The 134,459-nt window shown below is 52.0% G+C and overlaps 2 protein-coding genes across 4 annotated transcripts; one reads left to right on the forward strand and one right to left on the reverse strand.

Moving 5' to 3' along the window:
- Nucleotides 1–45,238: 45,238 nt before the first annotated feature.
- Nucleotides 45,239–54,147, reverse strand: LOC121287253. The gene is made up of 3 exons (XM_041204958.1): nt 54,044–54,147; nt 52,234–53,064; nt 45,239–45,404 (listed from the first exon to the last, which is right to left on the reverse strand). Exons 1-3 carry the CDS (start codon nt 54,049–54,051, stop codon nt 45,260–45,262), a joined length of 984 nt encoding a protein of 327 aa, XP_041060892.1. The 5' UTR covers nt 54,052–54,147; the 3' UTR covers nt 45,239–45,259.
- A 23,915-nt stretch (nt 54,148–78,062) lies between these two features.
- Nucleotides 78,063–108,700, forward strand: klhl26 (kelch-like family member 26). 3 transcript variants are annotated; one of them, XM_041203833.1, is made up of 3 exons: nt 78,063–78,118; nt 89,336–89,518; nt 105,977–108,699. In XM_041203833.1, the coding sequence occupies exons 1-3, from the start codon at nt 78,072–78,074 to the stop codon at nt 107,556–107,558; spliced, it is 1,812 nt and encodes a 603-aa protein (XP_041059767.1). In that variant the 5' UTR covers nt 78,063–78,071; the 3' UTR covers nt 107,559–108,699. The 3 variants fall into 3 exon arrangements, with proteins under 3 accessions (XP_041059767.1, XP_041059769.1, XP_041059768.1); XM_041203835.1 differs by lacking the exon at nt 78,063–78,118 and adding an exon at nt 95,778–95,818 and having other exon boundaries at nt 89,424–89,518; nt 105,977–108,700; XM_041203834.1 differs by lacking the exons at nt 78,063–78,118; nt 89,336–89,518 and adding an exon at nt 105,763–105,878 and having other exon boundaries at nt 105,977–108,700.
- The last annotated feature ends 25,759 nt before the right edge of the window (nt 108,701–134,459 follow it).

A 134,459-nucleotide genomic window follows, 5' to 3' on the forward strand; every position in this document is an offset into this window, starting at 1 on the left:
GAGGATGTTTGAGGAGGAGGAGTTGTGAGTGGGAAGGTGTGTGAGGGGGATAGTGTGAGGTTGAGGGTGTGTGAGGAGGAGGGTGTGAGTGGGAGGAGGGTGTGTGAGGGGGAGGGTGTGTGAGCGGGAGGAGGTTGTGTGAGGGGGAGGGTGTGTGAGCGGGAGGAGGGTGTGTGAGGGGGAGGGTGTGTGAGGGGGAGGAGGGTGTGTGAGGGGGAGATGGGTATGTGAGGGGGAGGGTGTGTGAGAGGGAGGAGGTTGTGTGAGGGGGAGGAGGGTGTGTGAGGGTGAGGGTGTGTGAGCAGAGGGTGTGAGGGGGAGGGTGTGTGAGGGAGAGCGGTGTGAGGGGGAGGGTGTGAGTGGGAGAGTGGGTGAGGAGGAGAGTGTGTGAGGGGGAGGGTGTTTGAGGGGGAGGCTGTATGAGGGGGAGCATATGTGAGGGGGAGGCTGTGAGGGGGAGGGTGTGTGAGGGGGAGGAGGGTGCGTGAGGGGGAGGGTGTGTGAGGGGGAGAGTGTGTGAGGGGGAGGAGGGTGTGTGAAGGGGAGGGTGTGTGAGGAGGAGGGTGGGTGAGAGGGAGGGTGTGTGAGGGGGAGGAGGGTGTGTGAAGGGGAGGGTGTGTGAGGGGCAGGAGGATGTGTGAGGAGGAGGAGTTGTGAGTGGGAAGGTGTGTGAGGGGGATAGTGTGAGGTTGAGGGTGTGTGAGGAGGAGGGTGTGAGGGGGAGGAGGGTGTGTGAGGGGGAGGGTGTGTGAGGGGGAGGAGGGTGTGTGAGGGGGAGGATTTGTGATTGGGAAGGTCTGTGAGGGGGAGGGTATGAGTGTGAGGCTGTGTGAGGAGGAGGGTGTGAGGGGGAGGAGGGTGTGTGAGGGGGAGGGAGTGTGAGGGGGAGGAGTGTGTCAGGAGGAGGAGGGTGTGTGAGGGGGAGGAGGATTTGTGAGTGAGAAGTATTTTGAGAACGAGGAGGGTGTGAGGGGGAGGGTGTGAGTGGGAGGGTGTTTGAGGATAGGGTGTGTGAGGGGGTGAGTATGTGAAGGAGAGGGTGTAAGGGTTAGGGTGTGAGGGGGTGGGTGTGAGGGGGAGGGTGTGAGGGGGTGGGTGTGTGAGGGGGATGGTGTGTGAGGGGGTGGAGAATGTCTGAGGGGGACGATGTGTGAGGAGGAGGACTGTGTGTCAGGATGAGTGTGTGTGAGGGGGAGGGTGTGTGAGGGGGAGGGTGTGTGAGGGGAGGAGGGTGTGTGAGGGGGAGGGAGTGTGAGGGGGAGTGTGTGTGAGGGGGAGGGTGTGTGAGGGGGAGGAGGGTGTTTGAGGATTAGGGTGTGTAAGCGGGATGGTGTCCGAGGGGAGGAGGGTGTGAAGGGGCGAATGTGTGAGAGGGAGGGTGTGTGAGGGGGAGGGTGTGAGGTGAGGAGGGTGTGTGAGGAGGAGGGTGTGAGGGGGTGGAGGGTGTGAGGGGGAGGGTGTGTGAGGGGGAGCGTGTGTGAGGGGGAGGATGTGTGAGGGCGAGCGTGTGTGAGGCGGAGGGAGTGAGGGGGAGAGTGGCTGAGGGGGAGAGTGTGTGAGGGGGAGAGTGTTTGAGGGAGACGGTGTGTGAGGGGGAGGAGGGTGTGTGAGGGGGAGAATGTGTGAGGGGGAGGGTGTGTGTGTGGGCGGGTTTGTGAGGGGGAGAATGTGTGAGGGGGTGGGTGTGTGAGGGGGAGGGTCTGCGAGGAAGAGGAGGGTGTGTGAGGCGGAGGAGGGTGTGTGAGCGGGAGTGTGTATGAGGGGGAGGAGGCTGTGAGGGGGAGAGTGTGTGAGGGGGAGTGTGTGTGAGGGGAAGAAGGCTGTGAGGGGGAGGGTGTGTGAGGGGGAGAATGTGTGAGGGGGAGGGTTTGTGAGGGGGAGGCTGTGAGTGGGAGGAGGGTGTGATGGGGAGGAGGGTGTGTGAGGGGAGAAGCGGAGTGCGAGGGGGAGGTTAGTGTGAGGTTGGATGGTGTGTGAGGGGGAGGAGGGGTGTTGTGAGGGGAGGGTGTGTGAGTTGGATGGTGTGTGAGTGGGAGGAAGGGTGTGAGGGGGAGGAGGGTGTTTGAGGGGGAGGAGGGTGGTGAGGGGAGGAGGGTGTGTGAGGAGGACGGTGTGTGAGGGGGAGGAGTGTGTGTGAGGGGGAGGGTGTGTGAGGGGGTGGAGGGTGTATGAGGGGGAGGGTGTGTGAGGATGAGGCTGTGTGAGGGGAGGAGTGTGTGTGAGGGGGAGTGTGTGTGAGGGGGAGGAGGGTGTGTGAGGGGGAGGAGGGTGTGTGAGGGGGAGGATTTGTGATTGGGAAGGTCTGTGAGGGGGAGGGTGTGAGTGTGAGGCTGTGTGAGGAGGAGGGTGTGAGGGGGAGGAGGGTGTGTGAGGGGGAGGGAGTGTGAGGGGGAGGAGTGTGTCAGGAGGAGGAGGGTGTGTGAGGGGGAGGAGGATTTGTGAGTGAGAAGTATTTTGAGAGCGAGGAGGGTGTGAGGGGGAGGGTGTGAGTGGGAGGGTGTTTCAGGATAGGGTGTGTGAGGGGGTGAGTATGTGAAGGAGAGGGTGTAAGGGTTAGGGTGTGAGGGGTTGGGTGTGAGGCGGAGGGTGTGAGGGGGTGGGTGTGTGAGGGGTTTGGTGTGTGAGGGGGATGGTGTGTGAGGGGGTGGAGAATGTCTGAGGGTGAGTGTGTGTGAGGGGGAGGGTGTGTGAGGGGGAGGGTGTGTGAGGGGAGGAGGGTGTGTGAGGGGGAGGGAGTGTGAGGGGGAGTGTGTGTGAGGGGGAGGGTGTGTGAGGGGGAGGAGGGTGTTTGAGGATTAGGGTGTGTAAGCGGGATGGTGTCCGAGGGGAGGAGGGTGTGAAGGGGCGAATGTGTGAGAGGGAGGGTGTGTGAGGGGGAGGGTGTGAGGTGAGGAGGGTGTGTGAGGAGGAGGGTGTGAGGGGGTGGAGGGTGTGAGGGGGAGGGTGTGTGAGGGGGAGCGTGTGTGAGGGGGAGGATGTGTGAGGGGGAGCGTGTGTGAGGCGGAGGGAGTGAGGGGGAGAGTGGCTGAGGGGGAGAGTGTGTGAGGGGGAGAGTGTTTGAGGGAGACGGTGTGTGAGGGGGAGGAGGGTGTGTGAGGGGGAGAATGTGTGAGGGGGAGGGTGTGTGTGTGGGAGGGTTTGTGAGGGGGAGAATGTGTGAGGGGGTGGGTGTGTGAGGGGGAGGGTCTGCGAGGAAGAGGAGGGTGTGTGAGGCGGAGGAGGGTGTGTGAGCGGGAGTGTGTATGAGGGGGAGGAGGCTGTGAGGGGGAGAGTGTGTGAGGGGGAGTGTGTGTGAGGGGAAGGAGGCTGTGAGGGGGAGGGTGTGTGAGGGGGAGAATGTGTGAGGGGGAGGGTTTGTGAGGGGGAGGCTGTGAGTGGGAGGAGGGTGTGATGGGGAGGAGGGTGTGTGAGGGGGAAGAGGGAGTGCGAGGGGGAGGGTGTGTGAGTTGGATGGTGTGTGAGGGGGAGGAGGGTGTGTGAGGGGGAGGGTGTGTGAGTTGGATGGTGTGTGAGTGGGAGGAGGGTGTGAGGGGGAGGAGGGTGTTTGAGGGGGAGGAGGGTGTGTGAGGGGGAGGAGGGTGTGTGAGGAGGACGGTGTGTGAGGGGGAGGAGTGTGTGTGAGGGGGAGGGTGTGTGAGGGGGTGGAGGGTGTATGAGGGGGAGGGTGTGTGAGGATGAGGCTGTGTGAGGGGAGGAGTGTGTGTGAGGGGGAGTGTGTGTGAGGGGGAGGAGGGTGTGTGAGGGGGAGGAGGGTGTGTGAGGGGGAGGATTTGTGATTGGGAAGGTCTGTGAGGGGGAGGGTGTGAGTGTGAGGCTGTGTGAGGAGGAGGGTGTGAGGGGGAGGAGGGTGTGTGAGGGGGAGGGAGTGTGAGGGGGAGGAGTGTGTCAGGAGGAGGAGGGTGTGTGAGGGGGAGGAGGATTTGTGAGTGAGAAGTATTTTGAGAGCGAGGAGGGTGTGAGGGGGAGGGTGTGAGTGGGAGGGTGTTTCAGGATAGGGTGTGTGAGGGGGTGAGTATGTGAAGGAGAGGGTGTAAGGGGTAGGGTGTGAGGGGGTGGGTGTGAGGCGGAGGGTGTGAGGGGGTGGGTGTGTGAGGGGTTTGGTGTGTGAGGGGGATGGTGTGTGAGGGGGTGGAGAATGTCTGAGGGTGAGTGTGTGTGAGGGGGAGGGTGTGTGAGGGGGAGGGTGTGTGAGGGGAGGAGGGTGTGTGAGGGGGAGGGAGTGTGAGGGGGAGTGTGTGTGAGGGGGAGGGTGTGTGAGGGGGAGGAGGGTGTTTGAGGATTAGGGTGTGTAAGCGGGAGGGTGTCCGAGGGGAGGAGGGTGTGAAGGGGCGAATGTGTGAGAGGGAGGGTGTGTGAGGGGGAGGGTGTGAGGTGAGGAGGGTGTGTGAGGAGGAGGGTGTGAGGGGGTGGAGGGTGTGAGGGGGAGGGTGTGTGAGGTGGAGCGTGTGTGACGGGGAGTGTGTGTGAGAGGGAGGGGGTGTGAGGGGGAGGGTGTGTGAGGGGGAGCGTGTGTGAGGGGGAGGATGTGTGAGGGGGAGCGTGTGTGAGGCGGAGGGAGTGAGTGGGAGAGTGGCTGAGGGGGAGAGTGTGTGAAGGGGAGAGTGTTTGAGGGAGACGGTGTGTGAGGGGGAGGAGGGTGTGTGAGGGGGAGAATGTGTGAGGGGGTGGGTGTGTGAGGGGGAGGAGGGTGTTTGAGGGGGCGGAGGGTGTGTGAGGGGGAGAATGTGTGAGGGGGAGGGTGTGTGTGTGGGAGGGTTTGTGAGGGGGAGGAGGGTGTGTGAGGGGGCGGAGGGTGTGTGAGGGGGAGAATGTGTGAGGGGGTGGGTGTGTGAGGGGGATGGTGTGTGAGGGGAAGGGTGTGAGGGGGAGGGTGTGTGAGGGGGAGGGTTATTGAGGGGGAGGTTGTGTGAGGGTAGGGTGAATGAGGGGGAGGGTGTGTGATGGGGAGGGTGTGTAACGGGTAGGGTGAGTGAAGGGGAGGGTGTGTGATGGGGAGGGGGTGTGAGGGCGAGGGTGTGAGGGGGGAGGGTGTGTGAGGGGAAGTGTGTGTGAGGGGGAGTGTGTGTGAGGATGAGGGTGTGTGAGGTGGAGGATGTGTGAGGGGAGGGTGTGTGAGGAGGAGGATGTGTGAGGGGAGGGCGGGTGAGGGGAGGGTGTGTGAGGGGGAGGAGGGTGTGTGAGGGGGAGGTGGGTGTGTGAGGGGGAGGGTTTGTGTGGGGAGGAAGGTGTGAGGAGGACAGTGTGTGAGGGGGAGGGTGTGTGAGTGGGAGGGTGTGTGAGTGGGAGGGTGTGTGAGGGTGAGGGAGTGTGAGGGGGAGGGAGTGTGAGGGGGAGGGTGTGTAAGGGGGAGGGTGTGAGAGGGGGAGGGTGTGTGACGGGGATAGTTTGTGAGGGGGAGGGTGTGTGAGGGGGTGGGTGTGTGAGGGGGAGGAGGATCTGTGAGTGGGAGGGTGAGTGACGAGGAGGGTGTGTGAGGGGCAGGGTGTGTGAGGGAGATGGGGTGTGAGGGGGAGGCTGTGTGAGGGGGAGCATGTGTGAGGGGGAGGGTGTGTGAGGGAGAGCGTGTGTGAGGGGGAGGGTGTGAGGGGGAGAGTGGGTGAGGGGGAGAGTGTGTGAGGGGGACGGTTTTTGAGGGAGAGTGTGTGTGATGGGGAGGGTGTGTGAGGGGGAGGCTGTATGAGGGGGAGCGTGTGTAAGGGGGAGGCTGTGAGGGGGAGAGTGGGTGAGGGGGAGAGCCTGTGAGGGGGAGGGTGTTTGAGGGAGACGGTGTGTGAGTGGGAGGGTGTGTGAGGTGGAGGGTGTGTGAGGGGTAGAGTGTGTGATTGGGAGGGTGTGTGAGGGGCAGGGTGTGAGGGGAGCAGGGTGTGTGAGGGGCCGAATGTGTGAGTGGGAGGAGGTTGTTTGAGGAGGAGGGTGTTTGAGGGGGAGGAGTGTGTGTGAGGGTGAGGGGGTGTGAGGGGGAAGGTGTGTGAGGGGGAGGGTGTGTGAGGCGGAGGAGGCTGTGTGAGGGGGAGGGTGTGAGGGGGATTGTGTGAGGGAGAGGGTGTGTGAGGGGGAGGTTGTGTGAGGGGGATTGATTGTGGGGGGAGGGTGTGTGAGGGGGAGTGTGTGAGGGAGAGGGTGTGTGAGGGGGAGGTTGTGTGAGGGGGATTGATTGTGGGGGGAGGGGGTGTGAGGGAGACGGTGTGTGAGTGAGAGGGTGTGTGAGGGGGAGCGTGTGTGAGGGGGAGGGTGTGAGGGGGAGAGTTGGTGAGGGGGAGAGTGTGTGAGGGGGAGGGTGTTTGAGGGAGACGGTGTGTGAGTGGGAGGGTGTGTGAGGGTGAGGGTGTATGAGGCGAAGGGTGTGTGAGGGGGAGGGTGTGTGAAGGGGAGGGTGTGTGAGCGGGAGTGTGTGAGCGGGAGGAGTGTGTGAGGGGACGAAGTTGTGAGGTGGAGGGTGTGTGAGGGGTAGGTTGTGTGAGGGGGAGAGTGTGTGAGGGGGAGGGTGTGTGAGGCGGAGGAGGCTGTGTGAGGGGGAGGGTGTGAGGGGGATTGTGTGAGGGGGATTGATTGTGGGGGGAGGGTGTGTGAGGGGGAGTGTGTGAGGGGGATTGTGTGAGGGAGAGGGTGTGTGAGGGGGAGGTTGTGTGAGGGGTAGGGTGAGTGAGGTGGAGGGTGTGTGAGGGGGAGGGTGTGTGAGGGGTATGGTGAGTGAAGGGGAGGGTGTGTGATGGGGAGGGGGTGTGAGGGCGAGGGTGTGGGGGGAGGGTGTGCGGGGAGGAGTGTGTGAAGGGGAGAGTGTGTGAGGGGGAGTGTGTGTGAGGAGGAGGGTGTGTGAGGGGGAGTGTATGTGAGGGGGAGAGTGTGTGAGGGGATGGAGTGTGTGTGAGGGGGAGGAGGGTGTGAGGGTCAGGGTGCGTGGGGGGAGGGTTTGTGAGGGGGAGTGTGTGTGAGGGGTTGGGTGTGTGAGGGTGAGGGTGTGTGAGGGGGAGGATGTGTGAGGGGAGGGCAGTTGAGGGGAGGGAGTGTGTGGGGGATGGATTTGTGAGGGGAGGAGGTTGTGTGAGGGGGAGGGTTTGTGTGGGGAGGAGGGTGTGAGGGGGTGGGTGTGTGAGGGTGAGGCTGTATGAGGGGGAGCGTGTGTAAGGGGGAGGCTGTGAGGGGGAGAGTGGGTAAGGGGGAGAGTCTGTGAGGGGGAGGGTGTTTGAGGGAGACGGTGTGTGAGTGGGAGGGTGTGTGAGGTGGAGGGTGTGTGAGGGGTAGGGTGTGTGATTGGGAGGGTGTGTGAGGGGCAGGGTGTGAGTGGGAGGAGGTTGTTTGAGGAGGAGGGTGTTTGAGGGGGAGGAGGGTGTGTGAGGGTGAGGTGGTGTGAGGGGGAAGGTGTGTGAGGGGGAGCATGTGAGGGGGAGGGTGTGTGAGTGGGAGCGTGTGTGAGGGGGAGGGTGTGAGGGGGTGAGTGGGTGAGGGGGAGAGTGTGTGAGGGGGAGGGTGTTTGAGGGAGACGGTGTGTGAGTGGGAGGGTGTTTGAGGGGGAGCGTGTGTGAGGGGGAGGGTGTGAGGGGGAGAGTGGGTGAGGGGGAGAGTGTGTGAGGGGGAGGGTGTTTGAGGGAGACGGTGTGTGAGTGGGAGGGTGTGTGAGGGCGAGGGTGTAATAGGCGGAGGGTGTGTGAGGGGGAGGGTGTGTGAAGGGGAGGGTGTGTGTGGGGGAGGGTGTGTCGGGGGATAGTGTGTGAGCGGGAGTGTGTGAGCGGGAAGAGTGTGTGAGGGGACGAGGTTGTGAGGGGGAGGGTGTGTGAGGGGTAGGCTGTGTGAGGGGGAGAGTGTGTGAGGGGGAGGGTATGTGAGGGCGATGTTGTGTGAGTGGGAGGGTGTGTGAGGCGGAGGAGGCTGTGTGAGGGGGAGGGTGTGAGGGGAAGGGTGTGTGAGGGGGAGGGTGTGTGAGGGGGATTGATTGTGGGGGGAGGGTGTGTGAGGGGGAGGGTGTGAGGGGGATTGTGTGAGGGAGAGGGTGTGTGAGGGGAAGGTTGTGTGAGGGGTAGGGTGAGTGAGGTGGAGGGTGTGTGAGGGGGAGGGTGTGTGAGGGGTATGGTGAGTGAAGGGGAGGTTGTGTGATGGGGAGGGGGTGTGAGGGCGAGGGTGTGAGGGGGAGGGTGTGCGGGGAGGAGTGTGTGAGGGGGAGAGTGTGTGAGGGGGAGGGTGTGTGAGGAGGAGGGTGTGTGAGGGGCAGGGTGTGTGAGGGGGAGTGTGTGTGAGGGGGAGGGTGTGTGAGGGGAAGGAGTGTGTGTGAGGGGGAGGAGGGTGTGAGGGTCAGGGTGCATGGGGGGAGTGTTTGTGAGGGGGAGTGTGTGTGAGGGGTTGGGTGTGTGAGGGTGAGGGTGTGTGAGGGGGAGGATATGTGAGGGGAGGGCAGGTGAGGGGAGGGTGTGTGAGGGGAATGGATTTGTGTGGGGAGGAGTTTGTGTGAGGGGGAGGAAGTTGTGTGAGAGGGAGGGTTTGTGTGGGGAGGAGGGTGTAAGGAGGACAGTGTGTGAGGGGGAGGGAGTGTGAGTGGGATGGTGTGTGATTGGGAGGGAGTGTGAGGGGCAGGGTGTGTGAGTGGGAGGGTGTGTGAGGGGTATGGTCTGTGAGTGGGAGGGTGTGAGAGGGGGAGGGTGTGTGAGGGGGAGGGTGTGTGAGGGGGAGGGTGTGTGAGGGGGAGGGTGTGTGAGGGGGAGGAAGGTGTGTGAGGGGGAGGGTGTGTGAGGGGGAGGTTGTGCGAGGGGGAGGGTGTGTGAGGGGGAGGGTGTGTGAGGGGTAGGGTGTGTGAGGGGCAGGTTGTGCGAGGGGGAGTGTGTGTGATGGGGAGGGTGTGTGAGGGGTAGGATGTGTGAGGGGGAGTTTGTGTGAGGGGGAGGGTGAGTGAGGGGGAGGTTGTGTGAGGTGGAGGGTGTGTGAGGGAGAGGGTGTATGAGGAGGAGGGTGTGTGAGGGGATGGTTGTGAGGGGGAGGGTGTGTGTGTGGGAGGGGGTATGAGGGGGAGGATTAGTGAGGGGGAGGGTGTGTGAGGGGGAGGGTGTGAGGGCGAGGGTGTGTGAGGGGGAGGGCGTGTGAGGGGAAAGGTGTGTGAGGAGGAGGGTGTGAGGGGGAGGGTGCGTGAGGGGCAGAGTGTGTGATGGGGAGGGCTTATGAGGGGGAGGGTGTGTGAAGGGGAGTGTGTGTGAGGAGGAGGGTGTGTGAGGGGGAGGGTGTGTGAGCGGGAGGAGGTTGTGTGAGGGGGAGGGTGTGTGAGCAGGAGGAGGGTGTGTGAGGGGGAGATGGGTATGTGAGGGGGAGGGTGTGTGAGAGGGAGGAGGTTGTGTGAGGGGGAGGAGGGTGTGTGAGGGTGAGGGTGTGTGAGCAGGAGGAGGGTGTGTGAGGGGGAGGGTGTGTGAGAGGGAGGAGGTTGTGTGAGGGGGAGGAGGGTGTGTGAGGGTGAGGGTGTGTGAGCGGGAGGAGGGTGTGTGAGGGGGAGGGTGTGTGAGCAGGAGGAGGGTGTGTGAGGGGGAGATGGGTATGTGAGAGGGAGGAGGTTGTGTGAGGGGGAGGAGGGTGTGTGAGGGTGAGGGTGTGTGAGCAGAGGGCGTGAGGGGGAGTGTGTGTGAGGGAGGGGGGTTTGAGGGGTAGGGGGTGTGAGGGGGAGCATGTGTGAAGGGGAGGGTGTGTGAGGGAGAGCGTGTGAGGGGGAGGGTGTGAAGTGGAGGGTGTGAAGGGGTGGGTGTGAGGGGGAGGGTGTGTGAGGGGGAGGGTGTGAGGGGGAGGGTGTGTGAGGGGGAGGGTTAGTGAGGGGGTGGGTGTGTGAGGGTGAGGGTGTTTGAGGAGGAGTTTGTGTGAGGGGGAGGTTGTGTGAGGGGAAAGGTGTGTGAGGACGAGGTTGTGAGGTGGAGGGTGTGTGAGGGGGAGGGGGTGTGAGGGGGAGGGTGAGTGAGGGGGAGACTTTGTGATGGGGAGGGCTTGTGAGGGGGAGGGTGTGTGAAGGGGAGTGTGTGTGAGGAGGAGGGTGTGTGAGGGGCAGGGTGTGTGAGGGGGAGGGTGTGTGAGCAGGAGGAGGGTGTGTGAGGGGGAGAAGGGTCTGTGAGGGGGAGGTTTGGTGAGTGGGAGGAGGTTGTGTGAGGGGGAGGAGGGTGTTTGAGGGTGAGGGTGTGTGAGCGGAGGGTGTGAGGGGGTGGGTTGTGACGGGGAGTGTGTGTGAGGGGGAGGGGGTGTGAGGGAGAGCGTGTGTGAGGGGGAGGGTGTGAGGGGAGAGTGGGTGAGGGGGAGAGTGTATGAGGGGGAGGGTGTTTGAGGGAGCCGGTGTGTGAGTGGGAGGGTGTGCGAGGGGGAGGGTGTATGATGTGGAGGAATATCATGGGGAGGGTTTGTGAGGGGGACGGTGTGTGAGGGGGAGGGTGTGAGGTGAGGAGGGTGTGTGAGGAGGTGGGTGTGAGGGGGAGGAGGGTGCGTGAGGGGCAGAATGTGTGAGGGGAGGAGGGTGTTTAAGGAGGAGGGTGTTTGAGGGGGAGGAGGGTGTGTGAAGGAGAGGTTGTGTGAGGGGGAGGTGTGTGAGGAGGAGGAGGTTGAGTGAGGGGGAGGGTGTGTGAGGAGGAGGAGGGTGTGTGAGAGGGAGGGTGTGTGAGGGGGAGGAGGGTGTGTGAGGGGGAGGAGGGTGTGAGGCGGAGGGTGTGTGAGTGGGAGGAGGGTGTGTGAGGGTGAGGGTGTGTGAGGGGGAGGATGGTTTGTGAGGTGGAGGAGGGTGTGTGAGGAGGAGGAGTTGTGAGTGGGAAGGTGTGTGAGGGGGAGGGTGTGTGAGGAGGATAGTGTGTGAGGGGGAAGAGTGTGTGCGAGGGGGAGGGTGTGTGATGGGGAGGGTGTGTGAGGGGGTGGGTGTGTGAGGGGGAGGAAGGTGTGAGGGGGAGGAAGGTGTGTGAGGGGGAGGGTGTGTGAGGGGGAGGTTGTGCGAGGGGGAGGGTGTGTGAAGGGGAGGGTGTGTGAGGGGCAGGTTGTGCGAGGGGGAGTGTGTGTGATGGGGAGGGTGTGTGAGGGGGCGGTTGTGTGAGAGGAGGGTGTGTGAGGGGTAGGGTGTGTGAGGGGGAGTTTGTGTGAGGGGGAGGGTGAGTGAGGGGGAGGTTGTGTGAGGTGGAGGGTGTGTGAGGGGGAGGGTGTATGAGGAGGAGGGTGTGTGAGGGGGAGGTTGTGTGAGGGGGAGGGTGTGTGAGGGGATGGTTGTGAGGGGGAGGGTGTGTGTGTGGGAGGGGGTATGAGGGGGAGGATTAGTGAGGGGGAGGGTGTGTGAGGGGGAGGGTGTGAGGGCGAGGGTGTGTGAGGGGGAGGGCGTGTGAGGGGAAAGGTGTGTGAGGAGGAGGGTGTGAGGGGGAGGGTGTGTGAGGGGCAGAGTGTGTGATGGGGAGGGCTTATGAGGGGGAGGGTGTGTGAAGGGGAGTGTGTGTGAGGAGGAGGGTGTGTGAGGGGGAGGGTGTGTGAGCGGGAGGAGGTTGTGTGAGGGGGAGGGTGTGTGAGCAGGAGGAGGGTGTGTGAGGGGGAGATGGGTATGTGAGGGGGAGGGTGTGTGAGAGGGAGGAGGTTGTGTGAGGGGGAGGGTGTGTGAGCAGGAGGAGGGTGTGTGAGGGGGAGAAGGGTCCGTGAGGGGGAGGTTTGGTGAGTGGGAGGAGGTTGTGTGAGGGGGAGGAGGGTGTGTGAGGGTGAGGGTGTGTGAGCGGAGGGTGTGAGGGGGTGGGTTGTGACGGGGAGTGTGTGTGAGGGGGAGGGGGTGTGAGGGAGAGCGTGTGTGAGGGGGAGGGTGTGAGGGGAGAGTGGGTGAGGGGGAGAGTGTATGAGGGGGAGGGTGTATGATGTGGCGGAATATGAGGGGGAGGGTTTGTGAGGGGGACGGTGTGTGAGGGGGAGGGTGTGAGGTGAGGAGGGTGTGTGAGGAGGTGGGTGTGAGGGGGAGGAGGGTGCGTGAGGGGCAGAATGTGTGAGGGGAGGAGGGTGTTTAAGGAGGAGGGTGTTTGAGGGGGAGGAGGGTGTGTGAAGGAGAGGTTGTGTGAGGGGGAGGTGTGTGAGGAGGAGGAGGTTGAGTGAGGGGGAGGGTGTGTGAGGAGGAGGAGGGTGTGTGAGAGGGAGGGTGTGTGAGGGGGAGGAGGGTGTGTGAGGGGGAGGAGGGTGTGAGGCGGAGGGTGTGTGAGTGGGAGGAGGGTGTGTGAGGGTGAGGGTGTGTGAGGGGGAGGATGGTGTGTGAGGTGGAGGAGGGTGTGTGAGGAGGAGGAGTTGTGAGTGGGAAGGTGTGTGAGGGGGAGGGTGTGAGGTTGAGGGTGTGTGAGGTGGAGGGTGTGAGGGAGAGGAGGGTGTGTGAGGGGGAGAAGGGTGTCAGGGGGAGGGTGTGAGTGGGATGGTGTGAGGGGGAGGGTGTGAGGGGGAGGGTGTGTGATGGGGAGGGTGTGAGGGGGACCATGTGTGAGGGGGAGGGTGTGAAGTGGAGGGTGTGAAGGGGAGGGTGTGTGAGGGGGAGGGTATGTGAGGGGGAGGGTGTGAGGGGGAGGATGTGTGAGGGGGAGGTTGTGTGAGGGAGAGAGTGTGTGAGGGGGAAGGTGTGTGAGGGGGAGGGTGTGTGAGGGGGAGGAGAGTTTGGGAGTGGGAGGGTTTATGAGGGGAAGGAGGGTCTGTGAGTGGGAGGGTGTGTGAGGGGGAGGGTGTGTGAGGGGGATGGGTTTGTGTGGGGAGGGGGGTGAGTGAGGCGGAGGAGGGTGTGTGAGGGGGAGGGTTTGTCTGGGGAGGAGGGTGTGAGGGGGAGGGTGTGTGAGGGGGAGGGTGTGTGAGTGGGAGGGTGTGTTAGTGGGAGGGTGTGTGAGGGGGAGGGTGTGTGAGGGGGAGGGTGTGTGAGGGGGAGGAGGGTGTGTGAGGTGGAGGAGGTTGTGTGAGGGGGATGGGTTTGTGTGGGGAGGGGGGTGTGAGGGGGAGGGTGTGTGAGGGGGAGGAGGGTGTGTGAGGTGGAGGAGGTTGTGTGAGGGGGAGGGTTTGTCTGGGGAGGAGGGTGTGAGGGGGAGAATGTGTGAGGGGGAGGGTGTGTGAGTGGGAGGGTCTGTTAGTGGGAGGGTGTGTGAGGGGGAGGGAGTGTGCGTGGGAGGGTGTGTGAGGGGGAGGGTGTGTGAGGGGGAGGAGGGTGTGTGAGGGGGAGATTGTGTGTGGAGGAGGAGGGTGTATGAGGGTGAGGGTGTGTGAGGGGGAGGGTGTGTGAGGGGGATAGTGTGTGAGGGGGAAGAGTGTGTGCGAGGGGGAGGGTGTGTGATGGGGAGGGTGTGTGAGGGGGTGGGTGTGTGATGGGGAGGGAGTGAGGGGGAGGGTTTGTGAGGAGGAGGAGGGTGTGTGAGTGGGAGGGTGTGAGGGGGAGGGTGTAAGAGGGGGAGTGTGTGTGATAGCGAAAGTGTGTGAGGGGGAGAGTGTGTGAGGGGGAGGGTGTGTGAGGAGGAGGAGGGTCTGTGAGTAGGAGGGTGTGTGAGGAGGAGGGTGTGTGAGGGGGTGGGTGTGTGAGGAGGAGGGAGTGTGAGGAGGAGGAGGGTCTGTGAGTAGGAGGGTGTGTGAGGAGGAGGGTGTGTGAGGGGGAGGAGGGTGTGAGGAGGCGGAGGATCTGTGAGTAGGAGGGTGTGTGAGTGGGAGGGTGTGTGAGGGGGATAGTGTGTGTGGGGGAGGGTGTGTGAGGGTGAGGGTGTGTGAGCAGGAGGAGGGTGTGTGAGGGGGAGGAGGGTGTGTGAGGGGGAGGGTGTGTGAGGGGGAGAAGGGTCTGGGAGGGGGAGGGTTGGTGAGTGGGAGGAGGTTGTTTGAGGGGGAGGAGGGTGTGTGAGGGTGAGGGTGTGTGAGCGGAGGGTGTGAGGGGGTGGGTTGTGACGGGGAGTGTGTGTGAGGGAGAGCGTGTGTGAGGGGGAGGGTGTGAGGGGAGAGTGGGTGAGGGGGAGACTGTATGAGGGGGAGGGTGTTTGAGGGAGATGGTGTGTGTGGGAGGGTGTGCGAGGGGGAGGGTGTATGATGTGGAGGAATATGAGGGGGAGGGTGTGTGAAGGGGAGGGTGTGTGAGGGGTAGGGTGTGAGATGAGGAGGGTGTTGTGAGGAGGTGGGTGTGAGGGGGAGGAGGGTGTATGAGGGGCAGAATGTGTGGGGGGAGGAGGGTGTTTAAGGAGGAGGGTGTTTGAGGGGGAGGCGGGTGTGTGAAGGGGAGGGTGTGTGAGGGGGAGAGTGTGTGAGGGGGAGGGTGTGTGAGGGGGAGGTGTGTGAGGAGGAGGAGGTTGAGTGAGGGGGAGGATGTGTGAGGAGGAGGAGGGTGTGTGAGAGGGAGTGTGTGTGAGGGGGAGGAGGGTGTGTGAGGGGGAGGAGGGTGTGAGGGGGAGGGTGTGTGAGGGGGAGGAGGGTGTGTGAGTGTGAGGGTGTGTGAGGGGGAGGATGGTGTGTGAGGGGGAGGGCATGAGGGAGAGGAGGGTGTGTGAGGGGGAGAAGGGTGTCAAGGGGAGGGTGTGAGGGGGATGGTGTGAGGGGGAGGGTGTGTGATGGGGAGGGTGTGAGGGGGAGCGTGTATGAGGGGGAGGGTGTGAAGTGGAGGGTGTGAAGGGGAGGGTGTGAGGGGGAGGGTATGTGAGGGGGAGGGTGTGAGGGAGAGAATGTGTGAGGGGGAGGGTGTGTGAGTGGGTGGAGAATGTGTGAGGGGGAGGGTGTGTGAGGAGGAGGAGGGTGTTTTAGGGTGAGCGTGTGTGAGTGGGAGGGTGTGTGAGGGGGAGGGTGTGTGAGGGGGAGGAGGGTGTGTGAGGGGGAGGGTGTATGAGGGGGATAGTGTGTGAGGGGGAGGGTGTGTGAGGGGGATAGTGTGTGAGGGGGTAGGTGTGTGAGGGAGGGTGTGTGAGGGGGAGGGTGTGTGAGGGGGATAGTGCGTGAGGGGGAGGGTGTGTGAGGGGGAGGGTGTGAGGGGGAGGATGTGTGAAGAGGAGGGTGTGTGAGGGGGAGGGTGTGTGAGGGGGAGAGTGTGTGAGGGGAGGGCGAGTGAGGTGGAGACTGTGTGAGGGGGAGGGTGTGTGAGGGAAGGGCGTGTGAGGGGAGGATGGTGTGTGAGGGTGAGGGTGTTTGAGGAGGAGTTTGTGTGAGGGGGAGGTTGTGTTAGGGGCAAGGTGTGTGAGGACGAGGTTGTGAGGTGGAGGGTGTGTGAGGGGGAGAGGGTGTGAGGAGGATGAGGGAGTGTGAGGGGGAGGGTGTGTGAGGGGGAGGGTGTGAGAGGGGGATGGTGTGTGAGGGGGAGGGTGTGTGAGGGGGAGGGTGTGTGAGGGGAGGGCGAGTGAGGGGGAGACTGTGTGAGGGGGAGGGTGTTTGAGGGAGATGGTGTATGTGGGAGGGTGTGCGAGGGGGAGGGTGTATGATGTGGAGGAATATGAGGGGGAGGGTGTGTGAGGGGGAGGGTGTGTGAGGGGTAGGGTGTGAGATGAGGAGGGTGTTGTGAGGAGGTGGGTGTGAGGGGGAGGAGGGTGTATGAGGGGCAGAATGTGTGGGGGGAGGAGGGTGTTTAAGGAGGAGGGTGTTTGAGGGGGAGGCGGGTGTGTGAAGGGGAGGGTGTGTGAGGGGGAGAGTGTGTGAGGGGGAGCGTGTGTGAGGGGGAGGTGTGTGAGGAGGAGGAGGTTGAGTGAGAGGGAGGGTGTGTGAGGAGGAGGAGGGTGTGTGAGAGGGAGTGTGTGTGAGGGGGAGGAGGGTGTGTGAGGGGGAGGAGGGTGTGAGGGGGAGGGTGTGTGAGGGGGAGGAGGGTGTGTGAGGGTGAGGGTGTGTGAGGGGGAGGATGGTGTGTGAGGGGGAGGGCGTGAGGGAGAGGAGGGTGTGTGAGGGGGAGAAGGGTGTCAGGGGGAGGGTGTGAGGGGGATGGTGTGAGGGGGAGGGTGTGTGATGGGGAGGGTGTGAGGGGGAGCGTGTATGAGGGGGAGGGTGTGAAGTGGAGGGTGTGAAGGGGAGGGTGTGAGGGGGAGGGTGTGAGGGAGAGAATGTGTGAGGGGGAGGGTGTGTGAGGGGGAGGGTGTGTGAGTGGATGGAGAATGTGTGAGGGGGAGGGTGTGTGAGGAGGAGGAGGGTGTTTTAGGGTGAGCGTGTGTGAGTGGGAGGGTGTGTGAGGGGGAGGGTGTGTGAGGGGGAGGAGGGTGTGTGAGGGGGAGGGTGTGTGAGGGGGATAGTGTGTGAGGGGGAGGGTGTGTGAGGGGGATAGTGTGTGAGCGGGAGGGTTTTGTGAGGGAGGGTGTGTGAGGGGGAGGGTGTGTGAGGGGGAGTGTATGTGAGGGGGAAGGTGTGTGAGGGGGATGAAGTGTGAGGGGGTTAGTGTGTGAGGGGGAGTGTGTTAGCGGGAGGAGTGTGTGAGGGGGTGGAGGGTGTGCTGGGGAGGGTGTGTGAGGGGGAGGGTGTGTGAGGGGTAGAGTGTGTGAGGTGGAGAGTGTGTGAGGGGAGGGTGTGTGACGGCGAGGGTGTGTGAGGGGGTGGGTGTGTGAGGGGGTGGATGGTGTGAGGGGGAGTGTGTGTGAGGGGGAGGAGGCTGTGTGAGGGGGAGTGTGTGAGGGGGTGGGTGTGTGAGGGGTAGGAGGCTGTGTGAGGGGGAGAGTGTGTGAGGGGGGCGTGTGAGGGGGTGGGTGTATGAGGGTGACGGTGTGTGAGGAGCAGGAGGGTGTGTGAGGTGGAGGGTTTGTCTGGGGAGGAGGGTGTGAGGGGGAGAGTGTGTGAGGGGGAGGGTGTGTGAGTGGGAGGGTGTGTTAGTGGGAGGGTGTGTGAGGGGGAGGGAGTGTACGTGGGAGGGTGTGTGAGGGGGAGGGTGTGTGAGGGGGAGGAGGGTGTGTGAGGGGGAGATTGTGTGTGGAGGAGGAGGGTGTATGAGGGTGAGGGTGTGTGAGGGGGAGGGTGTGTGAGGGGGATAGTGTGTGAGGGGGAAGAGTGTGTGAGGGGGAGGGTGTGTGAGGGGGTGGGTGTGTGATGGGGATGGAGTGAGGGGGAGGGTTTGTGAGGAGGAGGAGGGTGTGTGAGTGGGAGGGTGTGAGGGGGAGGGTGTGAGGGGGAGGGTGTGAGAGGGGGAGTGTGTGTGATAGCGATAGTGTGTGAGGGGGAGGGTGTGTGAGGGGGAGGGTGTGTGAGGAGGAGGAGGGTCTGTGAGTAGGAGGGTGTGTGAGGAGGAGGGTGTGTGAGGGAGAGGGTGTGTGAGGAGGAGGGAGTGTGAGGAGGAGGAGGGTCTGTGAGTAGGAGGGTGTGTGAGGAGGAGGGTGTGTGAGGGGGAGGAGGGTGTGTGAAGGGGATATTGTGTGTGGAGGAGGAGGGTGTGTGAGTAGGAGGGTGTGTGAGTGGGAGGGTGTGTGAGGGGGATAGTGTGTGAGGGGGAGGGTGTGTGAGGGTGAGGGTGTGTGAGGGGGAAGGTGTGTGAGGGGGATAGTGTGTGAGGGGGAAGAGTGTGTGCGAGGGGGAGGGTGTGTGATGGGGAGGGAGTGAGGGGGAGGATGTGTGAGGAGGAGGAGGGTGTGTGAGGGGGAGGGTGTGTGAGGGGGAGGGTGTGTGAGGGGGAGGGAGTGAGGGGGAGGATGTGTGAGGAGGAGGAGGGTGTGTGAGGGGGAGGGTGTGTGAGGGGGAGGGTGTGTGAGGGGGAGATTGTGTGTGGAGGAGGAGGGTGTTTGAGGGTGAGGGTGTGTGAGGGTGTTAGTGTGTGAGGGGGATAGTGTGTGAGGGGGAAGAGTGTGTGCGAGGGGGAGGGTGTGTGAGGGGGAGGGTGTGTGAGGGGGAGGGTGTGTGAGGGGGAGGGTGTGTGAGGGGGAGGGTGTGTGAGTTGGAGGGTGTGTGAGGGGGAGGGTGTGGGAGGGGAAGGAGGGTGTGTGAGGGGGAGGGTGTGTGAGGGGGAGGGTGTGTGAGGAGGAGGAGGGTGTGTCAGGGGGTGGGTGTGTGAGGAAAAGGAAGGTGTGTGAGGGGGAGGGTGTGTGAGGGGGAGGAGGGTGTGTCAGGGGGTGGGTGTGTGAGGGGGAGGAGGGTGTGTGAGGGGGAGGAGGGTGTGTGAGGGGGAGGAGGGTGTGTGAGGGGGAGCGTGTGTGAGGGGGAGGGTGTGTGAGGGGGAGGGTGTGTGAGGGGGAGGGTGTGCGAGGGGGAGGGTGTGTGAGGGGGGGGAGTGTGTGAGGAGGATGAGGGTGTGTGAGGCGGAGGGTGTGTGAGGAGGAGGAGGGTGTGTGAGAGGGAGGGTGTGTGAGGGGGAGGAGGGTGTGTGAGGGGGACGAGGGTTTGAGCCGGAGGTTGTGTGAGGGGGAGGAGGGTGTGTGAGGGGGAGGGTGTGTGTGGGGGAGGAGGGTGTGTGGGGGGGAGGAGGGTGTGTGAGGGGGAGGAGGGTGTGTGAGGGGGAGGCGGGTGTGTGAGGGGGAAGGTGTGTGAGGGGGAGGAGTGTGTGAGGAGGAGGGTGTGTGAGGGGGAGGGTTTGTGAGGGGGAGGAGGGTGTGAGGGGGAGGGTGTGTGAGGGGGAGGGTGTGAACTGGAGGGTGTGAAATGGAGGGTGTGAGGGGGAGGGTGTGTGACGGGGAGGGTGTGTGAGGGGGTGGAGAATGTGTGAGGGGTAGGGTGTGTGAGGAGGAGGAGGGTGTGTGAGGGTGAGGGTGTGTGAGGGGGAGGATGTGTGAGGGGGAAGGTGTGTGAGGTGGAGGAGGTTGTATGAGGGGGAGGAGGGTGTGTGAGGGGGAGGAGGGTGTGAGATGGAGGAGGGTGTGTGAGGGGGAGGAGGGTGTGTGAGGGGGAGGGTGTGTGAGGGGGAGGGTGTGTGAGGGGTAGAAGGGTGTGTGAGGGGGAGGGTGTGTGAGGCGGTGGTTGTGTGAGGGGGAGGAGGGTGTGTGAGGGCGAGGGTGTGTGAGTGGGAGGGTGTATGAGGGGGAGGGTGTGTGAGGGAGAGTGTGTATGAGGTGGAGGAGAGTGTGTGAGGGGGAGGAGGGTGTGTGAGGGGGAGGAGGGTGTGAGGTGGAGGAGTGTTTGTGAGGGGAAGGCGGGTGTGTGAGGGGGAGGAGGGTGGGTTAGGGGGAGGAGGGTGTGAGTGGGAGGAGGGAGTGTAAGGAGGAGCAGGGTCTGTGAGGGGGAGGGTGTGTGGGGGGCGGAGGGTGTGTGAGGGGGAGTGTGTGTGAGGAGGACAGTGTGTGAGGGGGAGGGAGTGTGAGTGTGAGGGTGTGTGAGGGGTGAGTGTGTGAAGGGGAGGGTGTGTGAGGGGTAGTAGTGTGTGTGAAGGAGTGGGTGTTTGACGGGGAGGCGGGTGTGTGAGGGGGAGGGTGTGCGAGGTGGAGGAGGGTGTGAGATGGGGAGGAGGGTGTGTGAGGGGGAGGGTTTGTGGTGAGGAGGGTTTGTGAGGGAGTGGGTGTGTGAGGGGGAGGAGGGTGTGTGAGGGAGAGGATGTGTGAGGGGGAGGATGTGTGAGGGGGAGGTTGTGTGAGGGGGTGAGGGGGTGGGTGTGTGAGGGGGAGGGTGTGAGGGGGAGGGTGTGAAGGGGAGGGTGTGTGAGAAGGAGGAGGGTGTGTGATGGGGAGGGTGTGTGAGAGGGTGGAGGGTCTGTGAGGGGGTTGGTGCGTGAAGGGGAGGGTTTGTGAGGGGAGGAGGGTGTGTGAGGGGGAGGATGGTGTGAGGATGAGGGTGTGTGAGGATGAGGGTGTGTGAGGATGAGGGTGTGTGAGAGGGTGGAGGGTCTGTGAGGGGGAGGGTGTGTGAGGGGGAGGGTGTGTGAGGATGAGGGTGTGTGAGGGGGAAGATGTGTGAGGGTGAGGGTATGTGAGGGGGAGGGTGTGTCAGGGGGAGGGTGTGTGAGGATGAGGGTGTTTGAGGGGCAGGATGTGTGAGGGGGAGGGTGTGTGAGGGGGAGGGTGTGTGAGGGGGAGGAGGGTGTGAGGATGAGGGTGTATGAGGGGGAGAATTTATGAGGGGAGGAGGGTGTGTGTGGGGAAGGAGGGTGGGAGGATGAGGGCATGTGATGGGGATGTGTGAGGGGGAGGGTGTATGAGGGGGAGAATTTGTGAGGGGAAGGAGGGTGTGTGAGGGGGAGGGTCTGTGGGTGAGGAGGATGTGTGAGGGGGAGGATGTGTGAGGGGGAGGAGGGTGTGTGAGGGGGAGGAGGGTGTGTGAGGGGGAGGTTGTGTGAGGGGGAGGGTTTGTGGTTGAGGAGGGTGTGTGAGGGGGAGGATGTGTGAGGGGGAGGGTGTGTGAGGGGGAGGGTGTGTGAGGGGAGGGTGTGAGGGGGAGGGTGTGTGAGGGGGAGGATGTGTGAGTGGGTGTGTGAGGAGGAGTGTGTGTGAGGGGGAGGGTGTGAGGGGGAGGGTGTGTGAGGGGGAAGGAGGGAGTGAGGGTGAGGGTGTGTGAGGGGGAGGAGAGTGTGCGAGGGGGAGGATGTGTGAGGGGGAGGGTCTATGAGGTGGAGAATTTGTGAGGGGGAGTAGGGTGTATGAGGGGGAGGATGGTGTGAGAGGGAGGAGGGTGTGTGAGGGGGTGAGTGTGTGAGGGGGAGTATGTGTGAGGGGGAGGGTGTGTGAGGGGGTGAGTGTGTGAGGGGAGGGTGTGTGGGGAGGGAGAGTGTGTGAGGGGGTGAGAGTGTGAGGGGGAGGGAATGAGGCAGAGTGTGTATGAGGGGGAGGAGGGTGTGTGAGGGGGAGGAGTGTGTGAGGGGGACTGTGTGTGGGGAGGGAGAGTGTGTGAGGGGGTGAGAGTGTGAGGGGGAGGGAGCGAGGCGGAGTGTGTGTGAGGGGGAGGAGGGTGTGTGAGGGGAAGGGTGTGTGAGGGGGAGGGTGTGTGAGGTGGAGTTTGTGAGGGGGAGGGTGTGTGTGGAGGGAGAGTGTGTGAGGGGGAGGTTGTGTGAGGTGGAGTGTGTGTGAGGGGACGAGGGTGTTTGAGGGGGAGGAGTGTGTGAGGTGGAGGAGGGTGTGTGAGGGGGACGAGGGTGTGTGAGGGGGCGTGGGTGTGTGAGGGGGAGGAGTGTGTGTGAGGGGGAGGAGTGTGTGTGAGGGGGAGGAGGGTGTGTGAGGGGGAGGAGTGTGTGTGAGGGGGAGGAGGGTGTGTGAGGGGGAGGAGTGTGTGTGAGGGGGAGGAGGGTGTGTGAGGGGGAGGAGTGTGTGTGAGGGGGAGGAGTGTGTGTGAGGGGGAGGGTGTGTGTGAGGGGGAGGGTGTGTGTGAGGGGGAGGAGTGTGTGAGGGGGAGGAGGGTGTGTGAGGGGGAGGAGGGTGTGTGAGGGGGTGGAGTGTGTGTGAGGGGGAGGGTGTGTGTGAGGGGGAGGAGTGTGTGAGGGGGAGGAGGGTGTGTGAGGGGGAGGAGTGTGTGTGAGGGGGAGGAGTATGTGTGAGGGGGAGGGTGTGTGTGAGGGGGAGGAGTGTGTGAGGGGGAGGGTGTGTGTGAGGGGGAGGAGTGTGTGAGGGGGAGGAGGGTGTGTGAGGGGGAGGAGTGTGTGTGAGGGGGAGGGTGTGTGTGATGGGGAGGAGTATGTGTGAGGGGGAGGAGTGTGTTTGAGGGGGAGGGTGTGTGTGAGGGGGAGGGTGTGTGTGATGGGGAGGAGTATGTGTGAGGGGGAGGAGTGTGTTTGAGGGGGAGGGTGTGTGTGAGGGGGAGGGTGTGTGTGATGGGGAGGAGTATGTGTGAGGGGGAGGAGTGTGTTTGAGGGGGAGGGTGTGTGTGAGGGGGAGGGTGTGTGTGATGGGGAGGAGTATGTGTGAGGGGGAGGAGTGTGTTTGAGGGGGAGGGTGTGTGTGAGGGGGAGGAGTGTATGAGGGGGAGGGTGTGTGTGATGGGGAGGAGTATGTGTGAGGGGGAGGAGTGTGTTTGAAGGGGAGGGTGTGTGTGAGGGGGAGGAGTGTGTGAGGGGGAGGGTGTGTGTGAGGGGGAGGAGTGTGTGAGGGGGAGGGTGTGTGTGAGGGGGAGGAGGGTGTGTGAGGGGGAGGGTGTGTGTGAGGGGGAGGAGGGTGTGTGAGGGGGAGGAGGGTGTGTGAGGGGGAGGGTGTGTGTGAGGGGGAGGAGGGTGTGTGAGGGGGAGGAGGGTGTGTGAGGGGGAGGAGGGTGTGTGAGGGGGAGGAGGGTGTGTGAGGGGGAGGGTGTGTGTGAGGGGGAGGAGGGTGTGTGAGGGGGAGGAGGGTGTGTGAGGGGGAGGAGTGTGTGTGAGGGGGAGGAGGGTGTGTGAGGGGGAGGAGTGTGTGTGTGAGGGGGAGGAGGGTGTGTGAGGGGGAGGAGGGTGTGTGAGGGGGAGGAGTGTGTGTGAGGGGGAGGAGGGTGTGTGAGGGGGAGGAGTGTGTGTGAGGGGGAGGAGGGTGTGTGAGGGGGAGGAGTGTGTGAGGGGGAGGAGGGTGTGTGAGGGGGAGGAGTGTGTGTGTGGGGGAGGAGGGTGTGTGAGGGGGAGGAGTGTGTGTGAGGGGGAGGGTGTTTGTGATGGGGAGAAGTATGTGTGAGGGAGAGGGTGTGTGTGAGGGGGAGGGTGTGTGTGAGGGGGAGGAGTGTGTGAGGGGGAGGAGGGTGTGTGAGGGGGAGGGTGTGTGTGAGGGGGAGGAGGGTGTGTGAGGGGGAGGAGGGTGTGTGAGGGGGAGGGTGTGTGTGAGGGGGAGGAGGGTGTGTGAGGGGGAGGAGGGTGTGTGAGGGGGAGGAGGGTGTGTGAGGGGGAGGGTGTGTGTGAGGGGGAGGAGGGTGTGTGAGGGGGAGGAGGGTGTGTGAGGGGGAGGGTGTGTGTGAGGGGGAGGAGGGTGTGTGAGGGGGAGGAGGGTGTGTGAGGGGGAGGGTGTGTGTGAGGGGGAGGAGGGTGTGTGAGGGGGAGGGTGTGTGTGAGGGGGAGGAGGGTGTGTGAGGGGGAGGGTGTGTGTGAGGGGGAGGAGGCTGTGTGAGGGGGAGGGTGTGTGTGAGGGGGAGGCTGTGTGTGTAGGGAGAGTGTGAGTGGTGGGGGAGATTGTGTGTGTGTGTGCGGAGGGGAGTATGTTTGAGGAGGAGGGGGTGTGTGGGGGTGGGGAGTGTGTTTGAGGGGGAGAGTGTGTTTGGGGTTGGAAGTGTGTGTTTTGGGGATAATGTGTTTGAGGGGGAGAGTTTTGGGGGGTGACAGTATGGGGCGGAGGCTGTGTCTTTTATGTTTCATGTTATCAGGTTCACTTTGTCCAGCGAACGCTAGCTGTACCCATGATATTAACACGTTAGTTGGTGCTTGAAACAATATAGGCAGAGAGACCGATTAACTGAACAAACACTAGTGGTTTATTGGAACGAAGAACAGAGTATTAACACCTTGTGTGCTTCTTCAATCATCTCCAACTCCAGACTTAGTTACCAAAGTAGCCTGCGCTGTGTAGCGATTGGTCAATATAGTCACATGGTCAATTAACTATATTCTCTTAAAGGTACAAAGCACTCCACTTTACCGCATCCTCCCCCTTTACTTGAAAGCACAATTGACAAGCTTCACAACATCCTAATTATTTACATGAATAATTATTTACAGGTCAAGACTCTCAGGAGGTTTCCTCGGACGTGTCGAGTGTCATAGCTCAACAGCCTCGGCTGGTTTTTTTGAGACCCCCTCCTCAGGGGTCAACTGTCCACCAGGCTCTTCGATGGAAGTGGGCATCTTTGTGTCTTTGACCCTCTCGGGACCAAGAGGCCCCACCGGTACTTCCAAATCGTGTGACATTTCTTCCACGTGTGGTGCAGGCTCAAACACAAGTGACGACGGCATTCCTTCTTGTGGGACTGTCCCTCTTCTCCGGAGATGATCCACGTGTCGCCTAATTATTCGGCCATTTATTGACACATTACAGGAGAGAGGTCCTGTCGCTTCGCTTGGTAGCCAACTGGGCCCATCTCCAAAGTTCATCGCGAGAACTGTATCTCCCACCGTGAAATTTCTTTCATGATTATGGCCATCATGTCTGGTCTTCTGAACCTCTTGGCTTGTCTCCACCCTCCCCACTAGATCCGGCCTGATAAGAGTTAGACGGGTGCGGAGACGATCCTTCATTAGTAATTCAGTCGGGCAATACTTGTGGTCGTGTGTGGCGTCGTCTGGTACACGAACAGGAACCATGACAATCTGGTGCTGATGGAATCCCCGTCCAGTTTTTACACTGCTCACTCAGCCAAACTATTAGAGGTGGGGTGGTAAGGGTTTGATATGAGTTATTCTGTTGAGGGTTGTAAATCTGTGGAACTCCCCGCTGGTAAATGCAGCCCCCTTATCTGACACAAGCACCTCCGGTAGCCCGTGCACTGCAAAACTCTGGCGCGAACGGCCTATGGTGGCAGCAGACATGGGTGACCAGACTTCGTAGACATCCATCCACTTGGGTGTCTAAAAGGAAGATTGTGCCCAAGAAGGGTCCCATGTAGCCGACGTGGAGATGCACCCATGGCCGCCCTAGCTATTCCCAAAGGTGCAATGCAGCTAAGGTGGGGGGTAGCTTTTGTACCTGCTGGCATTGAAGATAACTTTTGACTAGGGTTTCGATGTCTGCGTCCATCCCTGACCACCACAGGTAGCTGCACATGAGCAACTTCATCCTACCAATGCCAGGCTGAGCGCAATGTAATTTGGCCAGTAATAGCCTTTGCCTTCTCGGGGGCATGATAACCCTTGCTCCTCAGAGCAATCTGCCCCCCTGGCAGGTGAGCTCATATCTGCGATTGATGCTCTCAGCTCCCTCTGCCTGTGACCCCATCCACTCCAGCTTTTCTGCCCTTGAGCAAGTGACCCTTATTAGGCGGGGGCCCTCAAAGCCTCAGACCAGCAGAGGGTGTCCGCTAAGGTCATCACCTCCACCTCTGCTGCGGATGTCAGGGCTGCACCCAGGCCTAGCGGTAGAGTTAGGATAGTTAAGAAAAGTTGATCTGACTTTTGGGTCATGGGTGTACTAGACATATAAGTAAATTGCACTTTTTAAAATACATTTGATAGTTATGTGAATGTTCCTGTTAACTGAAGGGGTTGTGATTTTGTACTTTGGAATCCTCTTATTTCAAGGTTTAGCCTTCCTCCCGCTCAGTAATAGTGTCCCACTGTGAGATTCACATTCCTGTGATGTCAACCTCAGTTGAATTAATCTTCACACTCCCTGTGTGATGTCAGGAAGATGTGTTTGAATCTTTATTGGAAGTGTGGGATGTAAGCATTTCTAACCCTTCTTCCTCAAGGAACACCACTGAGCAAGGGCAGTTCATCAGCATTGATAATCTAACGGTATTTGTGTCTCCTCCATGCTGGTGGCAGAAGACAAGACATATACGGGAGGAGGAGATCCCTAGGCATGTCCACATCTCAGTTGCAGCAGTGTTTACATCATTAGATGGCAGCAAAGGCATCAAGTCTTCTCTCACATTGCTTTTGTTCCTGAGTGGACTCTCAGTTCCCAGAATGAGTTCACTCACAGGGCCCCACAGAGCAAAGCAAAGATCATGGCCTCTGAGGCAAGTATGAATGCTGGACTCGTTCTCGCTGCATCTTCTGCCACCAGCATGGAGGAGACATAAATGCCGTTAGATTATCAATGCTGATGAGCTGCCCTTGCTCAATGGTGTTTCTTGAGGAAGAAGGGTTAGAAACGCTTACATCCCACACTTCCAATAAAGATTTAAACATATCTCCCTGACATCACACAGGGAGTGTGAAGACTAGTTCAACTGAGGTTGACATCACAGGAATGTGAATCTCAGCGAGATTGCAGGTGGACCTATCATAAGTTGAAAGAAAATGACATTAAGGGCTAGGAGAGGTGTGGCCATATTCCCTCACTTAACTTTAATCCTCCTGGAATCTGTCAGCGATTAACGTATCATAGGCATGTCTCCCACGTCTTCCTTCCCCCATGGTGTGATCACACTCACATTGACACTCAGCAGCCTCCTGAGGTTCCTGGGCCTCCAGATCTTCATCCTCCAATGAACTCTCATCCTCCTCCAGGTCATCCTCTGGCAGGGGGTCACCTCTTTGTACATCCAGATTGTGAAGGGCACAACACACTGTGTCGATGTTGGAAAACCTGTCGGGATTGTATTTTAATGAGCTACCTAAGAGTTCCAAGCATCTGAAACACATCTTCAGAAGCCCTATGGTGTGGAGCTGTGAGCAGTGTTGTACCTCTCCTCGGAACAACTCTGAGGGCAACACACTGGTGTCATCAGCCTGCGTTTCAGTGGATGCCCCTTATCCCCAAGCAGCCATCCCTGCGACTGTAATGGCCACTCGAAAATCTCAGGTCCTGGGAGTGACTCAGGATGTCGGAGTCATGGCAACTCCCAGGGTACTGTGCACAAACATGCAGCATGTGCTTCTGGTGATCACACACCAGTTGTACATCGATGGAATGATAGCCCTTGTATAAACATTAGGGCCTGCTGCCATGGAGCCCGTACAGCCACATGGGTGCAGCCTATTGCATCCTGCACTCTGGGGAAGCCTGAGATGGCAGCAAAGCCTGGATATCTTCATCCAGAGCAAACCTTACATAATGATGGGCCTTCCTGTAAAAGGCATCTGTGACTTCCTTTATCCATTGATGTGTTGTGGACTGAGAGATGCCACACAGGTTGCCTGTTGATCCTTGGAAAGAACCAGAGACTAAGAAATCGAGTGCAGTGATCACCTTCCAAGCCACTGGCAGGAGATACCATCCAACCCCAGATGGCATCAGGTCTTCATGAAAAATGTAGCATATGTGATGGACCAGATCTTGGGACAAGCACAGACGTGCATGGCATTGCCTCTCACTCTTTTGTAAATAGGAGGCTCTCGGATGATAAACCCTAGATCTGGTGAGTCACCCCCATTGTCTGGGTCTCTCCTCCTGACCCTCCTGTTCATACTCTGGCTCCACTTGACCATGTCCCTCCTACTGATGCTGCTCACGGAGTCACCTCTCCCTCATTCGCCCCCTCCATTGCATTAGGACCCTGACAAAGGCAGCATTCTCACCGTCGGGAGAATTGCAACATGTTCTTACAGTGACGGATTTGAGACCCACATCTGCTTTTGTTTTCTCTCTGAAAGGAAACATTGACATTAATGATTCAAGGGCAAGAAAGTGAAGCTCAGAAGATGACACATTTGGAGACCATAAGGGTCCATAGTTTCTCCTGCCCTACTTGCATGGTGGCTGGTGTCGCCTTGTCCCTGAGACACTGCCACACACAACGAGGTGACCAAGTTGGCATCGCAGATATGTAACATCTTGAGTCCGGCGTGGGATGCTAAAGTTTCAGTGAGATGAGTGACCCGACATAACTCTGTGCTCCAATCTCTGATGTGCCATATTAATGACCAATCAGTTGTTCACGGTCAATGAGCGAATGCCCTTTGGCCCATTAGGAGTGTCAAATCTGGTGAACAGGTGACTGGCCTTCATTGATGGAATGCCATATATGATGCTGTTGTGCCTCCTTCACTATTGCCTGCGTTCCCAAATTCTATATTGCTATGGACAGAATTTTTAGGTCAGTGTTGGGGCGTGCGCCCGACCTGATTGGGCATGAAATCGCGCAAGATAACGTCGGACAAGCATCCCAATGTCATCTCGCGCTCACGTGATATTTCGGTCAGTGGGTGTGCACGCACAAAAATTGGAAGCACGCCCGCCAACAACTAAGAGGCACGTTAAGGTCATTAAAGTTGCAGTTGTTTCCAATTTTTCATGCGAATCGGCCAGGCAGACTTTGCATTTTTAGCGAAACCTCATCCAAAGGCGGGGTGAGGTTTCCATTATTAAATAAATTTTAAGAAATGTATGGACAGCATTTTTATCATGTATATGTTCAGGTGGCTGATTGTGAGCATGGACATTTTTTTCCTGATTGTAAAAGCTTTATTTATTGGTTTTAAAGTTTTCAGCTCCCAGAGGCAGCTCTCTGCCTTCAGGGAGCTTTCATTCTGCGCTCGCCTGCACCCACACTTACCTCATCACCAGGCCTCTTCCCACCCCGACCCCAGCAGCGCTGAGCGTTTCAGCGGGCCTTTCACTCTGGTTGGCCAATTTCACAGCCTGTAATCGCAGTTGGGGGCCAATCATGGTTGGCAGTCCATTTCCTGACCGATCCCAGGCCTGCAGATCGCACCCACCCACCTAAAAATCCTGCCCTATGTGTTACACTTGAGATGCAGCGAGTGTGATGTGAAGCCACTGAGTTCTGAGTAGCCCTTTAGCAGTGCTAAAGAAGCCATTGGCATTCAGTAGCTTTCATCACAAGGAGGTCTTCCTCCTTTCTTTCTAAGCCGACTCCTGCTCATGCCGGTGGCAACAAGAGATTAGAAGGCGACCCCACAGAGGCTCCTATCTTGTTCACCCTTCCCCTCACTGCCATTCCACTGTCTTCCCTCCCTGTTGCCCACTTCGTGTTCATCAACCGCACCCTCGCCTCACAGCCCACCCCCTGGTTGAAAGTGCTAGTCTCTGAAAGTGGAGGCCTGTATGAGTACCACAGCACAGGGGTGTTCCTCGGGACAATGTAGACAAAGAGCAGGAGCAGACCAACCCTACAGCCCCAGCAGAGTGACGTTCATCTCAACAAGACCGGTGCAGCGCTATGACAGGTAGGCTATGGATGTTCTACTCACCTCAAAGTTACCAGTGAGCTGAGGTCCGACTTGTGCGCGCCACCCCTTTTCAAACGGGTTTGACACCAATATAACTTCCCGCTGGCGTGACAGAAGGTTGGAAGGTGAGACAAGATTCCGGCAAGCAGCTGTTTTAATGAGCATTCATGACATGCTAATGAATGCAAATAGAATTCACGTCACTAGTTGGTGGGATAACCAACCCACCATGAACTCACAGTCGGGAGAATTGCAATATGTTCTTACAATGACGGATTTGAGACGTTTTGCTTCCGGCTGGATTCCCCACACCTGCCGGTCACGAAACCCGCCACAGGCAGGATGGGAAAATTCCAGCCTATGGGTGGTTTGAAAGTGTGTCTGGGTGGGGGGAGAGTGTGTGTTGGGGGAGAGTTTTTTTTTAATTTATTCCCAGGATGTGGGCTTCGCTGGCTGGGCCGGCATTTATTGCCCATCCCTACATGCCCTTGAGAAGGTGGCCCTTGAGTGTGTGTGGTGGGGGGTGGGGGGGGGAGAGTGTATTTGTGTGGGGGGATAGTATGTTTGGTGGGGGAGAATGTGTGTGTTGGGGGAGAATGTGTTTGAGAGGAGAGAGTGTGTGTGCACTTGACCTGCACTGGAGTGCTGCTCTGGGCTGCATTAGAGTGCTTCAGTTGGAGTTTGGTGAGAGAGGGAGTTCAGTGAGTAGGGGAGGAGGGACCCTTTCATTTTCTACCTTTCCTTACTAAGTAGAGCAGTGGCCTTGGTAAGTGGGACCTGGTAAATATTTCTTCGGCCTTTAATATTCTCTAAACCAGAGGAAATAAAAGTAAAGTGAGTAATTGAAGGGTAAGTCATGGCAGGGCAGCTCAGCCAAGAGGAATCGGCCTCCTGTGAGATGTGGGAAGTGAGGGACACTTCCAGTGTCCAGGGCAACCAAGTGTGCAGGAAGTGGCTTCAGCTGTAGCTACTCGCTGTCCGTGTTTTGGAACTGGAGCTGCAGTTGAAGTCACTGTGTAGCATCCCCAAGGATGAGATCTTCATGAATAGCACATACAGTGTGGTCACACCGCAGATAAAGAGTGCACAGGCAGAAAGGGAATGGGTGACCGCCAGACACAGTAAAAGCACTAGGCCGGAAGTGCAGGAGTCTCCTGTGTCCATCTCTCTCCCCAACAGATTTTCTGTTTTGGATACTGCTAGGGGAGATGGTTTCTCAGGGGAATGCAGCAAAATCCAAGTCCATGGTACCACAAGTGGCTCAGCTGCACAGGGTTGGGTGGGAAGGAGGGGGAGAGCAATAGTGACAGGGGATTCTATCATAAGGTGGCCATGTACATGACACCAGGATGTATGTTGCCTCCCTGGTGCCAGGGTCAAGGATGTCACTGAGCAGCTGCAAAACATTCTCAAAGGGGAGAGTGAACAACCAGAGGTCGTGATCCATACTGGTGCCAACGACATGGGTAAAAAGAGGGATGAGGTCCTGAAAGCAGGATATAGGGAGCTAGGAAATAAATTAAAAAGCAGGATCTCAAAGGTAGTGATCTCAGGATTACTCCCAGTGCCATGTGCCAACGAGATCAGGAATAGGAGAATAGACCAGGTGAATGCATGGCTGGAGAGATGATGTAGGAGGGAGGGATTTAGATCCTTGAGGCATTGAGACCAATTCCAGGGAGGATGGGACCTGTACAAGGTGGACGGGTTGCACCCCAGCAGGACAGGGACTAATATCCTTGCAGGGGTATTCGCTAGTACTGTGTAGGAGGGTTTAAACTAGATTGGCAGGGGATGGGAGCCTAAGTGGGGAGACACAAGAGAGGGAAATAAAGAGAGGAACGAGAGACAGAAAAGTAGAAAGCAAAAGTGGAAGGCAGAGGGGACAAGGGCAAGCAGCAAATAGGGCCATAGTACAAAAAAATGTGTAAAAATGTTAAAAAGATAAGTCTAAGGAACGTGTATCTTAATGCACAGAGCATTCGCAATAAGCTAGATGAATTAACAGCGCAAATAGATGTAAACAGGTACAAAATGATCGCGATTACAGAGACATGGCTGCAGGGTGACCAAGGCTGGGAACTGTTTATCCAAGGGTACGCGATATTTAGGAAGGACAGGCGAAAAGAGAAAGGAGGTGGCGTGGCGATGTTATTTAAGGATGAAATCAGTGTGATAGAGAAGATATTGACTCAGAAAATCTAGATGTAGAATCAGTCTGGGTGGAGCTAAGAAGCAACAAGGAGTAGAAAACATTAGTAGGAGTTGTCTATGGGCCTCCAAACTGTAATGGTAAGGTAGGGGATTGCATTAAACTGGAAATTAGAGATGCATGTAACAAGGGTGTTACGGTGACAATGCGTGACTTTAATTTACATATAGGCTGGGCAAACCAAATTAGCAATAATGCTGTGGTGGATGTATTCCTGGAGTGTATATGAGATGGTTTTATGGACCAGTATGTTGAGGAACTGACTAGGGAACAGGCTTTCCTAGGTCTGGTTTTGTGTAATAAGGGATTAATTAATATTCTTGTAGGGTGGGGTCCTTTAGGGAACAGTGACCATAACATGATTGAATTCTTCATTAAGATGGAAAGTGAAGTAGTCCAATCCGAAACGAGGGCCCTAAGTCTTAACAAAGGAAACTACAAAGGTATGAGGCGTGAGTTGGCTAAGATAGATTAGGGAACATCATTAAAAGGCATGATGGTGGATAGGCAATGGCTGATATTTAAGGGCCGAATGTATGCATTGCGACAATTATACATTCCTTTATGGCACAAAAACACTACAGGAAAAGCAGCTCAACCATGGCTAACCAAAGCAATTAAGGATAGTGTTAGATCCAAATAGGAGTCATATAAAGTTGTGAGAGTAAGTAGCAAGCCTGAGGGTTGGGAGCAATTTAGAATTCAGCAAAGGAGGACCAAGAGATTGATTAAGGGGGGAAAATAGAGTATGAAAGTAAACTTGCAAGGAATGTAAAAGCAGACTGTAAAAGCTTCTACAAGTATGTAAAAACAAAAAGATTGGTGAAGACAAATGTAGGTCCCTTACAGTCTGAAACAGGAGAATTTATAACAGAGAACAAGGAAATGACAGGGCAGTTAAAAAACTACTTTAGTTCTGTCTTCATGGAGGACGACACAGATAACTTCCCAGAGACACTAGGGAACCAAGGTTCTAGTGAGAAGGAGGAATTGAAGGAAATTAGTATTACTAAAACAATAGTGCTGGAGAAATTAATGGGACTGAAAGCCAATAAATCCCCCTGGCCTGATAATCTACATCCCAGGGCACTATAAGACATAGGATGTAGGCCTGTGTGTGAGGTGGAGAGACTGTGTGTGTGGAGGGGGGAGAGTATATGTGTGGGATGGGTGAGGAGTATAAGTATGGCTGGGGGGCAATGAGTGTGTTGGGGGGGAGTTTTTTATTCATTCATGGGCATTAATGGCTAGGCCAGCATTTATTTCCCATCCTAAATTGCCCTTCCTCAGGGGCATTTGGTCACATGTAGGCCAGACCAGGTAAGGACAACAGATTTCCTTCCCTGGAAAGGGCATCAGTGAACCAGATGGGTTTTTACAATGGCTTCGTGGTCATCAGTAGATTTTTAATTCCAGATATTTATTGGTGGGATTCCAACCCAGGTCCCCTGGATCATGAGTCCAGTGACAATACCACTACACCACCACCTACCTCCCACTAAGTGTGTGGGGGAGAGTGTGTGTGTTGGGGGGCAGAGTGTGTGTGGGGTGGACAGTTTGTGGGGGGAAGAGTATGTTGGGGGAGAGAGTGTGTGGGGGTGAGTTATTGTGTGGGGGAGGGTATGTTTGAGGGAAAGTGTGTATGGGGGGAGACTGTGTGTGAGGTGGAGAGAGTGTGTGTGTGTGCGCGGAGGGGGACCAAGTGAGGGGGGAGTGTGTGTGTGAGGGTGAGAATGTGTAGGGGGGGAGAAGAGTGTGTCAAGGGAGAGTGTGTGTGTGTGTGTGTGTGTGTGGGTGGGGATAATGTGTATGTGTGGGAGTGAGAGTCTGTGTGTGAGGGGGGATTAAGAGGGTGTGGGGGGCAAGTGTATATGGGTGGGGGGGTGGAGTGTGTGGGGGGGGGAGAGTATGTGGGGAGAGAGCATGTGGGGCAGAGATCGTGTGTGGGAGACAATGTATTGGGGAGAGAATGTGTCGGAGGGAGAGAGTGTGTAGGGGAGAGAGAGTGTGTTGGGGAGGAGAATGTGTGAGGCGGGGAGAGTATGTATGGGGGGAGAGAGTGTGTAAGGCTAGAGAATACTGGGGGGGAGAGAGTGTGTGGGGACCAGAGTGTGTAGGGGGAGAGAGTTTGTGGTTTGGGAGTATGTGGGGGAGAGAGTGTGTGGGGGAGAGAGTGTGTTGGAGGGAGAGAGTGTGTGGGACAGACGGTGTGTGGGGGGAGAGAGTGTGTTGAGGGGAGAATGTGTGCAGCAGGGAGAGTATGTGTCGGGGGAGAGAGTGTGTAGGGTGAGAGAGTGTGGGGGGGAGGAAAGAGAGATTGGGGGGAGAGCGTGTAGAGGGAGAGAGTGTGATGGTGGAGAGCATGTGGGGGAGAGATTGTGTGTGGAGGAGATTGTGTGGGGGAGAGGGTGTGTGGGAGAGACAGTATATGGGGGGAGCGAGTGTATGTGGGGGTGAGAGAATGCGTGTGTGTGTGAGGGGGGAGAGTTTAATTATGGGTAAGGAAGAGTGTGTGCGTTGGGATGGGTGATTGTGTGTGGGAGGAGAGTGTGTAGGCGGGAGAGAGTGGGTGGTGGAGCATAGAGTGTGTGGGGGGAGGTTGTGTTTGAGGGATAGTGTGTGTGAGGACAGTGTGTGGGGGCGAGAGTGTGTCAGGGGGAGAGTGTGTGGGAGAAGAGTATGTGTGGGGGGAGCATGTGTGTTGGGGGGAGAGTATGTTGGGGGAGAGTATGCGCGGGGAGAGTGTGTGAGTGGAGAATATGTTGGGGAGACAGTGTGTGTGGGGGAGAATGTGTGTGGGGAGAGTGTGTATGAGGGGGGAGAGCGTTAATAGGGAGAGAGTGTGTATGGGGTACAGTGTAAGTATGGGTGCGGGGAAGTGTGTGTGTTGGGGGGTGAATGTGTGTGGATAGAGAGTATATTTGGGGGAGAATATGTTGGGGGAGAGAGTGTGAGGTGGAGAGAGTGTGTGACGGGGAGGGTGTGTGTAGGGGAGAGAGTGTGTGGGGGTGAGATAGTGTGTCAGGGAAAGAGTGTGTATGGGGGAGAGTGTAAATATGACTCAGGGGATTATGTGTCTTAGGGGGCGAGTGTGTATCAGCTGGAGATTGTGTTGGAGGGAGAGTATGTGGGGGCAGAGACTGTGAGGGGGTGAGTGTGTGCAGGGGAGAGTGTGCGGGGTAGTGTGTGTTTGAGGGAAAGTGTATGTGTGGGTGGGGGGAATGTGTGTGCGGGGTGGAGAGTGTAAGTATGGGTAGGGGTGTGTGTGTTGGGGGGAGAGTATGTGGGGGTGGAGAGTGTTTGAGGGACAGTGTGTGTGTGGGTGGGGGGAATGTGTGCTATGGAGAGACTGTGTGGTGGGGTAGACAGAGTGTGGGGGCAAGTGTGGGAAGAGTTTGAGGGGGTGTTAGGGGGGTTGTGGATGTAGGATTGATTACGATTGATTTAAAAAACAAATTAAACTGCTCAGCACAAAGTTGCTGCAGAGGCCAAAAAAGTTGAAATTCAGGGAAATGTAAAATGTGGCGAGAAACAGGTTTTTCCGGACGGGGAAGTGGATTGTGTAAGCGTTGGACGAGAGATGCTGAAATCTGCAGCTTAACTTCCTGAAGCAAATATGTAAATAGCCACCAGTCACTCACAAACTGCCCGACTTCCTCGTTCTGCACAACTTTTGTCTCCAGACAAGATTCACAGACTCACAGGCTGACCTGAACATACTGTAGGGAGGTTAAAATAGGGTGAAAGATCAGTGCTGACTGCTTCATGGGAAGGGCAAGGGGGGACACTGTGAAGGGGGAGTCCAGGCGTGTTGGGAGGGGGGACAGAAGTGAATGGAGTAGAAGTGACAAATCCCCAGCAGCAGAATCATAGGAGGAGAAGCCAAGAAGCCAGAAGAGACCAGGATAAGTCTGAAAACTCAGCTCCCTCTCCCTGCATCTCCATTCAAATTGTGCCATTTAATTTACATTTGCCTTCCGGCAATTTTCCATCCATTGCCCACAAGCTTTTAGTGCTTAAAGTACATGGACGACCATTTTTTTTTTCCTGCTCCTCCACAGTTCCTACCTGCTCATTATTTAGAAAGCACACCAACATTGGTTAAAAGTAGTCAAGAGTGACTGTTTATTCAGGGTAAGGATCACTCACTGTGTAACTGTACAGAGTCACCACTTATTGACGGTAAAGGTCACTCACTGTGTATCTGTAAAGAGCCACTGTTTGTTCAGAGCAAGGATCACTCATTCTGTAACTGTACAGAGACACTGTTTATTCAGTATGTGGGCCATTCATTCTGTAACTGTACAGAGACACTGTTTATTCAGTATGTGGGCCATTCATTCTGTAACTGTACAGAGACACTGTTTGTTCAGTATGTGGGCCATTCATTCTGTAACTGTACAGAGACACTGTTTATTCAGTATGTGGGCCATTCATTCTGTAACTGTACAGAGTCAATGTTTATTCAGTAGCATAAGGTCACTCACTGTGTAAATGTACAGTCACTGTTTATTCAGGGTAAGGGTAACTCACTTTGTAATTGTACAGTCACTGTTTATTCAGTAGGGTATGGTCACTCACTGTGCAAATGTACAGAGTCACTGTTTATTCAGGGTAAGGATCACTCACTGTGTAACTGTAGAGTCACTGTTTATTCAGGGTAAGGATCACTCTGTGTAACTGTAGAGTCACTGTTTATTCAGGGTAAGGATCACTCACTGTGTAAATGTAACAAGTCACTGTTTATTCAGGGTAAGGATCACTCACTGTGTAACTGTACAGAGTCACTGTTTACTCAGGGTAAGGATCACTCACACTACAACTGTACAGAGTCACTGTTTATTCAGGGTAAGGGTCACTCACTGTGTAAATGTACAGAGTCACTGTTTATCCTGGGAAAGGGTTATTCACTGTCTGACTGTACAGAGTCACTCCTTATTCAGGCCAAGCATCACTCACTGCACAACTGTACAGAGTCACTGTTTATTCAGGGTAAGGATCACTCACACTACAACTGTACAGAGTCACTGTTTATTCAGGGTAAGGATCACTCACTGTGTAACTGTACCGAGTCACAGTTTATTCAGGGTAAGGATCACTCACTGTGTAACTGTACAGAGTCACTGTTTATTCAGGGTAAGGATCACTCACTGTGTAACTGTACAGAGTCACTGTTTATTTCGGGTAAGGGTCACTCACTGTGAAAATGTACAGAGTCACTTTCTCTTCAACGTAGGGATCACTCATTGCGTAACTGTACGGTCACTGTATATTCAGGGTAAAGGTCACTCACTGTGTAACCGCATGGAGACACAGTTTATTCAGGGTAAGGATCCCTCACTATGTAGCTGTACAGAGTCTCTGATTATTCAGGGTAAGGATCACCCATACTGTACCTGTACAGAGTCAGTTTATTCAGGGTAAGGGTCACTCACACTGTAACTGTGAAGAGTCATTGTTTAATCAGAGTAAGTGTCACTCACTGTGTAAATGTACAGTGCCAGTGTTTAGTCAGGCTAAGAGTCACTCACTGTGTAATTGTACCGAATCACTGTTTATTCAGCAGGATAAGAATCATTCACTGTGCGACTGTACAGAGTCATTGTTTATTCAGAGCAAGCATTACTAACTGTGTAACTGTACAGAGTCGCTGTTTGTTCAGAGCCAGGATCACTCATTCTTAACTGTACAGAGTCACTGTTATTCAGGGTAAGGATCACTCACTGTGTAACTGTACAGATTCACTGTTATTCAGGGTAAGGCTCACTCACTCTGTAACTGTACAATGTCACTGTTTATTAAGGGTAAAGATCAGTCACTGTGTAACTATACAGAGTCACTGTTTTTTCAGGCTAATTGTCAATCACTATGTAACTGTACTGAGTCACTATTTATTCTGCGGGGTAAGGATCACTCATTCTTTAATTGTGCAGAGTCACTGTTTATTCAGGGTAAGGGTCACTCACTGTGTAACTGTACAGAGTCACTGTTTATTCAGGGTAAGGATCCCTCACTGTGTAACTGTACAGAGTCACTGTTTATTCAGGGTAAGGATCACTCACTGTGTAACTGTACAGAGTCACTGTTTATTCAGGGTAAGGATCCCTCACTGTGTAACTGTACAGAGTCACTGTTTATTCAGGGTAAAGGTCACTCACTGTGTAACTGCACGGAGACACTGTTTATTCAGAGTAAGGATCATTAACTGTGTAACTGTACAGAGTCACTGTTTATTCAGGGTAAGGATCACTCGGTGTGTAACTGTACAGAGCCACCGTTTATTGAGGGTAAAGGTCAGTCACTGTGTAACTTTACAGAGTCACTGTTTATTTATGGTAAGGGCCTTTCTGCAGGTAACTGCACAGAGTCACTGTTTATTCCGGGTAAGAGTAACTCACTGTATAACTGTAGAGTGTCACTGATTATTCAGCAGGGTAAGAGTTTTACCAATATGTTAATGCTAAAAGGTTAATTAAGGAAAATATGGGACCTATCAGAGATGAAGATGGAAACTTGTGTGTAGATTCAGAGGCTGTGGGGAGGGTTTTGAATGAATGTTTTGTCCCCGTGTTTACAAAGGAAAGGGAGGATTTAGATATAATAGTCCAGGAGGGACACTGCGAGATATTGGATGGGATAGTCATAAAGAGAGAGGAAGTACTCTAAGGGCTGAAATCCTTGAAAGTTGATAAGTCACCAGGGCCAGATGGATTGTTTCCGAGGCTGCTGAAGGAAGTCAGGGAGGAGATATCAGATGCTCTGAGGATGATTTTCCAATCTTCACTAAATACAGGGGAGGTACCGGAGCACTGGAGAAATGCAAACGTAGTTCCATTGTTTAAAAAGGGATCAAAGGAAATGCCAAACAATTATAGGTCAGTTAGTCTTACATCAGTGGTGTGCAAATTAGTAGAATCAATCCTGAGAGATAGGATTAACTGTCACGTGGAAAGGCATGGACTAGTCAGGGATGGTCAGCATGGATTTGTTAAAGGAAGGTCTTGCCTCACAAATTTGATTGGATTCTTTGAGGAAGTGACAAGAAGGATTGATGAAGGTAGTGCAGTGGATGTTGTGTACATGGATTTTAGCAAGGCATTTGACAAGGTCCCACATGGCAAATTGGTCAGGAAAGTAAAAGCCCATGGGATTCAGGGTAATGTGGCAAACTGGATAAAAGGTTGGCTTTGTAACAGGAAACAAAGGGTAATGGTCGATGGATGCCCTTGCGAATGGAAAGTTGTCTCAAGTGGTGTTCCTCAGGGCTCGGTGTTGGGACCCTTGCTGTTTATGTTACATATTAACGATTTGGACGTGAAAGTGGGGGGCACGATTGGGAAATTTGCAGATGACACAAAGATTGGCCAAGTAGTGGATAGTGTAGAGGATAGCCATAATCTCCAAAACGATATTGATGGGTTGGTGGAGTGGGGGGTAAAGTGGCAGATGGATTTTAACATAGAGAAGTGTGATACCATACATTTAGAGAGGTCAAACTGTTACAGGGATTATAAAATAAATGGGAAAATAATAAGAGGGATAGATGAAGTGAGAGATCTTGGTGTACAAGTACACAGGTCCCTGAAGGCAGCAGTTCAAGTAGACAAGGTTGTATAGAAGGCATATGGAATGCTCTCCTTCATTGGCAGAGGTATAGAATATAAAAGTAAGGATATAATGTTGGAATTGTATAATACACTGGTGATGCCACAACTGGAGTATTGTGTGTAGTTCTGGTCACCACATTACAGGAAGGACATAATAGCTCTGGAGAGAGTGCAGAGGAGGTTTACTAGAAGGTTTCCAGGGTTAGAAAAGTGTAGCTATGAGGAGAGGTTGGATAGGTTGGGGTTATTTTCCTTAGAACAAAGAAGGATGAGAGGTGACTTGATTGAGGTGTACAAAATTATGAGGGGAATAGATAGAGTGGACAGGATAAAATTGTTTCCCTTGGTGGAGAATTCTAGAATTAGGGGACATAGATTCAAGATAAATGGCAGGAGGTGTAGGGGGGACATGAGGAAGAACTTTTTTACGCAGAGGGTAGTGGGTGTCTGGATTTGGCTGCCCAAATTGGTGGTAGAGGCAGAAACTTTAAACTCTTTTAAAAAGTACCTGGATCTGCACCTAAAGTGCTGTAAGCTGCAGGGCTATGGGCCGGGTGCAGGAAGGTGAGATTAGAGAGGGCACCAGGGTGTCCACAAGCTGGTAAGGACAAGATGGGCCAAATGGCCTTCTTCTGTGCTGTAACTTTCCTATGGTTCTATGGTAAGGATCATTCACTGTGCGACTGTACAGAGTCATTGTTTATTCAGGGTAAGCATCACTAACTGTGTAAATGTACAGAGTCACTGTTTGTTCAGAGCAAGGATCACTCATTCTTAATGGTACAGAGTCACTGTTTATTCAGCAGGGTAAGATCACTCACTATGTAAATGTACAGCGACACTGTTTACTCACGGTCAGAATGAGACACTGCGTAACTGTACAGAGTCTCTGTTTCTTCAGGATAAAGGTCACTTGCTGTGTGACTGCACAGAGTCACTGTTTATTCCGGGTAAGGGTCACTCACTATTAAAGTGTACAGTCACTTTTTATTCGGGGTAAGGGCCACTCACTACGTAACTGTACAGAGTCACTGTTTACTCAGGGTAAGATTCACTCACTGTGTAACTGTACAGAGTCACTGTTTATTCAGGGTAAGGAACACTTACACTGCAAATGTACAGAGTCACTGTTTATCCAGGGAAAGGGTTATTCACTGTCTGACTGTACAGAGTCACTCCTTATTCAGGCCAAGCATCACTCATTGCATAACTGTGCAGAGCTACTGTTTACTCAGGGTAAGGGTCACTCATTCTGCAACTGTACAGAGCCACTGTTTATTCCTGGTAAGGGTCACTCACTGTGAAAGTGTACAGAGTCACTTTCTCTTCAAAGTAGGGATCACTCATTGCGTAACTGTACAGAGTCACTGTATATTCAGGGTAAGGGTCACTCATTCTGCAACTGTACAGAGCCACTGTTTATTCCTGGTAAGGGTCACTCACTGTGAAAGTGTACAGAGTCACTTTCTCTTCAAAGTAGGGATCACTCATTGCGTAACTGTACAGAGTCACTGTATATTCAGGGTAAGGATCACTCACTGTGTAACTGTACAGAGTCACTGTATATTCAGGGTAAGGATCACTCACTGTGTAACTGCCCAGAGTCATGGCTTATTCGGGTTAAGAATCACACACCGTGTAACTGTACAGAGTCAGTGTTTATTCACTGTAAGGGTCACTCACTATGCAAACGTACAAAGTCACTGTTTATTCAAGCTAACCACTGTGTGACAGTGCAGTGTCACAGTTTATTCAGGGAAAGGGACATTCACTGTGTAACTGTACAGCGTTGCTGTTTATTCAGGGCAAGGATCACTCATTGTGTAACTGTACAGAGTCGCTGTTTATTCAGGGTAAGGATCGCTCAATGCATAACTGTACAGAGTCACTTTTTATTCAGGATAAGGATCACCCACTGTGTGACCATGCAGTGTCACTGATTATTCAGTGTAAGGGTCACTCACTGTGTAACTGTACAGAGTTCACTCATTCAGGGTACTGGTCACTCACTGTGTAAATAAACAAAGTCACTGTTTATTCAGGTTAAGGTTCACACACACTGTAACTGTGCCGTGTCACTGATTATTCAGGGTAAGGGTCACTCATTGTATAAATGTACAGAGTCGCTGTTTATTCAGGGTAAGGATCGCTCAATGCATAACTGTACAGAGTCACTGTTTATTCAGGATAAGGATAACTCAGTGCGTAACTGTATAGAGTCACTGATTATTCAGTGTAAGGGTCACTCACTGTGTAAATGTACAGAGTCACTGTTTATTAAAGGTTAGGGTCACCCACTTTTTAACTACACAAACTCACAGTTTAATCATTGTAAGAATCACTCACTGCCAAACTGTACAGAGTCACTGTTTATTCAGCAGGGTAAGGATCACTCACTGTGTAAGTGTACAGAGTCACTGATTATTCAGGGTGAGGTTCACTTACTCTGTAACTGTACAGGGTCAATGCTTAATCAGGGTAAGATTCACCCACTGTGTAACTGTACAGAATGATTGTTTATTCAGCAGGGTTTGGTCACTCACTGTGTAACTGTACAGAGTCACGGTTTATTCAGAGTAAGGATCACTCACTGTGTAACTGTACAGAGTCACTGTTTATTCAGGGTTAGGGTCATTCACTCTGTAACTGTACCGAGTCACCATTCATTCAGGGTAAGGATCATTTACTGTGAAACTGTACAGAATCACTGTTTATTCAGGGTTCGGGTCACTCACTATGCAACTGTACAGAGTCACTGTTTGTTCAGGGTAAGGATCACTCTATTTGTAACTGTTCAGAGCAACTGATTATTCAGTGTTCGGATCACTCACTGTGTAACTGTACAGAGTCACTTTTTACTCAGGGTAAGGTTCACTCAGGGCGTAACTCTACATGGTTTATTCAGATTATTGGCAACTCATTGTGCAAATGCACAGATTCACTCTTTATTAAGGGTAAGGGTCACTCACTGTGTAACTGGACAGAGACACTGTTCATTCAGAGTTAGAGTCACTCAGTGTGTAACTGTACAGACTCACTGTTTATTCCGCAGGGCAAGGGTCACTCACTGTGTAACTGTACAGAGTCACTGTTTATTCAGGGTAAGGATCACTCATTCTGTAACTGTACAGAGTCACTGGTTATTCAGGGTAAGGGTCACTAACTCTGTATCTGTACAGAGTTACTGTTTATTCAGGGTAAGGATCAATCAAACTGTAACTGTATAGAAGCACTGTTTATTCAGGGTAAGAATCACTCACTGTGTAACTGTACAGAGTCACTGTTTATTCAGCAGGTTAAGGATCGCTCACTGTGTAACTGTACAGAGTCACTGTTTATTCATCCCTCCACCAAGGGGAAAAGTTCCTTCCTGTCTACCCTGTGTATGCCCCTCATGATTTTATACACCTCAATCATGTCCCCCCCACAATCTCCTCTGCTATGGCGAAAATAACCCCAGTCTATCCAATCTCTCTTCATAACTAAAACACTCCAGCCCAGGCAACATCCTGTTAAATCTCCTCTGCATTCTCTTGAGCGCAATCACATCCTTCCTATAATGCGGATTCCAGAACTGCACACAATACTCTAGCTGTGGCCTAACCAGCGTTTTATACAATTCCAGCATAACCTCCCTGCTCTTATATTCTATGCCTCAGCTAATAAAGGCAAGTATCCCATACGCCTTCTTAACCACCTTACCTACCTGTCCCGCTACCTTAAGGGACTGGTGGACATGCACACCAAGGTCCCTCTGATCCTCAGTACTTCTCAGGGTCCTACCATTCATCGTGTATTCCTGTGCCTTGTTTGTCCTGCCCAAGCGCATCACCTCACACTTATCTGGATTAAATTCCATTTGCCACTGATCAGCTCATCTGACCAGCCCGTCCATATCCTCCTGTAATCTAAGGCTATCCTCCTCGCTATTTACTACCCCAACAATTTTCATGTCATCCGCAAACTTACTGATCAACCCTCCTACATTCAAGTCTAAGTCCTTTATATATACCACAAACAGCAAGGGACCCAACACCAATCCCTGTGGAACCCCAGTGGACACAGGCATCCAGTCACAAAAACACCCCTCGACCATCACCCTCTGCTTCCTGTCACTCAGCCAATTCTGGATCCAATTTGCCAAATTGCCTTGGATCCCATGGGCTCTTACCTTTGTTATCAGTCTCCACCGTAAGACCTTATCAAAAGCCTTGCTGAAGTCCAAGTAGACTACATCAAATGCATTACCCTCATCTACACACCTGGTCACCTCTTCGAAAAATCCAATCAAATTGGTCAGACATGACCTCCCATTCACAAAGCCACGTTGACTGTCCTTGATTAATCCCTACCTCTCCAAGTGTAGATTAATTCTGTCCCTCAGAATTGCTTCCAATAGTTCCCCCACCACTGATGTTAGACTGACTGGCCTGTAGCTTCCTGGTTTATCCCTTCCTCCCTTCTTCAATAATGGCACCACTTTAGCTGTCCTCCAGTCCTCTGGCACCTCTCCTGTGACCAGGGAGATATTGAAAATTATTGCCAGTGCCCTTGCTATCTCCTTCCTTGCCTCACTCAAAAGCCTGAGATACATTTCATCCGGGCCTGGAGATGTATCTATTTGTAAGCCTGCCAGACCACTTAGAACCTCCTCCCTTTCTATGCTAATTTCTTTAATTATATCACAGTCCCTCTGCCTGATTTCCATACCCACGTCATCCCTCTCACTTGTGAACACCGACACAAAGTATTCAGTTAGAACCCTACCTACGTCTTCCGGCTCCACACACAAATTACCACTATGGTCCTTAATGGGCCCTACACTTTACCTAGTTATCCTCTTACTCCTAATGTAAAATAACTTTGGATTTTCCTTTATTTTACCTGTCCATGTTTTTCATGCCCCCTTTTTGCTCTCCTAATTTCCTTTTTATGCTCCCCCCTACACATTCTATATTCTTCTAGGGCTTCTGCTGTTTTGAGCACTCAGTATCTGCCATAAGCCTCCCTTTTTCTCTTTATCCAATCCTGTATATCCCTCGACATCCAGGGTCCCTGGATTTGTTTGTCCCACCCTTTGTCTTTACTGGAATATGTTGGCCCTGTACTCTTCCTATTTCCTTCTTGAATGATCCCACTGCTCTGATGCAGATTTACCTAAAAGTAACTGCTCCCAGTCCACTTTGGCCAAATCATATCTGATCTTATTAAAATCAGTCTTCCCCCATTTTAGAACTCTGATTTCTGGCCCATCCTTGTCCTTTTCCATAACAACCTTGAATCTAACAGAGTTATGATCACTATATGCAAAATGCTCCCCCACTGATACTTCTACCCACCCACCGCAACCCCCCCCACCCCCCTTGTAGGACCTCCTACGTACTGGCTTAAAAAGCTCTCCTAGAAGCAACTTAAGAATTCCACTCCCTCTAAACATATCACACTATGACTAACCCAGTTAATGTTGGGGAAGTTGAAATCCCCCACTATTACTACTCTATTATTTTTACACTTCTCTGAAATTTGCCTACATATCTGATCTTCTATTTCTCTCTGACTGTTTGGGGGCCTATAGTACACTCTCAGCAATGTGATTGCTCCTTTTTTGTTTTTAAGTTCTACCCATATGGCTTAATTTGAGGCGCCTTCTAAGATCTCATCCCTCCTTACTGCTGTAATTGATTCCTTGATCAATAGTGCGATACCCCCTCTTCTTTTACCTCCTTCTCTGTCTCACCTGAAGAACCAATATCCTGGAATATTGAGCTGCCAATCCTGCCTCTCTCTCAACCATGTCTCTGTGACAGCAATGACATCATTCTTCCATGTATTAATTTGTGCCCTTAACTCATCTGCCATATTCATCAGACTCCTTGCATTAAAATAAATACCATCTAAACTTTACAAGCTCCCTTGTGCCTTAACTGGCCTATAATTTCTATGTCTTCCAGACTCACTTGCTCTTTCTTCTAATTTTGGCTGTGCATCTTCCCCTGTTGAACCTCCTCTCAGGATCCTATCCCCCTGCCAAGTTATTTAAACCCTTCCCAACAACACCAGCAAACCTCCCCGCAAGGATGTTGGCCCCGTTCCAGTTCAGGTGCAACCTGCCCGCCTTGTGCAGGTCCCACCACCCCCAGAAATGGTCCCAATATCCCGGAAATCTAAAGCCCTCCCTCCTGCACCATCTCTGCAGCCATGCAGTCATCTCGACTGACCTCCTATTTCTATACTCACTAGCGCGTGGCACCAGAAGTAATCTAGTAATCCCAATTCTTTTTGCCTGAGCTGCCATGGAAGAGTCAATGACATTTGCTGTTCTCTTGAGGCGTGTAATGAGGTTCTTCCTCAACTACCCATCCGAACCTACCATATCTGGATTACTACCTTTGAGGTCCTGTTTTTTCAGCTTTTTCCTAGCTCCCTAAATACTGCTTGCAGGACCTCATCCCTCTTTCTACCTATGTGGTTGGTACCAATACGTACCATGGTCTCTGTCTGTTTGCCCTCCTCCTTTAGAATGCCCTGCAGCCGTTCAGTGACATCCTTGACCCTGGCACCAGGGAGGCAACGTACCATCCTGGAGTCACGTCTACGGCTGCAGAAACGCCTGTCTGTCCCCCTTACTATCGAGTCTCCTACCACTATTGCTTTTCCCCTCTTTTTCCTCCACCCCTGTGCAGCTGAGTCACTCACAGTGCCATGAGCGTGGCTGCACTCCCCAGAGGAACCGTCACTCTCACCGTTTTCCAACACAGAAAAACAGTTCTCGAGCGAGATGCACCCTGCGGATTTCCTGACTACCTGCCTGACACTTTCCCCCCATTTGTCCAGATTCTAAGTGGTTAAAGATTTACATGCTTGGTGTTAAAATGAAATGGAATAAAAGGTTTGCAGTTGATCAGATATTTTACAATTACATGGGGAGTCACGATGTTTTATTTAATTGTCAGGCATGATATAAACATCATCCTCTGGTTCAGCATTGGACCCTGTGTAGTTACAATATACAGGCTGCTCATTTATGTAAATATCACAGGCTGGCGTGCTCTCCAGATAGTATGTATCATCCGAGGTCTTCTGGTTCCTGGAAGAAAAGAAACAGCAACAAAAACACCATTAGAAAGAGAACAGGTAGTTCAGCAAAACCTGTGTCTTTCTTTATTCCACCCATTCTCCAAAATCCCAATTCCTTTTACCTGAGCTGCCATGGAAGAGGCAATGACATTTGCTGTTCTCTTGAGGCCTGTAATGAGATTCTTCCTCAACTACCCATGCGAACCGGCCATATCTGGATTGTTCTCCCTGGATGGGTGGGAGAGGGGTATATGCTCTGGCCTCACATTCTCTGGGAATTGGTTGAAAAGTTCCAAACTCATTACACTGAGAATGTCTGCCAACTGATTTGGAATGGGAATGATTACAGCAACAGAAGGAGAAGAATAGACTGACTGTCCAGGAATTGACAGGAAAAAGTACCCAATGCCCTCCAGGAATGACAGTGTGAGAGATGGATCCGGCACCTAGTCACTCCACTGGGTACCCATCCATCAATGGTGAGCAGGGATGGGGGGGCAAGGGGAGGGTGGGGTGTGGGGGTGTGGGATTTGGGAGAGTTGGGGGGGTGGGGGTGGGGGTTGGAGTTTGGGGGAGGGGGGGTTGGGGGTGTGGGGTTGGGGGTGGTGGGGAGGGGTGGGTGGGGTGTTTGGGGCCGGGGGTGGGGTGTTTGGGGGAGGGGGTGGTGGGGGTTGGGGAGTGTGGGTTGAGGGCATGGGGGTGGGCTTTGTGGGGGGAGGACACTCACAAGCTGAATTTTAAGGCACTGTATACACAAGAGGGGTTGTCACAGGTGATATCACTTCTGTTGAAACATGTTCTATGTTCAAATTGTGCAAACATGAGCACCAGTTAAAGACGTGATGATGTTTCATGGCCTGATTGTGCTTTATGTTACTCATTGGTGTTGGCATGGGAGTGGCTTGTGACAGACAGGGAACGGCTGCAAACTTTATCTCAGAGGTAATTGGTTGACATAGGGGTCAGAGTTCACAGGATGGCCTCATCAGGAATGTTCAGTAAGGAGGCGTAACACGTGCCCTCACTTTCGAGCCATGCCTTCCACCTGAGTAGACAATTCTCATTTCCTGGAATACAGATGGCACAGGGTAGTGCCCTGAAGTGTGTGCTCGGCAGAAAGCCTCTAAAAAACATTGTAAGCCAAAGATTCCTCCACAAAACACAGAAAGTGCAACAAACTATCAGAAAAGAACCGACAACCAACTCTCACCTAAACTCCTACCTACTCAGGGCCATATTGCTCTGGTTGCCTTTTATCCCGCCCTGGATCGAGTTTGCATGAAAAATGGGATGGCTGCCTACCCCTGCACCAACCACAAAATCGCACGGGCCACAAAAAGTTCTAACCAATTGCCCTTTTAGCCATCGGCAGCCACGTGTCTGCTGATTGTAACACGGTGCGATGGTGCGATGAGATAGGGACGCGCAGTCGACATTTTGTCGCACAATTGGGCCACATAAAATTCTGTCCAACGTTTCATGTCTGTGCAAAAAAGGGTGGAGAGAGAGTAGGCTCAAAAAGAAGAACTGATTTCAATTTTTTATCTCCCATTTATGAGCGATTCATTCATCACCCATTTAATTTAATGAGACACAAATTAAGTAATTAATTCAGCAGCCAGAACCTCTCAAAACCCCAGTTCCATTTATTCATTCCCAGTCTCTACCTGTCTGGCTCCATTTGTTTTGCCAATACCAACTAATTTGATTCAAAGTTGAATTCATTCTTAAGATATTTAAAAAGTTATAGAGATTTTTTCAAACATGTTCAAGTTCAGTGACCTCAACATTCTGTTTATATGTTTTGCATGTGCATAGTTACTGAGATAAATATACTTACACACTCACAGTTACTGGTGTGTGAATGTATTTTTACACCCACAGTTACCAGTGTGTGAATGTATTTTCACACCCACAGTTACCAGTGTGTAAATGTATTTACACACTCATTTACTGGTGCGTGAATGTATTTCCACACTCGGAGTTATTGGTGTATTGCTGAAAAAAGAGACATGTCAAAGCTTTTCATCTTGCACTCATCAGGACACTTGCAAGAATACCAATAAAAGAGGGAAAACAACAATTTATACTGTATGTGAAGAGAATGCTGATTGGTTGGCAAGTGGCATTTCCGTGGAGGATGCACCACTGATGGTGACTGATAGTTAACTGCCAAGCATTGGCTGTCCATCCCAAATTCAGCCGGATAGTATCAAACAGCATGTACCAGCCGCTGTTTGCAACAGGCAGGGTACGGACCGAACCAACTAGCCCGTGCTTATAAAACTCAAAACACAGTGCCCAACATTTGATGTGATTACATGATTGGACAACATTTGCTAATAATCCTCAATGTGCTAAGAATTACGCTGACAACAAATTTAAGATAGTCAGTCGGGCTCAGTGTGGCACACTTGCGTGTACTGGAAGCTACATAGAACCATGGAACCACAGAAAAGTTTGGCACAGAAAGAGGCCATTCAGCCCATGTGCTGACCAGAAAAAGATGAAAAAAAAACTAGCCACTCATTTTACTCTCACTTTCCAGCCCCTGGTCTGTCGCCTTGCAGGTTATAGCACTTCAGATGCAGATCCTGGTACCTTTTAAATGAGTTGAGCGTTTCAGCCTCAACCACCAATTTAGGCAGTGAATTCCAGATGCCCACCATCCTCTGGGTGTATAAGCTTTTCCTCATGTCCCCTCTAATCCTTCTACCAATCACCTTAAGTCTGTGCCTCCTCATAATTGACCACTCAGCTAGGGAAAACAAGTCTTTATGTCTACCCTATCTAATTTTGTACACTTCAATTAGGTCATCCCTCAGCCTCTTCTGCTCTAAGGAAAACAACCCCAGCCTATCCAATCTCTCCTCATAGCTGCAATTTTCAAGCCCTGGCAGCATTCTTGTAAATCTCCTCTGCACTCACTCCAGAGCAATTATGTCCTTCCTGTAATATGGTGGCCAGAACTGTACACAAAATTCCAGCTGTGGCCTAACCAGCATTTTATACAGTTCCATCATTACATCCTTGCTTTCGTATTCAATACCTGGTCCAATAAAAGAAGGTATTTCATATGCCTTCTTTACCACCTTATCCACCTGTCCTGCCACCCTCAGGGACCTGTGGATATGAACTCCAAGGTCTCTCACTTCCTCAACCCCGCTCAATATCCTCCCATTTACAGAGCATTCCCTTGCTTTGTTTGCCCTCCCAAAATGCTTTACCTCATACTTTTCTGGATTGAATTCTATTTGCCACTTTTCTGACCACTAAACCAAACCATTGATATCATTCTGGAGACAACAGCTATCATCTTCACTATCAGCTACACAGTCAATTTTTGTGTCATCTGCAAATTTCCCAATCATGCCTCCCACATTTATGTCCAAATTGTTAATATATACAACAAACAGCAAGGGCCCCAACACTGAGAACTGTGGAACACCACTGGAAACTGCACAAAAACATCCATTGACTTTGTTTCCTGTCACTGAGCCAATTTTGGATCCAACTCAACACCCTCCCCTGTATCCCATGGGATCTCACTTTTCTGACCGGTCGGCCATGTGGGATCTTGTCAAATTCCTTACTGATATCTATGTGGTCAACATGCTCTACTCTCATCAATCCTCCTTGTTCCTCAAAAGATTCTACTAAGTTAGTAAGACACAATCTTTCCCTAATAAAACCATGTTGACTATCCCTGATCAACCTGTGCCTTTCTAAGTGACAGTTTATCCTATCTGCCAGAATTGATTTCTAGAATTTGTTCACCACCAAAGTCAGTCTGACCAACCTATAATTTTCTGGCCTATCCCTTGCACCCTTTTTAAATAATGGTACAACATTTACAGACCTCCACTCTTCTGGGACCTCGCCTGTATCTAGTGAGGATCAGAAAATGATCCTCAGAGCATCTGCTATTCCCTCCCTGCCTTCCTTTAACAGCCTGGAATACAGTCCATCCAGTCCTGGTGATTTGTCCATCTTCAAGGATGTCAGTCCTTCCAGTACTTCCTCTCTCACTATGATTATTGTATCTAATATTTCACATTCCTCCTCTTTAACTAGAACATCTGCATCACCCCTCTCCTTAGTGAAGACAAAGGCAATGTATTCATTGAGAACCCTGCCCACATCTTCAGCATCAACCCACACGTTATTATGTACATCTCTGATAGGCTCTACCTTTTCTTTAGTTATTCTCTTGCTCTTAATGTGCTGGTAAAACATCTTAGGATTTTCTTTGATTTTACCTGCCAATGTTTTTTCGTATCCTCTCTTTGCTTTCCTAATTTCCATTTTTACTTCACCCCTGTAATTACTGTACTCCTCTAGGCTTTCTATGGCATTAAGTCTTTTGTGAGTGTCAAAAGCTTTCTTTTTCTGCTTTATCTCGGCCTGTATGCTTCTGGATAACCAGGGGGCTTTAGATTTGGCAGTACCACCCTTTTTCTTTGTGGGGACATGTCTACACTGTGCCCGTAGAATCTCGCCTTTGAATACCTCCCACTGATTTGGCGCTGTTTTCCCTTCTAATAGCCATATCCAGTCCACTCTCGCCAGCTCACCTCTCAGCTTTGTAAAATTTGTCTTCTCTCAACTGAGAACTTTTAGCCCTGTTCTATTTTTGTCCTTTTCCATAATGATGCTAAATCTAACTGTATTATGGTCACTATCTCCAAAATGGTCCCCCACTGTTACTTCATCCACTTGCCCAGCCTCATTTCTTCAGACTAAATCTAGAATTGCACCCCCTCTTAATAATAAAAACAAAAAAACTGCGGATGCTGGAAATCCAAAACAAAAACAAAAACAGAATTACCTGGAAAAACTCAGCAGGTCTGGCAGCATCGGCGGAGAAGAAAAGAGTTGAGTTTCTTCTCGAAACGTCAACTCTTTTCTTCTCCGCCGATGCTGCCAGACCTGCTGAGTTTTTCCAGGTAATTCTGTTTTTGTTTTTGTTTTGCACCTCCTCTTGTTGGGCTTGTTACATGCTGGCTAAAAAAGTTACCTTCAATGTAGTTCGAAAATTTTGTGCCCTCTGTGCCCAGTTACACTGTTCGTATCCCAATTGATATTAAGGTAGCTGAAGTCCCGGACGATTACTATCCTATTATTGTTGTGCTCAGAAATCTGTCTACATATTTGCTCTTCTAACTCCCTCCACTATTTGGGAATCTATAATACACTCTTAGCAATGTGGCTACCCCTTTTTCATTTCTGAGCTCAACCCATTTAGTATATCATCTCTCCTCGCAGCTGTACTTAATTCTTTAACCAATAATGCTACACTCCCACCTTTTTTATCTCCCTCCTTATCCTGTCTGAAAACTCTATATCCAGGGATGTTGAGCTGCCATTTTTGCCCCTCCTTAAGCCAAGTTTCTGTTATAGTGATGATATCATGCTGCCATGTGTCTATCTGTGCCCTCAGCTCATCGACTTGATTTATTACGCTCCTTGTATTTACATATATACCTTTCAACACTGCCAGATTTCTGTGCTGTACATTTTTTAACCCGTGCTGCTTCTGCCTTTCACTCACTAATGCTCCATCTCCCATTCCCTGCTCTGAATTTGCCCTCAGGTTCCCATCCCCTGTCAATCTAGTTTAACCCCCCCCTCCAACCCCCCAACAGCACCAGCAAATCTCCCTGCAAGGATATTCATCACAGTCCTGTTCAGGTGTAGACCATCCAGCTTGTACAGGTCCCACCTTCCCCAGAACTGGTCCCAATGCCTCAGAAATCTGATGTCCTCCCTCCTACCCCAGCTTTCCAGCCACGCGTTCGACTGCTCAATTCTCCTATTTCTATACTCGCTTGCACATGGGACTGGGAGTAATCCTGAGATTACTGCTTTACAAGTCCTGCTTTTCAAATTGCTTCTTTCCTGTGATGTCAGAAATTGTCTTTTTTTCCGCTCTCCTTTCGAACTCAGCGTGGGCCGGTTCCGAGCAGCTGACAGGTCGGCCTCTCCGACTGCACTTCCCCAAGATGAGTGATGTAGGCTACACTCCCCAGGTTGTATTTATTCTCTTCCTGCTCCATGTATTTCCCACAGGTCCACCTCTCCGACTGTTCTTCCGAAGCGCTGTTCTTTGCAGACAGAAAGAACGTGTACATACATTGCTCCTGTTTCAGCTAAACAAAATAAGTTACAGCCATTTGCTGACTTATTCCCCAGGGTAATGCCTTGACCAATCGGGATCAAGCTGCCTGGTTTAAATTTCAAGCAATGCTTGGTGGTTAACTGTCAGCCACCATCAGTGATGCATTCTCCATGGCGACAGCACACTCTTCCCATACAGTATAAATTGTTGTTTTCCCCCTTATATTGGTATTCTTGTGGGTGTCCTAGTGAGTGCAAGATGAAATGCTTAAACATGTCTCTTTTCAGCAACACTCAAGTTCTGTGCTACCAAATGACTAGTTATACACAGATCAGTTAAATGTCATGAACAGGTGCAGAAAATTGTCAGTTATTGATGTGTAAATATATTTACACACCAGTAACTGTAAGAATGTGTAATTATATATACTTTTACAGTTACTGGTGTGTAAATATATTTACACACTTGCAGTTACTGATATTGAAATATATTTACACGCCCAAAGCCACTATTGTGAAAATGAATTTCACCCTTATAATCACTAATATGTATATATATCTGCACATTTCCTGTTACCATTGTGTAGATATATTTACACAATTACACTTCCTATAATTTAACTGCATTGGCACACAGTTACTTGTGCAGATGGATATGCGCATTTGTAGTTACTACGGTGCTGGTGCATTTACACTTTTATGCACATTTGACTCCACTTTACCTGTCATATCTTCTTTGTGCTCCATCTGATTCATCCATGAGCACGTTCTCATAATCCTTATGAGCCACCGACTGCTGCTTCACTTCTCTAGAACGTTCTGTACCGGCCGTCACTGCTGCTGCATCTTTCCAGTTTGTTGTGCTCGCATATCTTTGCTGTCCATGATCTGATGTGGAAACCGAATGGCGTTTGTTGGGGGAAAGGTCGCTGCTGTTGAGTTTGGAGCGCTGTTTCATCAGCACAAAAACAGATATTCCCACAATGACAACAATGAGCAATGGAACAAGGACATAGATAGGGATGAGACTCAGCCCCTCACACTCAGCAGGATAGAAACTGCCCACACTTAACACACTGGAATTATTTGTGCAATTTAGATTGTCAAGGAAACTCTGTGTGCAGTTCACTGCCTTATTGCAATTGTGCATCAGATCTCTCAAAACATCACAGGAACAATCAAAGATAACATGTACTGCCTGAATGATGCTCAGGGAAATGGATGTTATAGGGTTTCCCTTTACATTCAGTACTTTTAAGTTTGTGAAATTTTGGAGGAGATTCAGTGAAAGATGTCGAAATTCGTTATTCATGAGATTCAGTTCCTCCAGAATTGAATTCTGTGAAATGTTCTCAATGAGGGAAATTCTGCAGTTAGCCAGTGACAGGAACCTCACACCCTCAAGCTTTAACTTGTCCCAATCCAGGCACTCCAAGGAGCAGTTGCGAGCAGTGCCTGTGTCGTCTTGCTTGAATATTGGTGTACTTTCACACTGTGAACCCACTGTCCACTCTATAGGAAGCAAGATGATAATCACTCCAAGTATCTTCATCCTATGGGGATGTGAAGAGAAGAAGCTTTCTGTTAGAAAACGTGAGTCTGCACCAAATGTTCCCTCACCTGTATTTGGAGCTCACCTCACATTAAAGGAGAATATCTGCTTTAATGCCCTATTACTTGTCAAATAATTGCATGACTTAGAGGTGTAACAACAAGAGCCCTTGTTGGGTGTACTAGGTACTGCAATATCACACTTCAGTTCTCTCTTCAGTCAGTGGACTGCTCAGCGCCAAATTGGAAACAACAACTTGCATTCATATATCGCTTTTAACAAAATAAAAAATGGAGCAAACAGGGCCTCAGTTTAACATTCCATTTGAAAGACAGCACCTCAGACAGTGCAGCATTCCCTCAGTGCTGACCCTCCATCACTGCACACTTCCTCAGTACTGACCCTCAGACAGTGCAGCACTTCCTCAGTACTGACCCTCCAACAGTACAGCACTTCCTCAGTACTGACCCTCCAACAGTGTAGCACTCCCTTAGTACTGACTCTCCGACATTGCAGCTCTCCCTCAGTATTGACCGTCCATCACTGCAACACTCCCTCGATACTGACTCTCTGACAGTGCAGCACAACCTCAGTATTGACCCCCAGACAGTGCAGCTCTCCCTCAGTACTGACTCAGGGAGCACCAGCCTGGTCTTGAGTCTCAAAGGCACGAGTGATACCAACTGAGCCATGGCACAATCATGGATCATTCAGGTTTTCATGACAATCTAATATCTTTCTGGCCGCCTGTTGTAAACCAGTGAGCAAGCTGTCCAGAGGATTGTGACTAGGCTCGATGATTGCACTCAGTCAGTGTCAGAGGCTGGGAAAGACACAGTGATAAAGAAAAGAGTACAAATGGAGGCTGAATATTCTTGAAGAAGAAAGGGGAAATGGCAGCTCATAAATTATAAAATAATTGGAGGGAATAGCTACAGGCACCACCCCTGATAAATGGAAATGTAGAATATTAACCTTACCTGGCCATAGATGATTTCAACAAAATGTCTGGTCTCTTTCCCAAAAAGAATTAGTCAGAGTTTTTGAACAAATTCAATTTTGTTGCTGAAAAAGGGGAAATTAACTAAAGGAAATGTTGCATTCAGGAAGCTGTGGCTGATTTCACAAATTCCAGCTGCTCCTGTCATCAATTTCAAGAACTGGAGTTTCTGTTAAATTTATCATTGAACTTTTCTGGGTGCAGAACTGAAACTGTTACAAAAATACCAGTTCCCGACAAACATGATGGAACTAAATAGGAAGGGCAGGGTGCAGAAGCATGTATACTTATCTCAGATGGCAGTTCTATTCTTCACAACATATTGGAAAATGGTCAATCTTTCCTGTTAGAATCAACATTTTTTCTTAATAACAAATGATCCACAGCTGAACGGACTGAGCACAGGGGCCTGTGACATTATAGACAGTGAGGGACAGGCTCTGACCATGAGACAAAGAGCGGAATTGTCCCAGGTTTGCACTAAGATCGGTAGCGGGCAGGTAAAACGATGTTTTGTGTAATGGTGGGTTTTCATGCCATATCGTCCCAAACCCGCCACATTATTTATTGACTCTCAGGAAATACGCTGTTCCCATGGCAGGCAGGTTCTTATTTGCCCGCCTGCCATCATCTGCCATCACTTCATCACGCCAGGTGCCACAAGCACACATCTCAGTGCATCCGGACCACCATTGCAGCATGGAAGACATGGCCCTGAAACTGAAGAAGGCTGCAGCCCCCAGGTTCAGTGACATGTCCCAAGAGCGCCTTTTGGATGAAGTGGAGGCCTATGGGATGTCCTCTAACCCCCCTCTGGCCAAAGAATGGGCAGAGTCTTCACCAACCAGGCTTGGGAGGCGGTCAGTGCCAATGCCCTTCAAAAGACGACAGCCAACCAATGCTGCAAGAGGATGAATGATCTCCTCCGTTCCATAAGGATTAAGTCACTCTTCTCATCACTCCCAACTCTCACACTATCAAACCCATCACATATCCACAGTGTCCTCACTCACTGCTGGGTCAAGGGACATCACCATTCACTCTCTCACGCTTACTGTCATTGTCCTCATCCCATCCATAGGACCGCTCACCACCCACACAGGCCAGGCATACTTATCATCTGGCCTGGCAGGCATCCTGATAAACTCTCCCCATCTCTATCCATGTAGGACAATCTGGCTCACAACAGGAGGGAAAGGTTGCAGACAGGTGGAGGAATGCCCAAAATCAAGGTCCCCATGGACTTTGAAAAGAGAGCCATCCAGCTGGCCGATGATGACCAGGACTGGTCCTGTGCTGACAGTGAGGTCAGCGTTGCTCTACCAAGTGAGGATCCAGCAGTGCAACTTCCATCAGACAACCATGCTGTGAGTGATGTGTCCTCTTTCACAGCCACTGCACCAATTATTTCTCCTTGCTTTCGCAGGCACATCTGCCAAACAGCTGACTGAGTCCATGACCCAAGGCCTCCAATCAAGCCCCAAATACATCCCAGAAGAGGATTCTGAAGGCACCCTCCCTGAAGTCCCATCACAGCACTCACCCACAGCCTCCGCCAATGCAGAGACATATACCTCGGTGGGATCTAGCTTTAGAGTAGCCTCAGATCACAATCTAGTGAGCATATCTCACTTTCTGATCCACAGCAGGCGGACACAGGGACTTCCCAGGTCCCCAGCACTCGAAGGGCTGCTGGAGGCCAGGGATCTGCTGAATCCGAGTCAGATGATGAGCCTCTGGACTCAGTCATGTCACAGTTGCTGGAGCTGCAAAGGCAAGCTCGGGAACATCTAGAAGGGATGTCCGCTGCACTCCTCAGATTGCAAGGCACAATGGAGGAGTCCGTCCATCTTCAGGCTGAGATGATAGTGCCGGCATTGCAACGTACCAAGGTCACCACTGGTAAGACGGCGGCCGCTATGGTGACCTTGGTCCAGGACGTCGCTCCTGCACTGCTGCACGGGCTCAAATCCATCGCTGACGCCATAGTCGGCCTCCAACAGTGTGTACGTGAGAGGGGTGCTGGGCAGCTCAATCTCAGTCCAGCTACCCCTTCTCCTCATGGAGTCAGCCTGGGGCCTTTGGGCACCCATGGGAAGGAGGGTCAGCAGGTGCACACTCTGAGACCATCCACCCAGGTAACTCTGGGAGTGAGCGGCCCATCTGACTCCCCTCTTCCTGTGACCTCTACAGCTCCAGCTTCACAAGCCGAGGAGGGGGCCACCGCCGCACAACAGACCTTGAAAGCAGGCCGGGGCCCTCCAAATCTCAGCCCTCCAGAGGACGCCCGCCAAGGGCATCACAGACAGGGTGCCACAGTCAGCAGGCTGCCTCCACCTATGCTGTGGATGTCCAGAGAGCACCAAAATGTAGCAGCAGGTTTAGGAAAGTTAGGTAAAAGTAGTTGCACAGCCTGGGCATGGGTGTTAATCACTTGTACATACTGTTCATTTTTGTCAATAAACTCCTAAGAATGTCTCCCTGCCTGTGGCTCTTTGTTCTGATGAGCAGTGTTCTTGTCAATCAGATGTGAAACCTTTCTGCACAAGATAAAGGCAGGTGTCTCAGTCCAGGGCCTCTTCTCTGTGCTCTGTGCAGCCTTCAGACCACAGCAATGGTCCAGCCTCACACTCCCTGGAGACATTACTGATGCCTGCACCTCAATGGTGCTTGTTATTGCTGCCAGAATGTTGTGGGCAGGCGCCACAGAGTTCCATCATTCTCTCTGTGTGCTCTCAGCGCCTTTAAAGTGGGGCTGGCCCCCATCCCTTCAGCATCTGTGACCAGTGATGCTGTGCTCCTAAAGGGGTCAAGTGCTGAAGGCGGACGAAAGATCAGGTGCATTAAATGTTTCATGGCTGCGTCTCTATGATATGACCCTGAACTCATAGCGCAAGTGAGCTGCCCTCAGCCAGACAGGAGTCAGACATTCTCAGAGACTATGTGAAGATCTATGGAGTGTCCCCACTGCATATCATCATTATCCTCCTGTGGTTGAGCAACTATTAGGGCCTCCACTTCATCCCCATGGCAGGAGCATTATCACAGAGGGTATTCACGCTGACATAAGCCAGACTGGAGTCAAATGTTCGTAGATGCAATGTAAGGATCTATGGGGTCACCTCACTCATGTCATCATCATCCTCCACAAATCTAGCAGCTTTGAGGGCCTCCTGAGTGCGCCTGCCTCGTCTAGCCAGTGCGAGGGCCTCATCCCCCTCATCATTGCCTCTAATGGCATCCTCTCCCTCATCCCCATCAGCATCCTCCTCATCAGAGGAGATCTCCAGTTCCTCCATCTCCTCCTCAGCCAGCTCATCTCCCCATTGGAGTGCCAGGTTGTAAAGGGCACAGCAGATGATAATGATGCATGACAGCAGGACAAATCCAACCCGGCCAATTACCACCCCATCAGTCTACTCTTGATCATCAGTAAAGTGATGGAAGGGGTCATCAACAGTGCTATCAAGCGGCACTTGCTTAGCAAGAACCTGCTCACTGATTCCCAGTTTGGGTTCTGCCAGATCCACTCAACTCCTGACCTTATTACAGCCTTAGTTCAAACATGGACAAGAGAGCTGAACTCCCGAGGTACAGTGAGAGTGACTGCCCTTGAAATCAAGGCAGCAAATGACCGAGTGTGGCATCAAAGAGCCTTAGCAAAACTGGAGTCAATGGGAATCAGGGAAAACTCTCCGCTGGTTGGAGTCATACTTAGCACCAAGGAAAATGGGTGTGGTTGTTGGAGGCCATTCATCTCATCTCCCGGACATCACTGCAGGTGTTCCCCAGGATAGTATCCTCGGCCCAACCATCTTCAGCTGCTTCATCAATGACCTTCCTTCCATCATTAGGTCAGAAATGGGGATATTCACTGATGATTGCACAATGTTCAGCACCATTTGTGAATCCTCTGATACTGAAGCAGTCCATGTCCAAATGCAGCAAGACCTGGACAACATCCAGGCTTGGGCTGACAAGTGGCAAGTAACATTTGCACCAGACAAGTGTTAGACAATGCCCATCTCCAACAAGAGAGAATCTAAACATTGCCACTTGACATTCAATGGCATTACCATTGCTGAATCCCCCACTATCAACATCCTGGGGGTTAACATTGAACAGAAACTGAACTGGATTAGCCATGTAAATACTGTGGCTACAAGAGCAGGTCAGAGGCTAGGAATCATGCGACAAGTAGCTCACCTCCTGTGTCCCCAAAGCCTGTCCACCATGTACAAGGCACAAGTCAAGAGTGTGATGGAATACTCCCCACTTGCCTGGATGCGTGGAGCTCCCACAGCACTCAAGAAGATTGACACCATCCAGGACAAAGCAGCCCACTTGATTGGCACCACATCCACAAACATTCACTCCTTCCTCCGCCAAGGTACAAGAGCAGCAATGTGTCCCATCTACAAGATGCACTGCAGGAATTCACCAAAGCTCTTTCCACAGCACCTTCCAAACCCACAACCACTATTATCTAGGATACAGGCAGCAGATAGATGGGAAAACTACCAACTAGAAGTTCCCCTCCAAGTCACTCACCATCCTGACTTGGAAATATATCGCTGTTCCTTCACTATCGCTGGGTGAAAATCCTGGAACTCCCTCCCTAACAGCACTGTGAGTGTACCTACACCACAGGGACTGCAGCAGTTCAAGAAGGCAGCTCACCACCACCTTCTCAAGGGCAACTAGGGATAGGCAATATACGCTGGCCCAGCCAGCAAAGCCCCCATCCCATGAATCAATTTAAAAAACCCTCTGTGGACAGTATTGCAGGGCTCCACTCGACCAGTCCAGGCATTGAAACCTCATCTTCAGCATCCCGATGGTCTGCTCCACCAAGTTGCTGCATGAGCCTCATTATAGCTTCGCTCTGCTGCAGCCTGAGGCTGCCACACGGGTGTCATCAGCCACGGCCTCTGTCCCCAAGGAGCCAACCCTGCAGTCTCTGTGGACCCTGGAAGATGTCAGGGATCTGTGACTGACTGAGGATGTAGGCATCGTGCACACTCCTTGGAAACTGCACACACCTGCACGATGTGTTTCTGGTAGTCGCACACCAGCTACACATTCAGTGAGTGGAACCCCTTGCGTGTGTAGCAAAGGAGATCTGAGCGCCACATGAGTGCAGTCGATGGCACCCTGCGCCTGTGGGAAACCCGAGATCTTGGTGAATCCAATCGGTCTTGCATCCTGGCTATCCTGGTCCCAGGCGAAATGCACAAAGTTGTGTGCCCTCACAAAGATGGTATCCGTGACTTCACGGGTGCCTTTGTGGGTGGAGGCTTGTGAGATCCCACAGAGGTCACTGTGGAGCCCTGAAAGGATCCACTGGTGTAGAAATTGAGCGCCGCGGTCACTTTAACAACCACTGGCAGTGGATGCCTTCCATGTTCCCGTGGCACCAAATCCTGCAGTAGCTGGCAGCTGTGACTGACCAGTTCCTAGACATGCGCAATCTTTGACGACACTGGTTCTCGGTCATCTGCAGGAATGAAAGGCGGTGTCTATAGGTCCTGGGTGTCACCAGGCGCTGACCAGCGACGGCACGCTGTGGCTTGTTGGCAGCATGTGCGGGATCCCCAGCTGCCCCTTCTTCCAGAGGTTGCTGCTCCTGCCTCTGTGCAGCCAGGAGGCTCAGTCACTCTCTCCTCCATTGTCTTCACTCTCTGTAGGCCATCAGGCATACAGCTAGTTCACCAGGCTCCATGATCCTTATGTACTCCTCCTGCAGGATGAAAGAGGGAGACACGTGGTTAGCATGGGTGTACGAAGAATCTGTTCTGGTTATGTGTGATGACCCCTTAACGCTTTCCGGAGAGTGGCCACCGCTTGGGTGGCCAGAGATTAGTGTGCTACATGGCTGCCCTGTTAGCTTGAACCATGGTCCAAGCCAGGATGCTGACATTGCAAGGAACTGTGAGTGCCTCCATGACCAGCTTTAGCGAGGAGATTGTACAACGTGTGCAGTTCTGCCATCCACTAAAATGTTCATGAATTTGCAGTCTGTGTCTTGGGGGGGGGTGGGGGTGGGGGTGGAGGGTGGAGGTTGGGGAGCGTGGGTGGAGGGGTGAAACGCTCTGGAGCACCTGGTGGTGATTTGATGCCTCTATGCTGCTTGAGTGGGCAGATAAGCTAGAAGCAAGACTCCAATCATATCAATGCGGCTGCACCTGAACTGTCTCAGCTGCAGAGGAATGGTCACTTTACACAGATTTCCCTAATGTGTGGATGCTTCCCTCACCCACTCGCCTCCTGCACATGCTTGCGCGCTACCTTCAAGCACAGGGGTGTCCTTGCCCCCCCCCCCCCCCACCCCACAATACACCTCAGCCGTAGGGCTGCCCTTAACCCCGACCCCCCAACTCCTGTAAAGTTTGAAGTCCCACAGGCGACCCTAGCGAGCACTTCACATCGTTACTGTGCACTCACCTCCGAATTCCCCTCAAAGTGCAGCCCACCAAGTACACGTCCCTTATGTGCTGTTGTGAAACACATTGGCGTGCTTTCCCGCTGTCATGGAAGAGAATGCGGCCTGTTACTGGTGGGCTGAGTGGACGATCAAGAACTGGTTTCCTACCATCGTATAACCAATCGCGTCATATTGTCTCCTTACCATCAAATTCTGATGGTTTGATTTGATGATTGACAGCCAGAGCGTAGAAGAAGAGGAGTAAGGGTTGGGACATACTTGCAACACCGGTTTAAAAGCTTGTTAAAAAAACAAAGTGGGGTTCATTTCTAGAATTGAAAAGCAGGGAAGTTATGTTAAACTTGTATTGAACCTTGGTTAGACCATACCAGTAATACTTTCATATTAGAAAAAGGACATAGAGGCACTAGAAAAGGTGAAAAAACATTTACTGGAATGATACCAGAACGACAAGGGTTTACCTACCTGGAAAAATCAAACTGATTAGTTTGCTTTTATGTACAAAAGGGAAAGCTGAGGAGTGCCCTGATGGAAGACTTTAAAAATTATATGAAGGAGTTTGATAGGGTAGATGTAAATGCAACTATTGACAAAGGATCATTAATCTGATACATTAACTCTATTTACATCTTTACAAATGCACCCAAACCTTCTGGGTATTTTCAGCATTTTCTGCTTTTGCTTCAAGCTTCCAGCATTCTCTGTATTTCCATCTTGTTGAAGTACCAGGATTTAACTCTGCATAATGATGAGGGGCTGTAGGCAGAGCCAAGTGCATGACACCATGGCTGGCTCAGCTGTATGGGGTGGGAGGGTGGGGTAGACAAAGATTGGGAAAGCAATAGTGATGGGGGTTCTACAGTTAGGGCAACAGACAGGTGCTTCTGTGGCCACAGACGTGAATCCAGGATGTTGTCTGGCCTCCCTAGTGTCAGGGTGAAGAATGTCACTGAGTGGCTGCAGGGCACCCTGAGGAAACACAGGAGGAACATCCAGTCATCGTGGTCCATGTCAGTGTCAATAACTTAGGCAGAAAGAGGAATGAATTCTTGTAGACAGAGTTTAGGAAGCTATAAAAGAGATTAACAACCAAGATCTCAAAGGAAGGAACAGCACTTCATCTTCTGACTAGGCACTTTACAGCCTTCCGGACCTAATATTGAATTCAACAATTTCAGATCATGAAATCTCTCCTCCATCCCCACCCCCTTTCCAAACCCCCATTTTCCAATAATTTATCTTTTTAAAAAAATGTATATATTTTTCTTTTCCCACCTATTTTTAAATTTATTTCAATCTATTGTTCTATCTCCAACTTTTTGTCCATTTCGATCCCTTCCCCACGCCCCACCCCCACTAAGGTCTTCTGCCACTAGCTTGCCCTGCTTGCTACCCTTAATGTCCCCATTAGCACATTCCTTAGATAAAATCAACACCGTCAACATCCCTTTGTCCTTTTGTCTATGACATCTTTAGCAATCTCTTCTTTGCCTTTACCTATCACTGGCCCCCTATCCAGCTCTACTTGTCCCACCCCCCTCTACCAGCTTATATTTCAGCTCATTTCTCTATTTCCTTGGTTCTGATGAAGAGTCATACGGACTCGAAATGTCAGCTGTATTCCTCTCTGCAGATGCTGTCAGACCTGCTGAGTTTTTCCAGGTATTTTTGTTTTTGTCTAGATTTCCAGCATCTGCAGTATTTTGCTTTTAACTCAAAGGTAGTGTTGGGTTCCTGTGGCATGAAAAGGAATCCAGCACTGTGTGTTCAAAACATTATTCTCATTGTTATTTTGTTAACATGGATTTTCTGCTGAACCATAAAAGATGGCTGCTACAGGTCAGTTGACCACAGGGATGGCCCTTTGTTCTACCACCAGGGGCTACAAGAACAAATGAATTTCTCTCTCAGCCTTTAGAAACTCACACCTCATTGTACAGGTCCCTAGTAATCAATGAATGCAGAGGAAGTGCAGGCAAACTGGCTCCCCAAACTGAACTATCACAAAGGAGAGAGATCAAACTCATTATACTGGGAGAGATGCTAATAACCAACCCGTTACTCTCCTGGGAAGGAACAAAGGAATTAACCATTAGTGCAATATGCCGTATGATCCAAGCTTCTGGCCTTTTGGAAAGTTTTAACGTTACATCTTTAGCCTCACAGTCAATCTGCTGTTTAACATCCAATCAGGGAACCACCAAGAAGCAGTCGTCCAGACAGAACAGCAGCCTGCTCCTCAATCCTGCGTTATGATACAACAGTTGGTAAAAGCTGAGTTGTTTAAATCCCAGAGGGAAACTTGAACAACTGTCATAACTTATACTTTCAGTTGGAGAAGAGTCATGCGGACTTGAAATGTTAACTCTGTTTTTCTCTTCACAGGTGCTGTTACACCTGCTAGTTTTTCCAGCATTTTCTGTTTTTATATCAAATTTCCAGCATCCACAATATTTTGCTTTTAGCTTTTTTCAATTGGTATGTTTGAGATGCAGCTTTGAATTTAGGAATAAGACCGCTGAACCTCCAAAGATTTTTATATAAAACTAAATTAAACATTTAATAATTTAACAAAAAGTTAAACACGTACACGTCTACAAATTACTACCATAATAACTTTTAAACAAATCCTCAAATTAATCACTCCCAGGTAAATCTCCACCAAGGCAATAATAACCCATAGAATTTAAAAAGACATCAGGCAAAGCACATTTGACCTTATGAATTCAAAATGAGGTTCTTTTCAATTTGGTTTTTTTGCAGACACAGTTGTAGATTTACAGGCTGGTTAGATCTTAAATGTCTCTGACTCACACACACAAACTCCTTTCTATTTATATCTAGCTTCCCCTCTGAATATAAATTTTCCATTATATCACTAAGTTTTTAAATTTTACCTCTCCGAGCAAACATTCTTTCATTCCACCAATTTTATTAGTAATATAAACAAATAGCTTGGTATCTCCCAGCTAGATACAGGATTTCACTCCTACTCTTGAATGTTTTATTCAACAAATGCAAAATTACACTTTACCTTTTCCTCCTTATGTTTAACTAATTTACATCTCAAACTACTATACATTAAAGCACCCAGACTAGCTGGTTTTAATCCAATTAATTCACACACATAGACACACGCACAGAGACACACACAGACACACGCATAGGGCATAATTTTTAGCGGATGGGTGCGCACCTGACCCACTAGACTGTTAAATAAAGGGCGTTGATGTTAGCCGAGCGTGCCAATGTCAATGCGCACTCTCTCAATATTTCGCTAGGTGGGCTTGCAATGGAGATGAAAGCGTGTCACACCATTAATTAAGAGGCCAGTTAAGGCCTTTGACACATCAATTGTCTCCTACTTTACGTAGTCCGTGTGATTTTCAGGCCGTCGCGCAGGCAGAATGGGCAGACGGGCAGGCCACAATTAGCAAAATCTCATCCACAGGCTGGATAGGAGGGGTCAGTGGCCTTGGCAAAGCAGTTAGTGAGGAGTGCAGGATTTCACTTGCTGCTGCTTGCTTCTGTGAACTGGACAGCTTCATCTTGCTTCAGAGCTGCGTTCAGATATTTTAGAGGCTTCAGTTCAGGACTCAATTGTTGTTTTCAAGGCCCCCCCGAGGATTCACACTGCCTGGGCCCTTCCATGTATCAGACAGCCTTCCCCTACCCTGGGAATAGAGATTGTGCTCTCTGCTGGAGGCACCTCCTCTGAAGAGGAAGAGACGGGCAGAAGGGAAAGGGGGCCAGGTGTCCCAACGCAGCTTCCAGGGGAGTGACCTGTGGGAGAAGAGGCGCAAGCACAAGGGGCGCAGGGCCAACAGGAAGTCCAAGGTGGAAGGGGCCGCAGAAGATGCCACTATCCTGCTGCCAGGGTTTACAGGCAGCAATGTGGCTACCTCAATATGTCTGAGATCCAGTGCCAAAGGAGGGTCCGTCTCTCAAGGGAGGCCTTGGCCTTCATCTGTCAGAGGATCGGCCCTGAGATCAGCTTTGACTGTGTGGGTGGACACCCCATGTCAGTGGCTCTGAAGGTCACAGTGGCCCTCAACAACTATGCCTCCAGCTCTTTCCAGGGGTCAGTGGGGGATCTGTGTGGAGTGTCCCAATCAGCTGTCCACAGTTGTGTCAAGCTGGTGACAAGCTCTGTTCAGGTGGGTATTGATTTTCATTCATTTCTGTAAGGACGAGGCCAGCCAGGCTGAGCGAGCCAGAGGCTTTGCAGCGGTTGCTGGGTTACCCCGCGTCCAGGGTGACATCGACTGCGCACATGTGGCCATCAAGGCACCAGCGGCTCAGCCGGGTGCCTTCGTCAACAGGAAGGGATACCATTCCATGAACGTGCAGATAGTGTGTGATCACAGGATGCATATTCTGCAAGTCTGCGTAAGGTACCCTGGCAGCTCCCATGACACTTACATCCTGAGACACTCCCAGGTGCCGAGGCTCTTCAGTGCTCCAGCCCGGCTGTATGCATGGCTGCTGGGTAACAAGGGCTCTTCCCTCAAAAGGTGGCTCATGACACCTCTCCACCACCCAAGAACAGAGAACGAGCAGCAGTACAACAGGAGCCATGGCTCCACAAGGTCGGTGGTAGAGAGGACCATAGGTGTTCTCAAGGTGTGCTTCTGATGCCTGTACCATTTAGGGGGAGCACTCTAATACCCCCGCAAGAGCGAGCGTCACTGATCGTGGTTACATGTGCACTCTCCACAATCTGGCACTGGCAAGGGGGTCCCGCTGGAGGAAAAGGATCTTGACGCAGCTCCACAGGCCACAGAGGATGAGTCCAGTTGTGGGTCCGAGGATGAGCACAGTGAGAATGCTGAGGGGATAGACGCTGACCTGGGTAACCTCCAGGGAGGCAGGGACGCCCGGGACGTTTTGATCCAACACTCCTTCAGCTAGCCTACCAAATAAGAACCACAACCACATGCCAGGGCTGCAGGTTCCATAACCAATCCCTGACAGAACCAGTTCCTTGGCCACCAACACACATCCTGCACCTTTGCATTAAAGTTTCAGAAGCCACATGTCTATCATTACATAATGGCCTTCCCTGCAGAACAAATGAAGCATACAGAGACCAATAGCACAAAATAAAATCTCAATTAATTGTGAATGTGAAACATTGGAGAAATTAACATGAACCACTGTTTTCAATCACACCATTAAAGAAAGAAAAATGGGGGAACCAAATATCACCTGTGATAAGGTCGTGTTGTGCTTAAAGTGCTTTAAGTTTTTGCTTGCGGGTGCTGCATCTAGGTGCTCCCCCCTCACTGGCACCAACATTGGAGACAGCCTGTTCACTGTGCTGTCCTGTTGGCCTTGATGACCTTGACAGTCGTCCTCTGGCCAGTGGAGCCTGTGCTGGCCCCAACTGGGAGGGAGCAGCCAGTGCCACGGCTGGCATCTTCCCAGTCACCGAAGCCTCATCAGATGCCACAGTCACTGGCAGAGGGGTGGAGGAGCTGCTGCCATCATCCGGAGCACCCTGAGAGAAGACCACAGAGACAACAGGCAGCTGCTGCGCCAACGTCAAGTCACTTTGGACCTCCCTGCTTACCACTGATGGACGGGCACCTAGATGGGATGCGGGATGCACAATCCATCTCCCACACTGATACTGACCAGCTGAGGTAACATTGCCGCTGTGAAGGCTTGCAGGTCCAAGCACATACCCAGGCAGTCCTGACTGATCTCTTGGAGGAGCCTCTCCATGAGAGTTGCCACTCCTTCCAGGGAGGAGGCATTGCGCTCAGCCATGAGGGTCAAAGCATTGTTTATGCTCCGTAGGAACTCCTCCACAATGGACATCATGGCACACATTCCCTCATGTATCTCCGCCAGATCCTCCCGCACATCCTGCCAGACTTCCAGCATCTGCTGCCTCAGGGACAACTCCAGAGCCACATCATCAGCCATTGACTGAGTATCATCCCTGTCCCCAGCAGCCCTCCCACTGCGGGCGTCCAGGGCACTCTCTGCCTCTGCCTGCACCTCAAGTGAGTGTGAAGTGCCCTCATCAATGTGCACCAATAGACTACACGGCGATGTTATGCCCACCAAGGTGCTGGTATCGGCGCTGGTGCCTGCTTGACAGAGGGTGTGACGCAGGTGCGTGCTGAGCATGGTGGTCCTCTGGGCTCAGGGGTGGGCCTTCAGGCTCCTCATGGTGAGTGCCTGCTGGTGAAACTAAAAAGAAGAAGAAGGACATGTCATTAGGTTAAGTCATCGCACTGTCACTGTCCATCGAGGCACCCTGGTGAGACAGAGATATGCATCATGGTGCCCTTGTCTTTTGATTATCAAAGGAGATTCTAGGTTCAAGGCTCACATCAATATAGAGACAACACTGGAATAGTAGCAATAACTGGCGTTCTCACCTCAGTGCACTGCACTCTTAACTTCTCCTGGTACCCCAGCCTTACCACGGCTGCTTGGTGCCTCTCCAGCTCCAGGGCCTCCTGCTCATGTCGCGTGAGGATTATTAGGTGTGGCAATCCCCTGCCAGTCTGTGACCTGTCAGCATTGTTATGGGATGTTTTCTCCTGAAAGGACAGAGTAACATTGATTAGTCCACTCTCTACCTCCTCCTCTATCTTCGCAATTTCTAACTCCCTTTCCTGCTTTCTTTCTCTCTCCTGCCTTTCTGCCTGTTCCCTTTGGAATTCTCTGTCTCCTCCCTCTTTCCTTTGCTTCCAATTCAAGTTCTTTCATTTTCTTTGCTTGTTCAAGTTCATGTGTCTTCATTTGTAACTGAAGCCTCACTACCTCCAGCTGTGACTCACTAGTGTCAAGTGGCACTTCCAGCTGTAGATGCTGTGCTATACCTCTAATTATATCAGATTTTCTAGCTCCTACAGGTAACCCCAATTTTAATTTATCTGCCAACTCTGTTAACTTAACCCAATCAGAGTTATGTCTTCTACTTCCAAAACAGTCTTAGCGATTGCCAAAGCCATCTTGCAGTCTCACCATTTATAAAAAACCTCACCAACTTCTGAATTCAAAGTGTTTCTCGTAGTTGTAATCTTAAGATTCACCAATTCCAAACCGATCAAGGAATTACAGATATTATCCCACCAAAGCCCCCAGTTGTTATGACACAGCAGCTGGTAAAGGCTGAGTTGCTTAAATCCCAGAGGGAAAGTTGAATAAATGTCATAACCTATATTTTCAATTGGTATGTTTGAGACACAGCTCTGAATTTAGGAATAAGACCACTGAGCCTCCAAAGGTATTTATATAAAACTAAATTAAACATTTATTAATTTAACAACAAACTAAACACATACACATGTCTACAGATTACTACCATAATAAATTTTAAACAAATTGCCAAATTAATCACTCCCAGGTAAATCTTCCCCAAGGCAACAGTAACCCATAGATTTTAAACAGACACCAGGCAAAGCACATTTGACCTTATGAATTCAAAATGAGGTTCTTTTCAATTTGGTTCCTTTGCAGACACAGTTGTAGGTTTACAAGCTGGCTAGATCTTAAATGTCTCTGACCTACACACATGCAAACTCCTTTCTGTTTATATCTAGCTTCCCCTCTGAATATAAATTTTCCACTGTATTACGAGGTTTTTAAATTTTACCTCTCCTAATAATCATTCTTTCATTCCACCAATTTTATTAATAATATAAACACATAGCTTGGCTTCTCCTAGCTAAGTGCAAGATTTTACTCCCACTCTTGAATGTTTTATTCAACAAATACAAATTTACATTTTACCTTTTCCTCCTTACGTTATCTAACTAACATCTCAAGCTACTATACATCAAAGCACCCAGACCAGCTAGCTTTAATCCAATTAAGTCACACACAGACTCACACATAGACACACAAATAAACACACACATAGGCATACACATAGACACAGACCCTACTACAATTCCAATTTAAAAATAATTTCCATTAACATTGTAGACATTAATATCTCTTCATGACTCCTGCCTCTACTGGAAGATTTCCTACCATCGTCTGCAGAACTGACCTAATTTCTGTACACCTACTTCATCTTGTGGTATCAGGGCCAACTTTATGGTGAACTCTACAGCTCCAGTCTTCAGCCAGCTGAACTCGAACTCCTACATGAAAGAACTCCTCACTGGACTCTGACTCTGGAAATTAAATGAACTAATATTCATTCCTGTGGTTCTTGTACTATTACTATCCATCGTTGTAAAACTCCTTTTCCTATCCTTCTCCCCCCTTTACTCGGTGTGTGTGTGTGTGTGTCGGTGTGTCTGTGTAGTGGAACCATAGAACCATAGAACAGTACAGCACAGAAAACAGGCCTTCGGCCCTTCTAGTCTGTGCCAAAATATTATTCCGCTAATCGCATTGACCTGCACACAGTCCATAACCCTCCAGACCTCCCTCGTCCATGTATCTATCCAATTTATTCTTAAAACTTAAGAGTGAGCCAGCATTTACCACGTCAGATGGCAGCTCGTTCCACACTCTCACACTCTCTGAGTGAAGAAGTTCCCCCTAAACCTTTCCCCTTTCACCCTAAAGCCATGTCCTCTCATATTTATCTCTCCTAATCTAAGTGGAAAGAGCCTACTCACATTTACTCTGTCTATACCCCTCATAATTTTGTAAACTTCTATCAAATCTCCCCTCATCCTTCTACGCTCCAAGGAATAAAGTCCTAACCTGTTTAATCTTTCCCTGTAACTCAACTCCTTAAGACCCGGCAACATCCTAGTAAATCTTCTCTGCACTTTTTCAATCTTACTGATATCCTTCCTGTAGTTAGACGACCAGAACTGCACACAATACTCCAAAGTTGGCCTCACCAATGTCTTATACAACCTCACCATAACATCCCAGCTCCTATACTCAATACTTTGATTTATGAAGACCAGTATGCCAAAAGCTTTCTTTGCAACCCTGTCTACTTGTGACACCACTTTCAGGGAATTATGTATCTGAACTCCCAGATCCCTTTGTTCCTCCGCACTCCTCAGTGCCCTACCATTTACTGTGTATGTCCTACCTTGGTTTGTCCTTCCAAAATGCAACACCTCACACTTTTCTGCATTAAATTCCATCTGCCATTTTCTGGCCCATTTTTCCAGTTGATCCAGATCCCTCTGCAAGCTTTGAAAGCCTTCCTCACTGTCCACAATGCCTCCAATCTTAGTGTCATCAGCAAACTTGGTGATCTAATTCACCACATTATCATCCAAATCATTGATACAGACAACAAACAATGGTCCCAGCACAGATCCCTGAGGCACACCACTAGTCACAGACCTCCAGTCTGAGAAGCAGTCATCCACTACCACTCTCTGTCTTCTCCCACACAGCCAATTTCAAATCCAGTTTACAACCTCTCCATGGATACCAAGTGTCTGAACCTACAGAACTAACCTCCCATGTGGGACCTTGTCAAAGGCCTTACTAAAGTCCATGTAGACAACATCCACAGCCTTTCCTACATCTACTTTCTTGGTAACCTCCTCGAAAAACTCTACAAGGTTCGTTAAACACAACCTACCACGCACAATGCCATGCTGACTATCCTTAATCAGCCCTTGGCTGTCCAAATAATTGTATATCCGATCTCTCAGAACACCTTCCAATAATTTACCTACTACTGACGTCAGGCTCACTGGCCTGTAATTAACTGATTTGTTTTTGGAGTCTTTTTTAAACAACGGAACAATATGAGCTACCCTCCAATCCTCCAGCACCTCACCCCGTGGCTAAGGACATTTTAAATATTTCTGCCTGGGCCCCTACAATTTCTACACTAGTCTCCCTCAAGGTGCGAGGGAATATCATGTCAGGCCCAAGGGATTTATCTACCTTTATTCGCTGTAAGGTAGCAAGCACCTCCACCTCTTTAATCTCTATATGTTCCATGACACTACTGCTTGTTTGCCTTCCTTCCTTATACACTATGCCAGTTTCCTGAGTAAAAACTGATACAAAAAAACTGTTTAAGATCTCCCCCATCTCGTGAGGCTCCACACATAGACGACCACTCTGATCTTCAAGGGGAGCAATTATGTCCCTTACTATCCTTTTACTTTTAATATACTTGTAGAAACCCTTCGGGTTTACCTTCACTTTATCTGCCAAAGCAAACTCATGTCCTCTTTTTGCCTTCCTGAGTGAGAAGTTGTGAATGCTCCTCCCCTGGGTTTTGAATTTGAAATAAACTAATCTTCCGAGTTAATCATAATGCAAATTTGCTGCAGCTTATTAGTAATTGGATCACACAAACTGAGTGTTTGGGAAAACATGTAACTGCATACTTTAAAAATATTTCAAAACCTCTTTTGCTTACAGATAGGTGGTGAGAGGAAATAAGTACAGTTTGCCTGTCTCTCTCCCATCCATAACAGTAGCAATCTCTGGATTACCTCCAGTATCACGTGCTAATGATGTTAGAAATAGGAGGATAAAGCAGATACATGCATGGCTGGAAAGATGGTGCAGGGGGCAGGACTTTGGATTCCTGGGACATTGGGACTGGCTGTGGGGCAGATGGGATGTGTACAGGCCGGATGGATTGCACCTAAATAGAACTGGGACCACCCCATGCCCACGCAAAAGATGCAACACCTGCCCCTTCACTTCCTCTCTCCTCACTGTCCAAGGGCCCAAACACTCCTTTCAAGTGAAGCAGCATTTCACTTGCATTTCCCCCAACTTAGTCTACTGCCTTCGTTGCTCCCAATGTGGTCTCCTCTACATTGGAGAGACCAAACGTAAACTGGGCGACCGCTCTGCAGAACACCTGCGGTCTGTCCGCAAGAATGACCCAAACCTCCCTGTCGCTTCCCATTTTAACACTCCAGCCTGCTCTCTTGCCCACATGTCTGTCCTTGGCTTGCTGCATTGTTCCAGTGAAGCCCAACGCAAACTGGAGGAACAACACCTCATCTTCCGACTAGGCACTTTACAGCCTTCCGGACTGAATATTGAATTCAACAACTTTAGGTCTTGAGCTCCCTCCTCCATCCCCACCCCCTTTCTGTTTCCCCCTACCTTTTGTTTTTTTCCAATAAATTATATAGATTTTTCTTTTCCCACCTATTTCCATTATTTTTAAATATTTTTAAATCTTTTATGCTCCCCCCACCCCCACTAGAGTTATACCTTGAGTGCCCTACCACCCATTCTTAATTAGCACATTTGTTTAGATAATATCACCAACTTTAACACCTATGTGTTCTTTTGTACTATTGTCGTTGACATCTTTTGATGATCTGCTTCTATCACTGCTTGTTTGTCCCTACAACCACACCAACCCCCTCCACTTCTCTCTCTCTCTCCCCCCCCCACCCCACACACCTTAAACCAGCTTATATTTCAACTCTTTCTTGGACTCACTCAAGTTCTGTCGAAGGGTCATGAGGACTCGAAACGTCAACTCTTTTATTCTCCGCCGATGTTGCCAGATCTGCTGAGTTTTTCCAGGTAATTCTGTTTTCGCATCAGTGATGGAGTTGGCCATAGATCAGGAGTGTGAGTCTGAAGTGCAAACGGAAGAGAAATAAAAGGTTCTTTAAATAACTGAACAAGGGGTGCAGCCTACAACCCCCTATATATACGTGGTCCATGGGCTCCACAAGGCTGTAAAAGATGCAGGTACCTTGGGAGACTGTGAACTGACACATCCTGCGGTTGTATGGGACTGATGGGTGCAACAGCCTCCACCCCAGGTCCCCGATGGAAAGCGGGAGGACACCTCCGTAGAGGGCCCTCCAACAGGGACTTCGGCTGCCGGACAGCAACAAGGCACGCCAGGGCGTGTCCGGGCGCCGGGCGAGGGCAAGGAAATGAAGGATGTGCAGCAGCAGCCTGTACAGGAAACCCCTCCGCTCCGTGCTAAAGGCCACGGAGGGCATTTCCATGAGGTGACTCAGGTTGCGGGGCACCAGCTCCCGAGGGAGGGTTCGGGGCTTGGAGCCAGTGTGGAATTCCATCCAAATAGGGGTACACTCAGACGGAAGACCACCGCACACCTGGACCACCTCGAGGCCCAGTATGACATCAGGGCTGAGCACGACCGTCCTAAGGTCTTGGACGACATTGGCCACGTCTCGGACATCCATGGACGTGCAATGAACCAACTCCTGTGGAAGCATCCAGCCCACTCTGCCACCCAGCATGTCCCTGATCCTGGTCACCCTGGCAGACACACCCCTCCTCTCCACCAGCCACTGAAAAGGGCAGAGAGGCGGATTCCTGAGCAGCAACTCTCTGATGATAGCCACTACTTCTGAGGGGGGAGAGCTGTGTTTTGCGGCGATCATGTTCCAGACTTAGATCAGGTCCTGGTAAAAGACGGGCAATGCCTGCAAGGAACCACGAAGGCCCCTTCGGTCTACAAGCAGGAGCTGCACATCATAATTCAGGCCATGCACCTGGTGGAAGAAATTTGTCACCAGGGCACACCATCTCGGAGGGGGCTCGACAGGGGGGCTGCAGGGCCTGAAGGTGGAAAGTCGCCACCCGGGTACATAGGCACACCAGCGTCTGACCGCCCTCCCTAAGCGGGAGACTCAGAGTCTCAGCCGCGACCCAGTGCAGCCTTTTGTCCCAGAAGAAGTCAATGAGCATTCTCTGGATTTTTGTGACAAAGTCCAGGGGAGGGGTCAAAGTGACCAACCAGTACCACAACATGGCGGCAATCAGCTGGTTTACGACCAGCACCCAACCTTGGTAAGACAGCACTCGGAGCAGTCCTGTCCAGCGCCGCAGGAGAGTGGTGACTTTGGCCTCCAGCTACTGCCAGTTCGCCAGCCAGAAATCCTCAGCAAGGCTGGACCCCAAGATAAAGGAGGCTGGTCCTGCTCCAGGTGAAAGACCTCCTCGAGTAGGGGACCCATCTGCCGCTGACCAAACAGGAGTCCAGAACACATATCCCAGTTGATCCTGGCAGAGGGCACAGCAGAGTAGACCTCCTGGCACTCGCGCAGCATCTGCAGGTCAGCCGGGTTGGTGAACATAAGGAGCACGTCGTCAGCATAAGCTGAGAGGACCACCCCAATGCCCAGCCCGCGCAGAACCAATCCCGACAACATCCTCAGCAAGAGGTGCAATACGAGCTCCATATTCCACGCAGACATAATACAACTGGCCAGACAGGGGGCAGCCCTGACTCACCCCTCTCCCAAAGTGAAGGGGCGCCGTCAGGGACCCGTTAACCTTCACTAGGCATTCTGCGGCAGCGTATAGAAGCTGGATCCGGGCAACGAAATGCACCCCGAAACCCAATGCTCGCAGAGTCCCAAATAAATATTCGTGATCCACCCTGTCGAACACCTTCTCCTGGTCAAGAGACAGGAAGGTGCTCGACAGACCAGCCCTCTGGGAAAAGTGGGTAATGTCCTGGACCAGTTGGATGTTATTGAATGTAGTTCAGTCTGGGATGGTGTAGGACTGGTCAAGGTGGATCATGTGGTCCAGCACGGTGCCAAGGTGAGAAGACATGGCCCTGGCAAAGATCTTGTAATCGGTGCTGAGGAGGGAGACTGGGCGCCAGTTCTTAAGAGGCGGAGATCCTCCTTCTTAGGCAGCAGGGTGATCATGGCCCTGCACCACGAGAGGGTCATCCCCCCCGGTCGCAATATCTTCCCAGGACCCCTGCGGAGTTGTTCCCCAGGACGTCCCATAAGGCCCTGAAGAACTCCACGGTCAGCCCGTCCAGCCCCGGGGATTTGCCCCTGGAGAGGCTGTTGAGGGCGCTGATCAGTTCCCCTAGACTAATAGGGGAATCAAGCTTTCTGGCACCCTCCAGGCCGACCTGCGGCAGGTCGTCCCACAAAACTCTGTGAGTATCCTCACTGGATGGATCCAGAGAGAACAGGGCAGTGTAATAGTCTCGGGCAATGGCCCTGATGCCCCCCGGATCCGAGACAAGGGATCTATTGTCGGCCAGCAGTACGGGGGCTGGAGGAGGCGATGGAGGCCTTGCAGATGGAGGTCTCCCCAGCCCCAAGCCTATCCCAGAAGAGACGCCATCCCTTGGAGGGGGACGACCTTGCAATTTGTGGGATCCCATTGTGTCCCCTCCCTGGGTGTAAAGGTAGTGGCATCTCCGCCCTGTCAGCCCTCGCTTGGGCCTCTGGGGGGAGCCCAAATCCCTGACTCCTTGCCACGGTCCCCTGAACAGGGCCCCTCAGGAGTGGGTGAGGGTATTGTTGAGGCTGGCTGTGGTAGTCTTCATTGTCAGAAATATGTGCTACCATCACCCAGTGTAACTGCAGAAGAAGAGGATATTTTTAAGTCTCCCTCTCCTTCAGGAGCCCAGCGAGAAATGTGTGGACCCTCCGCCGGGCGTTCCGGTCCAACTCAGGGGCTGTTAGGACCTCCCAGGTGGATCAGGACACCAGCAGATACGAATGCCTCCGGTCCAAGGCCAACTGGACCGTGTCTCGGCGACCACGGTTGCTCACAAGAAAGTCCCAGAGCTCCCCAATGGGGTTGAGGGGGGAGTTGACAGTGGCCAACAAAGCACCTATCACCCCGCCTGGCTCCAACGACTCAAGGTCGCCGGTGGTGTTCGCTATCAAAACCCATCCTCTTCTGGGTCATCACCTCCAGCTGCCGACCCCACCCCCGCAGGGATTGATCCCGAGCCGCCAGCTGGCTCTCCCTCTGCCTCGATCCCACCCCTAGGATCAAGGCAGAGGGGTCCTCTCTGGTCCTCTCTCGAGTGTCTGGGTCAGAGGGTGGCAGCAGCTCAGAAACCCGCTCCACCTCAGGCACCTGGTTGCTAGGAGGATCCGGAAAAGGTTCCTGGCTCAAAACAGTAGAGCCCGGCTGAGATGGAGCAGGGAGGCCCTCCTCAGGCCTTCCACCCAATGTGCCAGCAATTGGGGAATCAGCGCAGTCCCCCAGTGGGCCGGACGGCATCCTGGGTGTATAGGGTGGGTCAGGGTGGGGCATCGCCTCAAGGGCAACACCCTCACCCACTCCTGAGGGGCCCTGCTCAGGGGACCATGGCAAGGAGTCAGGGATTTGGGCTCCCCCCGGAGGCCAGAGCGAGGGCTTACAGGGTGGAGATGCCACCACCTTTTCACCCAGGGAGGGAATACAATGGGTCCCACGAATCGCAAGGTCGTCCCCCTCCAAGGGATGGCGTCTCTTCTGGGGTAGGCTTGGGGCTGGGGAGACCCTCATCTGCAAGGCCTCCTCCAGCCCCCATATGCTTCATACCTGGCGTCGGAAGGAGTACACACAATGGAGGGCCGCATCCTGGAGGCCGATCAGGATCAGTTGACCCCTGACCTAACCTCCCCCAGTTGACGGAGGTGGGGGAGGAGGAGCTCACTGGGGACATTGGAAATTATTATCCCCTGGACAGTGGCCTCCCGGGGGTCCACCTCCAGAGACCTCCCACCCACAGTGAGCCCCTTTTCAAAGGCCGGGTGCACTGCCCAGTCCCGCCTCAGGAAAAAGACGGCTTTGCCGTACATCTTCGAGGCGGCAACTACGGCTGAGGGGCCGACGACCCCAGCCAAAGCCTTAACGCCTCGATCGTCATTTCGGGGTGGGTGTAGCTCTTAACCCCCAGGGTCTTAGTGAGGAGGTGGAAAGGTGACAGGGCCGTGGGAGCAGCTACACCCATAGGTGTTTTCTTTGGGGGTCCTGGCACCAGTGTCAGCATCGCTTCCACATTCGCCCGGGAAGGCCCGGCTTCAGGCGGCCCTGTCACAGCCAATAGGGGCTGAGCCACACCCACCCCGAGCTCCATATTCCACAATATCCTACCCCGAGGACAGGGGGGAAAAGAATGGTGTAACCTCCCCCTCCGGGATAGCAAAAACAGAGGGGAGAGGAGGGAGAGGGGGAAACGGATAGGGAGGCACAGGAGGGAAAGGGTAAAGTGTGCAGGGTGGGTGGGTGTCACTCGGTGGAGTGGAGTCGGGGGGGGCGGTGGGGGCCTCGCTGATCTTCCTGTAGGGGGAGGATGGTGTCTTCACTAGGCAGCGGGTACTGCCTGGTACACAAAAGTCAGCACCTATCCCTCTTCACCAGGCAGCACCAGCTACCTGGACTCAGACACAGACAGAGTGAGAGGGGTGCTGAGCAGGCAGCAAGGTCTTAAACACACACTCCCCTTCTCTCCAAGTCTCTGAAAATGTCTTTCCTCCCCCCACAAAGCACAAGGTTGTCTTCTGCCCCCACCAAACAATTGCCCAGACACCCACCTCAGGTGTTATTCAAGAAAAAGTCATTGCCTCCTGGCCTCCCTGTCCTGCAGCACCTCTCTCCTCTCTCTCTCTCTCTTCCAAGCCTTCAGGCTTCAGGCCTCAGGTCCCAGGCCCCTGCAGCCCCGGCAGCAACGCCAACAGTAAGGCGACAGAGCAGGTAAAGGGTACCGGGATCCCTCTGCGCTGATTGTGTCTGGAAAACACCGGGATCTGGACCCGGGAAGGCCGTGATTCAGGCCATGGAGCATCCCTGAGAGCAAGAAGGCAAAACGGCTTTGCTGAGAACCCCAGCCGCTCCCCTCCCGCCAGCGCCATCCCCATCCAATCTCCCCTCCCCCTCCCCTGGGAGTCACGGTTTAAAAGTGAGGGGTGGCTGGTTTCAGACAGATGAGAAGCATGCACAGGGTGGATACGGAGAAGCTGTTCCCCTCAGTTGAAGGGTCAGTCACAAGGGGACATAATTTCAAGGTGAGGGGCAGGAGGTTTAGGGGGGATGTGATGAAAAACTTTTTTACCCAGGGGGTGGTGACGGTCTGGAATGCGCTGCCTGGGAGGGTGGTGGAGGTGGGTTGTCTCACATCCTTCAAAAAGAACCCGGATGAGCACTTGGCACATCATAACATTCAAGGCTATGGGCCAAGTGCTGGTAAATGGGATTAGGTAGGTAGGTCAGGTGTTTCTCATGTGTCGGTACAGACTCAAAGGGCCGAAGGGCCTCTTCTGCACTGTGTGATCCTGTGATTCTTTGAGAAAAATCTCTGAGGGTCATGAGTTTCGGAATTCTCTTCCCCAAAAGGCGGTGGAAGCAGATTCTTTGAACATGTTTAAGGCAGAGCTCGATAGATTCTGTAGGCAAAGGGGTAATCGGTTACTGGGGTGGGTGGGAGGGTTACAGTCAGATCAACCACGATCTTATTGAAAGGTGGAGCAGGCTCGAAGGGCCGAGTGGACTACTCCAGTTCCTAATTTGCATGCAAATGTTTCTCTGGTCCCGCCCCTCTCTGCCCCCCGCCCACTAGCCCCGCCCCTCTCTTGCCCCGCCCCTATCTGCCCCTGCTCTCTGGCCCCGCCCCTCCCCGCCCCGCCCCGCTTACTGGCCCAACCCTGCCCTCCAGATCCGCCCATTCCTCTCCCTCGCACTGCCACCTCTCTGGTCCCGCCCCCACTCTGGCCCCGCCCATCGCTCCTGACTCTTCGCTGCACAGGCCGCTCCCCCGCTATGGCTCCGCCTCCTCTCTGGTTCCACTCGCATCGTTCCCGCCCCACTCACCGGCCAACCCACTTTCTGACCCGCCCCCACCCTCTCCGGTCCCGCCCCCTCTAGACCCGCCCCCACCTCTAGCCCCGCCCTGGGTAAAATGGCCGAGTCCGGCGGCGGTGAGTTTTCTCCGGAACGACGGAGCAGGTAAAGGGGACCGGGATCCCTCTGCGCTGGTCATTGCATTGGGAAGGCGGGAACTCAGGCCATGGAGCGTCCCTGAGAGCGGGAAGGCAAAACGGCTTTGCTGAGAAACCCAACCGCTCCCCTCCCACCGGCACCATCACCATCACCGTCCAGCCTCCCGCCCCCTCACATCCCCTCCCCCTCCCCCATCCTCCCCCTACCCCTCCCCCCATCCGCCCCCTACCCCTCCCCCCTCCCGCCCACACAACCCCACCCACACTCCCACTCAACACCACCATCTCCACTCCCCACATCCCCTCCCCCTCCGTCACACCACCCTCACGCCCCCAGCCCGCACCCTCACGCCCCCAGCCCGCACCCTCACGCCCCCACCCCGCACCCTCACGCCCCCAGCCCGCACCCTCACGCCCCCAGCCCGCACCCTCACAGCCCCCAGCCCCGCACCCTCACGCCCCCAGCCCCGCACCCTCACGCCCCAGCCCAGCACCCTCACGCCCCCAGCCCCGCACCCTCACGCCCCCACCCCGCACCCTCACGCCCCCACCCCCCGCACCCTCACGCCCCCACCCCGCACCCTCACGCCCCCAGCCCGCACCCTCACGCCCCCACCCGCACCCTCACGCCCCCACCCCGCACCCCACGGCCCGCGCACCCTCACGCCCCCAGCCCGCACCCTCACGCCCCCAGCCCGCTCCCTCACGCCCCAGCCCGCACCCCCTCACGCCCCAGCCGGACCCTCACGCCCCCAGCCCGCACCCTCACGCCCCACCCCGCACCCTCACGCCCCCACCCCGCACCCTCACGCCCCACCCTCCGCACCCTCACGCCCCCACCGCCGCACCCTCACGCCCCCAGCCCGCACCCTCACGCCCCACCCCCGCACCCTCACGCCCCCACCACCGCACTCTCACGCCGCACCCTCACGCCCCCACCCCGCACCCTCACACCCCCACCCCGCACCCTCACGCCTGCACCCTCACACCCCCACCCCGCACCCTCACGCCCCCACCCTGCACCCTCACGCCTGCACCCTCACACCCCCACCCCGCACCCTCACGCCCCCCACCCTGCACCCTCACGCCCTGCACACCCACACCCCCACCCCGCACCCTCAGCCCCCCACCCTGCACCCCTCAACGCCCGCACCCTCACACCCCCACCCCGCACCCTCACGCCCCCCCACCCGCACCCTCACCGCCCCCACCCCCGCACCCTCATAGCCCCCCACCCCCCGCACCCTCACGCCCCCACCCCGCACCCTCACGCCCCCACCCCGCACCCTCACGCCCCCACCCCGCACCCTCACGCCCCCACCCCGCACCCTCACGCCCCCACCCCGCACCCTCACGCCCCCACCCCGCACCCTCACGCCCCACCCCGCACCCTCACGCCCCCACCCCCGCACCCTCACGCCCCACCCCGCACCCTCACGCCCCCACCCCGCACCCTCACGCCCCCACCCCGCACCCTCACGCCCCCACCCCCGCACCCTCACGCCCCCACCCCGCACCCTCACGCCCCCACCCCCGCACCCTCACGCCCCCCACCCCGCACCCTCACGGCCCCCACCCCGCACCCTCAACCCCGCACCCTCCACGCCCCCACCCCGCACCCTCACCCCGCACCCTCACGCCCCCACCCCGCACCCTCACGCCCCCACCCCGCACCCTCATGCGCCCACCCTGCACCCTCACGCCTGCACCCTCAACCCCGCACCCTCACGCCCCCACCCTGCACCCTCACGCCCCCACCCTGCACCCTCACGCCCCCACCCCCCACCCTCACACCCCCACCCTCCACCCTCACGCCCCGACCCTCACGCCCCCACCCTGCACCCTCAACCCCGCACCCTCACGCCCCCACCCTGCACCCTCAACCCCGCACCCTCACGCCCCCACCCTGCACCCTCACGCCCCCACCCCGCACCCTCACGCCCCCACCCTGCACCCTCAACCCCGCGCCCTCACGCCCCCACCCTGCACCCTCACGCCCCCAGCCCTGCACCCTCACGCCCCCACCCCGCACCCTCACGCCCCCACCCCGCACCCTCACGCCCCCACCCCGCACCCTCACGCCCCCACCCCGCACCCTCACGCCCCCACCCCGCACCCTCACGCCCCCACCCCGCACCCTCACGCCCCCACCCCGGCACCCTCACGCCCCCACACCCCTCAACGCCCCCACCCTGCACCCTCACGCCCCCACCCTGGCACCCTCACGCCCTCACGCCCCCACCCGCACCCTCACGCCCCCACCCCGCACCCTCAACCCCGCCACCCTCACGCCCCCACCCTGGCACACCCTCAACCCCGCACCCCTCACGCCCCAACCCTGCACCCTCACGCCCCCACCCCGCACCCTCACGCCCCCCACCCTGCACCCTCAAACCCCGCGCCCTCACGCCTCCCACCCTGCACCCTCACGGCCCCCAGCCCGCACACCCCCCCCCACGTGACCCCCCCCCCCGCACCCTCATGCCCCCACCCCGCACCCTCACGCCCCCCACCCCCGCACCCTCACGCCCCCACCCCGACCCTCACGCCCCCCACCCCGCACCCTCACGCCCCCCACCCTCACGCCCCCACCCTGCACCCTCACGCCCCCCACCCCGCACCCTCACGCCCCCACGCCCCGCGCCCCCCACCCCCCCGCACCCTCACGCCCCCCACCCCGCACCCTCAACCCCGCACCCCTCACGCCCCCCACCCCGCACCCTCACGCCCCCACCCCGCACCCTCACGCCCCCACCCCGCACCCTCACGCCCCCACCCCGCACACCTCACCGCCCCCACCCCCGCACCCTCAACCCCGCACCCTCACGCCCCCCCCCCGCACCCTCACGCCCCCACCCCGCACCCTCACGCCCCCACCCTGCACCCTCACGCCTGCACCCTCAACCCCGCACCCTCACGCCCCCACCCCGCACCCTCACGCCCCCACCCTGCACCCTCACGCCCCCAAACCCCACCCTCACACCCCCACCCTCCACCCTCACGCCCCGACCCTCACGCCCCCACCCTGCACCCTCAACCCCGCACCCTCACGCCCCCACCCTGCACCCTCAACCCCGCGCCCTCACGCCCCCACCCTGCACCCTCACGCCCCCACCCTCACGCCCCCACCCCGCACCCACACGCCCCCACCCTCAACCCCGCACCCTCAACCCCACACCCTCAACCCCGCACCCTCAACCCCGCACCCTCAACCCCGCACCCTCAACCCCGCACCCTCAACCCCGCACCCTCAACCCCGCACCCTCACGCCCCCACCCTCACGCCCCCACCCTGCACCCTCAACCCCGCACCCTCACGCCCCCACCCTGCACCCTCAACCCCGCACCCTCACGCCCCCACCCCGCACCCTCACGCCCCCACCCTCACGGCCCTACCCCGCACCCACACGCCCCCACCCTCACGTCCACACCCTGCACCCTCAACCCCGCACCCTCACGCCCTCACCCCCCACCCTCACGCCCCCACCCCGCACCCTCACGCCCCCACCCTGCACCCTCACGCCCCCACCCTGCACCCTCATGCCCCCACCCTGCACCCTCAACCCCGCACCCTCACACTCCCACCCCGCACCCTCACGCCCACACCCTGCGCCCTCAAGCCCCCGCCCTCACGCCCCCACCCCACACACTCACGCCCCCCCGCGCCCTCACGCCCCCACCCCGTGCCCTCACACCCCTACCCTCACGCCCCCACACCACACACTCACGCCCCCACACCACACACTCACGCCCCCACCCCGCACCCTCACGCCCCACCTGCACCCTCATGCCCCCCCTGCACCCTCACACCCCCACCGTCACAACCCCTCACACCCCCACCCTCACGCCCCCACCCCGCACCTTAACGCCCCCAGTCTCACGCCCCCACCCCGCGCCCTCACGCCCCCACCCTCACGCCCCCACCCTGCGCCCTAACGCCCCCACCCTCATGCCCCCACCCCGCACCCTCACGCCCCACCTGCACCCTCATGCCCCCACCCTGCGCCCTCATGCCCCCGACCCCGCGCCCTCACGCCCCCACCCCGCGCCCTCACGCCCCCACCCTGCGCCCTCACACCCGCCCCGTACTCGCTCACCAACCTCACGCCCACCTCACCGAAACACCAACCTCACCCTCAAGCCCCCCCCACACCCTCACACCCCCACCCTCATATCACCAACCCTCACATCCCCCCCACCTCACACACCGCCACCCCCCCAACCCTCTCCACTCTCACGCCTCACACACCCCTCGCATCCCCCCCCCACACGCCCCTCGCACCCCCCCAAAATGCCCCTGGGATCCCCCCACACACGCCCCTCCCATCACCCCAACACACCCTCCCAACCCCCCCTGCACCCTCGTACCCCCCCCCCCCTGCACCCTTGTACCTTCACATCCCCCCCCTGCACCCTCACGCCCCCGGCACCCTCAGGCCCCCACCCTCCCCTGGCACGCTCAGGCCCCCACCCTCCCCTGGCACCCTCAGGCCCTCCCCGCACCCTCAGGCCCCGCTACTGCAGGCACTCACGCACTCCCCACACTGTCACACACCGCCCCCACACCCTCACATCCCACCCACACCCCCACACCCTCACCCCCACACCCTCACATCACCCACCCTCACAACCACCCCACTCCCCCTCCCCCACCACTCCCCCCCACTCCCCTCCATTCCCACTCCCCCTACACTCTTCCCATCCTCCCCTCCCCCCTATCTTCCGCCCACTCCCCCCTCCCGCCCTCCCAACCCCACCCACAATCCCCCCACACTTCACACCACCACCTCCACTCCCCAAAACTTCCCCCTGCACCCTCACACCCCCACCACGCAACCTCACACCCCTCCACCTCCGCACCCTCACACCCCCACCCCTGCACCCTCACTCCCCAGCCCGCACCCCTCACACCCCCACCCCGCACCCTCACTGCCCCCACCCCGCACCCTCACTGCCCCACCCCGCACCACTCACGCCCCCACCCCGGCACCTCACTCACGCCTCCGCCCACCCCGCACCCTCACGCCCCACACCTCCGCACAGCCCCTCAACGCCCCCAACGCCCCCTCGCACGCCCACGGCCCCCACCCCCGCACCCTCACGCCCCCACCCCGCACCCTCAACCCGCACCCTCACGCCCCCACCCGCACCCTCACACCCCCACCCCGCACCCTCACACCCCCACCCCGCACCCTCACGCCCCCACCCCGCACCCTCACGCCCCCACCCCGCACCCTCACGCCCCCACCCCGCACCCTCACGCCCCCACCCCGCACCCTCACGCCCCCACCCCGCAACCTCACGCCTCCCCCGCACCCTCACACCCCCACACCGCACCCTCACGCCCCCACCCCGCACCCTCACGCCTCCCCCGCACCCTCACACCCCCACCCCGCACCCTCACACCCCCCACCCCGCACCCTCACACCCCCACCCCGCACCCTCACGCCCCCACCCCGCAACCTCACGCCTCCCCCGCACCCTCACACCCCCACACCGCACCCTCACGCCCCCACCCCGCACCCTCACGCCTCCCCCGCACCCTCACACCCCCACCCCGCACCCTCACGCCCCCACCCCGCACCCTCACGCCTCCCCCGCACCCACACACCCCCACCCCGCACCCTCACGCCCCCACCCCGCACCCTCACGCCCCCACCCCGCACCCTCACACCCCCACCCTGCACCCTCACGCCCCCACCCCGCACCCTCACGCCCCCACCCCGCACCCTCACGCCCCCACCCCGCACCCTCACGCCCCCACCCCGCACCCTCACGCCCCCCACCCCGCACCCTCACGCCCCCCCCCCCCCCCCACACGCCCCCACCCCGCACCCTCACGCCCCCAGCCCGCACCCTCACGCCCCCACCCCGCACCCTCACGCCCCCACCCCGCACCCTCACACCCCCACCCCGCACCCTCACGCCCCCACCCCGCACCCTCACGCCCCCAGCCCGCACCCTCACACCCCCACCCCGCACCCTCACGCCCCCACCCCGCACCCTCAACCCCGCACCCTCACGCCCCCAGCCCGCACCCTCACGCCCCCAGCCCGCACCCTCACGCCCCCAGCCCGCACCCTCACGCCCCCACCCCGCACCCTCAACCCCGCACCCTCACGCCCCCAGCCCGCACCCTCACGCCCCCAGCCCGCACCCTCACGCCCCCACCCCGCACCCTCATACCCCCACCCTGCACCCTCACGCCCCCACCCCGCACCCTCACGCCCCCACCCCGCACCCTCACGCCCCCACCCCGCACCCTCACGCCCCCCCCGCACCCTCGCGTCACCCTCACGCCCCCACCCCGCACCCTCACGCCCCCACCCCGCACCCTCATACCCCCACCCTGCACCCTCACGCCCCCACCCCGCACCCTCACGCCCCCCCCGCACCCTCGCGTCACCCTCACGCCCCCCCCGCACCCTCGCGTCACCCTCACGCCCCCCCCGCACCCTCGCGTCACCCTCACGCCCTCCCCGCACCCTCACGCCCTCCCCGCACCCTCACGCCCTCCCCGCACCCTCACGCCCTCCCCGAACCTCACACCACCCTCACACCCCCCCCGCACCCTCACACCCCCCCCCGCACCCTCACATCCCACCCACACCCCCACACCCTCACCCCCACACCCTCACATCACCCACCCTCACAACCACCCCACTCCCCCTCCCCCTCCACTCCCCCCCATCCTCCCCTCCACTCCCACTCCCCCTACACTCTTCCCATCCTCCCCTCCCCCTATCTTCCGCCCACTCCCCCCTCCCGCCCTCCCAACACCACCCACAATCCCCCCACACTTCACACCACCACCTCCACTCCCCAAAACTCCCCCCCGCACCCCCACCCCGCACCCTCACACCCCCACCCCGCACCCTCACACCCCCACCCTGCACCCTCACACCCCCACCCCGCACCCTCACGCCCCCACCCCGCACCCTCACGCCCCCACCCCGCACCCTCACACCCCCACCCCGCACCCTCACACCCCCACCCCGCACCCTCACACCCCCACCCCGCGCCCTCAAGCCCCCACCCTCACGCCCCCACCCCGCGCCCTCACGCCCCCACCCCGCGCCCTCACGCCCCCACCCCGCGCCCTCACGCCCCCACCCCGCGCCCTCACGCCCCCCACCCCGCGCCCTCACGCCCCCCACCCCCGCGCCCTCACGCCCCACCCCGCACCCTCAACCCCGCACCCCTCACGCCCCCCAGCCCGCACCCTCACGCCCCCAGCCCGCACCCTCACGCCCCCACCCCGCACCCTCATACCCCACCCTGCACCCTCACGCCCCCACCCCCGCACCCTCACGCCCCCACCCCGCACCCTCACGCCCCCACCCTGCACCCTCACGCCCCCACCCCGCACCCTCACGCCCCCCCCGCACCCTCGCGTCACCCTCACGCCCCCACCCCGCACCCTCACGCCCCCCACCCCGCACCCTCATACCCCCACCCTGCACCTCACGCCCCCACCCCGCACCCTCACGCCCCCCCCGCACCCTCGGTCACCCTCACGCCCCCCCCGCACCCCTCGCGTCACCCTCACGCCCCCCCCGCACCCTCGCGTCACCCTCACGCCCTCCCCGCACCCTCACGCCCTCCCCGCACCCTCACGCCCTCCCCGCACCCTCACGCCCTCCCCGAACCTCACACCACCCTCACACCCCCCCCGCACCCTCACACCCCCCCCCCGCACCCTCACATCCCACCCACACCCCCACACCCTCACCCCCACACCCTCACATCACCCACCCTCACAACCACCCCACTCCCCCTCCCCCTCCACTCCCCCCCATCCTCCCCTCCACTCCCACTCCCCCTACACTCTTCCCCATCCTCCCCTCCCCCTATCTTCCGCCCACTCCCCCCTCCCGCCCTCCCAACACCACCCACAATCCCCCCACAATTCACACCACCACCTCCACTCCCCAAAACTCCCCCCCGCACCCCCACCCCGCACCCTCACACCCCCACCCCGCACCCTCACGCCCCCACCCCGCACCCTCACACCCCCCCACCCCCGCACCCTCACACCCCCACCCCGCGCCCTCACGCCCCCACCCCGCGCCCTCACGCCCCCACCCCGCGCCCTCACGCCCCCACCCCGCGCCCTCACGCCCCCACCCCGCGCCCTCACGCCCCCACCCCGCGCCCTCACGCCCCCACCCGCGCCCCTCACGCCCCCACCCCGCGCCCTCACGCCCCCACCCCGCACCCTCACGCCCCCACCCCGCACCCTCACGCCCCCCCCCGCACCCTCACGCCCCCCCCATGCCCTCACACCATCCTCACGCCCTCCCTGCACCCTCACGCCCTCCCCGCACCCTCACATCACCCTCACGCCCCCCCCGCACCCTCACGCCCCCCCTGCACCCTCACACCCCCCCGCACCCTCACATCACCCTTACGCCCTCCCCGCACCCTCACGCCTCCCCCGCACCCTCACGCCCCCCCCTGCACCCTCACACCACCCTCACTTCCCCCCGCACCCTCACACAACCCTCACGCCCTCCCCACACCCTCACGTCACCCTCATGCCCCCCCCGCACCCTCACGTCATCCCCCGCACCCTCATGCCCCCCCGCACCCTCATGCCCCCCCGCACCCTCATGCCCCCCCGCACCCTCACGCCCCCCCGCACCCTCACGCCCCCCCGCACCCTCACGCCCCCACCCCGCACCCTCACGCCCCCCCCACGCCCTCACACCATCCTCACGCCCTCCCTGCACCCTCACGCCCTCCCCGCACCCTCACATCACCCTCACGCCCCCCCCGCACCCTCACGCCCCCCCTGCACCCTCACACCCCCCCGCACCCTCACATCACCCTTACGCCCTCCCCGCACCCTCACGCCTCCCCCGCACCCTCACGCCCCCCCCTGCACCCTCACACCACCCTCACTTCCCCCCGCACCCTCACACAACCCTCACGCCCTCCCCACACCCTCACGTCACCCTCATGCCCCCCCCGCACCCTCACGTCATCCCCCGCACCCTCACGCCCCCCCCGCACCCTCACGCCCCCCCCGCACCCTCACGCCCCCCCCGCACCCTCACGCCCCCCCCCGCACCCTCACGCCCCCCCGCACCCTCACGCCCCCCCGCACCCTCACGCCCCCCCGCACCCTCACGCCCCCCCCGCACCCTCACGCCCCCCCCGCACCCTCACGCCCCCCCCCGCACCCTCACGCCCCCCCCGCACCCTCACGCCCCCCCCGCACCCTCACGCCCCCCCCGCACCCTCACGCCCCCCCCCGCACCCTCACGCCCCCCCGCACCCTCACGCCCCCCCCCGCACCCTCACGCCCCCCACCGCACCCTCACGCCCCCCCCCGCACCCTCACGCCCCCCCCCCCGCACCCTCACGCCACTCCCCGCACCCTCACGCCCCCCCCGGCACCCTCACGCCCCCCCCGCACCTTCACACCACCCTCACGCCCTCCCCGCACCCTCACGTCACCCTCACGCCCCCCCCCGCACCCTCATGTCACCCTCACGCCCCCCCCCGCACCCTCACGCCCCCCCCCGCACCCTCACACCCCCCCGCACCCTCACGTCACCCTCATGCCCCCCCCGCACCCTCACACCCCCCCCACACCCTCACGCACGCCCCCCGCACCCTCATGTCCCCCCGCACCCACACACCCTCCCCGCACCCTCACATCGCCCTCACGTCCCCACTCGCACCATCACGCACCCCCTCCCGCACCCTCACGCCCCCCCCGCACACTCTCGCTCTCAGCACACCCTCACACAATCCCCCACACCCTCAACCCACACCCTCACATCACCCACCCTCACATCCCTGCCACCTCACAACCCCCCCACTCCCCCTCCCCCTCCACTACCCCCATCCTCCCCTTCACTCCCCCTCCCCTCCACTCCCCCTCCCCCTGCACTCCTCCCATCCTCCCCTCCCCCTATCTTCCGACCACTCATCCGTCCCGCCCGCCCAACCCCACCCACACTCCCCCCACACCTCACACCACCACCTCCACTCCCCACATCTCCCCCTATCTCTCCTCCCCTACCATCACACCACACCCACTCTTTGCCCCCAACCCCTCCACTCCGCCCACCCTCACATCAACCTCACCCTCATGCCCCCTCTGCCCCCTCACGGCCCCCTCCGCCCACTCACGCCCCCCCCCCCCGCACCCTCACGACCGCCCCCGCACCCTCACAACTGCCCCCTCACGCGCCCCCCCGCACCCTCATGCCCCGCCCACCCCCTCGTGCACCCCCGCACCCTCTTACCCCCCCCCGCACCCTCTTACCCCCCCCCGCACCCTCGTACCCCCCCGCACCCTCGTACCCCCCCGCACCCACAAGCACCCTCACATCATCCACATGCCCACCCTCGCCCTCCCGCCGCTCCCGCTCTCTCTTTGCGCCGACCCCCACCCTGCCCTCGCCCCACCCTCGCCCTCCCGGCCCCCGCTCTGCTCTGGCACCCCTCTCGCACTTGCTATCTCGCCGCCCTAGCTCCTGCACCCTCACCTCGCCCTCGCCCCCTCCCTCCCTCTCCCACCCACACCACATTTCCTCCATCTCTCACGCACCCTCCTTCCCTGCTACCTTCCCACCCCTCCCCCTCCCCCTCATCCCTCCCCCTCATCCCTCCCCACCCCGCCCTCCCTCCCTCATGCCTCCCCACCCCGCCCTCCCTCATGCCTCCCCACCCCGCCCTCCCTCATGCCTCCCCACCCCGCCCTCCCTCATCCCTCCCACCCTCATCTCATCCCTCCCACCCTCATCCCACCCCTCCCTCGGGGGCTGGCACGGGGAGGGGGCGGGGTGGCCCCCGCCTTCGGCCGCCCCCTCCTTCGACCCCCCCTGCCCCTGCCTTCGGTGCCCCCCGCCTTCGGCCCCCCCCTGCCCCCGCCTTCGGCCCCCCTCCTCCTTCCTCCCGCCCTTCTCCCCCGCCTCTTTCTCCCCCCCCCCGCTGTCTACCACATACCCACGCTTGTCCCTTCCCTTCTCCCAGACACAACTGCCCCCCTGCCTCTCTCTTCCCCTCCCCACAGTCTACCTCGTACCTATGCTTGCCCCTTTCCCTCTCCCAGACACGACTGCCTCCCCCTGCGCCAACCACGCTCCCCCTTCCCTGTCCCTCTGCAAGCACACCCCAACTCGTCCAACCCCCTTGCCACCCTGTGCCCAGCTGCTGATCTATTTCATTACCATTTATTCTCTACCCACTTGCTCCTTTCATTTTCACAGCATGGCTGACAAGAGCACTGCACTGCGCCACACATTTTCTGCCCCCGGACACAGTGCCACCCTCCTTCGCGGCCTGGCGATGCTTCGGGCACGTGAGCAGCTATTGGATGTGGTGCTGATGGTGAACGCGGTGATATTTCGGGTACATCGGGCAGTGCTGGCTGCCTGCAGCGATTATTTCCGGTGAGTTGTCTACGTTGCCTTTAGCTGCAGTTTTTTTAATGTTTTTTTAACCAGCGGTTTAGCGCTGAACACCAAACAAGCCCGTTCACACCGGCATCTTTCTTTCTGAGCCGAACCTTGACCTGTGTCTAACCTTCAAGTCCCTAGGTGAAGATCAAGTTGTGCTGAGTCAATCCACCCATGAGAGATCAGGTCCCGCCTCTTGCGTCTGTGTGAAATAAATGCATGGTTTAAAGACTGGTGTGGTAGCAGTAGGTTCCAGTTCATGAGGCACTGGCACCAGTACTGGGGCAAGTGGGGGCTGTACCTTTAGGACAGTCTACACCTGAACCATGCTGGGACTTGTGTTCTGGTGAACCTCATAACTAATGAAGTAGAAAGGGTTTTAAACTAAATAACAGGGAAGGGATTAAATTTGGGAAGATGTAAATCAAAGAGTAGAGACAAGGCAAGAGAAAAAGGTACTGGTGTAGAAAATAATAAATAGATCCTGACAGGAAGGGATCAAGAGTACAAATCTAAGAGTAAATCAGCAGATAAGGCTAGAGGTTACAAAAATAATAAAAGGACAAAACTAAAGGCCCTGTATCTGAATGCGCGTAGCATTTGAAACAAAACAGATAACTGATAGCACAAATAGAAATAAATAACTACGATCGATAGACTTTACCGAGACTCTGGTTGGAGACAGAGTCACACCTAACACAAAGGAAGATGGTTGTGGTTGTTGGAGGTCAGTCGTCTCAGCTCCAGGATATCACTGCAGGAGTTCCTCAGGGTAGTGTCTTCGGCCTAACCATCTTCAGCTGCTTCATCGATGACCTTCCTTCCATCATAAGGTCAGAAGTGGAGATGTTCGCTGATGATTGCACAATGTTCAGGACCATTTGTGACTCCTCAAATACTGAAGCAGTCCATGTCCAAATGTAGCAAGACCTAGACAATATCCAGGCTTGGGCCGATAAGTGGCAAGTAACATTTGCGCCACACAAGTGTCAGGCAATGACCATCTCGAATAAGAGAGAATCCAGCCATCGCCCCTTGATGTTCAATGGCATTACCATCATAGAACCCCCCACCATCAATATCCTGGGGGCTAACAATGACTATAAATTGAACTGGACTAGCCATATAAATACTGTGGCTACAAGAGCTGGTCAGAGGCTAGGAATCCTGCAACGAGTAACTCACCTCCTGACTCCCCGAAGCCTGTCCACTATCTACAAGGCACAAGTCAGCAGTGTGATGGAATACTCTCCATTTGCCTGGATGAGTGCAGCTCCCACAACACTCAAGAAGCTTGACACCATCCAGGACAAAGCAGCTCGCTTGATTGGCACCCCATCCACAAACATTCATTCCCTCCACCACACAGTGGCAGCAGTGTATATCATCTACAAGATGCACTGCAGGAATTCACCATGGCTCCTTCGACAGCACCTTTCAAACCCACAACCACTACCATCTAGAAGGACAAGGGCAGCAGATGGATGGGAACACCACCACTTGGAAGTTCCCCTCCAAGTCACGCACCATCCTTACTTGGAAATATATCACCATTCCTATATTGTCGCTGGGTCAAAATCCTGGAACTCTCTTCCTAACAGCACTGTGTCCAAGAAGCCAGCTCACTACCACCTTCTCAAGGGCTACTAGGGATGGGCAATTTAAATGCTGGCCCGTCTCGTGAGTGAATAAAAAGAAAACATGGCTGCAGGATGACAAAGATGGGGACCGAATATTGAAGGATACATGACATTAGGAGGATAGGAAGCTAAGAAAAGGTGGAGGAGTGGCTCTGTTAATTAATCATGGTACTAGCACAATACCGATGGAAGATCTAAGTTCAGAAACCAGGATGTAGAAGTGGTTTGGGTAGAGATGAGAAATGGTAAAGGCAAGAAGTCACTCCTGGCAGTGGTATACTGGTCTCCTAACAGTAACCACATGGTAGGATGGAGTTTTAAAGAAGAAATAATGGGAGCTTGTCAGAAAAGTTTGGCGGTAATCATGGAGGATTTTAATATATGAATAGACTGGAAAAACCAGACCGGCAAAGCTAGCCTAGATGATGGATTCATAAAATGTTTTTGGGATAGTTCCTTAGAACATCACTTTCTGGAGCCAACCAGAGAGCAGGCTATACTAGAGCTGGTACTGTGCAATGAGATAGGATTAATTAATGCCCTCATAGTGAAGGAACCCAAGGTAGCAGCTCCCAATCATAATATGATTGAATTTTACATTCAGTTTGAGTGGGCCAAGAGTGGATACATACAGACATACGAATTAGGAACAGGAGTAGGGCACTCGGTTCCTCGAGCCTGTTCCACCATGCAATAAGATCATGGCTGATCTTGTTTCGATTTCCACATTCTCATCTAACCCCGATAACCTTTGATTCTCTTGCCCTCTGCTTTAAAAATATTCAATGACCCCACCTCCACCACCTTCTGAGGCAGAGATTTCCAAAGTTGCACAGCCCTCTGAGAGGAAAAAATTCTCTTCATCTCTGTCCTAAAAGGGTGACCCCTAATTTTAAAACTGTGCCCCCTAGTTCTGGATTCACTCACAAAAGGAAACATCCTTTCCACATCCACCTTGTCAAGGCTACTTAGGATCTTATATACTTCAATCAAATCACGCTTCACTCTTCTAAACTCCAGTGGAAACAAGCCCAGTCTGTCCAACCTTTCCTCATAAGACAACCCACTCTTTCCAGGTATCAATCTAATAAACCTCCTCTGAACCATCTCCAACGCATTTACATCCTTTCTTAAATAAGGAGACCAAAAGGGCACACAATATTCATGGTCTCATCAATGCCCTGTATAACTGAAGCATAACATCCTTTCTTTTATGTTCAATCCCTCTCGTAATAAAGGATAGCATTCCATTAGCCTTCTTAATTACTTCCTGCACCTGCATACTAACTTTTTGTGACTCGTACTAGAAAACCTAGATCCCTGTGCACCTCAGAATTATCCATTTAAGTAATACTGTTTTTTAGTTCTGCCTGCCAAAGTAAACCATTTCACATTTTCCCACATTAAACTCCATTTGCCAGATCTTTGCCCACTCACTCAACCTATCTATATCCATCTGCAACCTCATGTCCTCCTCACAACATACTTTCTGACCTATCCTTATGTCATCTGCAAAGTTAGCTACCATGTCTTCACTCCCCTCATCTAAGTCACTGATATAAATCGTAAAAAGTTGAGGCCCCAGTACAGACCTCTGTGGGACTCCACTCGTCACATCCTGCCAATCAGAAAGAGACTCATTTATGCATACTTTCGGCTTTCTGCCAGCCAGCCAATCATCTATCCATGCTAATATGTTACTCCATAAACCATGCATTTTTATTTTTTGTAATTTTTAATGTGGCACCTTATCAATATCTTCTGGAAATCCAAGTACAGTACGTCTACAGGTTCAGGCTCCCCTTTATCCACTGTGTTTGTTACTCCTTCAGAAAACTACAATAAGTTGGTTAAACATGACTTTCCTTCCACAAAGCCATGCTGACTCTTCCTAATTGCCTTGAGCTCATCTAAGTGCCCAGCTATAACCTCCATAATGATTGATTCTAATAATTTCCCCACGATAGACATCAAGCTAACTGGGCTATAGTTTCTTGTTTTCTGCCTCCTTCCCTATATTTGCTACTTTCCAATCTGATGGAATCTTTCCAGAATCTAGCAAATTTTGGAAAATTAACACCAACGCGTTCACTACCTCAATAGCCGCCTCTTTTAAGACCCTAGGGTGTAATCCATCGGGACCCGGAGACTTGCCAACCTGCAGCTCCATCAGTTTGTTCAGTACTGTTTCCCTGGTGATTTCAATTACACCAAGTTCCTCTCTCCTTTTCACCTCCTTATTTGCAGCTATTACTGGAATGTTTTTATATCCTCTATAGTGAACACAGAAGCAAAATATTTGTTCATTTCTTCCGCCGTTTCCTTATTATCTACAATTAACTCCCCACTGTCACTCTCTAAAGGACCAACACTCATTTTACTTTTTTCCTTTTTAAGTACCTGTAGAAACTCTTGCTATCTGCTTTTACATTTCTAGCTAGCTTCCTCTCATACTCTAATTTCTTTCTCCTGATTGACCTTTTAGCCATTCTCTGCCGTTCTTTATATTCTGTCCAATCATCTGCCCTGCTGCTCATCTTTGTGGAGCTGTATGCGTTTTCCTTAAGTTTGATGCTTTCCTTAACTTCTTTAGTTAACCACGGATGGTTGGTGGTCCTCTTACGATTTTTCTTTATATTAGGAATGTACTTATTCTGAATACTCTGAAATATCCCCTTAAATGTCTGCCACTGCTTCTCTATTGATCTATCCTCTAGCCTAGCTTCCCAGTTCACTTCAGCTAACTCAGCTTTTATCCCGACATAGTTGCCCTTATTTAAGTTTAAGATACTAGTCTTAGACCCACTCTTCTCCCTTTCAAATTGGATGTAAAATTCAATCATATTGTGATCACTGTTACCTCGTGGTGCTTTTAGTCTGAGGTCATTAATTAATCCTGTCACATTACATGATACCAAGTCTAATATAAACTGCTGTCTGATTGGTTCCAGAACATGCTGCTCTAGGAACTATCTCGAAGAGGTTCTAAGAACTCCTCATCCAGGGTACTACTGCCAATCTGATTTTTCCAGTTTACGTGTAGATTAAAATCACCATGATTGCCACCCCTTTATCATAAGCATACATATTTCCTTTTGAATATTTTGTCCTACACTGTGGCTACTGTTAAGGGGCCTGTAGACCACCCCCACTAATGTCACTTTTCCACTATTATTCCTCATCATCACCCAAACTGATTCTACATCCTAATCTCCTGAAGCAAGGTCATCTCTAACTATTGCACCTATGCCATCTTTTATTAACAGTGCTACCCCTGCACCTTTACCTAGCTTCCTATTCTTCTTGGATGTCATGTACCCCTCAATATTAAGGGCCCAATTTTTGTCGCCCTGCAGCCACGTCTCCGTGATTGCTAAGAGATCATATTTATTTACTTCATTGTAGGCCATCAACTCATTAACTTTGTTATGAATGTTCCGTGCATTCAGATAGAGAGCCTTCAGTTTTATCTATTTGTTACCTTTGTAACATCTGGTCTTGACTGTTGATGTATTCTTAGGTTTTTCCTCTCTGTCCCTTCCTGCCATTCTCTGACCCTCATTTCTCATGTTACTATTTTTCTCTCCTGCCTTGACTCTGCACCTTGAATTGCTGCCTCTACTCAAGCTTGATTCCTCACCCCTCTTGTTTAGTTTAAAGCCTCTCTACTTCCCTAGTTATGCGAGTTGTGAGAACACAGATGGTTCAGGTGTAAACCGTCCCAACGGTACCGCCCCCACCTTCCCCAGTACTGATGTCAGTGCCCCACAGACCGGAACCCACATCTCCCACATCAGTCTTTGAGCCATGCATTCATCTCTCTAATTTTATTTGCCCTATGCCAATTTGCATGTGGCTCGGGTAATAATCCAGAGATTATTACCTTTGAGGTTCTGCTTCTTAATTTGGTACCTAGCTCCTCATACTGACTTTGCAGAACCTCTTTCCTAGTTCTAGCTATGTCATTGGTACCTACATGGACCACGGCAACTGGATCTCTCCCCTCCCACTGCAAGTTCCTACCAGCCCTGAGCAGATGTCCTGAACCCTGGCACTGGGCTTGCAACATAGCCGCCTGGACTCTCGCTCTTTGCAGCAGAGAACAGTGTCAATCCTCCCCACTATACCGTCCCCTACTACCACTACATTCCTTTTTGCTCCCCCCCACTTGAACAGCTTCTTATACCACAGCGCCATGGCCAGCCAGCTCATTCAACTTGCAGACTTTCCTTTCGTCCATACAGATTGTGAGCACCTCAAACTTGTTTGATAACTGCAAAGTCTGAGGCTCCCTCACTGCTGACCAAAACGGATGACCCTCTTCTAAGAGGTGTGACTGTCTTCTGGAACAAAGTATCCAGGTATTTCTCCCCTTCCCTTATGTTGTGCAATGTCTGCATTTCAACTTCCAGATCAATAATCCTCCAACCGGAATTCCTCAAGCTGCTTACACTTCCTGCAGACCTGTTTGTCATAGATCGCCTTGGTGTCCAAAAGATCCCTCATCTCACAGCTGCAACGAAACACCTGTCCCGCCATTCTAACTTGTTATTTAGTTTTACTTTAATTACTTTCTATGTACACTGCAACTTACTGTGTTTATTGAATGCTAGGACCACTGACGACTAAAGGTTATATGCTTCTTAAATACAAGGTATGTGTTTTAGATGTTTGCTTAAATTACTTTATTTTTATTGCTTTTTGTTTCTTTATTGTTTGATTTTAATTTTAAAGTTTACAAATTTTGGTTTATCATTTTAAAGTTTTAGTTTTTATTTATAGATCTACTTAACTCACCTGTCTTAAACTGGTTTCTCACACACTGTCCCTTAGATTGAGCACTTAAAGGCCAATCAACTTGCTAGCTTCCTGTGACATCACAGTTGCTTTGTTCTCCTTTTTCCTGGACGGCAACTTCCCAACATCCGAAATGGTGAAACAGCGCGCTCCTCAGCTCCCGACTATCCCCTGCAAGTCCGTTCTGTTCTGTCTCCCAGCAAGGTATTCCACTCTGCAATCCCAGGTCTGTATTTATAGGAGCTACTCAGCTCCCGACTGTCCCCCGCAGGTCTATTCTGCTCCATCTCCCGGCAAGGTATTCCGCTCTGCAATCCCAGGTCTGTATTTATAGGAGCTACTCAGCTCCCAACTGTTCCCCGCAGGTCTGTTCTGTTCTGTCTCCCAGCAAGGTAGTCCGCTGTGCAATCCCAGGTCTGTATTTATAGGAGCTCCTCAGCTCCCAACTGTCCCCCACAAGTCCATCCTGCTCCGTCTCCCAGCAAGGTAGGCCGCTCTGCAATCCCAGGTCTATTTATAGGTGCTCCTCAGCTCCTGACTGTCTCCCGCAGATCCACTCCGCTCTGACTTCCAGCAAGCTAGGCCTCACTTGAGTCCCTGGCCTGTTATAGGTGCTCCTCAGCTCCCAATTGCCTCTGGCAGATGCATTCCGACTCCCGGCAAGGGAGTTAGTTATTACCTCTTCACAATTTACTTTCCTACCTATCTTTGTGTCATCAGCAAATTTAGCAACCACTCCTTCAGTCCCTTCATCCAAGTCATTTATATAAATTGTAAAATGTTGAGGCCCCAGTACTGACCCCAGTGCCCTGCTACAACATCTTTAATTATAGCTTCTAACATTTTCCCTATGATGGATATTAGGCAGACTGGCAATTATGAGGGCATGAAAGAGCAGAGCTAGCTAAAATGATATGGCAAATTAGGTTCAGGGATTGAACAATAGAGATTCAGTGACAGACGTTTAAGGAGATATTTCAGAAGACACATTAAAGATGCTATATAACAGGGCACTTAGAAAAATTCAAGGCAATCAGCAGAGTCAGCATGGTTTTGTGAAAGGGAAGTCAGGTTTAACCAATTTATTGGATTTCTTTGAAGGAGTCACATGTGCTGTGGATATGAATGCATTGGAGAGAGTGCAAAAGAGGTTTACAAGAATGGTTCCAGGAATGAGACACTTCAGTTATGTGGAAACATTGGAGAAGCTGGGACTGTTTTCCTTGGAGAGGAGAAGGCTAAGAGGAGACTTGATAGAAGTTTTCAAAATCATGAGGGGTCCAGACAGGGTAGATAGGAAGAAACTGTTCTCACTCGTAAACGGATCGAGAACCAGAGGACACAGTTTTAAAGTGTTTTGCAAAAGAAGCAAATGCAAGGTGAGAAAGGTTTGGAATGCACTGCCTAGAATTGTGGCGGAGGCATTTTCAATTGAAGCGTTCGAGGGCATTGGATGATTATTTAAATAGAAACAACGTGCAGGGTTACAGGGAAAAGGCAGGAGATTCGAACTAATTTAAAATGCTCAGGCAGCTGGTGCCGAATGGCCTCCTGCACTGTAACAATTCTGTGATTCTCTGTACTGCACTTAGATTTCCAAAAGGCATTTGATAAAGTGCCACATCAAAGGTTATTGCAGAAAATAAAAGCTCATGGTGTAGGAGGTAACATATTGGCATGGATAGAAGATTGGCTAGCTAACAGGAAACATGGTTTAAATGGGTCTTTTTCTGGTTGACAAGGTGTAAGGATCAGTGCTGGACCCTTAACATTTTACAATTTATATAAATGACTTGGATGATGGGACTCCATGTATGGTTGCTAAATTTGCTGATGACGCAAAACTCGGTAGGAAAGTAATTTGTGAAGAGGACATAAGGGGCATAGATGATTTAAGTGAGTGGGTGAAGATCTGATAACTGGAGTATAATGCAGGAAAATGTAAAATTGTCCATTTTGGCAGGAACAATAATAAAGAAGCATATTATCTAAATGGTGAAAGATTGCAGAGTTCTGAGGTTCAGAGGGATTTGGGTGTCATAATGCATGAGTCGCAAAAGGTTAGTACACAGGTATAGCAAGTAATTTGCAAAACTAATAGAATGTTATCATTTATTTATTGCAAGAGGAATTGAATACAAAAGTTGGGAGGTTATACTTCAGTTGTACAGAGCATTGGTGAGACCACATCTGGAGTATTGTGTACAGTACTGGTCTCCTTATTTAAAGAAAGATGTAATTGCGTTAGAAGCAGTTCCGAGAAGATTTATTAGACTAATACCATGAATGGGCGGGTTGTCTTATGAGGAAAGGTTGAACAGGTTAGACTGGAGTTTAGAAGAGTAGGAGGTGAATTGATTGAAACCTTTAAGATCCAGAGAGATCTTGACAGGGCAGATGTGGAGAGGATGTTACGTCCTGTGGGACAATCTAGAGCTAGGGGTTCATTATTTAAAAATAAGGGGTCGCCCATTTGAGATAGAGATGAGAAGAGACTTTTTTTCTGAAGGTTGACACTTTGGAACTCTCTTCTTCAAAAGGTGGTGGAAGCAGCTTTTGAATATTTTTAGGCAGAGATAGATAGATTCTTGATTAACAAGGTGCTGAAAGGTTATTGGGGGTAGGCTGGAATGTGGAGTTGAAGCTATATTCCGATCAGCCATGATTTTATTGAATGGTGGAGCAGGCTTGAGGGGCCGAGTGGCCTCCTACTCCTCCTAATTTGTATGTTCATATGTATTTAGCTTTATAAATAGGGGCATTGAATACAGAAGCCAGGAGGTCATGTTTAACCTTTACAAATCTCTGGTTAGGCATGAACAACAACAATCTTTTTATATAACACCGATAAGGTAGTAGAATCTCCAAAGTGCTTCACAGAGGCATAATAAAACAAAATATGACACGTTCAGCAATATTAGAGAAGATGACCAAAAATGAGGTGAAAGCAGTGTCTTAAAGGAGGAATGCAGGGTAGAGAGGCAGAGAGGGTTAGCTAAGGATTTCCAGAGCTTCGGTTGCAGGTAGTTGAATGCACAGCCATCAATGGTGGAACAGTTAACATTGGGAATGCTCAAGAGGCCAGGATTCAAGGCTCTCAGAAAGATCTTAGGCTGTTATAGGGTTGGAGGAGATTACCAAGATACGGATGGGTGAGGCCATGGAGGGATATGAAAAAGCAAGGATGAGAATTTTGAAACCGAGGCATTGCCTAAGCAAGAGTCAGTACAGGTCAGCGAGCACAGGGCCAATGAGTGAACAGGATTTGGTGAGAGGACATGACAGCAGAATATTGAATGGAGTCTAGAATATGGGAGGCTGGCCAGTGGTGTGTTAGAATAGTCAACTCTGCAGATAAGAAACAGACGGATGAGGGTTTCAGAGGTTGAAGAGCTGAGACAAGGTTGGAGTCAGGCGATGTTATGGATGTAGACGTAGACAGTCTTGGTGATGGTGAGGATATGTGTTTGAAAGCTCATCTCAGATCAGATATGACACTCAGGTTGTGAATTGACTGATTCAGCTGCAGATTGTTGCCAGGAAGAAGGATGGAGGCAGTGGAGTTTGTGACATGTGCTGAAGACAATGGCTTTAATTAATTATTTAATTAGTGGAATTTCTTGCTCATCCAGTTTACTGGGTGTCAGGCAGGCAGGTAGTCTGAGAATTTAGACGCAGATTGTTAGCTGCAAAAATGCCATGGAGGCCCAAAGGCTAAACAATTAGGAATTTGAAAATGCCAGTTGTGAGTGAATTGGGCAGGGAGATCATTTTTTCCGGGGACAAATACAGAAGCAAGTATGTATGTAAGGAGGATGTGGATGGAGAGTGATACAAGGCAGTGATCAGAGTTGGCCTTACCTGCAATTGATGAGATGGGAGTCACATGAGATAGCAGAGGGTGACTATGACTGTGTATTTGTGAGTTTACATGGAGGGAGTGGTGCAGGGAGGATAGGAGGACAGTGAACTCAGGAGAGAGAACACGATAGGTGGAATTGTCCCAGATTTGTGAAGTGGGCAGGTAAAACGACATTTTACCCGCTTGTCGCGATGGCAGATTTTCACATCGTATCGCATTATTTATGCATTCCTGGAAAGCATGCTGTTTCCATGGCAGGTAGGCTCTCATTCGCCTGCCCACTATTACTCACCTTGCCACTTCATCATGCTGGGTGCCATTTTTAAGGCCAACCATGTGCATCACATCACAGTGCTTCCAGCCCACGATTGCTGCAGGGAAGATGTCCACAAAAGGCAAGGAGACTGCAGCATCCAGGTTTAGTGACATGTCACTAGAATGCCTTTTGGACGCCGTGGAGACCCACCGCGATGTCCTCTACTCCCACTCTGGCTGCAGGATGGGCAGGGGTGTCACCAACCAGGCTTGGGAGGTGGTGGCAGCGGTAGTCAGCGCCAATGCCCTTCAAAAGAGGAGAACCACCCTGTGCCTCAAGATGAATGACCTCCTCCGTTCCGTTAGAGTAAGTCACTCTTCTCATCACTCTCAACTCTCATGCTGTCAAACCCATCACATATCCACAGGGCCCTCACTCACTGCTGGTTCAAGGGAGATCACCATTTTTTCACCCAGAGGATGGTTGGAATCTAGAACACACTGCTTGAGGGCGTGGTAGAGGCAGGAACCCTCACAACATTTAAGAAGTATTTAGATGAGCACTTGAAACACCATAGCATTCAGGGCTACGGGCCAAGTGTTGGAAAATGGGATTAGAAATGATAGGTGCTTGATTTCTGGCATGGACATGATGGGCCGAAGGGCCTGTTTCTGTGCTTATATAACTCTGACTCTATTACTCTAGGATCATGCTTTTATAATTTCATGGCTGCATCTCTATGATATGACCCTGATGACAGAGCGCAAGTGAGCTGCCCTTGTCCAGGCAGGAGTCAGACATTCTCAAAGGCTATGTGAAGATCTATGTATTGTCCTCACTGCATGTCATCATCATCCTCCTGTGATCGAGTGACTATTAGGGCCCCCACTGCATCCCCATGACAGGAGCATTCTCACAGAGGGTATTCACACTGCCATAAGCCAGACTGGAGTCAAACATTCACAGATGCAGTGTGAGGATCTATGGGGTCACTTCACTGTATGTCATCATCGTCCTGCACAAATCTAGCAGCCGTGAGGGCTTCCTGAGCATGCCTGCCTCATCTAGCCAGTGCAAGGGCCTCATCCCTGTCATAATTGCCTTCAAGGACCTCCTCAACCTCATCCCCGTCGGCATCATCCTCATCGGAGGAGACCTTCAGCCCCTCGTCAGCCAACTCGTCTCCCCTTTGGAGCACCAGGTGGTAAAGAGTGCAGCAGACGACCACAATGCGTGACACCTTCTGTGGACTATTTTGCAGTGCTCCACCAGACTGGTCCAGGCACTTAAACCTCACCTTCAGCATCCCAATGGTCTGCTCCACCAAGTTGCAAGTTGCAGCATGAGCTTCATTATAGCGTCGCTCTGCCGCCGTCTGAGGCTGCTGCGCGGGTGTCATCTGCCACGTCCTCTGCGGGTAGCCCTTGTCCCCGAGGAGCCATCCCTGCAGCTTCTGTGGACTCTGGAAGACTCCCCGGAAACTGTGCGCAGACCTGCAGGATGCATTTCTGGTGGTTGCACACTAGCTAAACATTCAGCGAATGGAATCCCTTGTGGTTGATGTAGTTGACCATGTGTTACAACGGAGATCTGAGTGCCACATGAGTGCAGTCGATTGCACCCTGCACCTGTGAGAAGCCTGAGATCTGGGCGAACCCAATCACTCTTGCATCCTGGCAGTCCTGGTCCCAGGCAAAATGCACAAAGTTGTGTGCCCTCGCAAAGCTGGCATCTGTGACCTCATGGATGCATTTGTGGGTGGAGGCTTATGAGATCCCACAGACGTCACCTTTGGAGTTCTGAAAGGAGCCACTGGCATAGAAATTGAGTGCCACAGTCACTGGCAGTGGATGCCTTCCATGTCCTCATGGCGCCAAATCCTTTAGCAGGTGGCAGATGTGAGCGACCAGTTCCCTAGACATGCACAGCCTTTGGTACACTGGTTGTCAGTCATCTGCAGGAATGAAAGGCAGTGTCTATAGAGCCAGGGTGTTGCTAGGCGCCGACCAGTGACGGCTCGCTGTGGCTCTTCAGCAGCGTGTGCAGGCGTCCCAGCTGCCCCTTCTTCCTGAGGCTGCTGCTCCTGCCTCTGCGCAGCCAGGAGCCTCAGTCACTCTCTCCTCCATCGTCTTCGCTCTCTCTAGGCCATCAGGCATACAGCTAGTTCACCAGGCTCCATGATCCTGACGTACTCCTCCTGCACGATGAAAGAGAGAGACACGTGGGTTAGCATGGGTGTACTAAGAACCTGTCCTGGTTAAGTGTAAAGGCTCCTTAATGCTTTCTGGAGACTGGCCACTGCTTGAATGGCCAGAGATTCATGCACTGCATAGCTGCCCGAGGCTCCATCCACCTCCTCCCCACTCCACCTGAGTGGCAGCAGCTTTGTCCATTGGACTGCATCCTGTACTCTCAGCTCAGGCACAGGCATTCTCCTAACCTGCACTGCAAGGCTATGCTGTTAGCTGGAACCATCGGGGAGACTGGTCCAAATTGGGATGTCGACATTGCAAGGGGCTGTGAGTGCCTCCAGCAGTGACTGTTCTGCAGTTCACTAAAATGCTCGTTAGTTTGCAGTCTGTGCCAGAGTGGGTAGGGGGTCCTGAAAAGCTCTGGAGCATTTGGCGGCACTTTGATGCCTCTGTGTTGCTCAAGTGGGCAGATAAGCTAGAAGCCTGACTCCGATCATATCAATGTGGCTGTGCCTGAATTGCCTCAGCTGCAGAGGAATGGTCATTTTATACAAGGTTTCCCTAATGCATGGCCACTTCCCTTGCCTACCCTACCCCCACCCCAAATTCTTGTGCACTGTATTCAACGGCAGGGCTGCTCTTGCCCTCCCCCAGCAAGTTGCCTCAAGCTTGAAGTCCAGCAGGCGACCCTGATGAGCACTGCACACCGTTACTGTGTACTCACTTCCAAGTTCCCCTCAAAGTGCTGCGTGCCAAGTGCATGTCTTTTATATGCTGTTGTGAAACACATCGGCATGCTTTCAGATGGGACGATCCAGCGGCAGGGGGGATTATTCCAGTGGGCTGGCCTAATGATATGCAGATGTATTAAAATGAGGCTCCCGACATCACGCCGTCATGAGTCTGATCGCACCATGTTGTCTGCTCACACCGTTGAGCACGCCTGACGCCAGTGGGCATGGAAAATCACGGCCATGAGTACGATGGAAATTGAAATCAGGGAGTCACTGGGAGCAGAGGCTGAGGGAGGAAAACAGTAAAGAAATCTTTACGAAAATTTCTGCTGTACTTGGGAGGGCAGCAGAGAACCAGGATTTGAAATGAGATGTGAGAGAAGTGGAACATGAAGAGGTGTTCAAAGGTTGAGAAAGAGCCAGAAGAGTAGTTATAAGAGCCGCACCAACAATACTGACAGGGCAAGTGGGGAAAGATGTAGCCAGATGTAGAACTTCAATGAGGTGGAAGGTGCTGTGGGCTCTCAGCCAACTTTCTGCCGAGGCCATGATGCTGATGTCTTCCTCCACAATAAGATCATGGACTGCAAGGTCCTTGTTCACAGACATTCCGGAGGGAGATGCAGAGAGAACTAACCTATTGGCAAAGTCCACAGGGTCAGCACTGAGAAGAGCAAGTTGGGCAGGCCCCAGATTAGCCCCTAACTGTGCATTGTATGGGCAGGTTGACCAGAGTAGAATTGGATGGAGTGATGAGTGCCTCAGCAGGTCCTTTGGAGAATGCCAAGAGAGGCACAAAGGGAAACTAACGGTAGGGTTAGCTAACAGGGAGTCAAGGCTGGGATAATGGAAGGAGAACAGGAAATTCAAGAAGTACTGGAGGAGGGATTTGTGAAGGCAGAGTACACTAGAGGGGAGGAGTGAAAGGAGGCATAACAGGAGAGAAGGGTCTAGGAGCAGTAGAAACAAAAGTAAAAAGGGTGGAAAATAATAAAGCCAAACTTGAAGTGATGGGCTTGGGCCTGGAGTGGCAGCCAAAGTGCTTACACAAATGGACATGGAGAAAACTGAATAAGGTAGCATTAATTAGGATGCATCCTTAGATACAGGGGTGGTGCCAGAAGACTAGAGAACTGCAAATGTTACAACCTTGTGTATGGATAAGCTCAGCTTTTCTTGATCTAAATGAATGACCTTGACTTGTTCATTTCATTTCAAAATTTGTGGATGCCACAACATTTTAAAATATTGTGAACCATGAGGAGAGTGTAGCACTTCAAAAGGACATAGAAAGTCTGGTGGAATTGGTGAACAAGTGTCAGATGAAATTTAATGCAGAGAAGTGTGAAGTGGTTCATTTTAATTGGAAGAATGAGGAAAGGCAATATAAAATGAGTACAATTCTAAAGGGGTGCAGGAGCAGAGGGACCTGGGTGTACATGTGCATAAATTATTGAAGGTGGCAAGACAGGTTGAGAGAATGATTAATAAGGTATATGGGATCCTGGGCTTTTTAAATAGAGGAATAGAGTACAAAAGCAAGGTGGCTATGATAAACCTTTTATAAAACGCTGGTTCAACTTCAACTTTAGTATTGTGTCCAATTCTGGACACCACACTTTAGGAAAGATGTGAAGGCATTAGAAAGCAGAAAAGATTTACTAGAATGTTCCAGGGATGAGGAACTTCTGTTACATAGATAAACTGGATAGCTGGGGCAGTTTTCCTTGGAGAAGAAAAGATTAAGAGAAGATTTGATAGGGGTATTCAAATTCATGAATTTGGGCAGAGTAGATAAATAGGGAGAAACTGTTCCCATTGGTGGAAGGGCTATTCAGGGCTAATTTAGACAGATTTTTGATTTACAAGTCGAGGGTTATGGGGAGCAGACAGGAAAGCGGAGTTAAGGCCACAATCAGGTCAGTCGTTATTGAATAGCAGAGCTGGCTCAGTAGGCTGAATGGCCTACTTCCCCTGTTTTTTATGGTATTTTGAAGCAGGGGACACCAATTTCAAAGCGATTGCCCAATGATGCAATGGCGACATCGTGAATAACTTTACGCAGTGATTGGTTAGGATCTGAAATGCGTTGCCTGAGTCTGCGGTGGAGGCAGATTCAGTTGTGGCTTTCAAAGGGGAATTGGACCTTTGTCTGGAGAGAGAAAGATTTGCAGGGCTCGGGGGAAAAGGCAGTGAAGTGGGATTATGTGAGTTGCACTTGCAGAGAACCAACCAGCACGGATACAGTGGGCCAAATAGCCTACCCCTGTACTCTAACTATTCTATAACTCATTTATCTTAGTACAAACAGGAAATAGAGAGGAAACAATAGGAAATAGTCCAGAGTTAAAAGTTATATGCATACAGGTTGAGAGAATGGTTAATAAGGTATATGGGATCCTGGGCTTTTTAAATAGAGGCATAGAGTACAAAAGCATTGCATACAATTCTGGGCATAAACTTCAGGAAGGATGTCAGGGCCCTGGAGAGAGTGCCGAGAAAATTTACCAAGATACCAGGAATGAGGGATATAAACAGAAAATGCTTGAAATACTCAGCAGGTCTGTCAGCATCTGTGGAGACAGAAACCAAGTTAACATTTCACATTTGTGACATGTCTGAGAACCCTGAGGAAAGGTCACAGACCTGAATCGTTAACTCTTTTTCTCTCTGCAGAGAATCTGCCTGACCTGCTGAGTAATTCGAGCATTTTCTGTTTTGATTTCAGATTTCCAACATCCACAGTATTTTGCTTTTGTACCAAGGATGAAGTATTTCAGATATGTGGAGAGACTGGAGAAGCCGGGATTATTCTCCTAAGAGCAAAGAAGGCTACAGGAAATGGAGCTAACGGGTTGTAGTGCAGGAACACGGTAGCCAATTTGTACACAGGACCACACATTGTGATAAGGATGAGATCATCCATCTGGATATTTTCAGTTAATTCTTGTTTATTTTTCTTCCTTTCTAGGGCAATGTTCACTGGGGGAATGCGAGAAGAAGGCCAAGATGTCATTGAGTTGAAGGGTGTGTCGGCCAAGGGTCTGAAACACATCATTGATTTTGCATACAGTGCTGAGGTGACCCTGGACCTCGACTGTATCCAAGACGTGCTGGGAGCTGCAGTCTTCCTGCAGATTGTGCCTGTGGTGGAATTGTGTGAGCAGTTCCTGAAGTCAGCCATGAGTGTGGAGACTTGCCTCAATATTGGTCAGATGGCCGCCACCTTCAGCCTTTCCTCCCTGAAAGAGTCAGTGGATGTCTTCACCTTTGCTCACTTCCTGCAGATTGCGGAGGAGGAGGATTTTCTGCAGCTTCCCCTCGAGAGACTTGTTTTCTTCCTGAAGAGCAACAAGCTGAAGAACTGCAGTGAGGTCGACCTGTTCCGTGCTGCTATCCGATGGTTGCAGTATGATGAGTCTCGACGAGCTAATGCCAGTCTGGTCCTCTGCTATATCCGCTTTCCCCTGATGAAATCCTCTGAGCTAGTGGACAATGTCCAGACACAGGCTGTGATGGTGGAAGATCCTCTGTGTCGTCACTACCTGCTGGAAGCCTTCAACTACCAGATCCTGCCATTCCGCCAACATGAGATGCAGTCTGCCCGGACCAGAATCCGCGCAGACACTGTCTCCCTCATTGCCTTTGGTGGCACTCCCTACACCGACAATGACCGGACAGTCAGCCGCAAAGTCTTTGCTCTTCCGGATTGGAATGCACGCCAGTTCACGGAGAGACCAGAAATGGAGGTAGGATGTAGTCATGCCTGCGTCGCTGTTTTGGATAACTTTGTGTATATAGTGGGAGGTCAACACCTACAATACAGGAGTGGGGAAGGGGCAGTCAGCTGGTGTTTCCGTTATGACCCCCATCTCAATCGCTGGCTGCGGATTCGATCTATGCAGGAAGCTCGCATTCAGTTCCAGCTGGACGTGCTGCAAGGAATGTTGTTTGCTACTGGAGGCCGAAATCGGTCTGGGAGCCTCTCTACAGTCGAGCGTTACTCCGCTCGGAAAAATGAATGGACGAATGTGTGTTGCCTGAAACGGCGGACCTGGGGACATGCAGGAACATCCAGTGGGGGCAAGCTCTATATCTCTGGAGGCTACGGCATCACCATTGAGGATAAGAAATCTCTTCACTGCTACACTCCTGAAACTGACCTCTGGGAATTCAAAACTCCCATGAAGGAGCCACGGGTTCTTCACTCAATGGTCAGTGCGAACGGGCGGATTTATGCAATTGGCGGCCGCATGGATCATGTTGATCACTGTTTTGATGTCCTGGCTGTTGAATATTACATCCCCGAGACTGACCAGTGGACCAGCGTTAGTCCGATGAGGACGGGTCAGTCTGAGGCTGGTTGCTGTGTGTTACAGAGAAAGATTTATGTGGTGGGAGGCTATAATTGGCACTTGAACAACGTGACCAGTATTGTGCAGGTTTATAACATTGGCACAGACGAATGGGAGAGGGACCTACATTTCCCAGAATCGTTTGCAGGAATCGCCTGTGCTCCTCTTGTCCTCCCACAGCTCTCAGCGCGGAGATAGTTGAGACACTGCCATGGAGCGGAGGATCATGGAGTCCGCGGGACAGAACGGAGGAGCCGGAAGACCTGGCCCACAGAATGGGGAGGGAATGAGCTGGGTGAACCAGTTGGCATCCCCACTTCCAGTAAAGAATCAGGACGAAGAGCGATCTTTGCCCAGGAACCCGCACTGCTTAGCACTGAAGCCACGTTTCATTCAGCTATAGAGAGGGGAAAGAAGACTGGCTGCTGTACCAGACTGGTCCTTCAGTGAGCTGTTTTATTTGGAGCATATTTAAACTCAGCCTTTCTGCAATGTTCCCTATGAAAGTAATAAATCCTCATTTTGCTGCTTAAATCACACAGACCAAGAAACCGAGCCATTCGGCTTCACTCAGTGAAAGGAAAACCAAGCAAATTAGAATGTTTGTTGTTGTGTATAGCATACTCCAACTTAGTTGCCATGTGTTTAGCACGCTCCGGCCCGCGCAGCTGCCCTGCGTGTAGCACGCTCCGGCCCGCGCAGCTGCCCTGCGTGTAGCACGCTCCGGCCCGCGCAGCTGCCCTGCGTGAAGCACGCTCCGGCCCGCACAGCTGCCCTGCGTGTAGCACGCTCCGGCCCGCGCAGCTGCCCTGCGTGTAGCACGCTCCGGCCCGCGCAGCTGCCCTGCGTGTAGCACGCTCCGGCCCGCGCAGCTGCCCTGCGTGTAGCACGCTCCGGCCCGCGCAGCTGCCCTGCGTGTAGCACGCTCCGGCCCGCGCAGCTGCCCTGCGTGTAGCCAACTACCTTTGAAATTACTGGTTATTGGGTTTTGATACACGTCTCTTGAATGTGCTAATAGAAATTTTACAGACCACTGAACAGCTGAGAATTGGAATTTTGTGAAAACTCAAACCTCTCGAAAGTCCACAAGGGATTCACCTCCAATTCAGATCAGTTTCCAGAGACTCCATTGTGTGTGTAGAAGGAGCATAGCTGAAATGTTCCTGATGAGCCCATGAAAGACTCTAGAATTCAGGACAAAAGCAAAATACTGTGGATGCTGGGAATCTAAAATTAAACAAAAAATGCCTGAAATACTCAGCAGGTCAGGCAGCATCTGTGGAGAAAGAGAGTGTTAACGTTTCAGGTCAATGACCTTTGACAGAACAGGTGCTGACTCTCAATCTTTCTTTCTGCAAAAATACATTGAATGTAAAACATTGATATATTGCTAAATTTATTTCTGTGTGAAGCTTCTGTGGAAACGGAATATTGCTCAATGCTCTGCCACTAGGTACAGCCACGCGGTGTGTAAAACGTAATGTTACTCCTGCTGCCTATTCCAATGTTGCTGAGTCATGCATGAATTGCCGCACATTCCTGTCCCCAGCATCAGTACCACTCCTGTTTACTGTCAAATTTAGAACCATCCCTCTGGGATAGACAGCACCTTTAATCCATTTATTTTAGATTGCACCTGCCTATTCATCCAGGTTGATGATGAAAATCTCAACATGGGGATTTAACTCTAGAATGAAACATTTGCTATAACTGATCTGGAAACATTTGTCTACACTGATTAATTTCACCCAGGGACTATGAGTAATACAATCCCTGGGCCTGGGGTTGAGTCAGAATGTTAAGTCCCACTCCAGAGACCTAAGTCTATAATTCATGCTGACAATTAAGTGCAGCACCAAGGGAGCGCTGCACTGTTGGAGGGTCAACACTGAAGGAGTGCTGCACTGTCAGAGGTGTTGGGTTTCGGATGAAACATTAAACCAAGTCCCTTTCTTCCCTCAGGTAGAAGTAAAAGATCCCATTGCACCATTTGAAGAACAGCGGAATTCTCTCTGGTTGCTGGGCTAATTTCTACCCTCCAGTCAACATCACTATAAACAGATGACAGTATCTGTTCATTATAACGTTGTTTGTGGGAGCTTGTTGTGTGCATGTTGGCTGCTGCTTTTCCTATATTATAACTGTGAGTGCACTTCAAAATTATTTCTTGGCTGTGAAGTTGTATCTCCTGTCCTCATCTCTATTTCTCAAATCAAGCCTGGACTAGGCGTACACAATACTGAAGCATCTGCACTAGGCATAGGACTGATATGCAGGATACTGGACACTGACCAGGTGTACAGGACAGTCTGAACACCGGCAAGAGTGAACAGGATCCTCTGGGCAGAACACTGGGCACAGATTTACCTTGAGACATTAAGAATTCATTTTATATTTATAGACTATATGGAATTTACAGCACAGGAACAAGCCAATCACAGAATCGTTACAGCACAGAAGGTGGCCATTTGGCCCATTGTTCATGCTGGCTCTCAGGAGCAATTCACGTATTGCTACTCCCCTGCCCTCTCCCCACATCCCTGCACATTCCTTCTTTTCAAATATTTAGAAAGTTTACGGCACAGAAAAAGAGGCCACTCTGCCTGTCATTTCTGCACCAGCTGAGAAACGAGCCCCCAGCCTAACTCCGTTTTCCAGCATTTGGTCCATAGACCTGGAGGTCACGGGACTTCAGGTGCATTTCCAGGCACCTTTGAAATGAGTTGAGGGTTTCTGCTTCTACTGCCCTTTCAGGCAGAGAGTTCCAGACCACTGTCGCCCTCTGGGTGAAAAATTTTTTCCTTATAAATACATAAATGGATCTTTTTCTGATTGGCAGGATGTGACGAGTGGAGTCCCACAGGGGCCTGTACTGAGGCCTCAACTTTTTATGATTTACATCAATGACTTAGATGAGGGGAGTAAAGATGTGGGAGTTAAATTTGCAGATGACATAAGGATAGGTAGGAAAGTATGTTGTGAGGAGGACATGAGGATGCAGATGGATATAGATAGGTTGAGTGAGTTAAAATCCCCTACAATTACTGTCTTATTATTCTTGCACTTCTCTGAATGTGATTACATGTTTAATCTTCTATCTCTCCCTGACTGTTTGGGGGCCTATAATACACACCCAGCAGCGTGTTTGTCCCTTTTCTGTTTTTTTACTTCTACCCATATGACCCAATTTGATGATTTTCCAAGATATCATCCCTCCTCACTGCTATAGTTGATGTCTTGATCTATATTGCAACCCCCCCCTCCCGCCAAAACCCCCATACTCCCACGTACCTATCTGTGCCCTCAGCTCATCTGTCTTATTCCTCAGGCTCCTTGCGTTAAAATATATTCCATTTAGCCTTGCTAAACTCACTTCTTTCTTATCTAACCTATGTTTCCTCTGCCTTCCAGACTCACTCACTAGCGTTTTAACTTCTAATTCCATCTCAGCTTCTTTCCCCTCTGAACTACTTTTCAGGATCCCATCCCCCTGCCAATTTAGTTTAAATCCACCTCAACAGCATTGGCAAACCTCCCCACGAGGATGTTGGTCCTGTTCAGATATAACCCGTCCAACTTGTACAGGTCCCACCTCCCTCAGAAACGGTCCCAATGCCCCAGGAATCTAAAGCCCTCCCTCCTGCACCATCTCTCCAGCCACGCATTCATCTGCTCTATCTTTCTGTTCCCATACTCACTGCTGCATGCACCGGGAGTAATCTGGAGATTACTACCTTTTGAAGTCCTGCTTTTTAATTTCTTACCTAATGCCCTAAAGTCTGCTTGCAGGACCTCATTTCTCTTTCTTCCCATGTCATTGGTCCCAACGTGGACCATGACCTCTCGCTGTTCACCCTCCCACTTCGGAATGTCCTACAGCCGTTCCATGACATCCTTGACCCTCGCACCTGCGAGGCAACAAACCATCCTGGAGTCATGTCTACAGCCGCAGAAGCACCTATCTACTCCCCTCACTAACAAATCCTCTACCACTATTGCCCTGCCACACATCTTCCCCTCACCCCTGAGCAGCTGGACCATCCACAGTGCCAGGGCCTTGGCTGTGGTTGGCCTCTACAGAGGAATTGTCACTTTCACCATTCTCCAAGGCTGAGAAACAGTTGCGAGCGAGATGCACTCTGGGGATTCCCTCATTGCCTGCCTGGTTCTCTTCTTCTGTCTGGTGGTCACCCATTCCCTCTCTGCTTGCACATCCTTAAGCTGCGGGGTGACCACATCCTGAAATGCGCTATCCACAAACCTCTCAGCCCCATGAATGCACCATAGCGCCCCCTGCTGCCGCTCAAGCTCCAAAACCCAGAGCTCGAGTTGCTCCAGTTGGAGGCACCTCCTGCACACATGGTCATCCAGACCGCCAGGAGCGTCTAGGATTCCCCAAATAGCGCAGGCTGTGCAAATCACAGGACTGAGTTCCCAGACATAACTGAATACAATGTGGATCCTTTTATTTTACCCTTACTCCTACTTGAGTCTCATTGTTTTAACTTCTCTGTCCTGAAGTCTCGCCGTTTTAGTCTCACTGTTTTAACCCCTCTGTTCCAAAGTCTCACTGTTTTAACCCCTCTGTTCCAAAGTCTCACTGTTTTAACCTCTCTGTTCCAAAGTCTCACTGTTTTAACCTCTCTGTTCCAAAGTCTCACTGTTTTAACCTCTCTGTTCCAAAGTCTCACTGTTTTAACCCCTCTGTTCCAAAGTCTCACTGTTTTAACCCCTCTGTTCCAAAGTCTCACTGTTTTAACCCCTCTGTTCCAAAGTCTCACTGTTTTAACCCCTCTGTTCCAAAGTCTCACTGTTTTAACCCCTCTGTTCCAAAGTCTCACTGTTTTAACCTCTCTGTTCCAAAGTCTCACTGTTTTAACCTCTCTGTTCCAAAGTCTCACTGTTTTAACCTCTCTGTTCCAAAGTCTCACTGTTTTAACCTCTCTGTTCCAAAGTCTCACTGTTTTAACCCCTCTGTCCCGAAGTCTCACTGTTTTAACCCCTCTGTTCCAAAGTCTCACTGTTTTAACCTCTCTGTTCCAAAGTCTCACTGTTTTAACCCCTCTGTTCCAAAGTCTCACTGTTTTAACCTCTCTGTTCCAAAGTCTCACTGTTTTAACCTCTCTGTTCCAAAGTCTCACTGTTTTAACCCCTCTGTTCCAAAGTCTCACTGTTTTAACCTCTCTGTTCCAAAGTCTCACTGTTTTAACCCCTCTGTTCCAAAGTCTCACTGTTTTAACCTCTCTGTTCCAAAGTCTCACTGTTTTAACCTCTCTGTTCCAAAGTCTCACTGTTTTAACCTCTCTGTTCCAAAGTCTCACTGTTTTAACCTCTCTGTTCCAAAGTCTCACTGTTTTAACCTCTCTGTTCCAAAGTCTCACTGTTTTAACCCCTCTGTTCCAAAGTCTCACTGTTTTAACCTCTCTGTTCCAAAGTCTCACTGTTTTAACCTCTCTGTTCCAAAGTCTCACTGTTTTAACCTCTCTGTTCCAAAGTCTCACTGTTTTAACCTCTCTGTTCCAAAGTCTCACTGTTTTAACCTCTCTGTTCCAAAGTCTCACTGTTTTAACCCCTCTGTTCCAAAGTCTCACTGTTTTAACCTCTCTGTTCCAAAGTCTCACTGTTTTAACCCCTCTGTCCCGAAGTCTCACTGTTTTAACCCCTCTGTTCCAAAGTCTCACTGTTTTAACCCCTCTGTCCCGAAGTCTCACTGTTTTAACCCCTCTGTTCCAAAGTCTCACTGTTTTAACCCCTCTGTTCCAAAGTCTCACTGTTTTAACCCCTCTGTTCCAAAGTCTCACTGTTTTAACCCCTCTGTCCCGAAGTCTCACTGTTTTAACCCCTCTGTTCCAAAGTCTCACTGTTTTAACCCCTCTGTTCCAAAGTCTCACTGTTTTAACCCCTCTGTTCCAAAGTCTCACTGTTTTAACCCCTCTGTCCCGAAGTCTCACTGTTTTAACCCCTCTGTTCCAAAGTCTCACTGTTTTAACCTCTCTGTTCCAAAGTCTCACTGTTTTAACCTCTCTGTTCCAAAGTCTCACTGTTTTAACCCCTCTGTTCCAAAGTCTCACTGTTTTAACCCCTCTGTCCCGAAGTCTCACTGTTTTAACCCCTCTGTTCCAAAGTCTCACTGTTTTAACCTCTCTGTTCCAAAGTCTCACTGTTTTAACCTCTCTGTTCCAAAGTCTCACTGTTTTAACCTCTCTGTTCCAAAGTCTCACTGTTTTAACCCCTCTGTTCCAAAGTCTCACTGTTTTAACCTCTCTGTTCCAAAGTCTCACTGTTTTAACCTCTCTGTTCCAAAGTCTCACTGTTTTAACCTCTCTGTTCCAAAGTCTCACTGTTTTAACCTCTCTGTTCCAAAGTCTCACTGTTTTAACCCCTCTGTTCCAAAGTCTCACTGTTTTAACCTCTCTGTTCCAAAGTCTCACTGTTTTAACCTCTCTGTTCCAAAGTCTCACTGTTTTAACCTCTCTGTTCCAAAGTCTCACTGTTTTAACCCCTCTGTTCCAAAGTCTCACTGTTTTAACCCCTCTGTCCCGAAGTCTCACTGTTTTAACCCCTCTGTCCCGAAGTCTCACTGTTTTAACCCCTCTGTCCCGAAGTCTCACTGTTTTAACCTCTCTGTCCCGAAGTCTCACTGTTTTAGCCTCTCTGTCCCGAAGTCTCACTGTTTTAACCCCTCTGTCCCGAAGTCTCACTGTTTTAACCTCTCTGTCCCGAAGTCTCACTGTTTTAGCCTCTCTGTCCCGAAGTCTCACTGTTTTAACCTCTCTGTCCCGAAGTCTCACTGTTTTAGCCTCTCTGTCCCGAAGTCTCGCTGTTTTAACTTCTCTGTCCCGAAGTCTCGCTGTTTTAACTTCTCTGTCCCGAAGTCTCGCTATTTTAACTTCTCTGTCTCGATGTCTCGCTGTTTTCTACCCTTTGTTTCCTTTGCCTTTTTTTAAAATTCATTCACGGGATGTGGGCTTCGCTGGCTGGGCCAGCATTTATTTATCCCTGAGAAGATAGTGGTGAGCTGCCTTCTTGAACCGCTGCAGTCCATGTGATGTAGGTACACCTACAGTGCTGTTAGGAAGGGAACCCCAGGACTTTGACCCAGACTCATCCACTAATTTTCTGCATTCCATTTTCGTTTCTGATTTTGTCCCATTTGAGTTCATCCTCGGGCTCCCAACCCCTGCCAAACTAGCTTAAACCCTGCCCAACACACACATAACTCCCTGCAAAGATATTTGCCCCAGCTCTGTTGAGGTGTAAAGCCATCCGGTTTGTACAGATCTCACCTCCCTTAGAACTGGTCCCAATGCCCCAGGAATCTGAAACTGCCCCCTCTTCTGCACCATCTCTCAAGCCAAACATTCATCTGCTCTAACCTCCTATTTCTATGCTGACTAGCGTGTAACACTGGGAGTAATCTAGAGATTACTACGTTTAAGATCCTGCTTTTGAATTTCTTTCCTAACCCCTTAAACTCTGCCCACAGGACTTCATCTTTTTTTCTATCTATGTCGTTGACACTGATATGGACCATGACCTCTGGCTATTTACCCTTCCCCCTCCAGAATGTTCTGCAGCTGCTTTGTGACATCCATGACCTGACACCAGGGAGGCATCTCACCATCCTACAGCCATGTCTGCGACCACAGAAACGAACTTTCTATTCCCCTAACTATAGAATGCCCTATCACTATTGCATTTCTGGTCTCCTCTGTACTCCCCTGTGCAGCTGAGCCACCCATGGCACCATGGACTTGTCTTTGGCTGCACTCCCCAGATGCACCATCACCCTCATCATTAGTCAGAGCTGAATACTGGTTGGAGAGTGGGATGCACTCGGGGGATTCCTGCACTACCTGCCTGTTCTTTTTGACTCTGTTGGTCACCTGTTTCCTGTCCCCCTGTATACCTCTAAGCTGCGAGTTGACTACATCTATAAACATGCAATCCAGTTGGCTCTCAAGCTCATGGATGCACTACAGTGACACCAGCTGCTGCTCAAATTCTGAAACTGTGATGTTTGTGCTTAGAAATGGAAGGTTCTGCTGTTCAACTTGTTTCTGTTCAGGTTCAACAGTTGCAGGTGCAGCTGCTACAGGTTTGTCTGTTGAATCAAGTCAGGTTTCACCAGTTGAAGCAGATGTTTCCCAGAAACTGACTGGAGATCCCTGGAAATTTGGTTTCTTGGATTTGGGGAGGCAATGGTGTATTGGTATTGTCGCTAGACTAGTAATCCAGAGACCCAGGGTAATGCTCTGGGGACCCGGGTTCGAATTCCATCACAGCAGGTGGTGGAATTTGAATTCAATTGAAAGTCCAATGATGACTATGAACCCATTGTTGCCTGTTGTAAAAACCCATCGGGTTCACTAATGCCCTTACCTGGTCTGGCCTACAAAGGTGGAGACCCACAGCAATGTGGTTGACTCTTAAATGCCCTCTGAAATGGCCCAGCAAACCAGTCGGTTGTAACAAACTGCTGCAAAGATACAAAAAAGAAATGAAACTGGACGGACCACCCAGCTTTGACCTAGGCACCGGAAACGACAATGACAAACCCAGCCCTGTCGATTCTGCAAAGTCCTCCTTACTAACATCTGGGGGCTTGTGCCAAAATTGGGAGAGCTCATAGATTAGTCAAGCAACAGAATGACATAGTCATCCTCATGGAATCATACCTTACAAATAATGTCCCAGACTCCACCATCACCATCCCTGGATATGTCCTGTCCCACCAGCAGAGGTGGTGGCACAGTGGTATACAGTCAGGATGGAGTTGCCCTGGGAATCCTCAACATCGACTCCGGACCCCATGAAGTCTCATGGTGTCAGGCCAAACATGGACAAGGAAACCTCCTGCTGATTACCACATACTGCCCACCCTCAGCTGATGAATCAGTGCCCCTCCATGTTGAACATCACTTGGAGGAAGCACTGAGGGTGGCAAGAGCGTGGAGACTTCAATGTCCATCACCAAGAGTGGCTCCGTAGCTGCTAGACTGGGTCTGCGGCAGGTGGTGAGGGAAAAACATTGGCCTCATCCTCACCAACCTGCCTGCCGCAGATGCATCTGTCCATGACAGTATCGGTAGGAGTGACCACCGCACAGTCATTGTGGAGACGAAGTCCTGCCTTCACAATGAGGATACCCTCCATTGTGTTGTGTGTACTACCACTATGGGAAATGGGATAGATTTCAAACAGATCTAGAAACTCAAGACTGGGCATCCATGAGGCACTGTGGGCCATCAGCAGCAGCAGAATTGTGCTCAAACACAACCTGTAACTTCATGGTTTGGCATATCCCCCACTCTACCATTACTATCGAGCCAGGGGATCAACCCTGGTTCAATGAAGAATGTAGGAGGGCATGCCAGGAGCAGCACCAGGCATACCTAAAAATGAGGTGTCAACCTGGTGAAGCTATAAAACAGGACTACTTACGAGCGAAACAGCCTAAGCAGTAACTCGAACTCAAGTTCTGTCGAAGAGTCATGAGGACTCGAAACGTCAACTCTTTTCTCCGCCGATGCTGCCAGACCTGCTGAGTTTTTCCAGGTAATTCTGTTTTTGTTTTGGATTTCCAGCATCCGCAGTTTTTTTGTTTTTATCTCTGTGTTTAATTGACTGCCACTGCTCTTCAAGAAATGCCTACCTCCTTGAAGAAGTTCTGTTCTTCTCTGCGACAAGATTTCCGTATCTCTCTGTTGCCTTGCTCACCTTCATTGCTTTCCATTTCCCTCCTGGTGTTTGACAAGGTGTTTACTAAAACCCGCTTTCACAGCCATATCTCCTTTCTCAGTGACTGTCTCCGTCTCCGACTTACCCCACGTGGATTTCAACTGTAATTCCACCCCTCATGTTTCGAACCCACCCAGGATTACAGGTATCTCCTGGACATAAAACGTTTCTCGGACTGCTGTTCCCGTCACATTCTGAAATCCACACTCAGTGCCATGCGCCGCCATGTGAACACACTCGACCTCTCCCTCCAGCAGCACCACCGCACCCTTTTTCAAAGCTGCGCGTGCCCCCAGTTTCATTTTATTCTTCGGCTCATCCGACGCCTCAACAAGAAACTTTTTCTTTCAAGTGCTAAGGAACGCAAGCTCCAACAACTCATTGACACCAACACCCATCTAGGACCCTCCACCCCTGCTTGTCCCTCTGTCCCCACCCCATCTTCCAATCCCAGCCCCAGCCGTGTATTCACTATACCCCCTGACCTTCCCCTCTCCAATGCTGAACGTTCAGTGCTCAGCAAAGGACTTAGTTTCATACCCTTACGCCCTCACCTCAATGAATTTCGGGCTCGGCATGATGCTGAACTCTTCTTCCGCCGTCTTCGTCTCCGGGCTCACTTCTTTGGGCAGGAGTCCTCTCCCCATTCAACGGATCCTTTCACCCACCTCCAATATTCTCCCTCCACCTGGACCCCTCCCTCTGGATTCTTACCTTCTCTTGATCTTTTCATTGAGAACTGTCGGCGCAACATTAGTCGTCTCAATTTCTCTGCTCCTCTAACCTGTCTCTCTCTGAACTTACTGCACTCCATTCTCTCAGGTCCAACCCTGCCATTGTCATCAAACCCGCTGACAAGGGTGGTGCTGTTGTTGTCTGGCGCACTGACCTCTACCTCGCAGAGGCTGAGCGTCAACTCGCAGACACTTCCTCCTACCTCTCCCTGGACCATGACCCCACCACTGAACATCAAGCCATTGTTTCCAGGACTGTCACTGACCTCATCTCCTCTGGGGATCTTCCTCCCACAGCTTTCAACCTGATAGTCGCCCAACCTCGGACGGCCCGCTTCTATCTCCTACCCAAAATCCACAAACAGAACTGCCCTAGTAGACCGATCATCTCAGCTTGCTCCTGCCCCACAGAACTCATTTCTCGTTATCTTGACTCCCTTCTCTCTCCCCTTGTCCAGTCCCTTCCCACCTACATCCGTGATTCCTCTGACACCTTACGTCACATCAACAATTTCCAGTTCCCTGGCCCCAACCGCTTCCTCTTCACCATGGACGTCCAATCCCTCTACACCTCCATCCCCCACCAGGATGGTCTGAGGGCCCTTAGCTTCTTCCTCGAACAGAGGCCCGAACAATCCCCATCCACCACTACTCTCCTCTGTCTGGCTGAACTTGTTCTCACGCTGAACAATTTCTCCTTCAACTCCTCTCAAAGGGACTCGAACTCAAGTTCTGTCGAAGGGTCATGAGGACTCGAAACGTCAACTCTTTTCTTCTCCGCCGATGCTGCCAGACCTGCTGAGTTTTTCCAGGTAATTCTGTTTTTGTTAAGCAGTAAGTGATTGACAGAGCTAAGCAATCCCACGACTAACGAATCAGACCTAAGCTTTGCAGTCCTGCCACATCCAGTCGTGAATGGTGGTGGACAATTAAACAACTCACTGGAGGAGGTGGATTCCCAAATATCCCCATCCTCAATGATGGAGGAGCCCAGCACAGCAGTGCAAAAGATAAGGCATTTGCAACAATATTCAGCCAGAAGTGCCGAGTGGATGATCCATCTTAGCCTCCTCCAAAGGTCCCCAGCATCATAGATGCTAGTCTTCAGCCAATTCAATTCACACCACGTGATATCAAGAAACGGCTAAAGGCACTGGATACTGCAAAGGCTATGGGCCCTGACAATATTCCAGCAGTAGTACTGAAGACTTGAGCTCCAGAAATTGCCACGCCCCTAGCCAAGCTGTTCCAGTACAGCTACAACACTGGCATCTATCCAGCTATGTGGAAAATTGCCCAGGTATGTCCTGAACACAAAAAGCAGGACAAATCCAAACTGGCCAATTACCACCCCATCAGTCTACTCTCGATGATCAGTAAACTAATGGAAGGGGTCATCAACTGTGCTATCAAGTGGCACTTGCTTAGCAATAACCTGCTCACTGATGCCCAGTTTGGGTCCGCCGGGGCTGCTCAGCTCCTGACCTTGTTACAGCCTTGTTTCAAACATGGACAAAAGAACTGAACTCGTGAGGTGAGAGTGACTGCCCTTGACATCAAGGCAGCATTTGACCGAGTGTGCCATCAAGGAGCCCTAGCAAAACTGAAGTCAATGAGAATCAGGGGGAAAACTCTCTTCTGGTTGGAGTCATACCTAGCACAATGGAAGATGGTTGTAGTTGTTGGAGTTCAGTCATCTCAGTTCCAGGTCATCACTCCAGGAGTTCCTCAAGGTAGTGTCCTAGGCCCAACCATCTTCAGTTGCTTCATCAATGACCTTCCTTCCATCATAAGGTCAGAAGTGGGGATGTTCCCTGATGATTGCACAATGTTTGATACCATTCAAACTCCTCAGATGCTGAAGCAGTCCATGTCAAAATGCAGCAAGACCTGGACAATATCCAGGTTTGGGCTGACCAGTGGCAAGTAACATTCACGCCACACAAGTGTTGGGTCAAAGACAGAATCCAACCATTGCCCCTTGAGGTTCAATGGCATTACCATCACTGAATCCCCCACTATCAACATCCTGGAGGCTACCATTGACCAGAAACTGAATTGGACTCACCATATAAATACTGTGACTACAAGAGCAGGTCAGAGGCTAGGAATCGTGTGATGAGTAATTCGCCTCCTGACTCCCCAAAGCCTGTCCAGCATCTACAAGGCACAAGTCAGGAATGTGATGAAATATTCCCCACTTGTCTGGATGAGTGCAGTTACCACAGCACTGGAGAAGCTAGACACCGTCCAGGACAAAGCAACTGTTTGATTGGCACTACATCCACAAACATTCACTCCCCCCACCACCACTGCACAGTAGCAGCAGTGTGCACCATCTACAAGATGCACTACAAGGTTCCTTTGACAGCACCTTCCAAACCCAGGACCACTACCACCTAGAAGGACAAGGACAGCAGATAGATGGGAACACCACCACCTGGAAGTTCCCCTCCAAGCCACTCACCATCCTGACTTGGAAATATATTGTTGTTCCTTCACTCCAGCTGGATCAAAATCCTGGAACTCCCTCCCTAACAGCAGTGTGGGTGTATCTACACCACATGTACTGCAGCGGTTCAAGAAGGCAGCTCACCACCACCTTCTCAAGGGCAACTAGGGATGGGCAATAAATGCTGGCCCAGCCAGCGAAGCCCAAGTCCCGTGAATGAATAAAAAAATTAAATTAAATAATTCAGTCAGTGTGTCTCTTCCAGATTCCACAGGAAGATTCAACATCATAGGTAAGTGGTCCTCGAGGCTTGATGATTCTTCTCAGGAGCCACTTTGGTGTCCCACAGTAATTTCAGACCCAAACAGACTGATCCAAGATTAAACTCACAAACTGGTTTACTTGTGTCACGTGAGCTTTTCTGATCAATTTGCCTTGAACCAATCTTTCCTTTCAAATCCGGACACAGCAAATCCATTCTGGTCCGCAGTTGTCTTCCAAACATCAGCTCAGCCGGAGATATGCCAGTTGTTGAATGTGTAGTGTTACAATACACCATCAAAAAGTTCTTCAACTTCCAATCTGTTTGCATCCTCCCCTTCAATATGGCTGTTTTGAATATCTGGACAATGCGCTCTACTTCTCCATTTGAGGATGGGTGGTAAGACGAGATGAGAATCAGAATGATTCCATTGTTTTTCAGGAATGTTTGGAATATGCATGATATGAACTGTGTGCCATTGTTAGACACAATCTGCTCCAGCAATCCAAAAGTAGTGAACACATTCCGGAGAGCATCAGTGGTCTTTGCTGAAGTAGTCGACTTCATGGGAATAACATGAGGCCACTTTGTGTGGGCATCCACCACAATCAGGAATGTGTGCCCGAGAAGTGGTCTGGCAAACTCCACATGAAGTCTCTGCCGTGGGTGGTGCAGGAGAAGTCTTCATTTCTTGGCATGGAAGGCAATCACTGACCATGCCTTCGATGTCTTGAGGCCATCATACATGTAAATGAGCTAATGCTTTCATTTTGACGATTCCCATGTGATTGAGGTGAAGCTCTTCTAACACTCGTGTTTGGAATTTTGGAGGAATAACAGCTCTGATTCCCCATAATAAACAACAGTCTTACAGAGTCGGCTCAAATCTACACAGGTAGTAAGGTTTAAGCTCAGTAGTCACTTCTTGATGCGCGCACCAACGCTACTGTGTGTACAGGTAAATTTTGGAGAGCACAGCATCCCTCTGCATTTCAAGTCGAATTTGATCCTTTTTAACAGGTAACATGTCTATCTGGTTCACATTGAAAGCAGTGACTTCACTTCAGATTGTAGAGCTGCAGTGTAACAGAAGTCTGGAAAGTGCATCTGCATTTCCATGATTCTCAGTAGAGCAAAATGTAATTTTGTACTGATAAGCAGATAAGACCAGTGCCAGGTGTGCAGCGGCAAGTGTTGGGGTTTGTGACTTTGGGCTAAGCAACCTTGTGGTCTGTAATTAACGTGAATTTATGCCCATACAAATATTGGTGGAAATTCTTGACTCCACTATCAGCAGCAGGAGCAAGAGCGACCCTGAGTGAAAACAGCACAGAGAGAGAGTGAATAAAGAGCATGGGGAGAGAGATAGAGGCCCCACTATCAGCGGCAGGAGCGAGAGTGGCCCTGGCGTAAACAGCACAGTGAGAGAGTGAATAAAAAGCAGGGGAGAAAGACAGAGGCCCTACTATCAGCAGCAGGAGCAAGGGCGGCCCTGGTGTAAACAGTGCGGAGAGAGAGTGAATAAAGAGCGGGGGAGAGAGACAGAGCCCCATCCCCCAACCAGCAATTCAAACCAACACTGAAAGACAAAGAGTGACGTCACGGGGAGGAGGCAGGTAATTGGTGAGTGTTTCAGCTTTTATCTTTGTTTTAGATTTAAATTAGCAGCTGAGTAACTATCACTTGCTGATTATTATTAAATTAGCAACTCAGTTTCCCCCATCCTTAAATAATAAAGGTAAAACAACAAAAAAAATGAAGCGCGGAGCAGCTGCCTAAAGAGCAGGAGTTTACCTGTGAGGGAGGGAGCAGCTGTATCAAGAGCGGGAGTGGTGCAGCTGTATAAAGAGGGGAGTTTACCCATGAGGGTGCAAAGCAACTGTATAAAGAGCAGGAGTTTACCTGTGATGGAAGGAGTGGCTATATAAAGTGCAGGAGTTTACCTGTGAGGGAGTGGAGCAGCTGTATAAAGAGCAGGAGTTTATCTGTGATGGAAGGAGTGGCTATATAAAATGCAGGCGTTTACCTGTGAGGAAGCGGAGCAGCTGTAAAAAGAGCGGGAGTTTACCTGTGAGGTCATGCAGTGGCTGTATAAAGAGCAGGAGTTTACCTGTGATGGAAGGAGTGGCTATATAAAATGCAGGGGTTTACCTGTGAGGGAGTGGAGCAGCTGTATAAAGAGCAGGAGTTTACCTGTGATGGAAGGAGTGGCTACATAAAGTGCAAGAGTTTACCTGTGAGGGAGTGGAGCAGCTCTATAAAGAGCAGGAGTTTACCTGTGATGGAAGGAGTGGCTATATAAAATGCAGGGGATTACCTGTGAGGAAGCGGAGCAGCTGTAAAAAGAGCGGGAGTTTACCTGTGAGGGAGCTGGTTCTCTCCCAGACACTCAGCGGTGCTGGGATTCAAAAGGAGTGTTATCAGACCAAGGGAGAGCTGATTAGTAGGTAGTGGGTAAGTTGTTTTTTTTCCACTTCAAAACGACATTACAGAAGGTAAGAGTCTCAGCATTTGTGTTTTTAAAGAAAAATTAAACAGTTTTCTACTTGGCCTAAATTTAAGGAAATAGTTTTTTAATTAAAAACAAACAAAAAGTATGATAAGGGAGCTCAGCCCCGTGTATTGTACGGTCTGCAGCATGTGGGAATTCTTAGACACTCGTTGCAGTCTGGATGACAACATGTGCAGGAAGTACCACTGGCTTGACCAGCTTGAGCAATAGGTTTCAGAGCCTGAGTGTCAGCTGGAGACACAGCGGAGCATCTGCGAGGCTGAGGGTTACGTGGATAGCACGTTTTTAGATGTGGTCACTGCACAGCTTAAAGGAAGTACGGCAGAGAGGGAATGGGTGACCACCAGTCAGAAGAAGGGAGGCAGGAAAGCCCCAGAGTGCATCTCACTCAAGAACTGTTTTTCTGTGTTGGGAAACAGTGAGGGTGAAGATTCCTCTGGAGAGTGCAGCCCAGAGCCAAGTTCACGGCACTGTGGATGGCTCAGTTGCACAAGGTGGGAAGAGTAAGAGTGCAAGAGCAAAAGTGGTAGGAAACACAATAGTGAGGGGTGCAGACAGGTGCTTCTGCAGCCGTAGACATGACCCCAGGATGGTGTGTTGCCTCCCTGGTGCCAGGGTCAAGGATGTCACAGCATGGCTGCAGGGCATTCTGAAGGTGGAGGGCAAATAGTCAGAGGTCGTGGTTCACATTGGTACCAATGACATAGTCAGAAAGAGGGATGAGGTCCTGCAACAAGAATTTAAGGAGCTAGGTAGCAGATTAAAAAGCAGGACTTCAAAGGTTGTAATCTCTGGATTACTCCCTGTGCACGTGCCAGTGAGTATAGGAATAAGAGGATAGAGAGGATGAATGTGTGGCTAAAGAGATGGTGCAGGGGTGAGGGCCTTAGCTTCCTGGATCAATGGGTCTGTTTCTGGCAAAGGTGGGGCATGTACAAGCCGGATGGGTTGCACCTGAACTGGACCGAGACCAACGTCCTTGCGGGAAGGTTTGCTAGTGCTGTTGGGGGCGGGGGGGGGGGAGAGAGGAGGGGTGCGCGCGGGTGTCTTTAAACTAATTTGGCAGGGGGATGAGATATAAAGCGGAGGTACAGTCAGGGGTGATACACAGCCAAATATAAAAAAGAAATTAAGTCAGTCTGGAAAGCAGAGCAAATATAGACCTGTTAAGGCACAAGGGAATAATGCAAGGCTAGGTTTTATCTATTTTCATGCAATGAGTCTTACGAGTAAGGCAGATGAATTTAGGGTGTTGATTAACACATGGGAATATGATATGGTTGCTATCACAGAGACATGGTTGAGGGAAGGGCAGGACTGGCAGCTCAATATTCCAGAGTATAGAATCTTCAGGTGTGACGGGGGCTGGGGGAGAGTGGTAAAAGAGGAGGTGGCATTGCACTATTGATCAAGGAGTCAATTACTGCAGTAAGGAGAGATGGTACCTCAAATGAGGCCATATGAGTAGAACTTAAAAACAAAAAGGGGGCAATCACTTTGCTGAGAATGTATAGGCCTCCAAGCAGTCAGGGAGAGATAGAGGAGCAGATATGTAGGCAAATCTCAGAGAAGTGTAAAAATAATAGGATAATGATAGTAGGGTATTTCAACTTCCCCAATATTAACTGGGATAGTCTGAGTGTGAAAGGCTTAGAGGGGGCAGAATTCTTAAAATGCATCCAGGAGAGCTTTTTGAGCCAGCACGTAGAAAGTCCTACAAGAGAAGGGGCAGTAATAGACCCAGCCTTAGGGAATGAAGCTGGGTAAGTGGTAGAAGTGTCAGTGTGGGAGCATTTCGGGGTTAGTGACTATAACTCTGTAAGATTTAAGGTATTTATGGAAAAGGACAAAGATGGACTGGAAATAGAGGTCCTGAATTGTGGGGGGGAAGGCCAGTTTCAATATGGTAAGACAGGATCTGGCCTAAGTGGACTGGGAGCAGCTACTTGTAGGAAAGTCCTCATCAGACCAATGGGAATCATTCAAAATGAAAATAATGAGAGTTCAGGGCTGACATGTTCCCGTAAAGGTGAAGGGTAGGGCCAACAAGTCTAGGGAACCCTGGATGTCAAGGAATATAGAAGATTGGATAAGGGAAAAGAGGATGCTTATGGCAGATAGGGCTGAAAACAGCGGAAGCCCTAGAGGAGTATAGAAAGTGTAGGAGGAGGGGGGGTTACTTAAAAAGTAATTAGGAGAGCAAAGAGGGGGCATGAAAAAACACTGGCAGTCAAGATAAAGAAAAATTCCAAGGCATTTTATGAATATATTAAGGGCAAGAGAATAACCAAGGAAGGAGTAGAGACCATTAGAGATCAAAGTGGCAATCTGTGTGTGGAGCTGGAGGATGTAGGTGTGGTTTTGAATGATTACTTTTCATCTGTGTTCACTATAGAGAAGGACAATGTAGGTGTAGAAATCAGGGAGAGAGGCTGTGATATACTTGAACAAATTAGCATTGAAAGGGAGGAGGTTTTAGTGGGCTTAAAAGTGGATAAATCCCCAGGCCCAGATGAAATGTATCCCAGGCTGCTATGTGAGGCAAGGGAGAAGATTGCAGGGGCTCTGACACTGATTTTCAAATCCTCTCTGGCCACAGGAGAGGTGCCAGAGGATTGGAGGACAGCAAATGTGGTACCATTATTCCAGAAGGGTGGTCGGAATAAACCAGGTAATTACAGGCCAGTGAGTCTAACATCAGTGGTAGGGAAGCCAATGGAAAAAATTCTGAGGGATAAGGATTAATCTCCACTTGGAGAGGCAGGGATTAATCAGGGATAATCAGCATGGCTTTGTCAGGGGGAGATCAGGTCCAACAAATTTGATTGAATTTTTCGAGGAGGTGCCTAGTTGTGTAGTTGAGGGTAGTGCAGTTGATGTAGTCTAAATGGACTTCAGTAAGGCTTTTGACAAGGTCCCTTATGGGAGAAAGGTAAGAGCCCATGGGATCCAGAGCAATTTGGCAAATTGGATCCAAAATTGGCTTAGTGGCAGGAAGCAGAGGGTGATGGTCGATGGTTGTTTCTTGCGATTGGAAGCCTGTGATGAGTGGTACACCACAGGGATCAGTGCTGGAATCCTTACTGTTTGTAGTGTACATTAATGATTTAGATATGAATATAGGAGGTATAATCAGTACGTTCGCAGATAACATGAAAATTGGTGGTGTGGTAAATAGGAGGAAAGCCTCAGACTACAGGACAATATAGATGGGCTGGTAAAATGGGCAGAGCAGAGGCAAATGGAATTTAATCCTGAGATGTGTGAGGTGATGCATTTTAGGAGGACTAACACAGCAAGGGAGTACACGATGAATGGTAGGACCCTAGGAAGTACAGAGGATCAGAGGGACCTTGGTGTACATACCCATAGATCCCTGAAGGCATCATAAGGTGGTTAAGAAGGCACATGGAATACTTACATTTATTAGCTGAGGCATAGAATATAAGAGCAGGGAGATTATGTTGGAGCTGTATAAACCGCTAATTAACATCTGGAATACTGTGTGCAGCTTTGGTCGCCACACCATAGGAAGGATGTGATTGCGCTGGAGAGGGTGCAGAGGAGATTCACCAGGGTGTTGCCTGGGCTGGAACATTTCAGCTATGAGGAGAGACTGCATAGGCTCGGGTTGTTTTCCTTAGAGCAGAGAAGGCTGAGGGGGTACCTGATAGAGGTATACAAAATTATGAGGGGCATAGATAGTGTAGATAGGTAGAAACTTTCTCCTTAGCAGAAATATCAACAACCAGGGGGCATATATTTAAGGTAAGGAGCAGAAGGTTTAGAGGGGATTTAAGGAAAAATGTTTTCACCCAGAGGGTGGTTGGAATCTGGAACACACTGCCTGAGGGGATGGTAGAGGCAGGAACCCTCACAACATTTAAGAAATATTTAGATGAGCATTTGAAATGCCATAGCATACAGGGCTAAGGGCCAAGTGCTGAAAAATGGGATTAGAATAGATAGGTGCTTGATGGCCAGCATGGACACAATGGGCTGAAGGGCCTGTTTCTGTGCTGTATAACTCTATGAGTCTATAGATTAGTCCCAAGAGCTTCTTTCTCAATTTGGGCATAATTTTGTTCTGCCTTGGATAATGTGCGTGAGGTGTATGCAATTGGCCTGTCACTGCCATCAGGAAATGTGTGGGAGATGACAGCTCCAACACCATAACCAAATGCTTCACATGCCAGGCTGACAGGTAACTTTTCATTGAAATGTACCAGGACTTTAGCAGAAGTGAGCTCTTGCATGAGTTCCTTGAAACTTTCCTGACAGGCTTGTGACCAATCCTATTTTACATTCTTCTTCAGATTATTCAGTGGTGCTACCTTGGTAGCCAAACTGGAAATAAAATTGCCGCAGTAATTCACAAGTCCCAAAAATGAACAAAGCTCCTTAACGTTTTTGGGCTGTGGTGCATTCACCACTGCCTCCACCTTTCTGGTTGAGGTTGAGAAGCCAGTTTCGTCGATCACATGTCTCAGGAACTCCACTGAGGGTTTCAGGAACGAGCATTTGTATTCTTACAACGGATGCCGTAGTTTTCCAATCTATGAAGGACCCTGCCTAGGCTCTCTAAATGAGTTGGGAGGTTTTTCCCGGTGATGAGCATGTCATCTTGGAAGCAGACTACACCAGGGAGGCCCTGCAGTATTTTGCCCATGGAATTCCTGCTGGAATAAGACTGGTGATGACACGATTCCAAGTGGTAGTCGTTTATATTGATATAGACCTCTGTGTGTGCGCTGATGGTTATATACTTCCTGGAATCTTCACTCAGCTGTGTTTGCAAAAAAGCCTGTGACAGGTCAAGTTTTGTGAATAATTCACCTCCATTCAGAGCAGCAAATAGGTCCTCAATTTTCGGTAGCGGGTACTGCTGCACTTCCAGGAAAGAATAATGGTGATTTTATCGTTACCACGTATTCTGATAGACCCGTCATCCTTCATTACTGGAACTATTGGAGCTGCCCACTCTGCATAATCAACTTTCTCAATTATCTGAAAGTTTTCAAGTTGTTCTAGTTCCTGCCCGATTTTCTGTCATATTGAGTTGAGTACTGAACATGGTTTAAAGAACCTTGGAGAAGCTTCGGCCTTCACAGCAAGTTTGGCTTCAATGTCTTTAATAACTCCAAGACCTTCTTTGAAGACATCAGTATGCTTGTCTAACAAGGACTGCAACATGGCATTTTATTCAATAAAATATTTATTTTATTCCAGTCCAGCTGAATTTCTTTTAGCCAGTTCCTGCCCATAAGCAATGGACAATCCCCTTTACAATGATAAGTGGCAATCTTGCTATTTGATCTCCATATTTAGCTTGAATGGACATTTTTCCAAGTATATTCACAGGCTCACCTGTATAGGTGTTAAGCTGGAAGAGGGTTTTCTCCAATGGACATTTCTTGAAAATTTTCTCCCATGTCTCCTCTGAAGCAATAGAAACAGATGCTCCCGAGTCAACCTCCATTTCAACCATTTTACCATTTAAGGCAATGCCAACTTTTAGTCCTTCATCTAGTTTCAGATCATACTGAATGCAATATAATTGCTCTTCTGCATTGTCACTGTTAGTTTCATTTCCTGTCTCATCTGGATTCGCGCTGATTTTGTATTTTATTTCCAAGTAATGCGTCTTTTTAAACTGCCTGTTTATTTTCAAGCGTGACTTGTCTGTGTGCTCCTCATGATGCCCTTTTCTTGGCAGTGCTGCTTTACTGTGATCAGCCTTTGATCTACATGCACACTGTATCTGACCTTTTTATCCACAATAGTGGCATCAGCGGTTTTCCACAGGCTTCTGCATTATGCTGTATTCCATTACAGCAGTTACATGTTTGGAAACGAGTGTATCCTAACTTTACTATTTTAACTTCAGCATTGTTAGAATCTCCAGCTTGTTTCTCTGCCACTTCTATGCTTTGTGCAATCTTTTGAACGCTTTCTTCAGTGTTAACTCTTGCTTCGCTATTAATCTACGCTGAATTCTTTCATTTCTTAGTCCACAAACCGAGCGATCACGCAACACTTCTTCCATGTAACCTATAAAGACACTATGTTCCGCTAATTTTCTCAACTCAGCCAGGAACTAGGAAACTGACTCAATCTCATGCTGTTCTCTTCAGTGAAACTTGAATCTCTCAGCGACAATTGCTGGTCTGGGATTGAAGTGCTTTTTAAAAACGTCCACAAGCCCTTTAAAGCTTTTATCTGCTGGCTTATCAGGAGCAATGAGATTTCTCAGTAAAGTGGAATTTTTCATTCCGATGACTGTAAGAAACACAGAGGCCTGCTTTTGCTCTTCAGTCTCATTTGCAATAAAGAACTGTTCCATTTGTTCCACATAAACTATAAAGTCCATAGTAGCTAGATCAAAAGCCTTTAAAGCCCCTAATAGTGATGAACTATCCTTGTCACCATTTGAAGTGTTTTGGCACTTCTTAACAATTAAGAATACACACATGCACAGCTATCTGCTTCTGAACCCCAGCCTCCTGTGTAAAAAAACAGTAGGTTCCTTTATTCCTTATTCTAGATGAGAGGGCAATATATCTGGGACTTCCAAAATTACTGTGGAACACCAAAGTGGTTCCTGGGAAGAATCATCAAGCATCGAACACCACTGACCTATGATGTTAAATCTTCCTGTGGAATCTGGAAGAGACATATTGACCAGATTAGAGAAGCCAAATCCAAGGAACCAAATTTCCAGGGATCTCCAATCATAGTTGAAGACTTCTGGGAAACATCTCCAGTTGGTGAACCTGACTTCAACTGACAAACCTGTAGCTGCAACTGTTGAACCTGAACAGAAACAAGTAGAAAGCAGAGTCTTCCCTTTCTAAGCACAAGCATCATAAAAACACTGAGCTGAAGCTCCTGCAACTGATGACACTTCCTCCAAACATAGGAAGCCTCCTGGAGTTCCCACTTTGCACAGGATGTGCAATCCAGAGGTTGGAGCAGCCCTGCCATTACATTATTTATGAACTAGTAACTTTGTTAGTGCTAATCAACCTACTAATATTAGTAAACCTTACTAATACTGATAATTCCTACTAATAATCTACCTTATGCTGTATCTGAAGCTGCTGTCCCGCACTTGCTCGCCCTCACTTCCTGAAGCAGCAGTCCCGGTTCTCCCTCTCTCTCTCTCCTTCTGAAGATGCTGTCCCCACTCTCTCTCTCCCTCTCTCTTGCTGTTTTTGATACTGGTGTTGCTGCGCTCTCTTGCACTGAGAGCTTTTCGTCATGGGGAGACAGTGGTGTAGTGGCGATGTCACTGGGCTAGTAATCCACAGGCCCAGGCTAATGGTCTGAGGACACGGTTCAAATTCCACCATGGGAACTAAATTCAATTAATTGATAAATCTGGAATTAAAAACTAATCTTGATAATGGTGACTACGAAACTATGGGCAGACTTTTATGTTCCATGGTTGGGCGTGTGCCCGACCCAATCAGGCGTTAAATCGAATGTTGGGCAAGCGACCCGAAATCATCGGACACTTGCGTGATATTTCACTCAGCAGGCGTACTTCTGACCTTTGCGTGCACCCACCAACAATTAAGAGGGCAATTAAGCCCTTTAACGACACAATTGTCTCTGATTTTTTGCAGCCTGTTCCACCTTAAGGTTGGCGTACGGGCAAATTGGCCAATCATCAAACCTCACCCAAGGGCGAGATGAAATCTCCATTATTAAATAAAATAAAAATAAATATATGTCGACAGCATTTTATCTGCTTGATTGTAATGCCTGGACATTTTTTTGCAGCTTTTTAAACCTTTATTTCATCATTTGACTATCTGCAGCTCCCTGAGGTAGCTTTCTGCCTTTAGGGAGCTCCCTCGCAGCGCTCCGCACTGACATCATCGCCCATCCTCTTCCTGCCCCCACCCCGGCAACGCTGAGCTTTTCAGCACACCTTTCACACTGGCTGGCCATTAATTCGCCAGCCAGTGTGAAATCGCAGTCCAAGTTGATTGGCGGGTCCAAGAGCTGCTGGGAAACGGACTGCGCGCGCCCGCCAAAGGTACAATTCAGGCCTATCTTCAATTGCTGTAAAAACCTACCTGTTTCAGTATTGTCCTTTAGGGAAGGAAATCTGCCATCCTTACCTGTACAGTAAAGACCTTATCTGGTCTGACCTACATGTGACTCCAGACTCTCAGCAATGTGGTTGACTTTTAACTACTCTCTGAAATGCCCTAGCAAGTCACTCAATTGAAGGGCAATTGGGGATGGGCAACAAATGCTTGTCTTGCCAGCAACGCCCACATCCCATGCAAGAATAAAGCTCCATGCCAATGTTTAAGCTCCACATGAACTTCCTCCCACCCTACTTTATCTAATCCTGTCAGTATTTCTTTTAATTAATTTCTCCCTCGTTCTTATCTAGCTTCCTCTTAAATGCATTTATTCCACCTACTTTAATGATTTCATGTGGTAGTAAGTTTCACATTCAGACTGCTCTGGGCAAAGGTGTTAATCTTAAATGCATTATTGGGCTAAAGTTACAAAGAGGTGCAAAAACTGTAGTGTAAAGATAATGGGATCTTTACCACACCGCCCCCCCCCCACCTCTTTGTCTCTCTATCTCTCCGTCCCCCACACACACACCTTAAACCAGCTTATATTTCAACTCTTTCTTGGACTCGCACGCAAGTTCTGTCGAAGGGTCATGAGGACTCGAAACGTCAACTCTTTTCTTCTCCGCCGATGCTGCCAGACCTGCTGAGTTTTTCCAGGTAATTCTGTTTTTGTTTTGGATTTCCAGCATCCGCAGTTTTTTTGTTTTTATCTTTAATTATCAACCTGGGATAGAAATGCTGCAATTCGCAGAGCGGGGCAAAAGTGTCTGAAGTATAGTCAGGAGAATTTTCCTGATCAGTATGTTTCTGGCCCATCGCGGAAGGAGATGCTAGATCTGGTTCTGGGGAATGAGGTGGGTCAAGTGTCAGCAGGATAATATTTGGGGAACAGCAATTGTTATATCATAAGGTTTAAGATAGCTATGGAAAAGGATAAAGAACAATCCAGAGTGAAACAGTTTATTGAGGAGGAGTGATTTCAATAGGATGAGAACAGATCTGGCCCAGGTAAATTTGAATCAAAAATTCTCAGGCAAAACTGTAACAGAACAATGGGTTGCATTTAAAGAGGAGATGCTTTGGGTATAGTTGAGGTGCATTCCCATGAAGGGGAAAGGTAGGGTAAAGCAAAGGCAGAGTTCCCTCAGTGATAGGGTAAGATGGAGCAGAAAAAGGGGAGGGGGGAAGACATTTTCAGTATATGACAAAAAACAGGAAATGTTGGAAATACTCATCAGATCTGGCAACAACTGCGGAGAGAGAAGCGGAGTTAACATTTTGGGTGTGTGACCTTTCATCAGATCAGTCGCCACAGACTTAAAACATTAACTCTCCCACCCCCCCCCACCCCCCACATTGATGCTGCCAGACCTGCTGAATATTGCCAGCATTTTCTGTTTCGACTTCAGATTTCCAGCATCTGCAGTATTTTATTTTTGTACTGATCTGTGATGATGTCAAGTTGATCTTACAAGTGAGAAGCAGGCTAAATATACAAAGTTCAGAGCAATGAAAGGGAAATAAGAGGAGTGAAGAGAGAGTATGAGAATAGACTGGCAGCCAAAGGGAATCCAAAAGCCTCTGGAGGCATATAGGTAGGCAGGTACTAAGAGGAGGGATGGCTCAATTAAAGACCAAAAAGGGATTTACACATGAGGGTATGGCTGAGGTATTAAATGGGTACTTTGCATTTATCTTTACCAAGGAAGAAGATGCTGCCAAAGTCATGGTGAAAAAGTAGTTGACATAATGGATGGGCTAAAAATTGATACAGACGAACTATTAGGCTGGCTCTAAGTATCCACGACTGAGCCATGCATCTGAGGATACTGAGGCAAGTGAGAGTAGAAATGGCGGAGGCACTGGCCAGAATCTTCCAATGCTCCTTGGATTCAGGGGTGGTGGTAGAGAACTGGGGGATTGCAAATGTTACACCCTTGTTCAAAAAGAATGTAAAGATAAACCCAGTAACTACAGGCCAGGCAGTTTAACCTTGGTGGTGGGAAAGCTTTTGGAAATGACAATTCAGGACAAAATTAAGTTACTTGGGTAAATGTGGATTAATGAGGAACACCAGTATGAATTTGTTTAATTTGTACAAAACTTGTAAAAGTGCTTAATTTGATTGAGGTTATTTTTTAAATGAGATAACAGAGAAGGTTGATATGGGTAATGTGGTTGCTGTGGTGCACATAACCATCCAAAACGTATTTAATAAAGTGCCACAAGTAAGCTTGCCAGCCAAGTGAAAGCTCAAGGAATAAAAGGGACAATGACACAATAGAAATAAAGTTGACTGAGTGACAGAGAGAGTTGTTTTTGTTTTTCGGACTTGAGGAAGACAAATAGTGGGCTTCTCCAGTGATCAGTAGTAGGTCCAATGCTTTTATGAAGTGAGTGGCTCGGATCTGGAATGCACCAGATTCACTTGTGGCTTTCAAAAGGGAAATGAATAAGCACTCAAAGAGAAAAATGTCCAGGGCAATGAGGAAAGGTCTGGAGAGTGGGACTACTTGATTTGAACTTGCAGAGAGCTGGCATAAACACAACGAGATGAATAGCCTCCTTTTGTGCTGTAAACATTCTATGATTCTTTTATTTATGATCCCTGGCTTTGGATTCCCCAAAAATGGAAATATTTTCTCTGCATCTATATTTCAAACCCTTTAATAATTTTAAAGACGTCTACTAGGTCACCCCTCAAAATTTTTCTAGAAAAGAGAGGCTGAGATGTGAGGGTCACTAGCAAAGCCAGCATTTATTCCCATTCCTAGTTGCCTTGAGAAAGTGGTGGTGAGCTGCCTTCTTGAACCACTGCAGTCCATGTGGTGTAGGTACACCCACAGCGCTGTTTGGGAGGGAGTTCCAGGATTCTGACCCAGTGACAATGGAGGAACGGCGATATATTCCCAAGTCTGGATGGTGAGTGGCTCGGAGGGGAAGATCCAGATGGTGGTGTTCCCATCTATCTGCTGTCCTTGTCCTTCTAGATGGTAGTGGTCACAGATTTGGAAGGTGTTGTTGAAGGCTTGGCAAGTTTATACAGTGCATATTGTAAATATTACACTGCAGCCAGTGTGCTGATGATGGAGGGAGTGAATGTTTAAGGTGGTGGATGAGGCGCCGATCAAGTTGGCTGCTTTGTCCTGTACGTTGTCAAACTTCTTGAGTGCTGTTGGAGCTGCACTCATCCAGTCAAATGGGGAGTATTCCATCACACTCCTGATTTGTATTTTGTTGATGATGGACAGGCTTTGGAGGTTCAGGAGGTAATTCTTGCCACAGGATGCCCAGCC

The sequence above is a fragment of the Carcharodon carcharias genome, chromosome 14, assembly GCF_017639515.1.
Source record: "Carcharodon carcharias isolate sCarCar2 chromosome 14, sCarCar2.pri, whole genome shotgun sequence".
In the NCBI taxonomy this organism is placed as follows: Eukaryota; Metazoa; Chordata; class Chondrichthyes; order Lamniformes; family Lamnidae; genus Carcharodon; species Carcharodon carcharias.

What these genes read in the sequence shown, in the direction of transcription:
- klhl26 (XM_041203833.1), top strand. Translation starts at nt 78,072, where the DNA reads ATGGCCGAGTCCGGCGGCGGTGAGTTTTCTCCGGAACGACGGAGCAG. An exon ending in TCTCCGGAACGACGGAGCAG is followed by an intron (nt 78,119 to 89,335) that starts GTAAAGGGGACC and finishes TCATTTTCACAG; the next exon opens with CATGGCTGACAAGAGCACTG. An exon ending in GCCTGCAGCGATTATTTCCG is followed by an intron (nt 89,519 to 105,976) that starts GTGAGTTGTCTA and finishes CTTCCTTTCTAG; the next exon opens with GGCAATGTTCACTGGGGGAA.
- LOC121287253 (XM_041204958.1), bottom strand. An exon ending in GCACAAAGAAGATATGACAG is followed by an intron (nt 45,405 to 52,233) that starts GTAAAGTGGAGT and finishes CTTTTCTTCCAG; the next exon opens with GAACCAGAAGACCTCGGATG.